We start from the raw sequence: 102,679 nt of genomic DNA on the forward strand, positions 1-102,679 counted from the left end.
TGACGGGATGAGGTCAATATCCTTCCAGGGTACCCGGGCCAGGTCGATTAGAAAGGCCTGCTCGCAGAAGTGTTTTAGGGAGCGTTTGACAGTGATGAGGGGTGGTCGTTTGACCGCGGACCCGTGGCGGATACAGGCAATGAGGCAGTGATCGCTGAGATCTTGATTGAAGACAGCAGAGGTGTATTTGGAGGGCAGGTTGGTCAGGATAATGTCTATTAGGGTGCCCATGTTTACGGATTTAGGGTTGTACCTGGTGGGTTCCTTGATGATTTGTGTGAGATTGAGGGCATCAAGCTTGGATTGTAGGACTGCCGGGGTGTTAAGCATATCCCAGTTTAGGTCACCTAACAGAACAAACTCTGAAGCTAGATGGGGAGCGATCAATTCACAGATGGTGTCCAGGGCACAGCTGGGAGCTGAGGGGGGTCGGTAGCAGGCGGCAACAGTGAGAGACTTATTTCTGGAGAGATTAATTTTTAAAATTAGAAGTTCGAACTGTTTGGGCATAGACCTGGAAAGTATGACAGAACTTTGCAGGCTATCTCTGCAGTAGATTGCAACTCCTCCCCCTTTGGCAGTTCTATCTTGACGGAAAGTGTTATAGTTGGGTATGGAAATCCCAGAATATTTGGTGGCCTTCCTAAGCCAGGATTCGGACACGGCAAGGACATCAGGGTTGGCAGAGTGTGCTAAAGCGGTGAGTAAGGCAAACTTAGGGAGGAGGCTTCTGATGTTGACATGCATGAGGCCAAGGCTTTTTCGATCACAGAAGTCAACAAATGAGGGTGACTGGGGACATGCAGGGCCTGGGTTTACCTCCACATCACCCGAGGAACAGAGGAGTAGTAGGATGAGGGTGCGGCTAAAGGCTATCAAAACTGGTCGCCTAGAGCGTTGGGGACAAAGAATAAAAGGAGCAGATTTATGGGCGTGGTAGAATAGATTCTGGGCATAATGTGCAGACAGGGGTATGGTGGGGCGCGGGTACAGCGGAGGCAAGCCCAGGCACTGGGTGATGATAAGAGAGGTTGTATCTCTGGACATGCTGGTCTCAATGGGTGAGGTCACCGCATGTGTGGGGGGTGGGACAAAGGAGGTATCAGAGGTACGGAGAGTGGAACTACAGGGTCCATTGCAAACCAAAACAATGATAATGATAACTAGCCTGAACAACAGTATGCAAGGCATATTGATATTTGAGAGAGACATACAATAAGGCATAAAGTGATTGCAGGTCTTGATTGGGAGAGCTAGCTAAAACAACAGGTAAGATAACAGCAGCAATAACAGGGTGCTAGTCTAACACAGCAACAACAGGTAAAAATGGCGACGACTAGGCAGAGAGGGTCGGATTAACTACACACAGATCCTGAGTTAAAGCACAGAGCCGACAGATAAAACACAAATAAACAGAATGGAGTACCGTGAATTAATGGACAGTCAAGCATGCATCAGCTATGTAGCCAAGTGATCATAGTGTCCAGGGGGCAGCCGTAGATGGAGCAGGGAGGCCTCCACTAAGCTAGCACGCGGCGTTTAAAGTTAGTAGCCCGGGGGGTGGTCTGCTCAGACGGAGGGGGTCTGCTCAGACGTGGTCGTGTCGACAGAGAATCCAAGCCGGATGGCGAAAGAGAGGTTGTGAATTGTAGAATTGTGTTTGCTAACTGGTGCTAGCTTCGTGGCAGTGGCGCTAGCTGCGCTAGCTGCAAGCTAGCTGTGAGGATCAGAAGTAGTGGCTCAGGGATTACGGCAGGAATCCGGCGTTGTTGTCGAGAGACAGTCCGATGCTGGTAAATTGGTGAGTAATATCCAGGCTAATAACAGGGCTGGTGTCTGTGCAGAAGGTAAAAGCTACTAGCAGCGGCAAAAAAAATGGCTAAATTAGCTTGTAGCTGATTTAGACCAGTTGTGATGGATTGGCAGGGCTCTGTGTCGGCAAAAAAAGGTCCAGTCCAATTGGCAAAAGAGGTATTGTAGCCCAAGAATTCGCTGGTAGACCTCTTCGGCTAGCCGGCAGATGGGCCTAGCTCGAGGCTAGCTCAAGGCTAACTGGTGCTTGCTTCGGGACAGAGGTGTTAGCCAGTAGTAGCCACTCGGTTGCAGCTAGCTAGCTGTGATGATACGGTGTAATTGTCCAGAGCTTGCGTCAGGAATCCGGTGATGTGGTAGAGAAAAAGCAGTCCTATATGCTCTGGGTTGATATCGCGCTTGCAGACTGGCAGGTATTGGCCCGAGCTGAAGCTGGCTGTGTCCGAGTTAAGGGTGAAGACCGCAGCAGTGGCTAACTGACTACTAGCTAGTAGCTAGTTATCTGGCTAGCTTCTGATTGGGGTTACGGTTCTAAAGTATAAAAAATAGCAGGTCCGTACCACATTGGGTGAGGCGGAATGTAGGAATGTATATTCAGTTCCTAGATGGAAAGTGAAATTAAAATATATACGAAATGTATACGAAAAGTACGAGGACTATTTACACGGGACAAGACAAGACAAACACACGTCCGACTGCTACGCCATCTTGGATTCAACAGTTACAATTACAGCACTTAACCTTCACATTGCTTCCACAGTCACCGTAATCATGTTCCCCTCCACACTTGGCACATCTTTTCTTTCCTTTACATTGAGCAGCTACATGTCCCATTCGTTGGCATTTAAAACACTGCAGTGCATTTGGGACAAATTCTCTAACATTGAAACTAAGGAGTCCTATCTGTATTTTTCTCAGCAAGACTTTCTCAAAACTCAGCATGACTGATAAGCTTTCACATCTTTGACCCTCTTTCCTACTGATCAACCTTTTGGCCTCAATCACTCTGCCACAGTGATGACTCCCCTCAATCTAGCATAAGCACGAGGGACATGGCTTTTAAACGTTTCCATTTCCAAAATCTTCTCTTGCTGAGCTTGGCTACCAATGAACCAAGCTAATTTCACTTCACCTACCTTTCTCTACGGCATTAGTTAGATGGACAGAGTGTGAGGCCCTGTGGTCTCATCAAACACCATGACAACTTTCCACTCCGACACATCACTAATCTTGCTTCCTAACTTGGCCCTCTTTATGCTTTTTAAACTAGACGCTCAACTGCTTTCTGTATCTTGATCTCTCTTCTTCCTGGCTTTCCACTATCGACCATTCCGGTCCTTGACCCTCATCCTCCAGCTCCATACCATCCGTACTGACACCCATATTGTTCGCATTCCAGCACAGCTGTTGCTTCACCAACTTTTTCTCCATTCCGTCCGCACTACTCGCCACCATTTCCCATTCCCCGAACTATGGTTAAACTCTACACACTTCACCAATCCGACCACCTCTTCTTTGGTATAATGGCGTACGCCACAATTATATGTGCATTCCGCCACCTACTGTACAGGTGGATTATAAAGATCCCATAAAGGAAATAATGCAGGGTAAAGATCAAATAAATATATAACAATTCCATACAATATGAATCTGCTTGCTTTTCTGTTATAATCAAGTCCATACACAGGCTCAGAAGGATCCTGTGAGGGCGGGACATTTTCTGGGGACAGTAGTCCTTGCAGTGCTTCTGCCGGGAAGTCTTGGAGGCCAAAAACTTCTCAGCTGCAGCTATAATGATGTTCAGCTGCTTGGGCTTCTTGGACATTTGTGCAGTACAATTAATAACTGAGGCTATAAATGCTACAAAATCCACCTTCTTCACACTAAATGTATCCAGATAACTTGACTGAGGTATACCATTTGCAACTGGTTGCGGTGCATCCACCGCCATATCTTCTTCAGAACTGTGGCCTCTTGCCCCTTCAACTCTCTTCACCGCCTCCACATAGGAGATGTGCTTTACAGCCATGATCCTTGACACATCGACGTCTTTCACGGCACTCAGGGAATTCGGGAATATGATCCCCACCACAGTTGCAACATTTTACATTCACAGACCGTTCAATAACGTATTCCTTCCGCCTGCAAACATTTGACACGTGGCCAAACTTTGTACATTTCTTGTATTGCACAAACGCTCTTATATAGCCCAGATTTACATAGGATGGTAGATACTCTTCATCAAACATCAATAATAGAGATACACTTTGCTCCTTTTTAGTATTATCCATACGGCTCAATCAACGTGCATTAACTACTCCTGTAATTCTTTGCCTAAGATATTGATTATCAATATCCAACGGGACGCCAGAGATAACACCTTTTACCTGTGCCCTGCTCCGGAAATCAAAGCTGTCCACTTCATGCACCGATAACTTTGCGAGCCACACTACACGTTCCTTTTGCTCTTTAGATACACACAATATCAACACCATACCACTCCTGGTTACTTTGACTGCATCCACTTTTCCCAACGCCTTCTTCACCATCCTTGTGACTTCAAAAGGGTTTCCCAAATGAACAGCCTTATCCAAAATACATACTCCAATGCAACGATTTATCAGACTAATTTTCCACAACAATTGTATCCCTTTTTGTTCCATTCTTGGACTTCACTGTTGTCCACTCATCTTTCTCACTAACTGTACTCAACGAATTCCATCTTCAAAAAACACTTCTGCCATCTCAACTCCAAACTCACTACACCAGTTTGAGCTTGGGACATTTTCGAATTGACTCTACACACTAGACGCGTGGGTGTATTTGAACGTTGATGACGAACACTGTCAAAATAACACATATATTATCTAAATAGCCAATTCACTACACGCCTATAAGGACAGTGTCAATAATTCCTAACACAACTGAGTTTAGAGAGCCTTGGCACAACATGTCACTCCAGCATAATCTCTCCTGAAAATGAGCAACCAGGGCCACGTTCAGTAGCCAAACGTTGTCGAACGTTACAGATAGAAATGACATGAATAGAGCCAACATTAGGGTCGGCTCTAGGAATAAGTGACAAAGCGGTTACTTAGGTCCCCAGGCCGCTAGGAACTCATTCCGGGTCCCAACTTAGAGTATTAGAGAGTTGGAGTATTAGAATACACAAGGTGCACGTTCGACATTTGGTTGTGCATCAGCAATTTTTATATTGTTATGTCGGTCACTGACAGTCACTCAATTAGCCATGCCAGTAAACAATTTTTAGATTGGTAAATTAGTCTAGCGGTACTGACCGGGCATGGAGGTCAAGCCCACTCATATAGGTCATGCTCACTCATAAATCTTTAACATGGCAGAAATCCTGGCAAAATGTGTAGAATTGCAGGAAATTAGATTTAAACTTGTGAATATTATCTCTGCCCCATGGCAAAATGTCTAGAATTGCAGGAAATTAACTTTAAAACCTTAATGTCTCTCCAGCGTCAAGACGAAGGCCACTAAAAGACCAATTAGCTAAAAAAAAAAAATAGAATTGGGCTGTCTGTGTCAACACAGCCTAAATGGTCGGTGAGGCATGTTTGTTCTAGCTTACATAACATATTTATATCTGGACGTTGCAAACCGTTGTTTCCTGCTGAACGCACCCCAAGTATCGACCAGAACAGGCTAGAGGGATACTTCGGGATTTTGGCATTGAGGCCCTTTCTCTACCTCCCCAGAGTCAGATGAACTAGTGGAGTACATTTTTATGTCTCTGTGTCCAGCATGAAGGAAGCTAGGTTCGTGAGAGGTAGGTTCGTGAGCGAACGCTAACATACTGGACACAGAGCCATAAAAATGGTATCCATGAGTTCGTCTGACTCTGGGGAAGTAGATAAAGGACATATTTACCAAAATTCCAAAGTATTAAAGCCTAACACTGTGATAATGCAAAATGCACATAAACTGTAATTTCATCGTTTAACATTAATATTTCACAAAATAATCAATACTTCTCAATAGTTATTGTATCAATGGTCAATGCAAAGGCTATTACATTTCACAATATCAGGACATAATATCACATAAACATTTAATGCTGCAATATGTAACTTTTTGGGCAACCCACTAAATTCACATAGAAATCTGTGTTGTAGATCTGTCATTCTCATTGAAAGCATATAGTTCTGTCATTCTCATTGAAAGCAAGTTTAAGAAGCAGTAGAACTGTTCTATGTGCATTATTTCTATGCTTCCTGCTCTTAAATTTCATTTGCATGTTTTACTTTCCGTTTTGTACAACAGCTTCAAACAGCTGAAAATACAATATTTTTGGTTATGGAAAATATATTTCACAGCGGTTTAGATGGTACAATGATTTTCTAAACTATACTTGCTTGTTTTGTCACATAAATTGAAATTAGGGAAACTATTACAATTTTAGCAACCAGGAAAAGGCGTAGCGATTTCTACCTAGGGCATCTTTACGGGATATAGATATTAGGAAACACACCGCTCAATATAGAACATGCCTAATGAAGATAACTTAATGTGGGTAGGCCGTAACTGACCTCACCTAAAAGTTGGATGCAATCCGCCAATCAAATTCCAAAGAAAAAGAAAAACATAGAACATTATTAAGTGCCTGCACCTGCTGGATAACTATGTGGGTGTGACCAGTATGTGAGCAATCTGCAGTAAATCATTCCAGTCTACAAACAATCCACAGTGAGTAAGCGACAGTTTGGCGATATGCAATTTATACTCTAATTTAGAGTATAAATTAATAATGACTAATAATTTAATTTATAGTCTCTAAATAGCCTAAATAGTGTTACAATTGGAATGCGCTTAAAATCGTTAGACAAATGAACAAACAGTCTGTGTTTGGCGCTAAAAGAAGGAATAACTTGATGCAATAATGTATATAAACCCTGGATGTGAGTAATATGTATTGGCCAATGAGAGTCTGAAGCAACTGGTAGGCCATATTGGCACTCCCCAGATGAGGATGTCCTCCATAGGTTTGAATGAATTATTTCAATGTTTCAAGGACAAAATTACATATACTGGGTATTTAAGTTATTTTTTTTGTTTTACTGAGGACAGTAACATAAAATATTTTTACAAATTGTACTTACATGTTTTATATATTTTTTTCATTTTGGTTAAGCTCAAATTAAATATAATTGAAACATTAAGGTGTCTAAAATAATTAGTGATTTTTTAATTTTTTTTTTACCTTAATGCATTTCTATAGTTTCCAAAATATATTTCACATCGGTGGGGGTGTACCAAGATGGAGGATCAGTGGCTTCAAAACAGCTCCCCCTGATCGTCACCTACTGTGGGTATTTAAATCATTGGTGTCATGTCCCACTTGATGGAGCTCTTCCTGTGCGTATCATCACATACACTTTTTTTTTTGGACCTGTTTCAGAGTAGGCCTATTTTAGAGGAAACGCGACAGTTTTTTTCTTTCTGAAACCGCATGGGCACCAACTTCTGGTTCAAGATATAATTGAAGATGGCAGGTGAGAGATGTGCTTGGCTATTTTGATAAATTAATTGATACAGACTGAAACTAATGACTGCAACATCGTGTGAACGTTCCTCACAAGCCACAGTGTTTAATAAAATTACATTTGAACTTTGTCTACTGGTTGTCCGTGGTGTTGGACCTTCAGATGATCGAAATATCCACGGTAAACTATTGTTTACCCAACTTTTTAGAGCGCTGGTACTGAAGTAGAAATGTCTACTATCATCTGGCACATGCGTAAAACCATGTAAACACCTGCAGACTTCAGTTAGTATGCATGCATGCATTGCGTGCATGTAGGCTACTTCCATCTTTTACACCTGCCTTTGGTCATGAGCAAACACGTGTGTACGTGTTGCATGCATACTAACAGAAATCATTAGTTATTTACATGGTTTTACGCATGTGCCAAGTGATAGAAATGTCAACTTCAGCACTGTGCACCAAAAAAAATAAATTGTAATCCATACTTTCCTGCGGATATGTCTCAAATTGGGAGCGGCTGAAGGACAAACTGCACAGCCAACTGCTAGAATAAGCGCAAATATAATTTTATTCAACATTCTGGCTTTTAAACAACAATTTCACAGTTTTGCAGTCATTAGTTTTGGGTGTATACCAACTAATTGAACATTACAACCTGATTTAGTCAGACTAGTGCTTAGCGAACTAATGTAATTCAGAGAGGGCAATACCGAGGTAAATATTCAAAATGTTGTAATTGAGGGAAGCAATTGAACGCAGATATATAGCCAATAGAGGCTCAGCCTGGTTTTTGACCCCATTCACACAATGGCAATTGTTATTTCCAGTCTGCTGTCTTCTGTTTGATGTCGCCATCCAATGTATTTGTATCTTAAGCACTTAATTTTCTGCCCATCAGTGGTTGGGCGTAAGTCCTTAATTTCGGACCTGCACTCAAAATATGCAGAAAAGACATGGAATGAGACCTTTAAACTGGTTCGCAGGTGTATGGTAAGTATTAGTGAAATATTTCTGAAATGTTCCTCCAATGTCACCTAGCCCAGGTTTCACCTAGCCCAGGTTCTAGACCGAGTTTCTCAGTCTAGCAATATAACACTAACCCACCATGCAATTTATTTACCAATCTGTTTCTGTGCCTGTTTGACAACACTTTTCCCACGTCAGAGGGTATGTCAGTGAATTGGTAATGCATCATTTGCTGAGCAGTGCCCGTGTAGAAAATCATTGAATCCAATTGTTAGACGTCTGCCTGACAAGGTCAAGTTAGGATGTGTCAGTTATCCTGTTAGCGCTTTTGTTCTGAAAATATTAGTGTTTTAGGTGCCAAGCTTAAGTTGTTGCAGCATTGTGTAGGAGGGAGATTCCTAGATGTGTGCAGGAGGGCATGAGACAAAAAGATGCGTAGTATCGGTGGAGGAAGTTGTGGGGGTGCCCATGGGGCTGGAGATCGGAGGTTTCCGGTGAGAGAAAGGCAGGTTGAGGTTTACAGGATCAGAGTAGTATGTATGTATGTATGTATGTATGTATGTATGTATGCATGTATGCTGAAGCAGTGTAGAGCGTGTTAGAGGAAGATGGGTACAGAGTGAGGGCTCCTGAGAGGATTCCTCTGAGTACGCAGAGAGGAATGGGAATAATGTGGGTTTCTTAGCATTCATTGCCGTTGTTGTCAACTGTACTGCAGAAATGGAACGTAAGTCACAGAAAATAGAGGTTGTGGTGGCAGCTGCAAAGAAGTACTTGTTGTTGTGAGGTTTTACTGCAAAAGAGTTGCAAGGGGGGGTTGAGTGGTAGTGTTCTGTCCTCCCAGACCATTGGCCTGGAGTAGGATTAAATAGTGGAATGGGGTGGGGGTTTAAATTTTTTAGTGAGGGCTAATAGTTGGCAGGGAAATTATCCTTTTTCCCAATTTTGTATTACCGGAATTGAATGTAGGTAGGCCATGACTGACCTCACACTCCAGTACAGTAGGTGGCGGTGTATGCACCTAAAAGTTGGATGCGAGCCACCAACCCAATCCTGAAGGTGTGCTCCCAAGGCAATAACACGGAACCCAAACCGGCTGCGCGTGTGCGCCATCGTGCATAAATTTATTTTGTCCCCATACACCAAATGCGATCACGACACGCAGGTTAAAATATCAAAACAAACTCTGAACCAATTACATTAATTTGGGATTTAGCTAGTTAGCATGCACTTGCTAGCTAATTTGTCCTATTTAGCTAGCTTGCTGTTGCTAGCAATTTTTTTTATTATTTTACCTGGTTATTTTACCTGGTTATTTTACCTGAAATGCACAAGGTCTTCTACTCCGACAATTAATCCACACATAAAACGGCCAACCGAATCGTTTCTAGTCATCTCTCCTCCTTCCAGGCTTTTTCATCTTTGAAATTATATGGTGATTGGCATCTACACTTTTACCACGACAACCGGCAAAACATTTCGTCTTTCAATCACCCACGTGGGTACAACCAATGAGGAGATGGCACGTGGGTACCTGCTTCTATAAACCAATGAGGAGATGGGAGAGGCAGGACTTTCAGCGCGATCTGCGTCAGAAATAGAAAGGAGTTCTATTTTAGCCATTGGCAACGCAGACGCTCGTTGCCGCAATAATTGAATAACATGGATTTCTAAATGTATTTTGCGATGCTCGCGCACACGACGTGTCTGGTCAGCATGCTATATAACATGGAATCCATGTTTTGATATGGAGATGGGGTGTTAGCATCTAACAATTGGATTTAATTATTTCCTGGGCACAGCTCGTCGACGCATTCCCTACCGTCCACTGACCACGGATATACCCTCCCACATGGGAAAAGCGTCGCCAAACAGGCAGACGCAGGTAGGTAAGTTAAACATTGGTTTAGTGTTTTGCTGCTAGATCAAGATACAAACTCGATCCAGAACATGGACTAATACTTCACCTAGCTCTTGGTTCTCAGTTGAAGCTTTTATAACGGCGCTGCCAATGTGTGTAACAGTCCTCACGCTCTGTCTACACGTTAATCAGTGTGAACAGAAGCTTCAGCATTGCTTGCTGTTTGGGGTTTTAGGCTGCGTTTCTGTATACCACTTTGTGACATCGGCTGATGTAAAAAGGTCTTTATAAATAAATTTGATTGTTTACCCTATAGTCATTTAAATTTACACCACTCCCAAAAGTATGGTAAATAAATCGATATACACTACCGTTCAAAAGTTTGGGGTCACTTAGAAATGTCCTTGTTTTTGAAAGGCTATTTTTGTCCATTTAAAATAACATAAAATTGATCAGAAATACAGTGTAGACGTTGTAAATGACTATTGTAGCTGGAGAATTTTTTTTATTTTTTTTAATGGAATATCTACATAGGTGTACAGAGGCCCGTTATCAGCAACCATCACTCATGTGTACCAATGGCACGTTGTGTTGGCTAATCCAAGTTTTATCATTTTAAAAGGCTAATTTATCATTATAAAACCCTTTTGCAATTATGTTAGCACAGCTAAAAACTGTTGTACTGATTTAAAGAAGCAATAAAACTGGCCTTTAGACTAGTTCAGTATTTGGAGCATCAACATTTGTGCGTTTGATTACAGGCTGAAAATGGCCAGAAACAAGGAACTTTCTTCTGAAACTCGCCAGTCTATTCTTGTTCTGATAAATGAAGGCTATTCTATGCGAGAAATTGCCAAGAAACTGAATATCTCGTACAACGCTGTGTACTACTCCCTTCACAGAACAGCGCAAACTGGCTCTAACCAGAATAGAAAGAGTGGGAGGCCCCAGTGCACAACTGAGCAAGAGGACAAGTACATTAGTGTCTAGTTTGAGACAGACGCCTCGCAAGTTCTCAACTGGCAGCTTCATTAAATAGTACCTGCAAAACACCAGTCTCAACGTTAACAGTGAAGAAGGACGCTGGCCTTCTTGGAGGCGTTCCTCTGTGTTCTTTTGGCCATCTTAATCTTTTCTTTTTATTGGCCAGTTTGAGATATGGCTTTTTCTTTGCAACTGCCTAGAAGGCCAACATCCCAGAGTAGTCTCTTCATTGTTGACGTTGAGACTAGTGTTTTGCGGGTACTATTTAATGAAGCTGCTAGTTGAAGACTTCCTCCAGGTACTCAACTAGTCTAAAGAAGGCCAGTTTTATTGCTTCTTTAATCAGAACAGTTTTTGTCTGTGCTAACATAATTGCAAAAGGGTTTCTAATGATCAATTAGCCTTTTAAAATAATAAACTTGGATTAGCTAACACAACGTGCCTTTGGAACACAGGAGTGATGGTTGATGTTAATGGGCCTATGTAGATATTCCATTAAAAATCAGCCGTTTCGAGCTACAATAGTCATTTACAACATTAACAATGTCTACACTGTATGTCTGGTCAATTGTTATTTTAATGGACAAAAAATGTGATTTTTCTTTCAAAAACAAGTACATTTGTTAGTGACCCCAAACTTTTGAACGTTATATAAACTCAGCAAAAAGAGAAATGTCCTCTCACTGTCAACTGTGATTATTTTCAGCAAACTTATCATGTGTATATATTTGTATGTATATAACAAGATTCAACAACTGAAACACAAACTGAACAAGTTCCACAGACATGTGACTAACATAAATTGAATAATGTGTCCCTGAACAAAGTTGGGGTCAAAAGTAACAGTCAGTATCTGGTGTAGCCACCAGCTGCATGAAGTACTGCTGTGCATCTCCTCATGGACTGCACCAGCTTTGCCAGTTCTTGCTGTGAGATGTTACCCCACGCTTCCACCAAGGCACCTGCAAGTTCCTGGACATTTCTGGGGGGAAGGGCCCTAGCCCGCACCCTCTGATCCAACAGGTCCCAGATGTGCTAAATGGGATTGATATCCAGGCTCTTCGCTTGCCATGGCAGAACACTGACATTCCTGTCTTGCAGGAAGTCACGAGCAGTATGGCTGGTGGGTCATGTCAGGATGAGCCTGCAGGAAGGGTACCACATGAGGGAGGATGTCTTCCCTGTAACGCACAGCGTTGAGATTGCCTGCAATGACAACAAGCTCAGTCCGATGATGCTGTGACACACCGCCCCAGACCATTACGGACCCTGCACCTCCAAATCGATCCCCCTCCAGAGTACAGACCTCGGTGTAACGCTCATTACTTCAACAATAAACGCGAATCCGACCATTACCCTTGGTGAGACAAAACCGCAACTCGTCAGAGAAGAGCACTTATTGCCAGTCCTGTATGGTCTAGCGACTGTGGGTTTGTGCCCATAGGTGACGTTGTTGCCGGTGGTGTCTGTTGAGGACCTGCCTTACAACAGGCCTACAAGCCCTCAGTCCAGCTTATTGCGGACAGTCTGAGCACTGATGGCAGGATTGTGTGTTCCTGGTGTAACTTGGGAAGTTGTTGTTGCCATTCTGTACCTGTCCTGCAGGTGTGACGTTCGGATGTACCGATCCTGTGCTGGTGTTACACGTGGTCTGCCAATGCGAGGACGATCCTTTCTCCCTGTAGCGCTGTCTTAGGCGTCTCACAGTACAGACATTGCAATTTTTTGTCCTGGCCACATCTGCAATCCTCATGCCTCCTTGCAGCATGCCTAAGGCACGTTCGCGCAGGGACCCTGGGCATCTTTCTTTTGGTGTTTTTCCAGAGTCAGTAGAAGGATTTTTAACGAATGATCTTTGTAAGACAGGGACCTGAAAAAGGGACGTTTATTTTTTTTTGCTGAGTTTTGTATATCTCTCTGCAGAGGCACTTATAAAAGGATAGTGCGAGACTTCAGCAATTATGCCTTTTTCTACTTACCCTGAGTCAGATGATCTCATGGATACCATAATTGTCTCTGCGCACAGTTTGAAGGAAGTTACTACCTAGCGTTGGCGCAATGACTGGAAGTCTATGGGAACAGCTAGCATGCTAGCTCTTCCTGTAGAAATGCTTGTTAGCAATGGCTCGCAAAACTACCTTCAACTGCACGCATAGACAAATGGTATCCGTGAGTTTTTACTTACCGAGTCAGATTAAAAGGGCTTAATTGCCAAAAAAACACATACTATCCATTTTAAGATCAATGACAAGTTACAATGTATAGGCTATTTGTAGCAAACAGAATGAGCAGTGGTGCGAATGAGAGCCACGATCACACAGACACCACTTGCTCCTCATCTCCCTACAGTGCAGTGGCTCTCATCAGTTCTATCTTTTGATATTGTCAACATAATTACATTTTCATACATTTTGGAGTAGAATGTCTGTGACCTCAGTCATTCTACCAAAACAATATCCTGGGGGGCATGCCCCCGGACACATTTTGCTGCGGGGGTTAAAACGATCTGCTTTTCAATTTGAAAGTAGAGGGCCTTATGTTTCCAGAACCATATCGCGATTAAGAATCGATTCACGTTTAGATGGCGTAGTTGGCTGCCAGAGCCAGTTTACCTCTGACCATTACATATAAGGAAGGGTCTTGGATGTTAATGGAGTAGGCTAGCCTTCACTCCTTAACAGTACATCTTGGGCTAATGTTTCACCAAACTTGTTTTGAGGAGAAACATCCGTGACCGTTCAGCCACAAGACTTGAAATGCCTTCCAGATGTTGGCATTCCAAGATGATTTTAGCCAGATTAGTATAACTCTACATAAACAACTGGTCCCTTATTTGACTGAGTAACTGGTATGATCTGTCACCAACAGCAATCATTTCCAGTATTAAGTGCCACCCCCTTCCCAACACATTACCCAGAGCTATCATTGTTTAGATTCAACGTCAGTGGGGGTACAATTGAAAAGCTCTTGTTTGTCGTTTTAGAATGGGCTGAAAGGTTTTTGGAATTGTGTCAGTTGGACACTGCTTTCTGGACTCGGATGTGACGAATCTATCCTGATCCATCCATGGCCATTGTCCAGTTGCACTCCACGACTGGGGATGATTGTGTTGTGTGGCCTCGGAAAGAAGTTCAGCTTGGCAGCAGTCAGTCTCCAGGGCCTGTTGGGGGTGGGGTTGAGAGTGGTTGTTGGGCGGACAGGGATGTGCGGTCCAAGGGGATAAGGCAGCTGGAGTAGGGCCTGGGCCATCTAGATGTCTGCCCTCAACAATGCTGCTCAGTCTTAAGCCCTAAGTTCATTCAGTTCCTAAAGACTCTCAAGAGATGCGCTTTCTCAAACTCTGTCATAGTATGTAGTAAGTGCTTTCTCTCAGGATACTTGAGCTGCTCCAAAAATGTCTTCATCTGTATTTTTATAGGACAAATCGAGAGGTGACACCAAACCCTGTGAACCACTGATTAGGTGTCTGAAAATACTCCATGAAGCACTGACTGGTAAACAAAACATGAGCTATTTGTATTCACAACATCAGCTAAATTCAATCTTCTGCATAGACTAGTATCCGTTGCAATGCACTCCATTCCAGTTGAAGGTCATCGTGCAGAGTTATGATTGTTGTCTGCCATTTGTTGTATGGTCACTTCACTCAAATTATAACTTTTTATGAAACATTTCCCAAACTGTTTTCTGTTCCAGTGTCGTCTTTGAGCGCCATGGTATCACGGTTGGAGATAATAGCCAAACAGAGAGGGTAATATGATGATTTTGTAATCTGTTTTCATTCGGTAATATAATGCCTAGACTTTGGGTCCCTCTACTGGATAATCCAGGGACCTCTACCCATGTTGAATGCTCCAAATCAGTGCAGCATCTTTTGAGTTTCCTGATTTTTGGATCGAAAGATTCTTAGGCCTGTACAGTGTGGAATTCATTTGATGCTATACACTAAATAACCTCCATCGCGCTCTTGGTGTTTGCAATGGCATTTCTCATTATTGAGCCTTGACCTCTGTCTTGTACAGGATGGGGTCCCACCTGAGCCCCACTGAGACAACCTGTTACCTCACAGCCGACATGTTCTACCTAGAGGTCCTACTGCTGCCTGGGGGAGAGGTGGAGGACGTCAAGTTGGCCCAACACGGAGAAGCCCCTCTGGTATTAGACTGATTGTTTCATTCCTATATAGGAAAACATTTTGTAATGTTTGAAATTACTCATGTCACTCAAGCCAATTTTTTTTTTGTGTGTTACAGTCAAGCGAGTCACTTCTTCAACTGCTAAAGTAAGATGTAATACATACGGTCTGACTAATACAATTTGTCAACTGAGGTCACCTGACATTTATTTTACCAAGTTCTAACAAAGTATACATTGTTGGCACTTCAGATTACCCCCATCTGTTTATTACTGCACAGGTCAAAGAAGTTTGAAGAATTCTCAGTGAAACTGAAAGGCCTTTCCTCCCTGTACAACATCCCTGGAGACAAGTACTGCCTTTTTACCACTAGTTGATATTCAATGTCATTGGCCTGTTATCATGCCGCTTAACCAGTCTAATATTTTTTAGTGAGACCAAGATTAAGGTCTACACAGCCCTTCAGTTCTTGGGGAAAGATCTACAGAAGATATCCCATTTGCCAAGGTTAGTGAAATATAATTAGAATGGCCGAAGTTGAATAGAGAAGGAATTGTGACTCCTGCATTTTGCTGTGAGAATTAAAGAAGCTAGAGGTTGTCTTGAATGAAATCCTATGTCATTGTGTTGAAATATCCACAAATGTTTTTCTCCTTTCAGAGCACTAAGGGAGTGCAATCTTCAAGTGGACATGATTCTCAATGGCAGGATTGGCTATCTTACGGCAGGGAGCGAAGGTAGGTTACTACTAAAGGGAGCAAGACCATTAGCCAGAAAGCCCCTAGTTGTTTCTTTAGCTGCTCGATCACCCTCAATGACTAACAGAAATATGCTTCTTTTTTTTTGTCTGTCCTATTCAGGTATCCCAATGACTATCCAATACTACATCAGCCCTTCTGACATTCTGTTGGAGATGTCTGATTCAGGTATGTTTTGGAACATTCGCAACTGCATTTGAATGTTACTTCTTAAAAAAAAAAAAAGTACTGTTTTATTCTGCTATGGGATTGCAGAGAGAGGCAGTGTTGGCCAGTTGGCCTTGGTGACAGTGGGGCCAACTGACTCTACACACAAGCTCCAGATGGCATCTGTCATCCCACAGCCACCTCAGCTTGACGCCCAGGGGTAACTATCTCAATGTCATTATATTACTATTTTCAAATGATGCATTGATATCTGAGGTTTTCTAAATGCAAAACATGGAATTCCCCATATTAGGATGAAATCCCAAATTTAAGACGGCTATGTTAATAATGAGCTTGAGTTTGTGCTTTTTGTTGTTGCAGTCTACCATTGTTCAGTCCTCTCTGTGAGGTGCTCTCTGAAATGATGCCAGCCTGCTTCCAGCTCAAACTGCAGCCACCCCTACCAATGCTCTCTTCCTTTGTTGAGAAGCTCAGCCAAATTACAGGTTTGTATGCTTTGATAATCCTTTTAGCAAGATTCAATTGCGCTTATAGTCTTCTGTGAATAAATGGGTCGTCCTGCACTGTAATTCACATTGGGATGATACCAGACACATTTCAATTGAACGCATTGTTGTACAACTGACTAGGTATCTCCCTTTCTTTCTTGTGATCAAACTGCTACTGTTTCCTAGATGTTGCCATAGCTGATGCTGACCTGCAGTGGGCACCTTTTCCCCAGTTAATGATGACCTTATTAGGGGAAAATGGTGGCAACAAAACATGGGATGGCCAAGATGCCCACTTTCTAGTGGTTTGTGTGTATATATGCTTAAACCAAAACAGGATTTGAATGCTTATGGACTTATCATTTTGCTCTACAACGTATATCATACTGGCACTATATCATTGACAGCTGTGCACAGTAAGACCTACACCACTTTCTTCTACTCAGCATTCCATCAAAGGTATTCATTTTGACACACCTGTCTTCTCCATCCAGCCCCTCCCAGGTAAAGAGATACACAGCTATGTGCTGCCGGGGGCGGCATGGGAAGAAGCTGCTCTGAGGGGGGCGCTGATGAGTACAATACCCTTTGCCCACCCCGCCCATGTCCCTGCCCTACTGGAGCTGCTCCGCCACCAGTGTGCAATTAACACTCTACTGGCCAGCTGCATTACCTCTCACAGGCCCGGCCCAGGTAAGTAAGCAACTGAGCATACATCAGGGTTCTAATCCTACAATCCCCAAATGTCACAGAATACTATTTAATTATTACATGTTTGGTATCTAATGTGTCTTAAGTAATCTGATGGTGGTTGCATCCTTATCTCAAAAGGATGTCAAACTGTTCATATGAGAGAACATTGTTGACCTGGCTATAACCAAACCCCTTTTTCTAGGTCCAGTGTGTGACCTATACTGCGAGGTCTTCCCTGAGTCAGGTTCCAGCCTTACTGTGACCTTTCACCTATCTGACAGTGACTCTCTATCTGTTTGTGAGTATTTGTTATCTCTACTCTGCAGGGGTCGGTTTAGTGGAATCACAATGCAATACGTTACACTCCATGCTCTCTACTCAGGGTTTAGTGTGGTGTATTGTTGTCTTGCAGTGCTGGTGAATGTGGCAGACTCCCGGAAGCTCACCTGCAGTCTGTTTGCAGTGGGGTCAGAGTCAGAATCCATGGATGAATACGTCTCCAGAGTCCTAAAGAGGTTTGATTTTGTATTCTCCCACTAGGTCCATTTCTCAGTCATACTGCTTAATTTTGTCTCTAGGCAGAGACCACATTCTTACACTAAGTATTTACTTAATGAGTTGTTGGTTACATGACTTTGATATTCATCGTCTTGCTCTTCTGATTCAGATGTATGTCTATTCCTGTGACCATGCGTGCCTTGAATCGGAGGCTGTCCAAGAGGACCTGTGGAGAACCTCTACCTGCATGCTCCTCTACCATATCCACTGCAGATGTCAGCCCTGCTTCTCCGCTCCCCATATCCTGTGAGGCTGACTGCAGTCTCTCTTCTGGCTCTGGCCTGGAGTCCATTGGCATCCCTACTACCCCCGCTGCCGTGTTCTCCCAGGATGCAATGGGGCCGGATACCACCCCAATGGAGGCAGAGTCTGCCTTCTGTCTGTCTGTTGCTGAAGTCAATACAAACCCTATTGCCAACCCTTACCCCTGTGCCTCGTTGTGTGTGTATTCACATTGGATGCACAACAACCATCTCCCAGAACTTATCTAGTCAGTTTAATGCGTGACCCACAAAGGGGTTAAAATGTTTAAGTGATATTTTTATTGGATGGTTCTAAAAAATAAAGCTGAGTCTTTTGACCTATTAGTAGTTTTGAGGTAGCCGTCACATCAGCATAATAGGCTTTTAAACTATAATTACTTTAATATAAAGTAATTGTACTGCTTATAACTGTCCCTGCCAAAACATATTTTAGCAAATAAGCAAGCCCTTAGCACTGTTTTACTTTGTTAGGGGGCTTCAGACGTCAGCGTGTTAAACTTCACATATTACTCTAATTTATGACATGTCAATCTTAGACCGTAGCATGCACTGTGCATGTATTTGTAATTGCTTTAAACCACAATATGAATATAGTGTGTATTTCTAATAACTCCTCTCTCTACCAATCATTGTGTGCGGAGGTATCAATTCTCAGACCAGAGGACCTGTTAGTTACAACTGTTTTTATGGTATTGGCTGCAGTTTCCTTTTATTTGTTTATTTACCTCGCACGCTCGCATATAAATGTGTCAGTAAAACTCTTAAATGAAGGATGTAGAACACATTCTTGGTGCACATTCCAGTGCGGCAGCAATGGTTGGCTGTAAAAGGTATGGGGGCTTGGCATTTGACCCCTTCATAGACAGACAAAAATCAAGTAGAATAAAAAAGAAATCCCCATTAGCAATGGCGACAGCTAATCTTCCTGTGGTCCGACACCCAAAATACATTAGACAAATACTTAATTTAATAACATAGACAGACTTGAATGCATACATTACTATACACACAAACTTACTAGACAGTTTATTAGGTACACCACCCCGTTCATGAAAATAGATCGCTCCTACAGACAGACGTGAGTCACGTGGCGGTGGCATGCTATATAAAATAGGCATCGAGGCATTCAGTTACTGGTCGATTGTATGTAATAATGGGCAAAAATTTGTGACCTAAGCGACTTTGAGCTTGGTATATTCGTTGTTGCCAGGCGTGCCGGGTCTAGTACCTCAAACGGCCGCCATCCTGGGCTTTTCATGCACAATAGTGTCTAGGGTTTACCGAGAATGGTGCGACAAATAAAAAACATCCAGTCCTGTGGGTGAAAAGAGATCGGAGGAAAAGAGCAAGAATCGTGAAAGCTAACAGGCGGGCCACAAACAGAAAAATAACGGCGCAGTACAACACTAGTGTGCAGAACGGCATCTTGGAACCTACAACTGGATGGGCTATTGCAACAGATGAGCACACCGGGTTCCACTCCTATCAGGTAAAAACAAGAAGCAGCTCCAGTGGGCATGCAATCACCAACACGGCGGTGGTGTACTGGTGTGGGGATTGTTTTCCTGGCGCACGTTAGGTCTCTTGATACCAATTGAACATTTCTGGCAGCCTGACAACGGGCCTCAGGATCTCGTCATGGTATTTCTGTGCATTCAAATTGCCATCAATAAAATGCAATGGTGTTGTCTCTAGTTTATGCCTGCCCATACCATAACCCAGTGGTGATTTTAGCATGTAAGTCTTGGTGGGGTGAGATTTATAATGCATACCAGCAAAGCCACAACACTAAATAATACATTACTTGCACTATAACACGGAACCGAAACCGGCTGCGTGCGTGCGCAAACGTGCATAAATGTATTTTGTACACCTACACCAGACGCGATCATGACACGCAGGTTAAAATATCAAAACAAACTCAGAACCAATGACATTAATTTGGGGACAGGTCGAAAAGCATTAAACACGTATGGCTAATTAGCTTGCTCTTGCTAGCTAATTTGTCCTATTTAGCTAGCTTGCTGTTGCTAGCTAATTTGTCCTGGGATATAAACATTGAGTTGTTATTTTACCTGAAATGCACAAGGTCCTCTACCCCGACAATTAATCCACACATAAAACAGCCAACCGAATCGCTTCTAGTCATCTCTCCTCCTTCCAGGCTTTTTCATCTTTGAACTTATATGAGGGTCCATCTAAAATTTCATAGTATTACCACGACGACCGGCAACAATTCATCTTTCAATCACCCACGTGGGTATAACCAATGAGGAGATGCGAGAGACTTTCAGTGCGATCTGCATCAGAAATAGAAAGGAGTTCTATTTTAGCCTTTGGCAATGCAGACGCTCATTGGCGCACGCGAGCAGTGTGGGTGCAATAATTGAATAACATGGATTTCTAAATTTATTTTGCGACGTGTCCAGTCTGGTCAGCATGTAATGGTGACAAATGCTGACCACAAACTGTTAGGGACTACATAAAGCTGTCCCAACACCTTACCACTGCTACACCTGGCTATCAGCGGAGCCTTGTCTGGCAGCGAAACAGTTTACTGAATTAAAAAAAAACTGCTGATATGGCTGACTTGCTTAATCAAATTTGGTTTCTACTGACGATTGAAATGTACAAACTATGGCATAATGGGACGACGAGCGGTTGAGGCAATCCGTAATTTTGATTAAGACAATGAGCGAGCTAGGACGGACGTAGTCAATATAACTATTTGTTTAGCACTTTTGAAATGTACAGCGATAGAATTCAGAACATGGGCCGTTCTTACAGTATTCTACCTGTACACCAAGTCAGAATCGTAGGAAAATAAAGGGGGCATATAAGCAGACAATTAAAGCTCTTACAATATTTGATGATGACATTTCTCTAAAACAGGCTATATGCTACAGGTGCACCACCAAGTCAGAACAGTAGGCTAAGTTATAAGGGGAAAGGCACATGGGCTACTAACAGCTTACTACACAACATACAGTTAGTATTAGCTACAGTATACATATCTCCCTTGCATATTAAATCATTTATGAAGCAGCATACAAGACATTTTTGAACTCACCTTGTTGTGCTGTGCTCACTTTAACAGGAAGGTGGCGCGGCGGTCCTTTCGTGAGCAAAGTTTTGTCATCGAACTTTGTCGTCAAAGTTTCGCATTCTCTGGATGTATGGTGCTTTCAAGACAACTAGGAAATAACAAGGTTGAATCATGATGACGTCAGGGATCTTCAGATCGGAGCTCTAGAAAGAGGCCCGAGTTCCTGACTTCCAATTCTGAGTTGGATGACCGTTCAAAACATTTTTTCCCAGTCGGAGCTCTTTTTTTCTTTTTTTTTGAGTCCCCAGTTGTCTTGAATTCACTGAAGTCTGAGATTTCCCAGGTCCGAGTTTCCAGTTGTTTTGAGCGCGGCAGAAGTCATGCTGGATTGACAGCATGGCCCACTTTGAATGTTTATCCTTTTAAGCTTGGAAAAGAGACCCTTAGACCTAGACTTGGACAACACACCCACTCCACTGAATAGCAGGCTAGGGATTGCAATGCTTGCAGTTAGCCACTGATTCCTTCCAAACCACTCATTGATGAATTTGCGATTTCCAAATTGTTGTGTAATGTTTGTTGTGTAATGGCGGCAGGTAGCCTAGTGGTTAGAGCTTTGGACTTGTAACTGAAAGGTTGCAAGATCGAATCCCCGAGCTGAGAAGGTAAAAAGCTGTCGTTCTGCACCTGAGCAAGGCAATTACTCCACTGTTCCTAGGCTGTCATTGAAAATAAGAATTTGTTCTTAACTGACTTGCCTAGTTAAATAAAGGTAAAAAATATATTTATGGCCCATGAGCACCGATGCGTTTTATCTATTATTTCTCTTCATATAGCAAGGAGTGAAAAGGATTTGCCATTAGATTGTCGACTTGATTCATGATGATGACTACTAGCTTGCTAGCTAAGATTTTGAAAGTATGATGTTGACATGATCAGTCCAATCAAAGCTAAGGTGATGACCTTGAGCCTTCTTGGATGGGAACTTCTAATGTAACTATTGCAGCACCCAAGGGGCTTGAATTTTCAAACTCTACCTGTAGAGTCCCCATGAGTGACAGAACACTGAGCCAATCACTGCGCAACTAGAGAACTTTACCAACCCTTACGCTCCGTATTTTCCCGCTTGCTGCCTCACCACCACAGCAAGCACTGAGCTAGGCTGAAACCATGTTCAGGTTTTATTCTTATGCAGGCGTCATAACCAACCATAAAATTACGCAATATGTCACAACAGCTGTAAAAATGTGGGTCATGACAGTGTTATGACCATATTATAACAGGTTATGTCAGCTGTTAAGACATATTATGGCATGGTTATGACCGTGTCATAACGTGTAATGACGCTGGGTATCAAGTAAAGTGTTACCAATTATTTTCCTTATTTCTGTTAAATGATGTCTTGGGAACAATAGAACAGACACACACTTCAGTATTTCCATGATAAGTGTATAAACATGGATTGTGCAATTTAGCAAAACAAGAATTTAACTTTTTCCCATGGTCAGTACAACACAAAGGCCACAGGGTTTGATACCTAAAGGAAGTTCAATGAATGTTTTGGATGATAGAAATATCATAACTTGATATTTCCTATTCCTGTTTAAACGTATTAACAATGGAAAGTTTCCAATAATAGAGTTTTATCACTTATTATATGCTCAGGAAAGTCATTCCCATTTAAAGAGTAGGGCCAAATACTGACACTTGAATAGTGTCCATGTCCACTTATAGTTAAAGAGCCTGGTCATGGGAGTTTCATGTGGGAAATTGGTGGTAGTACTACTAGAGTAGTAAATTGTCACAAACGTAGACAGAGGTCGTGTCTGAATAGCCATACTAGCATACTACATACTTAAACTGCATACTCATTTCAAGGTTTAATCTACTAAAATTCACACTAATCTTTTCCGACTCACGTGTTTGACAACAGCTGATAATAAGATAAATTGACAGGCTGTACAAAAATGAACGAATGGCGGGAATCAACGCAATTGCCCATTTAGATAACGCATTCAGAGTACTATTTTCGAAATGTCACATACTATAAACGTTTATTTTTTGCAAACTATTTAGAAGCTAGTATGGGTATTCAGACACAACCAGTTATAGATATGTACATATATAGCACATCCTTCAAATCACATACTGTATGTTCAAAAGCTAATATGTGCTCATCATAGCCTATCATGCTGTGCAATGCCAATGTTGTATCATTTGCTTCATGTACAATTTTGCCTAGGTTATTGTATACTGAAGGGGTTCCCTCTGATTTATTTCATCATCTCCCTTTAAATAAGGTGCACTGTCTCTTTAAATCTAGACTAGCGGAGTGCGTTTTCCCTTCATTGCCAAAAGTTATTGGGTATGGTTCTGGACGCCTCCATGACTGCACGCAACCCGCAACAGCTGCTTGCATTTAGGGGGTTTAATTTAAAACGTATATTTGATATTATTCTGATGCTGGATTTATTCGAACAATGCAGCCCCAAAGTTATGGAGTTAAACAAACTATTTGGATAGAGAAGTTATGCTTCCCGTACCGTCTTGGAAACTAGTCTGGATTGGTTTGCGTAAAAACCGAAACGTCTTCTTTCCCCGTTATTCTGTCAACATCTGGATTAACCATTCGATGACAAAGATTATTTTTGAATTACCTTAATTCTATGTGATCATTTCCTTTTTTATATATGATAGTGTGTGGACGCTTATCCTGGATGTTTGCTTTTTTGGATACCAATGAGTTCTGCATGTAGATTATGCATTCTTTAGGATGGGTGCGAACAATGGGAAACAGTATGGAAGTGAGGGTGAGTATTTGGAATGCCCAAACTTTGAAGGAAACATTCGCCAGGGCAACCAACTACTGAGAACGAACTTATATTTTATGAATTCAACCTTGATGGTTTTGTATTAGAATATAATGGAATCTTCTGTGCTGTTCCACAACTGAATTAATTAGTATAATTTCAGAAGGCCTTTATCCATCCTTGCTCATTTAATAGCAAATATTTTGTTGCATACAAAAATAGAGCTTTCCTGTACCAAAAAGGCATGCCAGGGTGTTTACTCTTAAAGTGAAGTAGGCTATAACCAGTTATATGGCAGACATTATTTTATGCACATGATCATTCCATCTAGCCTATAGCCCAATAGGCCTTCTGTACCAGGTGAGGGGACTTTACTGTATGGGAAGTAAACATCAGACCTCATTGCATAATAGTGACAACCTATATCGGGACATAAAAAAGATGCGATAGAAGGATTGTTAATTGTGATAATAGCCTATGTTGTCAAAATTACAAGATACACATTTCATGGAAGGACCTATGGGCTCCTGAGTGGCACAGTGGTTTAAGGCACTGTATCTCAGTGCTAGAGGCGTCATCCTGGTTCAAAACCAGGCTGTATCACAGCTGGCTGTGATTGGGAGTCCCATAGGACGGCGCACAATTGGCCGAGCATCGTCTGGGTTTGGCCAATGAAGGCCGCCATTGTAAATAAGAATTTGTTCTTAACTGACTTGCCTAGTAAAATAAAAGATGACACTTACATCCAAATAGCCTAATTTCTGACTGAGACACATACCATTCACAGTGGTTTAAAGTACTTAAGTAAAAATACTTTAAAGTAGTTGTTTTTGGGGTATCTGTATTCACTATTTATATTTCTGACAACTTTTTCTTCACTACATTCCTAGAGAAAATAATGTACTTTTTACTCCATACATTTTCCCTAATACCCAAAAGTACTCATTACATTTTGAATGTTTAGTAGAACAAGGAAAATGGTCCAATTCACGCAGTCATCAAGAGAACATCATTCATACTGCCTCTGATCTGGCGGACTCACTAAACAAATGCTTTGTTTGTAAATGATGTCTGAGTGTTGGAGTGTACCCCTGGCTATCCGTAAATTTAAAAAAATACAAGAACATTGTACCAACTGGTTTGCTTAAAATAAGGAATTTGAAATGATTTATACTTTTACTTTTGATACATAAGTATATTTAAAACCCAATAGTTTAGACTTTTACTCAAGTAGTATTTTACTGGGTGACCTCATTTTGTATTAAGGTATCATTACTTTCACTCAAGTATGACAATTGGGTACTTTTTCCATCACTGACCATACATATACCATAATTCCTCTACCAAGGTCAAAATATAGAAATCTACAAAGTAGGACTATTTGGGATATTAATTTACAGTACTTAATTACGTGTTCAATTGTTACTGTGTTCTAGATTGGCATACCTCATCAACTCTTGCCGAGTTCAGCACCTCAGACCTCAAGGCTTCTCCCTCAGATTTTAACAGACCAGTTTATTAGACCATTTGTGGTTCACTCCTTATGTAAATGCATATTATTGTGTTACAACAGAAATCATTTGGGAGAGAGAATCAGCTTAAACACTACTTGGGTGGCTTAGGATTCATAGCTGTTAATTTTGCTCCACAGGAGATGACTCTGAACTAGCCTATGTTTACCCAAGGGATGTCGCCTGTAGCACAATAAGTTGCATGCAGCTCCAATGGAAACCTGCAAACAAGTTATGCATAAAGTAATATTAATATTAAGGTTGTCAAACAGAATTGTATTAATGTGTTTTATAGAGTGTATTTCGGTCCATTTACACATCTGTTTCCAAGTGTCCCCCACAATAAATCACACTTCAGTAACTAAAACTGAGCAATGCTCTCCCAACACATTATATAAGCACAAGACAGGAAAGGACGTTTTTTTCCCAGAAATGTCAACAAGCATTTCTCAGGTGCCTTTCACAGGTCCACTTGCTCTGAATGTGTCAACTACGTACTGATATTTCCCTCCAAGGACAGGAATCATGAGGTCGGCACAATTTGTAAAACTCTTTCCTGCTTCTCGTCCTGTTAAATTAATGTTCTCTCCAGTAATATCTCAGCAAAGACGGGGGCCTTTTATCAATTAGATTTGCTCACCTTCTGCGTCCTCTCTCCTCCGTCCTCTCTTGCCTCCTTTTGAAAAAGGTCAAAGTTAATCGAGGAGAGTCGACGAGGAGAGTGAAAATGGATGGAAATGCGCTTGCTTGAAATGAGATGTTCCTCCTCCACTCGCGCGTCATTAGGCAAATAACGTTTACAGGGGTGGATCCCAAAACAAATGTGTAAAGTGCTCTAAACTAATTAAGTTAGTTTTATAGATAAAACAATCCCATAGAATATGTTTTTTTAAACATCTGCATGTTTTTCTCCTTTGACAAAACAAAAGCTGATTCAAAGGGGGTGTGGCAGATTTCAAAACTCTTAAGCGTTAGGATAAAAAAAACACCTCAAACTTGTATCTCAAACATGGTTGCTCAAACATGGTTGCTACATCACAGAACATGATGTTATGTTGGCTCATTGGTTGAGCTGACCATTCAACTGTCTACTTAAATTAATATTTTTTTACGATTGGTGTACGCCCTCACCATTCTGTTGTTGGGTACGCCCACACCATTCCAACACAGAAAATATGACTTTTAACATACTTTATTAAATAAAAAATTGTAAGGAAAGCAATTTCACTCGTATTGTAATTAATTGTAGGTCATATTTCATAGAAATCTGGAAACACTGGAGAGTTACTTTAACATCTATATGGTTCTCTATCATGATGATGTGACTCAATTTGGTGGAAACCATAGCAGATGTGCTGTCTCTATGATGTCACCACAATATGTTGCCGATATCATACAGCAGTTTGAACATGAAAGACATATTAGTTGCATTATATTTCCTCTAAAAGAGTGTGTGTGTGTGTGTGTGTGTGTGTGTGTGTGTGTGTGTGTGTGTGTGTGTGTGTGTGTGTGTGTGTGTGTGTAGACTTTATGTGGGAGGGGGAAGTTGCACTTGAAAATTACTAGTCTGGTGAGGTAGGTTTTAGTACAGTCATTACAAATAAGGTGTTAAGACGTCTTTGCCTTTTTCAACGGCTAAGCTGAACTGTATCCTGGGGGCAGCCTTTTTTTGCACTTGCCATCTTCCAGCGCTCTTACTTTCCTCTCACAGCGTTCATGCATGTTAACCACATTTCTCTGGCATTGTCTAGTCCATGTCCATGAGTGGCCTTGATGTGCGTATAAGTATGTGTACATAGGCGTGTGTTGTGTGGGTGTAACTGTTTGGGAAGACCTAGGAGGCTCTCACGCTGGGTGAAGGCACTGACCTCGCTTCAGCTCAGCGAAGCCACAAGGCTGCATTTATGATCTGACGGAGGAATGAGGTGCAGTAAAAAAAATAATGTCCACTAACAGCCTCTTGGCCCTCGGAGAGGAGTGAGAGGAGAGCATGTCATCAGCAGCTTTTCATGGAGAAGAAAACAGCTAGAAACCAACCATCTAGACTGAACTCACAGTATATAGTTAAGCTGTGTACTACTGAGTACGGACCATACATCTAGTTATTCTACATACAGAATACTGCTTACAGCTGGGACCACTACACTGCATGGCCCAAGAGGACCCATGAAACTGCAATCGCGGATCGTATGTGATTACTCATTTCCCTCTCTGACAGGACAGCCTTTCCCTTCTGTCTTTTCCGTTTTCTTGGAAGCAGGGGTTAAAGGAGAAACGTGATTCCTATTCCAAATGGAAGAGGGGACACACTATCATAGGAAGCAACCAACAAAAATGTTGAACACATGCCAAGGTGAAATGTCCAACTGAAACTGAGGGAGGCAGAAGTCTTAAAGGACAGCAGAGATGGCTCTCCATGTTTCCATAGTATGCTATTCTTTTGTTGGTTAAACCCTTTCAGATATCTCGCCCTATCAATATCAATTGACAATCTTTCATGAGTGTAACATCTATGTATGTTTTCTTTGTCCACAGGTAAAGGTAGCTCCAGCATCTCCTCTGACATTAGTTCGAGTACAGATCACACACCGACCAAAGCTCCAAAGAATGTGGCTACCACCGAAGGTAAGGCATCTGGTGCTCATTATTCAACCCCCCCTCCCCCATCCCCTTTCTGTAATACTGCCTATTTTTGGAGAAACTTGTGTGTTCCTGGGATAACCCTAAATTGAAAACAAACTTACGGCTCTCATCAGAGCTAAGGAGCCGAAGGCTTTTCTTATTCTTTGTTTCAAAACTCCTGCCCCCTCGAAGAGGAAGAATGCTTGTCCAAACTGGTAATATCAGGGTTGAGTGTTGTCAGTGAGCATGCTCGTTATCTGTGTGTGTGTGTGTGTGTGTGTGTGTGTGTGTGTGTGTGTGTGTGTGTGTGTGTGTGTGTGTGTGTGTGTGTGTGTGTGTGTGTGTGTGTGTGTGTGTGTGTGTGTGTGTGTGTGTGTGTGTGTGTGTGTGTGTGTGTGTGTCTGCCGGTGCGAGAAAGAGAGAGAAAAGGAGAGAGAAAGAAGACCAATGGGAAATGCTGAAGAAAACATATAGTAGTACTGTGATGTATTGCATTGTCTAGCAATAGCAGGAATAGCTAAAAGATGCCCGTTTTCTGCAATTTGTTTGGTCTGGAATGCATGGCCATTTAGCTGATCCATTAGGTTGTATCATCGGTGTAGTGGTTAGCTCTGTGCCTCTCACAAATAGACAATCTCCTTCCAAGCAGACATTGTTCCATGGTGGCTCTCCTTCTCCTTCCTCCAACCCCAGTTCCCAGTGAGTATTCCCAGGCATTGTGCCAACCTGGCTACATCAGGGGCCTGCTCTTCATTGTGCTAGTGTGTTTGTAACTCCTGTCGATTTTGTGGTTATCAAACATCAAATAAAATCTCCAGGATATTAAGACAGTTGCATATATCCAAGCAATGCTCTGGCAGTGGTAGAAAAATACTCTCCAATATGTGTAACATATGTCTTTCTTGAGGGTATGTCAATCTGTTTGACAGTTCGTCAATCAAAGGAGCTGACTGACTGCTTGCATTTATGGAATGAAACTCTAAATGTCTCCTTTTCTATCAGCAGTTTAGAATGTGTTTCATATAACTCTACTTAGCGTCTGCTGAGCGTCAATCTCCTCAAACCCATCATAGACAAAGGTCAGGCAGTTTTCCTTTTAAGAGAAAAAATGGCATAGGCTTCTTAACCATCTTTAGACAAACACACACACACACACACTCCATTGTATGGACACCAATCTTTTTATATTTGCTTTGAAAGAGAGGAATGATGTATTCTTGTGGAGCTTCCCACAAGAAAACAAACACACGGGCTACCCAGTACTTCTGGCTGTCACTCAGTCATACATTTCAAGGTGTTGCTGAGAGAAGAGAATATAAATAAGACTATTTTGCCGTGAAACTTCATGTTATATCAGATGCAATTTTTGTTTCATACAAAAATTTGCATGTATGTGCATATTAGTGATGCGTGGATCAGCTGTTTGTCACCCGCCTGCAATTGCTAATAACACATCCGCCATTTCCTTGACTATATGTGATAAAGTGGAAATATGATGCCCACACTAACCGCAAATACAGAGAAAATGCGCTGTACAGTCAGAGACGGCGGAATCATTTTTTAGATAGGCTTATGTTTCTGCTTATAATTTCCAACATTTTGGTAGGCTATTTGTCAACTTGTCTATAATTAGATACATTCAGCTTCCCTTCTGTCATTACTTGTTGCCCTAGAAGATGGCAGTAAATAAACCCATGCTCACCAGAATAATGTCATAAATCGATAGAATGAATGCTTTAATGCAGTTGACATTGGTACATTTTTATTTTTGCTTTCCTCTTCCATCTCTACTTCTCTCATGCAGCAAAGACATTTAGGGCCCGGGTAGAAAATACAATAATTCCCAAAATACAGGAAGGATTTTCCATGCAAAATTTCCAAATGAGATCAGTTTGGCCGGTTTTAATGAAATTAAAAGCTGTTAAAATGACCCAACAGGTTTTTTTATAAGATTTCAGACAGCTTGAATTAATATTTTATGTGGTTGAAATACTATCAGCTTTTATGATGGTGATAAAGATAGCACCTTTACAGACGTTCCCTAACTGCACATTCATTCTCTCAAGATGCTAAAATAAATAAATATTTCTGTTCCTGAGTCAAAATGTACATTTGGTGTATCATTTTACTGCAATAACTGCTTAATTCTGCAGGAGTAAATATTATATTAGGCTATGTGAGAGGTTATGGACCTACAGTCAGTGTCCAGATTTCATTTAGGATACTATTCCATTTAACCCATCTGAACAGTACAATTCCCTTGAAGTCCCAATCTTGTGGTTGTCGAATTTGTATACCGCCTCACAATCATCACACATAACATAGCCGTTTAGCCGTCACTGCTATCATCCTCTTTTAACACTTCACCAAATCTTTCCCAAACATTAGACTGCTGTTCTGGCCCTCCCTTCTATTTATTTTCAACTCTCCATTTCGCAGATTTTCTGTTATTGAGTTATTCTTTTTTCCTCAGTGGATCGACGTTAACTTTTTCTTCCCAAGTTCCCAAAAGCATTTGGCGTGTATTTGGCGCACTACAGTTAGTGCGTAGCCTAGGCCTAAGCTTTAGGGCCTAACGCCAGATACAAGTAATGAAAGCAAAACCTCAATGTAGCCTATAGAAATGAATTGCACAAAAATGATACATTTATGGACTTTTAATGGATCGTTTTCTCTTTTTTCATGACCCTAAACCTGCCAACCCCGTGGATATAATCGCGGGGACTGTGGGTTATGAGTCAACCCACGCATCACCAGTGCATATGTATTGGTCTTAAGGTCTTTCAATGACTGGTTCCGTAATGGACCACTCAGTGGCTAATGTAATTAACATTAATAAACATTCATGTTCATTAATGTTAATGAATCATCCAATTAACCATTTGTGAACTGTAACAAGTCAATTCAGAAGGTTTGGTCTACTTCTCTCAGCTTGGGTTCAAACAAGGCAGACTATTGTTCCTCTCCAGACTACATTAGGCTCAGAGGGAAACGTTGACTCACCAGTATCTCTCCATCGAGGAGCTGCTGGAACCTTCACTGGGGTATTATGGGAAATTACTAATTGTGCCTTGTGTGTCTGCTAGCTAGGAGAACAACCTGTACGGGAGAGTGGGCCGTGGTCGGTGGCTGCCCAACCATAATTCCGCTCCTGTGTTATGACAGAAATTGTTATTTTTTTCTTCCTGCTAAGTGGGAGTAATTACATGGTCTGGAACCACCACAACCACAGCCAGTTTGCTTTCGTGACTCCCAAGCCCCCCCCCCCCCCACACACACTCCACCCAGCCCCACGGCCCTCTAAACTAATCAGGATGCAGGCTGCTCCTGCACAAAATCACACATTGGCTCAGCGCTCAGATCTGGAGGCATGGTCCATCACATTTCCTGGCCTTGGGAGCTTGGGAGTCACAAAAGCAAACTGGCTTTGCCAAACTTGCTGATTGGGAGAGGATCCTCTCTCTAGGCTATTGGAACTAGCTACGGTTTGCATTCAGTAGCAGCACGGCTAATTTCATGATGACGCATCACTTGGATTATGTGAAGTCATCTGGGTGGCCTCATTTAATTGTGTACCTTCATAAGAAGAACAATAATATTGCATCAGTCTTGGCTTGGAAAGTTGTCAACCCTCACTGCACATATGGATGTGAAATCATGATTAAAGTGTTTGATGAAACCAGACTTTACACAATACAACTGGGCCACATTGGGGCACAGAAGTTAAAGATAGGACCTTGTTTTTGCTTCATTGTAGGACATATATTGCCAACATGCAGTAGACTGTTGCAGAGCTTATTTGAGGGTTTTGGAATTTGTTCATTCCATTGGCTTGCCGTGCACCTGCATCAAGTCACTCTTTGGGATTTAGCTCCCTCGTGTTTTCCCAGAACTTTCTTGTGGTTCAGCAATACTTCTTCATGCAATTTTTCCACATGAAGAAGATGAAGAGTTATACCCCTCTTCTCCATCACAGCGGATCTAAGCAAGTGGAAAATACCTTTTGATGAAGTCATCCAATATCATTCTGTGATATGTGTTTTTTGTGGCTATTTAGGAGAGCTTGTGGGCTCAAACAGCTGACCTGCTTATTAGCTTCAGACTGTACATTTCTCCCCTGGGATGGATGAGGCTGAAGACTCCCAGCATGGGTTAAACCATGGCCCTGCAGTCTGGGCCTGCCTGGAGCGTTTTCTTTGGCACGGCTCTACTCTGGGGTGGAATGTGGTTCAGCCATAGAAATAGGATGTGTAGAACTCCTATATTATTTAGTCATCTCAGCACCCAGAACCTATAGTATTTAGCAACCGTGGCTGTTTTAGATACCGCATATGTAGTTGAGAGTGAGAAATGATAATATGAAAAATCCCACTTGGTATAGTAGTGTCAGGCTTCTTCAGTCACAGATAAGAGAGTGATTCATTGGAAAGTTGACCATGTCAAAGCCATGCACCTTCTGTGTTGTCATCCCCCCAAACCTACCAGCAATTTGGAAGGAACCAGGAAGGCAACTTAGAAACAGTGAATGGTGGGAAAAATACACATGCCTGCTTCCTTCCTGTCTGACCAGGAACAAAAGAAAAGTGAAACGGTGTGTAGGGAAAAGTAGCCATTACTCTTCTACTCGTGAACATGATAAAATAATATGAGGTGGAATTGAGCCATTTTAATGTAAAAGTGTGACAAGGAATCAGGCTCTGTTGGCCATTGGAATCAAACTAATTATTCTTTCAGTTCATTTCATACCCAATATCAAATCCAATTTCCCCAGCCTAATACATTTCTTATTGGATTATTGCAAGATCCATAGTAGCCTCTCAATTAGCAATGGCATAGTCATTCAACAACCCACACAGGATATGGAGCCATATATTCAAATCCAATAATCCACATTTATTGTCCTCCGTACAATAATCAGCCTCTGGCCAGTCTGACGTGTGTTTCCACTTGGCTACTCTGAAGTCAGTGAGGGTCAGCAGTGCAGTCTAAACAGTGCAAAGTAGAAAACTCTGCTGTCTCCAAAATGTTAACATTTTGATCCTCCAAAGGACGATAAATCCCTTGAATTCCAGCTGTTTGTAAACTACTCGCCCCATAGACTCATGATCCATTTATTTTGTAGGCTCAAGTAAATACACTACATGGTCAAAAGTATGTGGACACCTGCTCATCGAACATCTCATTCCAAAATCATGGGCATTAATATGGAGTTTGCACTCTTCTGGGAAGGCTTTCCACTAGCTGTTGGAACATTGCTACGGGGACTTGAACCACAAGAGCATTAGTGAGGTCGGGCGATTAGGCCTGGCTTGCAGTCGGTGTTCCAATTCATGCCAAAGGTGTTCGATGGGGTTGAGGTCATGGCTCTATGCAGGCCAGTCAAGTTCTTCCACATCGATCTCGACAAACCATTTCTGTATGGACCTCAATTTGTGCACAGTTGCATCACTCCAGAGAACACGTTTTCACTGCCCCAGAGTCCAATGGCAGGGAACTTTACACCACTCCAGCCAAAGCTTGGCATCATGCGGCCGCTCAGCCATGGAAACCCATTTCATGAAGCTCTCGACAAACAGTTCTGGTGCCTACATTTACATTTTAGTCATTTAGCAGACACTCTTATCCAGAGCGACTTACAGTGGTGAGTGCTTACATTTTCATACTTTTTTTTCATACTGGTCCCCCATGGGACTCAAACCCACAACCCTGGTGGCGTTGCAAGCACCATGCTCTACCAACTGAGCTACAACGGGACTGTGCAGATGTTGATTCTCGGCGGTCCCATTCTGTGAGCTTGTGTGGCCTACCACTTCGCTGCTGAGCCGTTGTTGCTCCTAGATGTTTCCACTTCACAATAACAGCACTTACAGTTGACCGGGGCAGCTCTAGCGGGGCAGACATTTGATGAACTGAATTGTTGGAAAGATGGCATCCTGTAACGGTGCCACGTTGAAAGTCCCTGAACTCTTCAGTAAGGCTGTTCTACTGCCAATGTTTGTCTATGGAGATTACATGGCTGTGTGCTCGATTTTATACACCTGTCAGCAACGGGTGTGGCTAAAATAGCTGAATCCACTAATTTGAAGGGGTGCCCACATACTTTTGTATATACAGTATAGTGTATATATGACGTATGTTAATGTAGATTTTTCATTGTCAGATATGAAATGGTCTGAGGAGATGTTGGTCTGTTATGATGAGCAGCACTACACAGTATATTCCATAGTGTTACTATAAGCTACCAAACCTTACCAGTGGGTACTAGTAAGATTCCTCAAGACAGTATTTTTTATTTTTTATAAACAGCTATCATCAAAACCTTCTGTGTTTTCAGTGCAGTGATCATAAATAACAGTTCATTTATTAGTGATTGAGCGGGTCGTTCCCTAACCAAACAATAACACAGACACCTGACAAACTTCACACTTTTGCGGCAGCGCTGTGTTTCCCGAGCATTAGCAGAAAGTTTTTTTGCCACACCGAGAGAGGCGGTCTACCCATCATTTGTCCTCCAGCCTGACAGCTGTGTTGAAAGGTGCTCAAACAGGCATGGCGGTTTGTTTAGACGAGGAAGCTGTTTCTATATGGAAATGTCTTGCAGGTGCTAGACTGCCAGCGTTGTTGACCCTGACCCCATGTTTGACTTCGAGTGGCAGACCAAGCAGAGCTGTGTTTGAGGTCTGCTTGAAAGAAGTTACATGTAGGTCTACGTTATGACAACTCCTCTACAAGGGATAATATACATAATACCCCACCTTGCAGTAAAGAAATAGCAAGGATCTGTCAATGTAGGCCACACAGTGTTCCAATGTTAAATCATCGTAATATGTCGGGTAGATGGATTATTAAACTATAGTTGCCCTATTTTAGTTTGATTTAGATACCTTACTCCCTCCAACATGCTATTTACCGCAAATCAAGCTCATGTTTCACAAAAAAAACGTTTAAAAAATAGTTGTCTGGAGGGGGTTTGTATGCGAGTCTAAGATATATTTGTTGTAATTGCACCTCCTTTCTGTCTACTATCTCAGCCCCTCCCCCATTCTCTCCCTCGCTTCCAGAGTGAGGAAATGTGAGCGTAAGGCACAGAAAAGGACTGTTGAGATTGCAAGAGAAAAAGAAAAACAACAAGTAAAAGTAATTTCCTCAAGGAGGAGGGGAAGGGAGCACAGTTTGCCTCAGTCTTTCATCTTATAATTCTTCTCTGATTACTGCTTAGTCTTTTCATTATCTATCTCTGGAAGGCAGGGCATAGACCCACTTGTTTGAATGCAGTTGCAGTGTTGGTTTCTTTCACTCTGAATCCCACTTTTCAGTATTATAACTGGAGCATGTTCGACAGGAGTTGGGAAAGACGCCATGTGGTCCCACTAGTCAGGTTTTGGCTATACACCACCTGGATCTGTGTGAGTCTGTGTGCCAATATGACATCAGATGTGGATATAGAGCTTTACCTTGCTCTGGTTTATCTCTTCCTTTCGCTCCGAGGGATGTGTCACTGCTCTGTAGAGAAAGTGACAGCTGTGGTGGAAGCAACCATGCCATATGGATGAAAATTCTTTCCTCATTGGTTGCGATCTACTGTGCATCTGTTGCAAATGGCTAAGGAACAGATCAACATTTACTGGGGGGAGGGATGGCCCAAAATAGGGGAGGGTTGTCAAACTTACATTTTTTGTTTTGGGTTCTGTTTTTTTTATCCAGCACAGGGGAAAGTTGTGTGTTTTTTCCCTGGTTTACATTCTCTATACTAATAGTATTTTCCCTATAAACAATAGCTTGACTTACTTTTAATATTACCTTAATACAGTTTAGAAACGTTTGTGAAGGATTGGTGTGGCTATTATTAAGCTTTAGCTACTGGAGGCCTATGATATGAAGGCAGTGTGCCCCGGCGCTCCAACTTACTCCGACAGTTTAACTTGAGTTGAGGAAGACTGTTTCAATTACTCCTATAATCTAACAATATGATGCTTATCTTTATACAAAATATTTGTATATTTGTATGAAAATGTATGAATTACCCTTCTCCTGTACGTCTATATCTGTACAACAGACAGTAGCCATCTGACACAAAGAAATGCATAGATCTATGGGGTTTGGCCTAAGCTTCTCTTCCATTATGCAGACTAATATATACAGTTGAAGTCGGAAGTTTACATACACCTTAGCCAAATACATTTAAACTCAGTTTTTCACAATTCCTGACATTTAATCTGAGTAATAATTCCCTGTTTTAGGTCAGTTAGGATCACCACTTTATTTTAAGAATGTGAAATGTCAGTATAATAGAAGAGAGAATGATTTATTTCAGCTTTTATTTCTTTCATCACATTCTAAGTGGGTCAGAAGTTTACATACACTCAATTAGTATTTGGTGGCATTGCCTTTAAATGGTTTAACTTGGGCCAAACGTTTCGGTAAGCCTTCCACAAGCTTCCCACAATAAATTGGGTGAAGGTTGGCCCATTCCTCCTGACAGAGCTGGAGTAACTGAGTCAGGTTTGTAGGCCTCCTTGCTCTCACACGCTTTTTCAGTTCTGCCCACACATTTTCTATGGGATTGAGGTCAGGGCTTTGTGATGGCCACTCCAATACCTTGACTTTGTTGGCCTTAAGCCATTTTGCCACAACTTTGGAAGTATGCTTGGGGTCATTGACCATTTGGAAGACCCATTTGCGACCAAGCTTTAACTTCCTGACTGATGTCTTGAGATGTTGCTTCAATATTTCCACATAATTTTCTTCCTCATGATGCCATCAATTTTGTGAAGTACACCAGTCCTTCCTGCTGCAAAGCACCCAACAACATGATGCTGCCACCCCTGTGCTTCATGGTTTGGATGGTGTTCTTCGGCTTGCAAGCATCCCCCTTTTTCCTCCAAACATAACGATGGTCATTATGGCCAAACAGTTATATTTTTGTTTCATCAGACCAGAGGACATTTCTTCAAAAAGTATGATCTTTGTCCCCATGTGCGGTTGCAAACCGTAGTCTGGCTTTTTATGACGGTTTTGGAGCAGTGGCTTCTTCCTTGCTGAGCGGCCTTTCAGGTTATGTCGATATAGGACTCGTTTTACTGTGGATATAGATACTTCTGTACCTGTTTCCTCTAGCATCTTCACAAGGTCCTTTGCTGTGTTCTGGGATTGATTTGCACTTTTCACACCAAAGTACGTTCATCTCTAGGAGACAGAAGGTGTCTCCTTCCTGAGTGGTATGACGACTGCGTCGTTTGAAGGTAGGCCTTGAAATACATCCACAGGTACACCTCCAATTGACTCAAATGATGTCAATTAGCCTATCAGAAGCTTCTAAAGCCATGACATCATTTTCTGGAATATTCCAAGTTGTTTAAAGGCACAGTCAACTTAGTGTATGTAATCTTCTGACCCACAGGAATTGTGATAAAGTGAATTATAAGTGAAATAATCTGTCTGTGAACAATTGTTGGAAAAATTGCACAAAGTAGATGTCCTAACCGACTTGCCAAAACTATAGTTTGTGAACAAGAAATTTGTGGAGTGGTTGAAAAACGAGTTTTAATGACTCCAACCTAAGTGTATGTAAACTTCCGACTTCAACTGTAAATGTGGCTCATTTGGCCAACAGGTTGGATCTGAATGCATATGGGTGTCTGTATTTTTTACATTTTATATCTGTTAAATTCAAATCTTTTTCTGTCATGTTGTCCGGCGCAAAACATTTTGTAAAGGAAACTAAAATGGCATATTGTTTTTATGAAGATTTTTGAATATCCACATGAAATACTGTCAGCAATTGGGTGGAAACGTAGCAATAGACACCCTAAAGACTCTGGCAAGTGCACTAGTCCAGTGTCACTTTGATTATGCTGCACATCATGGGTCACCAGCAGCCCCAAACATCTAAAGAATATGCTACCAGCAAAACAAGCTTGTAAGAAGTGTACTTAAACTCCCTCCTCATACTCATCTGGAGGTTGAGGAATTTTTCTTCTCTATCTCTGTAATGTGTCTTTATCTATGTAATTGTATATGTATTTACATAAAATATTGGGACCACGATGGAAAAAGTTTATTGTGCAATCCCGGTCACTTAAAAAAAATGTTTGTGTATATATGTTTTTTTTTTACTGACAAATAAAATCAATCAATCAATCCAAAGTGGTGAATGGAAAGAGACATCTGTTACAATACACCAAAACGTTTAATGTCAAGACACGCGTTTGATACTGGGTAAGCCTACAAGGTAGGGAGAGATGTATTTTATGTTTGTTGATATTGACATAGTCTATTTATTGGTGTTGAAAACGCAAACCATGATACTGAAGTGCCTGAAATCGTTATGCTTTGTTTATTGGCTGTGTGGTGCATATTCGTTGCATATATTTTATATAATTATAAATATCTAATTTCTCCCTAGCTGATCATTGCCTGCAGCCGGCTTTGATTGCAATGTACAGGCAGGGAGAGTGGTCAGCGCACTGTCAATCATCTGGCCAGGAGCCCTGCGCGGCATCATCTGTGCAACAAAAGCATGCTGAAGTGACAAAGACGATTTCCACGTTTATAAACACATGGTCGTTAACATTATTTTGAGTTAATTCTATGAGGGGGGAGGGTGTTCCGTTTATTTTACAGTACAAGGGAAGGGTCATGTGAAAATATTTTTGACGTTGGGGAGGGCTGTCATTTTTTGAGTTGGACCAGCCCCCCCCCTAGCACTTGTAGATCTGTCCCTAACGTGTCCTCTCTAGCTATGTATCATGGCCATCATTCCACACCTGCTGTCCACACGGTCACTAAACTAAACATTACTAAATCTACATGTATAGTACACTACCTCAAGCACGCTCTATGTCCAGGAGCAGCAGTTGGTTAGAAGACATTAAGCACTTCCTGCTTTTCCCTCTTGATATCCTGCTTTAGCAACCTGTAAATGTTGCATCAGCTTCTAATGTTTCTACAGTCAGCGCTTTGCAAGAGGCTGGATCAGTTCTGCCTTGACGCCAAATTGCTTTTGGAGCCTCAGAATGTCATCTCCGTTCAGGGAAATTAGTGCTGTGATACATAGACACACAATGGCCTCTCTCTGAGCTGAGAGAGTTGGAGCAGATCAGGCCTGGGTTTGGCTGTCGGATGTCTGAGGGTCTGCAGTCCTCCTCAGCGAAGATTTACGAAGTGAGGAGAGGCGAGGGGGAGGGATTGTGTGTCCTTGGAGCAGACACTGAGGCCTTTTTTTTTTCTCGAGGCCCTGAGGATATTAGTGTTGTTTTGGGGGTATGTGTCAGAGGGGCCAGAGGACACGTGGTGCTGCTCATGCTCAGTGAGGAGCAGGCTGTTTGGGAGAGAAAAGTCATGCTGGTCGTTCTAAAACTCCCACAGTTTCCTGCCCTAGTATGCACATTGTAAGCGAAGCGCCAGGCTCCATTGTACTCGGGCTTGTCTGGTGACGTAGCTGCTTCCTGTAGTGAAGGCCTTGGTGACAGGCAAGCTGCTGCACTGCACTGCAATCTCAGCGTCCACTTATTCAACTCAAGATGGGAGAGACTTAGTATTCTCCCGCAAATCCCATTAAACTTTCTCTGCCCTTATTAGGACTCAGTCTTCCAAAAATGAGATATAAAGGCCATATGGTTTTATAGAGCCATTGTAACCCAATACTGGCCTAGATGCTGACAGCAGGTTCTGTCTCTCTATTTTGGATCGTTTTGCTGTCCTTATCAATTACGTTAGAGCCCCTAAAGACAGTACACAAAAGCCTGGCCGCTGGTTTCAACATCTGAAACCATAGAGCATTTCTAATTGCTACAGTGCCTTCAGAAAGTATTCATATACCCTTGTCTTATTCCACATTTTGTTTCGTTACAGCATGAATTCACCCATTTATACGCAATACCCAGTAATGACAAAGTGAAAACGTGTTTTTCGAAATGTTTGCAGATTTATTGAAAATTAAATGCAGAAATATCAAATTTACGTTCGTATTCACACTCCTGAGTCAATACATGTTAGAATCACCTTTGACAGAGATTACAGCTGTGAGTCTCTAAGCGCTTTGCACACTTTGATTGTACAATATTTGCACATTTATTATTTTTTGAATTCTTCAAGCTCTGTCAAGTTGGTTCTTGATTCCGTAGATTTTCAAGACAATTTAATTCAAAACTGCAACTAGTCCACTCAGGAACATTCGATGTCGTCTTGGTAATAGTGCTGAGCGGTTAAGCGAAATTCTGGTTATTTTTTTGTTTTTTAAACAACTAATTGACCGATCTCAGTTCAATTATTTTAATTCCATTTCATTCAATTTATTTTCTGTGAGCTCAATGCGCAGTTTCTGTAGAGGTAAATCAGATCCAGCCTGAACTGTGCAATGTAGTAGGGAGTTGTAGTTTCCAACAGGCCAATATTCTACATAGTTTAGCACAGAAAACGTAGTACAGTAATTAACTTTAATTCCCATAATCCACCTGCTTGTCCAGTATGTGTGGAGCACTGAGCTATAATAAGAATGGTGTGGAATGGAGACAGAGAAGAGAGAACGAGCGATCGAGAGGGATCGAAAGCAGTTGCTTCGCGAGGTATCTCTACCTGAAAATACATGATCTAAGTGATTGATAGTTGGTATTCAGCAATCATAAAAGTTTGTCTTATTTACTTTGAAGAACTACTAAAATAATGACAGCATTTTAACACACTGAAAACAAACTTAAAGATTCCCAAAATAATTTAGGCAAATCAATGTTTGTAAATATCATGTGGCTTACCATGGTACTGATTTCTGTGTGTGTGTGTGTGTGTGTGTACGTGCGTAAGAAAACTTTTTTTTTTTACTCAACCTACTTGTAGACTAGTTGAATGCCAATGCCATCCTCCTCTCTTTCATGTTGGCAAAACGTTCTATGGTTCTGTCATACAGTACACTTTTAGTTGTTGTCATAAGCTACCTAGCTAAAATGCTTGCTAGCCAAACTTCCTCGCGTGGGCAACAATGAACAACAGAACCAACTGTTAGCTAGCTAGTTAACGTAAGCCTACTAGGCTACATATTGGTCTCAGGCCAGTGGCACAACATATTCATTTATGGTTTGACCATAATCATTGGCCTGTACAGAGTCCAAATCCCCATCTCCATCCATTGGAAATGGCCGATTTAGCAAGCTAGCTACTGAAGGACATCAACACAAGCAGACCAGAAACAGACACGTTTTTCCTGAAAGTTACATTTTGCTTAGGAAGTGATTTGATTGGTCTGAAGCCAAATCCAAACTGGCCTCCCTTGAGGGGTTTGTTTTGCTGCACCAGGACAACTCACAGTTGAGCTCAGCTCAACACTGATTGGCTAATGATTTTTCAATTGTTTTATGAAGGGAGGCCAAATGCTTGCTGGCATCAATCAGTCAAATGCAACAGGTTATACAATAAAAAATATAATAATACTAGTAGGAAAGGTTTTCATCTTTAGCTCACAACCTGTGGATACTATACGATTAGAAAGGTTCAAAATGTATGTAAAACATCACAGCACAATTGAAAAATATAGAGAGCTTATGTTTGGTAATGTATTATTGTTATGTGACTGCTTTATATTCAAGTTCCATGTATGTAAAATGTGTATGCTAAATGTTTATGTAAAATGTATGTGTAAAAAGTATATGTAGCAGAAAAACTGTAAAAAAAACTAAAAAGATATGTGTCCTCGGAAGAGGGGGGAGTGGTGGATGGGCTAATAAACTCTCTTTTTGTCCAGACAGCATCAGATACATGGGCTACACATACTGAGCCAGAGGGGACACTGTTTCCCTCATTCTGATGATTTCTCTGGTGAGATTCAGCCACTTGCAAATTGATTGAAAACACAAAGAGAGATGAAAGATACATTCATTTTTTTATTGCTTCCCTTGGCATCCATTGATACATGCCACTGCTCAGCATTACTTGCTAAGCAACTCCCGTGTATATTTGGCCTTGTGTTTTAGGTTATTGTCCTTCTGAAAGGTGAATTTATCTTCCAGTGTCTGTTGGAAAGCAGACAACCAGGTTTAGGATTTTGCCTGTGCTTAGCTCTATTCTTTTTCTTTTTATCCTAAAAAAACTCCCTTGTACTTGCAAATGACAACCATACCCATAACATGATGCAGCCATGCTTGAAAATATGAAAGGTGGTACTCGTTGATGTATTGTGTTGGATTTGCCCCAAACATAACACATTATATTCAGGATATAAAGTACATTTCTTTGCCACATTTTTTTGCAGTTATAATTTAGTGCCAAATTGCAAACAGGATGCATGTTTTGTAATATTTTTTATTCTGTACAGGTTTCCTTCTTTTCACGCTGTAATTTAGTATTATGAAGTCAATACAATGTTGTTGATCCATCCTCATTTTTCGCTTATTAAAGCCATTACACTCTGTAACTGTTTTAAAGTCACCATTGGCCTCATGGTGAAATCTCTGAGCGGTTTCCTTCCTCTCCGGCAACTGAGTTGGAAAGGACACCTGTATCTTTGTAGTGACTACAGTAGGTGTATTGATACACCATCCAAAGTGTAATTAATAACCTTACCATGCTGAAAGGGATATTCCATGTCTGCTTTTCAGTTTTTACCCATGTATCAATAGGGGGAAATTCCCTGGTCTTTGTGTTTGAATCTGTGTTTGAAATTCACTGCAAGACCGAGGGACTGTACCCCACAGCTGTATGTGTGGGGTACAGAGATGGGGTAGTCATTCAAAAATCATGTTAAACACTATTATTGCACACAGAGTGAGTCCATGCAACTTATTATGTGACTTGTTAAGCACAATTTTACTTCTGAACTTAGTTAGGCTTGCCATAACAAAAGGGTTGAATACTTTTTGGCTCAAGACATTTCAATTTTTCATAAAAATGTCTAAAAACATAATTCCACTTTGTCATTATGGTGTATTGTATGTAGGCCAGTGACACAAAATCTCAATTAAATACATTTTTTATTCAGGCTGTAACACAACAAAATGTGGAAAAGGTCAAAGGGTTTGAATACTTTCTGAAGGCACTGTATGTGCTGGTTTCTTTGTGATACGGTTTTTCCTAGGTTGATTTGGAAAAGGGACTTGACGATGTCCTATTCACTGTCAGTTAGGATTTTGAAATGAGTGTCACTGACTTTCTCAAATACCCCACCCCCTTTTCTTGGCAAAACAACCACAGTGGAAAAGACCGATGGGAAAGAACTTGTCACAGGAGTAATGGCACTGAGGTAATGAATTGGACTGTCTTGCCAGACACTGTAGCATTAGCCCACTGGCAAGCGCTAGAGTCATGGAAGCCCTTTGCAGTGTTCTTGAAAAGAGCTCTTTGGTGTACTACTGGACTGTGTTGAGGTCTGGATTGACCCAGCCTGAACACTTCTCTCAGGCTTCGGTTAAGTCTGTGGCATCTTTTGCCAATTTATCTTTCCCCCTCTCTCTTTTTTCTTCCTGTATCTCTGCTCTGATGTTTATTAGGATGAATCTTGACCTGGAGACAGAGCTGAGGGATTTCCACAAGATGGGCCAGCTGCAAAGTCAAAATTGGCTATATATCATATGAATGCAAGAAAACAAAAATGTGCTTTTTGGTCTTAATTTAAGATTAGGGTTAGGCATAAGAACAGCAGTGGGGTTAAGGTTAGGGTTAGGTTTCAAATCAGATTGTATTACTTTGTGGCTGTCCCAGCTAGTGACTACCCCACAGAGCTGCCTCCAGTACATGAGTCATCCCAATAAATGCCCACCTGCTTCTCCTTGTTGTTGTCCTCATAGTTGTATTCTCTCCTCTCCCTCTCATTCTTCACTCTATCTTTTTTCAACCTTTTTTGAGTTTATGATGCACAAAACGACTATCTGATCATCTTTATTATTATGGCTGAGGACTATATGGATCATTTTATATGGATCCTCATTGGTTTGGGTATCAGTGGGGAATTATTTTAGCCCAAAATGCCTTGCTGTGGTTGCACACTTAAAATACATGAGTTTCTCTCTCATTTTTCCCCTTGTCTGAAATAGTTTGTGCATGTTAAATACCAGATGTTTGACTACTTTCTCTCCGATGTCTCAAACTAAAGGAATCGTGCACCATCGGTACCCCTTGTAAATTCATGTCTAGGGTAATCAGCTGGGTGAGATATGTCCTTTTAATTACAGGTTTGCAAGTAATACAGAGACATCAAATGTGATTACACTGTCGTGTTGAACTACCAGGATTGATAAAACATATGGTAGGAAGGAGTTCATTGAAAAGGGGACAAGGGATAGTTCTTTAGCCAATAGCACTTCACACACATCACACAAAGGAGTAATCAATACTTTTCCAGTTTGTGTTTATTTCTTTTTTTTTTTATTACCCGATGAACTTGGGTGTTTTATATTTCAGGTCATTTGTTTTGGCTGGATCTTTGTGTTATGTCTGTCTGTTGTTTGTCTGCATATTTGTGTATGTCTAAAATCTAACTTGTTTTATTAGCCTAGCATGCTGGTTTCCATTAGAATAATACTGCACTTGGACTGGCAAAAGCAGTGTCTGCATGTTTTTTAATGGCAGTACGTGTTTGTCTCACCATTGGGATGGAAGTGAAGGGCTTTGAAGACACTTCCAGGATCTATTCCTTCCGATGCATAGAACCGCAGATGAAAGTTCAACTTTTATGAGTCATGCTCTGGCTACCGAGGCTTGACTGATGCTGAGGTTGGACTCAACAGTTTCTCGTAAAACTCTTGTTTTCAATCGAAGTTACAAAATGATCAAGACGGCTGATGTTTTTATTTCCTCAGCAAACAGTAAAAGTAGAGAGGGTTTCAAAACCGTTCGGTTTTTGAAAAGAACCGATAGCAAAGATTTGAACTACCACTGCACTTGCAGTTGGCTCAATCAACTAGTTGATATGAGCCTTAGTTGATACCTTTTGTCTCTTACAGAGAGCAAAGAGACTTAGCTGTGTATCCTCCAAAAGAAACCCAGGTGCTCAAACTCAAAATAGAGTGAATCAAAAGAAAAGAAAAGCTGTCTTCGTTTAACTTTTCCCACCAGCTGCGTGAAAGTGTGGATAGGAGCTATGGGGGAAATGTAGCCTAATTAGGAGCACTGTGATTCTCTGGGTTTGGAATGCTCTTATGATCAGTGAGTGACATGTAATTACGGAATTTGGATGTTGCTTCTTGTCCAGTGGCAGCTGGCCATGTCTCCTGCATGCAAAATCCATAGTATCAGTTAGGATTTGGATGATGAAACTAAGGCTTGTTCATCCATCAAAATGAATGGCATATGTACAGTTGAAGTCGAATGTTTACATACAATTAGGTTGGAGTCATTAAAACTCGTTTTTCAACCACTCCACAAATTTCTTGTTCACAAATTATAGTTTTGGCAAGTCGGTTAGGACATCTACTTTGTGCATGACACAAGTAATTTTTCCAACAATTGTTTACAGACAGATTATTTCACGTATAATTCACTGTATCACAATTCCAGTTGGTCAGAAGTTTACATACACTAAGTTGACTGTTTCCTTTAAACAGCTTGGAAAATTCCAGAAAATATGTCATGGCTTTAGAAGCTTCTGATAGGCTATTTGACATAATTTGAGTCAATTGGAGGTGTACCTGTGGATGTATTTCAAGGCCTACCTTCAAACTCAGTGCCTCTTTGCTTGACATCATGGGAAAATCAAAAGAAATCAGCCAAGACCTCAGGAAAAAAATTGTAGACCTCCACAAGTCTGGTTCATCCTTGGGAGCAATTTCCAAATGCCTGAAGATACCACATTCATCTGTACAAACAATAGTACGCAAGTATAAACACCATGGGACCACGCAGCCGTCATACCACTCAGGAAGGAGACGCCTTCTGTCTCCTAGAGATGAACGTACTTTGGTGCGAAAAGTGCAAATCAATCCCAGAACAACAGCAAAGGCCCTTGTGAAGATGCTGGAGGAAACAGGTACAAAAGTGTCTATATCCATAGTAAAACAAGTCGTATATCGACATAACCTGAAAGGCCGCTCAGCAAGGAAGAAGCCACTGCTCCAAAACCGCCATAAAAAGCCAGACTACGGTTTGCAACTGCACATGGGGACAAAGATTGTACTTTTTGAAGAAATGTCCTCTGGTCGGATGAAACAGAAATAGAACTGTTTGGCCCTAATGACCACCGTTATGTTTGGAGGAAAAAGACCCCAAGCATACTTTCAAAGTTGTGGCAAAATGGCTTGAGGACAACAATGTCAAGGTATTGGAGTGGCCATCACAAAGCCCTGACCTCAATCCTATAGAACATTTGTGGGCAGATCTGAAAAAGTGTGTGTGAGCAAGGAGGCCTACAAACTGACTCAGTTACTCCAGCCCTGTCAGGAGGAATGGGCCAAAATTCACCCAATTTATTGTGGGAAGCTTGTGGAAGGCTACCCGAAACGTTTGACTCAAGTTAAACAATTTAAAGGCAATGCTACCAAGTACTAATTGAGTGTATGTAAACTTCTGACACACTGGGAATGTGATGAAAGAAATAAAAGCTGAAATAATTATCTCTATTATTATTCTAACATTTCAGATTCTTAAAATAAAGTGGTGATCCTAACTGACCTAAGACAGGGAAATGTTACTAGGATTAAATGTCAGGAATTGTGAAACTGAGTTTCAATGTATTTGGCTAAGGTGTATATAAACTTCCGGCTTCAACTCTACTTATATGTACATATTCTCATTCGCCCCTTTATATTTGTGTGTATTAGGTAGTTGTTGGGGAATTGTTAGATTACTTGTTAGATTTGTGTGTATTCAGTAGTTGTTTGGGAATTGTTAGATTACTTGTTAGATATTACTGCACTGTTGGAACTAGAAGCATAAGCATTTTGCTACGCTCACATTAACATCTGCTAACCATGTGTATATTACCAATAAAGTTTGATTTGATTTGGTTTGCTGTTTCAGCATGACAATGCCCCTGTGCACAAAGCGAGGTCTATACAAAAATGGTTTGTCGAGATCGGTGTGGAATAACTTGACTGGCCTGCACAGAGCCCTGGCCTCAACCCCATTGAACACCTTTGGGATGAATTGGAATGCCGACTGCGAGCCAGGCCTAATCGCCCAACATCATTGCCCGACCTCACTAATGTTCTTGTTGTTGAATGGAAGCAAGTCCCTGCTGCAATGTTACAATATCTCGTGGAAAGCCTTCCCAGAAGAGGGGAGGCTGTTATAGCAGCAAATGGGCGACCAACTCCATATTAATGCCCATGATATTAATGCCCACATACTTTTGGTCATGTAGTGTATCAAGTGGAACCCACTATGAATGGACCACCCAGTATGAGAATGGGCAAAGCATTTAAATGCAGACCAAGGCCAGCGCTAGTTCTTGAGAACCCCCAACCCGCAACCCGAAAGCTCCAACACTGAATGTGACCTGTGATGTGTGTTGATGTGCATGATGTGCATGCATGCTGTGTTCATACTAATCTAAAAGAAATAAAGGAATAAGACTAAGGATTTTCGTAAGCATTTCCACAACTAGGGTTCTCCCTAGTCCTCCAAGCAGTGTTATTTTCTATACACATTTTTACATTTTCTCTAAGCCATTCTATATGGCAGAGATGATATTTTTTTAGTTGTTTTCTGAAGCCTCTGTGAGTGTTGAGTCAACATATTTTTTCACTTTGTGTTGTAGTCTTGTATCATGTTCCCCAGAGGGCCTGAGTCTGGTTATGTCATCACAACCTGGTCAGGAGGAGTCTGATCTCAGGTCAGGTCTGGAATACAAATCTACGTGACAAACTTTAGGAGGGTCGCTGTCTGTCTGTCTGTCCGCCTGTCTGTGTTCTGCTCGCACACAAATCTAACTAACAGGCATTAGCGGGGTCAATGTTCGTTTGTCATGCAGCAACAGACATACATTATGTAGAAAGAGTGTGCTCTGTCTCTGAAAATCTATAAATCTACATAAATAAATCTACATAACTGACAGACATTATGCTATCCGTCTGTTCCCATTTCCCCTCTAAATTCCCTCCACATTTGGAAATACCCAATGCTATAATCTATTTGTATACCTGCGTGATATATTACACTGTAGAGACTTCTCTTGAATGCAGTAGGCTGCAAGCTTGATTTTGGACGTCCCATTACATCGTGTAACGAGCTGCAGCTTTTTATCAGGGTTGTTCCCCCTCATAAAGAACCAAAGTCTAGCCATAACCCCTATATGCCCCATATAGGTGGATCATCCAAAACTCTTCATTTGTTGGACTTTCGGGAAACCATTTATAATCATGGGGTATCAAATGGTGAAAACGTTTCCCACACTCTCCAGTGTTTTTGTGTTTGTGTAGGAGATGAGATTTATACACTGCCATATTTCCCCCTCCTCACTTTTATCACGCAATTGTGTCTGTGTCCCAGTCAGAGGATTCATATTAAGGGAATATCTCAATTGCATACTCCTCGCTTCATCTTTCCTCTCTCCTTGTCTCCCTGTCAAAACCCACTGGATGAGAAAGCCAGAGGTCCCTCCCGTCTGACCTTCTCCTCCATTGGATTTTTGAGAAGGAGGTGAGGAGAGAGGATGCAAGAAGTATGCAATTTAGATTCTTTCTGTTTTTAGCTGATAATGATTCCACTCTCCCACACCGGGACGGCGAGGTGACATCATTCTTAGCGACTTCTTTCAATGATTACAATCACTCTGTACAAACCCTTTGAGAAGGGACGGGCCGCTTTGAGGGGTGATGAGGAGATGGTGATAGCATCGGAGGAGAGCACTCCGTGTCCCAGTGTGATGGGTCGCTCTCAAGAATCAGATCCAGCTCCAGGACCAAAAAAAGAGATGGGGGAATCCTCCTCTCTCACGCCACGGTGATGGGATCCAGCTTGTAGCTTCTCACGACTCCCTCCTTCCCTTGGCACGGCGGCACTCAGCGCACATCTGCAGTCTGGAGGGGCCTCAGTGTTTACATATGGCCAACCATACAACGCCGACCACAGCACCAAACTCCCTAACCGCCGCCTTTGAACAGAGCAAGTTTATCTGATGAAGCCGTTGTACAAGTGCATGCAAGATAAACTTGACACTTCATTTTCACACAAACATCCCAAAACAAGATAATGAGATCCATGGTAACCCTATAGTTAGTCATTGATGATAGAAGACTGCATGGCACCATCTGTGCCGAAAGCTTTAATAAAAGCCAGTTGATAGGTACCACATTTGATGCCTTTCTCTCATGGCTGGAGCTTTGAACAATATCAAATGGACTGCACCATTTTCAAAGTGTAAATATGGTAATACAAAGTGTTCTACAACAATGAACATATGTTTCTTGACAATGAGATTATGGGGAAGAGAGGAAAAATGGCTATTGACTTGCGTGTGGGATTTTTTTTCAAATTGTTTTATATTTCTCAGGCTGCAAAAGGTCTCTGACGTGACATATCTCTATGGTAGCATGAACTATGCTTCTGATTGTTTTCTCTCTATTTATATCTCTCTTTCTCTCTCTCTCAGACTCAGACCGCAGCACACGGACATTGAGCACCCCCAGCCCTGGCCTCATCCTGCCCACAAAGTCCCCCTCCCTCTCCTCTCCAGCCCTATCCATCAACGGCCATGAGTCCACCTCCCCCTCTGGCTCTGCAGAGACCGTCGCCATGGTGCACCCCCAGCCAGGCACCCAGACCCGCTCCCGCCAATCTAAAGGTCAACACTACGCCCCCATCGACCTCCTCCCTGATCATGCCCTCCTGCAGATCTTCTCTCACCTTCCCACCAATCAGCTGTGCTGCTGTGCACGGGTGTGCCGGCGCTGGTACAACCTGGCGTGGGACCCGCGCCTGTGGAGCACCGTTCGTCTGACAGGCGAGCTGCTCCATGCCGACCGTGCCCTGAGGGTGCTGACCCACCGGCTGTGTCAGGACACCCCCAACGTGTGTCTGACCCTGGAGACTGTAGTGGCCAGCGGCTGCCGGAGGCTCACTGACCGGGGGCTGCATGCAGTGGCTCAGTGTTGCCCGGAGCTGCGCCGCCTAGAGGTGACCGGCTGCTACAACATCTCCAACGAGGCCGTGTTCGAGGTGGTTTCCTGTTGCCCCAACCTGGAGCACCTCAATGTCTCAGGTAACCATGGGAGGTTGGGGACCAGTTCAGTTCAGAAGTGGTTGGAGACTCTGAATGAGTGAAGAATCAGCTTTTATGCAAATGCTTCACACATGTTCCTATTGTTTTTCACATCGTATATCAGAGGAATGCCCAGTTTCCTGCGGTTATTATAGGGATCGTTATTGATTTGCATTGGCATTTGTGTCCCTTGCCGTTGCAACCATGAAAAACACTTTAACATGACAAATAGTTACACATCATACATGTTTTTGTTTTATTGAACTGTTTATGAATGATAAAACATAATGCAAGTCCTTTATACTGAAAAACTTTGTTTATGCATTGTTTAAAGTACTAAGGGTAAGCAAATTGCTCCAAAATGTCACTTGGTGTAACTCAATTTAAATGAAGGGAAATAACATTGTGAGCTAAATTATTAACCATATCACTTTTGTAATTCATTTTCAATGAAAGACCCTAGTTTTTTCTGCGTTTCAGAAAATCCTATTTTATCAAAAAATGTCTCATTAGTGTTACTTCTTTTATTTTACCTTTATTTAACTAGGCAAGTCAGTTAAGAACAAATTCTTATTTACAGTGACAACCTATCGGGGAATAGTGGCTTGTTCTGCCTTGTTCAGGGGTAGAACAACACATTTTTACCTTGTCAGCTCGGGGAATTGATCCAGCAACCTTTAGGTTACTGGCCCAACGCTCTGACCACTAGGCTACCTGCTACCCCAAATGTACTACTCCTACTGGTGTCACAATGTTATCATAATGCAATTCTTAAAAATGTAGAGTCATTGTCGGCCCGCAATGGAATTTTAGGAATGCCCATCCATAAAACAGGCAGTTGCATTTGCTTTATCAGTCCTGATTCCTGTGACTGTTCAATTTGGCTAATTAAGCTCTACATCAGCTACCAAACTTTATCAGGAGTCATCCTAAGCCTATTTGCAATGAGAATCCATGTGTTTACACAGCCAAAATGCAAAAGTATTTTGTTTTTCGCTATGACGCAGCTCATCAAAAATGTACAAATATCACTGATTATCATGACAATTTAGCCCACGGGGTGAATCTCCCGGGCAGCAGTTCTGAGTAGCTTGATTTTCCATTGCATATTGTCCATTTTACTTTGACCTGTCTTGTTTTAGGATATATTGTTTGTTAACATGTAATATTAAAATCAAAGCACATTTTTCATTTGATTGGGCACCAGGTTAAGCTGTTTTAGTGGTCACCAACCGGTCGATTGCGATCACACTGGGTAGGCAAAATACAAACTCCACCTACCGGATGGACCAGGAGATCTGTGGTTGAATTGAATGTGCTTACTGCTCTGGCAATTCGAATCGCTCACATCACCGTGCCTAGAGCTTCAATGACCCCGGCCACAGCAAACTTTGATACTAGCCTATGTAAGATTTAATAACTTTTTAAACAATGACCAGAGAGAGACTGTCAAAGAATACAGCAAAGAGCTGCTGTATTGAGTGAGTTCATGCATTTTATTTAGCAGTGTCAACACTGTTTTTAATTCAACACTATTACAAAACATAAAACGCGCTTCTCCAAACTTCCACTTGCGCTGCAGCTGCAATGAATGAGTAGCTATCGATAGCCCTGTGTTTATTATTATTAGCATTTCGTTGTTTCTATTTTAATATCGAGGAATATTTCACTGTCTCTGGTCATAGGAACAACATTCATTTTTGCACAAGGCTGATGCGGTGCAACTCAAGTTTTGCCATCAGGTGGAAGACGGCGTACTGTCTCTCTGGTCAGTCTCACCAGAGGAAAGGAATGAGAGAGCAGAGACCATGAGAGGTCGGACCCTTTGCTGCTCTCTCCTTCCCTCCTCTGAGACTAATTCAGTGCATTCAAGACAACTGGGAACTGTGAAGAAAACTAGATCTGACTCTGAAAAATATATGTAACGGTCATCCAACTCAGAATTCCAAGTTGGAAACTCAGGCATCTTTCTAGAGCTCTAACTTTCCGACCTGAAGATCACTCATGTCATGATTTGACCTCGGATTTTTCCCCCAGAGTTTCCAGTTGCCTTTAAAGCACCATGACCATCAGATGCAGGTAGCATTAGTCCAGTAAAATAAAATAAAAAATAATTTCAATTAATGCTCAGCTGTGCCTCGCAAGTGCTACACCAACTGATCTAGTTTGTTATCAAAGCTTGAGTTTTGAAATATAATATGGTCTGAGAAGAACAATATTGGCAGGCCAGGCATATAGCAAATATGCTGTGATAATGTATTAGGCCTAATGCACAAACCTTATTCCTACATAACTGTTTTTATTAGGTTAATGTTCCGTTTTTTAAGTCATGTTTTTTTTTTTAATGAAGCGGTAGATCTCGGCTTGCTTTTTGACTGCGAAAGGGATCTTGTCTCAGAAAAGGTTGGTGACCACTTGGCTATTTGATCTGAGAAATGTGCATGATGTAAAAAGTGTCTGTCTCGTGAGATTTTCATGAATGTAATTTCCAGACGGTAGGCTACAGAAAATGCCACATACTCTTTGTACCGTAGGCTATAGGCTACATGCTTTATGTTAGACCTTTTTTATTTTATTTTTACAAAGTGGGCACTGCTTATCATGGGGCGGCATCAGCGCTCACCTAAATAGCCCATATGCCACTGGGTGAGATAAATTATCACTGTTTTTTAGCAGAATTATGTGATGTATTATGTGTTGTTGGAGGTGCAGGTTGGTCAGTTTAGCTCGGGAAATGCCTCCATTGTCAATCTGCAGCCCTAGTCGGCTGCCTAATCTTGCCTAATGTGCGGGCCGGCCCTGCATCACACACATCTGTGAACTTTCCTTAAAGAGAAATTCATTTCAGTCCTGGTTTTCTCCCGAAGCTGGGAAAAACATTAAAGGAGCATGGAAGCTCTTCCAGCCATTGGGTCCCTAGTGAGAGAGGAAAGACCTACTTAGCTTTGAAAGCAGGACTCATTTACCTAACAGGAGTAAGAGGGCTAGTCTGGTGCTTTCATTAAGGAAGTGGCACGACAACAAAAAACATTTATTTGACAAGGCTTTGGTGACAAAGCAAAGTCAGTGCCATGAGGAAGTAAAGTCCTTTGTTGTAAAAATAGACTTGAATGGTCGTGGTTGTAGGAATAATGAAATGAAGATGTATTTATTTTGCTGGAAAATGTTGGTCCCCTGACGTGTTATTTGTATTCTGAATTTGGTCCATGTCTTTCAAGAAGTATGGTTAGGCAATATAGCAGGTTCTACTTTGGCACCCTCAAGTGGTCTTTTCTCACATAGCTGCAACATTAGTAGAAATTATAAGGAAATTGCGTATACTATACTAAGAGAGAATGGTCAGACAACAAAATATGTAAATTGCTTGAAGTTATAGACCAAGACCAGTTACGATTACATGGCTTTTGTAGTCATTCATGAGGTAATCATTGCTGTCTTTGTAATAAGCCATACCCCTTCTGTTCCTCCAGGCTGTTCCAAGGTGACCTGCATCAGCCTCACCCAGGAGGCTTCAGTCCAGCTCTCTCCGCTGCATGGCCAGCAGATATCCATCCACTACCTGGACATGTCTGACTGTTTTTCCCTGGAGGACCAGGGCCTCCGCACCATTGCCTCCCACTGCCCCCGCCTCACACACCTCTACCTGCGGCGCTGCACGCGTCTCACTGACGAAGCCCTGCGCCACCTGGCTCTGCACTGCCCCTCCGTCAGGGAGCTCAGCCTCAGCGACTGCCGCCTGGTGGGGGACTTCGGGCTGCGCGAGGTGGCCCGCCTGGAGGGCTGCCTGCGCTACCTGAGTGTGGCCCACTGCGGCCGCATCACAGACGTGGGGGTGCGCTACGTGGCTCGCTACTGCCCGCGGCTCCGCTACCTGAACGCGCGGGGCTGCGAGGGCCTCACGGACCACGGCCTGGGACACTTGGCCAGGAGCTGCCCCAAACTCAAGTCCCTGGATGTAGGCAAGTGCCCGTTGGTGTCAGACAGCGGGCTGGAGCAGCTGGCACTGTATTGCCAGGGCCTGAGGAGGCTGAGCCTGAGGGCGTGCGAGAGCGTGACGGGTCGAGGTCTACGGGCCATAGCCGCGAACTGCTGCGACCTGCAGCTGCTCAACGTACAGGACTGCGAGGTGTCGCCGGAGGCACTGCGATTCGTTAGGCGCCACTGCAGACGTTGCGTCATAGAGCACACGAACCCCGGGTTCTTCTGAGAGAGGGATCACTGGATTCACCTTCTGACAAATGGATATGTTTAAATTCCTGCTCTGGGGTTGACCAAGAAGAGGGCTGAGTTGTCAGGACTAGTTGGAAATGGTGTGCAATATCCACTTGTGTATTTTCTTAAGGTAATTTGCATGGTTAATAATGCTGTTCTTTGTGTACACTCACATGGAATGTATTTAACATATTTATCTGTATAAAGGGAGGCAAATGTTTCAATGTATTAGACCTTGTTTGGTATTCCTCTCACATGTCACATTTCGGATGTAACGTATGCTATGCAATAACATTGAGCACTGGGTACAAATTCATTTCGAATGCCTTCTCTTTACCTTTGTCCATCTTTTGTGCTTCATTTCATCAACTTTAAGGAGACAGATATACACCTTTACATTGTACACATTCCTTTTTGCGCAGGAAGTTATTCCACACCAAACCACTATGAATGTATCACTAGTAAGCTAACCCAATAACCAGCATATCTGGTGACTTCTTAACCCTGTGTTCAAAACCAGTCGAAAGAAAGGTGTATCTTTGTCAGTCTTAAGTGCTTATAATGTTTCTTTTTTTGTATTTTGTGTGCATATGTACTTTATCAAATCTAATAGACAATCACTTCAATTGAGCTCAATGGTGTCATGCGTCTTGACTATTTTATCTTGCAAAGTACAGTGTATGGAATTAGTGTATAGACTCAATGTATCGACTCAGTGTACAACTACGTTTTACTACCAAATAGAAAACAAAAGGATTGGTGTTCTTTTGACCAGGAACATGTTGCTGCTACAATTATTCTAATAAACAGCTTTGTAATAAACAATTCTTCAACCATCAGGACATATTTTTCACACAGAATGAAGTGAAAATAGCCACGAGACGTGACGCCCATGTGGACATGAGTATGCAGGAAGTTCATCTGTAGTAGCACTCGCTATTGAGGACCGTTCAGGTGCTTGAAAAAGCATAGTATCTAATAAATACCGGTGCTACCATAAGTGGCTTGCTACCATATACTGTATCATACACTATATACAGTAACTTAACTGACAGAGGGAGCCGCAGAGAGAGTGCGAGAGATAATCCGTTGAGTTGTTAAACCAAAGGTCATTGTTCTGTGTGTGTCTGCGCATGTGTGACACAGCACTTCACAGCACGCTTCCTGTTTATTCATTCCATTGCTGTGCCATGTTACCTCATATGGTAAGGACTGTGTGTCACCGCAACTTTGGCCACCATCCTCTAGGGTTGTGTTCCTGTTATAACACACTGACAAAGAAGAGTAGAATAACATTTGAGTACCTGAGTGTTAAACAGTAGTTATTTTCACTGTCTTGTATTGTAGCTACATGTCTTCTTCTCTGTTCTTCTGTTATGTTTAAGTAGAAATTGGAATTTCAATCACTGACTGACACCCAATGACAATTAACACTGATAGTCAATGGTTTGTGTGTATGTGAGTGTGTGCGTGTTTATGATTAATTTGAATGCCTATGTAATGTATGTGTTTTCATCAGTCTGAATTTCTCTTTCTCTCTGAAAGTAACAGCCATGATGAAACAGTTCCTGTTGACTTTTTGCCTGGCCGTAGGCCTTTTCAGCACTTTGTTAGCTCAAACAGGTACATATTGCATTACAGATTTTGTCCTTATTTAACCTACAACCTGATCCTACTCCCCTCCTTTTTACCTATTGGTCAATATGACTTCAAGTCTGACTGACAGACACGTATGTACTTCTAGAGGCTTCTAGCCCTTTGGTGACCCTAAAGAGTGGTAGTGTTCGTGAGCAGTACAGGACAGTGAAGGGCACAGAAAAGGTAGTGGAGGAGTACCTGGGGATTCCCTTTGCACCCCCCGCCTTGGGCTCGCTGAGTCTGACTGCTCCTTTGCCTGCTGAGCCCTGGGAGGGAGTGAGAGATGGCACCAAACTACCCCTTACTCAGGTTATGGTTTGGATCCATGGGGAAGCTTAGCTGTGGGTGGAACCTTCCAATATGATGGATCGGCTCTGGTGGCCTATCAGACTGTGGTTGTGGTTGTCATTCAGTATCGCCTTAGCATCCTGGGTTTCTTAAGGTATGACCTTGACAACATTTCACCAGTGTTACTCTACATTTACTCCAATTCGCATTAAGTGCCTTAAACTCTAACTGAACTATAGTATGTTTTACAATGGTGCCTTGAATGTTCATTTGATGTGCCAGGTGTGCCAAAACAACATTACAACACCAGATGTATTGTTTATTTGGTTCAAGTACAGGAGAGAAACATGCAGGTGGTAACTGGGGCTTCTTGGACCAGATTGCCAGCCTTCAGTGGGTCCGTGATAATATAATGGATTTTGGGGGAGACCCAGACTCAGTCACCATCTTTGGACAATCTACCTGGGGCATTAGTGCCTCCATGCTGGTAGGTATGAGAAAGACAATGTGACACAGCAGTGAGATGGTCAGGTACAGAAGAAGAGGTGTGGTTGAATTTATACCTCACAGTGTAAACCATCAAAACCAAAGAGAGTAGAACTGTTTGATCTGATGGCTCTGTCTATCACCTGACAGGTGTTGTGTCTGTTAGCTGAGGGCCTGTTTCCCAGAGCCATCCCTATGAGTGGAGTGGCACCACTGGAGGCCCATTACACCAACAACTCACTGGCCAACGCCAAGGTACTCATGAATACCTATGTAACACAGCATCCAGGTCCACACCCACCCTGCCTCCATTAATGCGGGTACAAAACAAACCATTGGTTAAAATATGAATAACATGATGGCCCTGACTATGATCTAAAATAGTAACCAGTCTTCTCTGAGAGGGTTTGTTCATGGCAGGTGAATTCCTCTCCCATTCCAGATGATGGCCAATCTGTCAGAGTGTGATGACAGCACTACTGAGAAGATTGTGCAGTGCATCAGAGGGAAGTATGAGGTCATTCTGTTCTGTTTGATGTGGCTTATGTTTGGCATGTTGGTCTATTATCATATGCACCGAAGCTAACAAAAATATCTGTATTTTAGGTTCAGGCATTCTTGGGCCCTGCCATTGATGGTGTGTTCCTGAAAGGGCCTCCTGAAGAGGTTTTGAAGAACAAGGAGTTCCTGAAGGTTCCTATGGTTGTAGGGGTGGTCAACCATGAATTTGGATGGATTATGGCTCAGGCAAGCTCATTGGCTTTTATATCTTGTTGTGAGATTTTCTTTAAGACAACATTCTTGTGGTCATCAGATCAGATCAGATTACTGTACCTGTATCACATTTCCGATATCTTCACCTCTGTTGCAGTCTAACTGTTGTTTCTGATGCCATAGTTTTTTGCACCTCTGGGTTGGGTTGATGGCATGGAGAAGCAGTCTGTGGTATCCGTGATGGATATTTTCTTCCCAGTTTATGTAAGTTCTCCATCCACTTATATACTTCTCTTGCTTAACCCTTTGAACTCACGAAAATTGGCCTACAGTGCATTTGGAAATTATTCAGACTCCTTGAATAATTAATTGTTTTTTCCCTCATCAATCCACACACAATACCCGATAAAAACAGGTTTTTAGAAATGTTTCTAAAGTTATATAAAAAAAATACAAAAATATAATATTTACATAAGTATTCAGACCCTTTACACTGTACTTTGTTGAAGCACGTTTGGCAGCGATTACAGCCTTGAGTCTTCTTACGTATGATGCTACATGCTTGACACACTTGTACATGGGCAGTTTCTCCCATTCTTCACTGAAGATCCTCTCAAGCTCTGTCAGGTTGGATGGGGAACATCGCTGTACAGCTATTTTCAGGTCTTTCCAGAGATGTTTGATCAGGTTTAAGTCCGGGCTCTGGCTGGGCTACTCAAGGACATTCAGAGACTTGTCCTGTAGCCACTCCTGCGTTGTTTTGGCTGTGTGCTTAGGGTGGTTGTCCTGTTGGAAGGTGAACCTTCGCCCCAGTCTGAGGTCCTGAGCACTCTGGCGCAGGTTTTCATCAAGGATCTCTCTGTACTTTGTTCCGTTCATCTTTCCCTCAATCCTGATTAGTCTCCCAGTCCTTGCCGCTCAAAGAAAATCCCCACAGCATGATGCTGCCACCACCATGCTTCACCGTAGGGATGGTGCCAGGTTTCCTCCAGATGTGACGCTTGGCATTCAGGCCAAAGAGTTCAATCTTGGTTTCATCAGACCAGAGAATCTTGTTTCTCATGGTCTGAGAGTCTTTAGGTGCCTTTTGGCAAACTCCAAGCGGGCTGTCATGTGCCTTTTACTGAGGAGTGGCTTCCGTCTGGCCTGATTGGTGGAGTGCTGCAGAGATGGTTGTCCTGGAAGTTTCTCTCATCTCCACAGAGGAACTCTGGGGCTCTAACAGAGTGACCATCGGTTTCTTTGTCACCTCCCTGACCAAGGCCCTTCTCTCCCGATTGCTAAGTTTGGCTGGGTGTTCAGCACTAGGCAGAGTCTTGATGATTCCAAACTTCTTCCATTTAAGAATGATGGAGGCTACTGTGGTCTTGAGGACCTTCAATGCTGCAGAAATGTTTTCGTACCCTTCCCCAGATCTGTGCCTTGACACAATCCTGTCTCGTCGCACTACTGACAATTCCTTCGACCTCCTGGTTTGGTTTTTGCTCTGACATGCACTGTCAACTGTGGGACCTTATATAGACAGGTGTGTGCCTTTCTAAATCATGTCCAATCAATTTAATTTACCACAGGTGTACTCTAATCAAGCTGTAGAAACATCTCGAGGATGATCAATGGAAACAGGATGCACCTAAGCTCAATGTTGAGAATCATAGCAAAGGTTCTGAATACTTATGTAAATAAGTATTCTGTTTTAGTTTTTTTATACATTTGCAAAACATTTTAAAAACCAGTTTTCGCTTTGTCATTATGGGGTACTGTGTGTAGATTGATGAGGAAAAACATTTAATTTAATCCATTTTAGACAAGGCTGTAACATAACAAAATGTGGAAAATGTCAAGGGGTCTGAATACTTTCCGAATGCACTGTATAATGATAGGACTAAATTGAAATGTTTCTTACAGAATAAATATTAAATGCATAAGCATGGTAGCAATTGAAAGGGAATATTTTGGAGTATTAGACAAAAGTTGAGGATACAACAGTTCACCTGGCACAAGACTGAATCCAAACATTACACTGTTGATTTTACGTGCATTTTACATTTACTGTACTTTTCGACGCATTTGTTGATAACGAAATCAGAAAATACTCTGGATAAATTCAGTAACATGATAAGAATATTCCTGGGAAAGTGATAGAATAATTTGTATGTTTAAGATAATGACTAAAGTATTCCACCCTGAAACCATATAATTGTATGAAATGTGTTAACCTCTCTTGGGTATGTGGGACGTTAGCGTCCCACCTCTTCAACAGCCAGTGAAACTGCTGGGCGCCAAATTCAAATACAGAAATACTCATTATAAAAATTCAGAAAACAAAACATATTTTACATAGGTTTAAATATGAACGTCTTGTGAATCCAACCACGGTGTCAGATTTAAAAAATGCTTTACGGCGAAAGCATACCTTACGATTATTTGAGAACATAGCCCACTAGACAATTCATTACAAACAGTAACCAGCCAAGTAGAACAGAGTCAGTGTCAGAAATAGAGATAAAATGAATCCCTTACCTTTGATGATATTCATATGGTTGCACTCAGTAGACATTCATTTACTCAATAAATGTTTATTTTGTTCGATAAAGTCTCTTTATATTAAAAAACCTCAGTTTTGTTCGCGCGTTTTCTTCAGTAATCCACAGGCTCAAACGCAGTCAAAACAGGAAGACAAAAAAAATCAAAGTTATATCCGTAAAGTTCATAAAAACATGTCAAACGATGTTTATATTCAATCCTCAGGTTGTTTTTAGCCTAAGTAATCGATAATATTTAAACTGGACAATAACGTCCTCAATTTAAAAGGTAAACAAGAATTGCTCTCTCTCTGTCGAGCGCATGAAAAAGCTCTGCGACACTTTAGCGTCCAGTCATTCCGAATGCTCTTATTCCCTAATTTTTCAGAATACAAGCCTGAAACTATTTCTAAAGACTGTTGACATCTAGTGGAAGGCATAGAAACTGCAGTTTGAGTCCTAAGTCAATGGATACTGTAATTGCATTGAATAGAAAACTACAAAACCAAAACTACTTCCTGAATGGATTTTTCTCAGGTTTTTGCCTGCCAAATCAGTTCTGTTATACTCACAGACACCATTTTAACAGTTTTGGAAACTTTAGAGTGTTTTCTATCCAAATCTACCAGTTATATGCATATAATATCTTCTGGGCCCAAGAAGCAGGCAGTTTAAATTGGGCATGCATTTCATCCAAAATTCCGAATGCTGCCCCCTACCCTAGTAAAGTTAAGAGTCATAATTCAATAATGTGTGTTACTAGGCCACTGTGATACTATTTCACAATATGAGCTGGGTATAGTTGAGACATTCAAGGACAACTGAACTGTCGACTTGTGATAACGTTGAAACTAATAACTGGAAAGAGGCCTCCCCACCCTAGGGAGGAGAAAAACTGTTAGAAATGGCTAGGCGTGCAGAAGATGATGAAACATGTTGCAGAAGGGTGATAAACAATGTATGTGAATTGTGGAAAAATACAGCCCAACTAAAGAGAGGTGGAGTTTCTACTGATGTGAGTTCATTTGTGTGTGTGTGTGTGTACTATAAAAAGATTGTGTTCTCATTTTGAAGTCAGAGCGCTCTCTGAATAAAGTATTAATCTATTGCAGACTGGGACTTTGTCTATTTCTTCATTAACCAGGGCCTTACAACCTCTGGGAATTGGTCAAAGCTTGAGTGACAGTTGAGTTCAACCATTGGGATAAAAATTCCCGTGACAAAAAGTGGGGTAGGTGCAACGTAAGACAAGGGTTTGAGTGAGAGGACTAACTGGTGTCTCCAAGTGGCCACAAGTAATTTCAATGCACTTTTATGACTCAAAGAAGGCTTTTCAACTATAAAGTGCTTTTTTGAGCCTTCATAGCTGTGCAGTTGAGGAACTAGAGCAAGCACACTTGACGTTGTTTTGTTTGGAACACAACTCTGCAATCACACAATTATTGTTGTTTCCGCAATCCAAAAACGGACCATTATAAATCGCATCCTGGGTCAGGTGGGCATCATTTGAAAGCTTGTTCTATTGCCGACATGACTAGCTAAGTTTTAAAATAAGATCTTATAGTGTTAGGCTTTCACAAGGCAATGCAGAGAAACGGATCATAATTTTGGTGCACATAGAAAGTGGTTCCGCGGCAAATTTTGTTACAACAGGCAAACGTCTCATTCTGTTCAGAACAACCCACGGTATGACGCCATGTCATATTGTAACTGAACATCAAACATAGTGATCATAAACATTGACACCGTATATGACATGAGTTTTATGATATGAGTTTTATGATATGGAAATGGGAAGTGCACATTTAGACTGGGGTTTGGTTTGCTTGTTTGACATCAAAGCGGTATTTATTATAATCCTCAACGGCATCTTTCAAAATACATTGAGTCCTCTTAATTTACAGCATTTCCCTCGTTTCCTTTACTCAGTCAACAAAAAAATAGCAAAAGTACCCCAATTAGAGGGAGGGACGGGGGCAACTTCTTGTCACGTACAGTGCTCAAGTTCAGAACAGCTGTCAGTCAAAACCCATACATTGCTGTGAAGCGCAGAGCCTGAGCTCTGATGTCGTTTATAACATGCTACCGTACAGCCACTGCGTTCCAATTTAGGTGCTTATCAGTGCCCAAATATGTCATTTTCAACCCGTATACGGGTACAAGTGTAAAGGGATACACCAATAGTTCATTCCACTGGTTGTTAGATTGCAATAGGTGGACAAAAAGTCAACATTTTATAGCTAGAATCCTTCATTGCTACATACATTTTTGGAATTATAAATGAATGATATACTGCATACCCATAGATTCTTGAAGAATGTAGCTTATAAATTCCTATTGAGTTTAGTTTAACGGTTGCACCCCATCAGAACCCAAAATATAAGCTTGTTTTACTACAATGTTTGTAAACAATGTAAATGTATAGCCTCAAAACATGGTTAAAACTATAATTTCTATATCATAGAGGGTCAGTCCTTGCATCCATAGCTGCCTATGAATTTGAGAGTGGTTACCGATATCCAGGGCCATGCCTCAGCTTTTTACCAAAACAGAGGCGGTGTTACACTTTGTTATTATTTCAATTAAGGATTATAGCTTTAAAGGATGCAATCTTCTCAGTTTGAAATCAAGACATCTGGTCGGAATGGGCTTATTGTAGAGGAATGCCTCCAGCATGCGAAAAACCCAGAGGACATACGGGATACATTCAGTGCAGCCTCAGTCTCACCATGTAACTTACAACATCCCTGTGTCATCACTGTGTTAACTCTCCATCCAGAGATTATATACATACTGCGTGTGTCTCCTGATGGACCGATCAGTGAAGAGGACGAAGAGTTAAGCAGGATAGCGATGGCATACATGGCCAACTTCGCACGCACTGGGTGTAATCTTTAATTTCCTTTCATGTTTTTTTTGTCCATTCCCTAAGAGTATCATGAGATATTTCTTAAATGTTGTTTCTTTCTCTCGGGTCTCCCAATGAGCTGGGGTTGGTGGAGTGGACTCCCTTTGACCACACCGAGAGTTAACTGAACCTGGGCTTGGAGCAGACAGTGGGCCTGGGACTGAACCAGAACAGGTCCCACTTCCTGAATGTAGTCCTGCCCCAGAAACTCTCAATCCACCAGACAGCCAATGAGGAGATCTAAATCTCTGGGCTTTACCATATATGGACCCTTCAATTAACACATGATCAACAATTAATTTGGTAACACTTTGGCTACAGGACATTCTGAAATCCATTGGAATATTGAATACCTTATGTTGTATAAACATGCTTTTTAAATACTGTGGCTGTAAAAACACACATGTACCTTGTACAATGGATGAATAAAGATGTAAAAGATTACAGTCCTTGTAAATTATGTTGAATAAATGTGTTATGACGGTTGTTATGATTGATACTGCAACACTCATATAGTAATGCATTTTAAGGCCCCCTGGTTTGGACACTGAAGAGTTAACTTCCTTTAATAAAAGTCTTCTCCAGCATTTGCTCATTTACAAACACACACATATGTATACCTACATAGGACAGGATAACTCCACACAGGCAGAAAGCATCACTAACTATTAAAACCACGAAGCGCGAAAGACTTTCCAAACACCCACGTCTAGTGCATTTTAGGAAAGCAGATGAATAAATAAAGCAAACAGTAGGCTACAAATCTCATGAAAACAAAAGTGCTTCTCCTTGCACCTTTTGATAGTTCAAATTTCTGTCGTACAAAATCAAGTTAATTCAGATTATTATAACTTCTTATGGGTTGAGAAATACATTTCGGATTGCCAGCTACATAACTAACCAATAAAACCCAATAGAAATAAATCATCAACATTGCACGTCCACTTTAGTATATGTTAGCTGTATTAGCTATAACATGGTGAAATATAACCCCCAATTCCATTTACAAAAGGTATGGCATTGACAAAGTTTGATATGACTGACAAAGTTAATTCACAAGATTGTTTATGTAATTTAAATAGGCTGTCCATTTGTAGGGTAATACAAACCCTAGTTAACTTTTCAACCTCATTTTCCATATCTCCAGTACCACACCAGAGTCTACATATGTGAAAATTGACCAGTGTTAACTAGTGTTGATTTTTCAGTGTAACATTTCTAGTGTTGATTCAAGAGTTAAATTAACCCTGTAAATTGTTAAATTAACATAAAAAATAACCCCAGTGTTGGTGTTAATAACCAGAGTTCAACCAAAATCACACCCATCATTATCACATTTCCCAGCATTCTCTACTGCAGGTAGATTTTTTTACTTTTCTTGTAACAACATCTATGTTTTTTCATTTACATTGATCGATGAATTAATCTTTTGTTACTCAAAAATAATTAATACGTTTTTTCTAAACTATTCCAGTCTGTTACTTGGACTTGGTTGTTCCACTTTACAGTAGATGTAAAAGGTAGTCTCATAACTTAGTCTTTCCAAACCTGGCAGTCAATCTGAATGCAGGTTGAAGGTGAATGATAAAAAAAGAGGTTGGATATCCCCACTGGAATCCAATAGGAATTAAATATCACTTTGTGAGGCCAGCATAATGTGAGTTGCAGGCCTAATGTGGCCTGTAAACTATGAGTTTCAGGCCACTGAATTAGGGTAAAACTAGGCTCTCAAAAGAAGGCACTATGAAATACGTATTGTCTTAAAGAATAAAAAATGTATTTAACATATAGGAGTCTACGTCAAGGTCACTTTGAGTCAAAATGCAAGCTGAGATCTACTGCTCAGAAGCCTATGCTCCTTAACCTATTAAAAAAAGTACTGGAGCAATGCGGTTAGTGCAATGATCTAAAGGCCAGATACATTATCACTGCATATTGGCTTTGCTTGAAATTCCCTGCCAATTCATTGTTGTTCAAACCATTTTTTTTTAAATTAAATTTCAACATTTTAGGTAGGATATATGATCACACTGGTAATAGATCAGTTGTAATTCTTTTAAATTTGTATTTTCCCCCCTTTTTCTCCCCAATTTCGTCATATCCAATTACGATCTTGTCTCATAGCTGCAACTTCCAGCTCGGGACAGGCGACGGTCGAGTCATGCGTCCCCCAAAACATGACCCGCAAACTGCGCTCCTTAACACCCTTTCCTCCACTGACACTGATCAAAAAGGGGCACGTCTTCCAGTTGATGGCGAAACTCCAGTTGGACCGCATTATTTCAGCCTCATGCACAAATTCATGCTGTTACTCCTACGAACAGAGAAAGTGAAAATATTCCTCAATATTAAAAAAGACCCAAGCCGCTAATAATAACGACGCAGGCCTATCGATACACTTTCCTACTCATTTATTACAGCTGCAGTGCTGGTTGTAGCACGAGTGGAAGTAAGAAGAACGAGCATTTTATAACTTATATAGCCAAAGTGTTGAATAAAAAGTGTTGACAGTGCGGAGTAAGAACTTAAACATGAACTACAGTTGAAGTCAGAAGTTTACATACACCAAATACAGTTAAACTCAGTTTTTCACAATTCCTGACATTTAATCCTAGTAAAAAATTCCCTGTCTTAGGTCAGTTAGGATCACCACTTTATTTTAAGAATCTGAAATGTCAGAATAATAGTAGAGAGAATGATTTATTTCAGCTTTTATTTCTTTCATCACATTCCCAGTGGGTCAGAAGTTTACATACACCCAATTAGTATTTGGTAGCATTGCCTTTAAATTGTTTAACTTGGGTCAAACTTTTCAGTTAGCCTTCCACAAACTTCCCACAATAAGTTGGGTGAATTTTGGCTCATTCCTCCTGACAGAGCTGGAGTAACTGAGTCAGGTTTGTAGGCCTCCTTGCTCGCACACACTTTTTCTGTTCTGTCCACAAATTTTCTATAGGATTGAGGTCAGGGCTTTGTGATAGCCACTCCAATATCTTGACTTTGTTGTCCTTAAGCCATTTGCCACAACTTTGGAAGTATGCTTGGGGTCATTATCCATTTGGAAGACCCATTTGCGACCAAGCATTAACTTCCTGACTGATCTTGAGATGTTGCTTCAATATATCACATAATTTTCTTTCCTCATGATGCCATCAATTTTGTGAAGTGCACCAGTCCCTCCTGCAGCAAAGCACCCCCATAACATGATGCTGCCACCCCTGTGCTACCCGGTTGGGATGGTGTTCTTCGGCTTGCAAGCTTCCCCCTTTCTCCTCCAAACATAACGATGGTCATTATGGCCAACATTTCAATTTTGGTTCATCAGACCAGAGAACATTTCTTCAAAAAGTAGGATCTTTGTCTCCATGTGCAGCTGCAAACCGTAGTCTGGCTTTTTATGGCGGTTTTGGAGCAGTGGCTTCTTCCTTGCTGAGCGGCCTTTCAGGTTATGTCGATATAGGACTTGTTTTACTGTGGATATAGATACTTTGTACCTGTTTCCTCCAGCATCTTCACAAGGTCCTTTGCTGTTGTTCTGGGATTGATTTGCACTTTTCGCACCAAATTACGTTCATCTCTAGGAGACAGAACGCGTCTCCTTCCTGAGCGGTATGACGGCTGCATGGTCACATGGTGTTAATACTTGCGTACTATTGTTTGTACAGATGAGCATAGTACCTTCAGGCATTTGGAAATTGCTCCCAAGGATGAACCAGACTTGTGGAGGTCTACAATAAAAAAATGTAGGTTGGCTGATTTCTTTTGATTTTCCCATGATGTCAAGCAAAGAGGCACTGAGTTTGAAGGTAGGCCTTGAAATACATCCACAGGTAAACCTCCAATTGACTCAAATTATGTCAATTAGCCTATCAGAAGCTTCTAAAGCCATTACATAATTTTCTGGAATTTTCCAAGCTGTTTAAAGGCACAGTCAACTTAGTGTATGTACACTTCTGACCCACTGGAATTGTGATACAGTGAATTATAAGTGAAATAATCTGTCTGGAAACAATTGTTGGAAAAATCACTTGTGTCATGCACAAAGTAGATGTCCTAACCGACTGCCAAAACTATAGTTTGTTAAGAAGAAATTTGTGGAGTGGTTGAAAAATGAATTTTAATGACTCCAACCTGAGTGGATGTAAACTTCCGACTTCAACTGTATTTGCTGTATTCGATGACAGTCTCTCTCTAGTCATGATTTTAAAAGTTTTGAAATCTCACAGTATCAACTTCGCTGTAGCATTTTTTTTTTTACACCTGCTATGTTGCTGCAGACAAATCTGAGAAATCCAATTGGCCAGCGTTAGGCTTATAGTGCACTTCATTTGCTCTCTGAGCCCGCCGGGAAGTCGGATTTGTACCTTTGGACACATTAAATGGTGCTAAATTGGAACACTCCACATACCCGGCACACAGGGCAGCTGAATCGAATGCACCTACCACCAACAGCACAATGCAAAAATAAGGCTTAAAAACCTACAGCAGGGCTTTTAAATTCTGGTCCTAGAGGGCCGAAACATTTTTGGATTTGAATTTTTGTATGGTTCTTCAAAGAACCATCCCATGAAAATGGTTCCCCTATGGCATCGCTGTTCTATTGTGCTGGAGATAATGAAAATTAGGTTGCTAAAGGGTGCAATTGTTATTGAAGATAAAAGTAGATACTATGGAAATGATTAAATTGTAAGAACTTCTGTAAAGAATGGAAGCTATGCCGAATGGAAGCTATGCCTAGGGCTGCTTGATGGCACTTCAAATATTAGTTCATGGTTCCATGATGGAATAATATCCATTTATACTCTTGACAACCACGCCTTGGTCACTGCTGATTGGACAGTATTACCAGCAGGCGCCACAAGCTGTGTCTGGGTGGGAAATGCAGTACTGGATCTTAGACCTGAGGAGAGCGAGAGGTGTCTTTAGTGTTGTTTCAAATAAGCATACATAAACACACACGTATGCACACACACAGACAATTCTCCAGTGTTAACAAAAACAAAATTAACACTGAGTCTGTGGACCCATATAGACAACGGAACAGTGTTAAATGAACACACTGCTTAGTGTAATGTCTTATTCAAATAATTCCAAGAGTGCCTTGCATTTTCAAGTAAATTTTAGAGTTACCACCCATGGCTGCTTCATTCATCCATCTTCGGTCCAAGTGAGACCTAAAGAACCATGTTTTCATCTTTTTTTAAATAAAATGATCACAATACCTACCATACGGCTTGATTTTGAGAGCCTAGTTTTCCTCTAAAACAGGGGCCTGAAACTCATACACATCACTTTGTGGTACAAAGGATGACCTTAAAGGGTACAACTACAGTGACAAGTGTTTGTACCCCTTTAGGAACAAATCTAAACCTTTTTTTCGTGAGTAATATAATGGTTTTCTGGCCTGGAAGTTTTGTTATACTGTCTTGCAAGGTGATGTGTAACTCCTGTTGGAATCCAACTCCTGTTGGATATCCAACTTTGGAAATATTTTATCACCTGCAACCTGTATTCAGAATGATTGCCAGAATTGGGAAAACTAAGCTATGAGTACCTAAAGCACCTAAACTACACAGAACAAAAATATAAATGCAACATGTAAAGTGTTGGTGCCATGTTTCATGAGCTGAAAACACATTTTCCAGATGCACAAAAAGCGTATTTCTCTCAATTGTTTTGCACAAATTTGTTTACATCACTGTTAGTGAGTATTTCTCCTTTGCCAAGGTAATCCATTGACCTGACAGGTGTGGCATATCAAGAAGCTGATCAAACAGCATATTGCACAGGTGCACCTTCTGCTGGTGACAATAAAAGGCCACTCTAAATGTGCAGTTTTGTCACACAACACAAGGCTACAGATGTCAGAAGTTTTGAGGGAGCGTGCAATTGGCATGCTGACTGCAGGAATGTCCACCAGAGCTGTTGCTAAAGAAATAAATGTTAATTTCTCTACCATAAGCCGCCTTCAACGTCGTTTTAGAGAATTTGGCAGTACATCCAACCAGCCTCACAACCGCAGACCACATGTATGGCTTCGTGTGGGCGAGCAGTTTGCTGATGTCAATGTTGTGAACAGTGTCCCATGGTGGCTGTGGGGTTATGGTATGGGCAGGCATAAGCTTCAGACAATGAACACAATTGCATTTTATTGATGGCAATTTGAATGCACAGAGATACCGTGACGAGATCCTGAAGCCCATTGTCTCCAGCGCCATGTTTCAGCATGATAATCCACGTCCCCATGTCGCAAGGATCAGTACACAATTCCTGGAAGCAGAAAATGTCCCAGATCTTCAATGGCCTGCGTACTCAACATACACGTAACCCATTCGCACAGCCGTTCAAGAGGAATAAGCCACAATCAACAACCTGATCAACAAGGAGATGTGTCGCGCTGCATGGAGTAAATTGTGGTCACATCAGATACTGACTGGTTTTCTGATTCATGCCCCTACCTTTGTTTTTAAGGTATCTGTGAACAACAGGTGCATATCTGTATTCTCAGTCATGTGAAATCCATAGATTGGGGCCTAAAGAATGTATTTCAATTGACTGATTTTCTTATATGAACTGTAACTCAATAAAATCTTGGAAATTGTTGCACGTTGCATTTATATTTTTGTTCAGTATAGAATGACCATTTCAGTAACCGGTGCAATAAATACAAGAAACATATTGGATTAGTTTAGAAGATGTTAGTAATTTGGTTCAAGGTGATGTGTATGAGTTTCAGGCCCTTGAATTAGGGTAAAACTAGGACTTCAAAATAAGGCCTTATGAAATACGTACACTCATGTACGTACACCCATGAAAAATAAACTACCGGGCCCCTAACATAGAAATCAGAATGTTTCAGATTAAAATAACATACTGAACAATATGTGTTATTAAATGTACTAACTATAAGCTTCTGCTGCTCTGTATTACAATTGTGCAGATTCTAGTTTCCACCTTCATCCTTTGCCTATATTAACACTATTGCAAACAATTTTGGTTCCTAATGTTAACAAAAGCTGTCTGTGTCATGGGATTTTTTTATGCTTTATTATACATAATTCACATTTGGTGACTTATTTTTTAATATATGGTATTGTAGTCAGTTTTAATTTAGAAATTACCAATGATCCATGTTTCAGATTAAATAATTTATTACCAATTATTATAAACAAGGCTAACCCTCTTTTGCCCTATGCATCATTTCTAAATATATGCCTAAATAACACACCCAAATAAAATAAAAATCCTGAACTATGTGGACTGCAGGCATAAATGTGGTACCTACAGAGAACAAGCATCTGTGAAACTACAACTGTAGTGTCAAGACATTATGTGGGTATTCCTGAGTAAATTCAACAGGAGATAAACCATGGCAGAAAATACTCTGAAACAGTATTTTGACCATCCCCGGGCAGGCTTGGGTAGAACAGGTTAAGGCATTTGTCCTTGTGTTTGTTCCCTGTAAACAAAACTCAAGAGGTTACACTGCACCAAGAGCCCCAGCGTCAAGCCTTCTTGTGAGCAAACTCCTTTATAATGTCTTTAAAGTTTCTTTTTCTAGCTAACTGGTTTTCAATTGAAAGGATGGCAAGGCTGTTCAACCTGTCTTGGCACATTGTAGAGCTTTATAAGTTTCAGCTTACTGAAGGCACGTTCACCTCCAGCAACTGTTACAGGTCATTGTACAGAAGATTCACAGTGCAATGCACACGTCTCCAAAAATGCTCTGTAGCTGTATCTTATGGATGGCATTTAGGAGCTTTAGAGGAGAAAGACTATCTGAAAAAGTAGCACCATATCCTCTTTTAGATGTCGCACTTCATTTTCAAATCCATCTGAGATCTTTGGAGTACTTGTTTCTCAATTTGTGGCAAGATACACAAATTTGGTTTTCAGTCATTTTCCTAAATGTGAGTATTGGTGAAAACTACTCGCATATAGCTGCAATCGTGTGGAACCGCATGTCCAAATGACTGATTATACTATCCAGAGCCACATCAAACACTGTGTTGCGAAATCCAGTGTCTGACTTCTTTTCATTTGCTATGTCATTTTCGGTCTCATCAGGGAAACTTTTTCTTTTTTTCTGGCGGCTCCTCTGTTCACTGTGAAACTGAGTAGTTACACCCATTTCATTTTCCACCATGGAGGATTCTGCCAGAAGAGTGTCCCATTGATTACGCAGAGCCTTATTTCTTCCTTCTTGTAGTGCCTTAATGTGAGCTGCTTCAGTGTCCAGAGAAATATTTCCGGACTGAAGAATTAGGCTTCTATTCTCAATAAACTGCAAAACTTTTTCCCAGAAAGTGAGCAAGAAGATTGCCTTGAAAGACATGAAGTAGCTTTTCAGACCTCAGACTTGGCTTCGTTTGTCAGGCTGCAGTTGGCAAGAAGCATGTCTAGGGCCTTGATGATATGCGGTAAATGAGTTGCCACTGGTTGGACCGCAGCAATATGCGCACACCATCGCGTGTCTGAAAGGCGGTTAAGACAGCAGCCAGTCTTTTCCTTGAGAATGGCCCATCGCTCTGGGCTGGCACTAAACAGATTGTAAAGACGATTCACAAAAAAGGTTGATACTTCTGGGCACAACTGAGCTGAATGTACACCCACAAGATTAAGAGTATGGGAGGCACAAGGTGAGTATGTGGCCAGTGGATTCTTTTGCAGTATGTGTGCTTGAACTCCCTTCACTTCCCCTGACATATTTGCACCTTTATCATAGCCTTGACCATGGCAATCTGCGATGTCAATAACATGCCTTTCCAATGCACTCAAAATCATTTCAGAAATTTCACTGCCTGTCTTTCTAGCAGTCTTTAAATTCAATAAAATGTTAAATTATTTCCCATTCAACTGATCCCTAGACTTCATCTTTGTGTACATATCTCACCAATAATACATTTAACTCAGTATGGGAAATGTCTGGATTTGCATCACATATAACCGAGTAATAGATTACATCTTCTCTTTCATAAAGTATTGTTTTCAAAACCCTTTGACCACATATTTCTATGAACTCGTTTTGTCTTTCAGGGGTGTGAGGTAAAGAGTCAGTCGTGCTCCTTTCTTTTTGTCCCTGATTTTCTGTAAGTGCTCATGTAATAGCGTGTCATAATTTGATAACAGTTCAAGTAAGCCTAGGTAATGTCCAGTATGCACATCATCAAGATTGCTTGTTCAATCTCTTCTGTCACAATAGCCCCGGAATGGCTGATTCCTAGATGCTAAGTACAATGTCACATCCAAAATCCTTTCTAGAAGTGCTCTGTTTTTTATACATTTCTGACTGAATTTGTTTTTGAAGCTGACTGTCTATGCATGTAGCTGTTTTAACGGTATGCTGCAGATTTTTCCATTTCCAGTAACAGTTCTTGTGAGACACACCATCCTCATGCTCTGGTAGTTTGTCATACATTCTCCACCATTTCACTGACGATATCTTATAGCCATCCTTACTATTCAGATAACTGGGTGATGGTTTACTTTGCTCATGAGAAAAAAGAACACATGGAATGCAATATGCCTTTACACTCTTACTATAAATAAGCCAGTCTCTCTGCACCTTTTCTCTTCCGTTTGCTGACTTACTATACTGTAAATAATTGGGGAATGGCTTGCCTTCTGAGTATGGGGGCATGATTTTATACAGTTCTGTCTCCTCACCACACCTGTTGGCTAGTCAGCGAACAATAGCTTCTCTTTCATGGTATTGTACATTCTCTGGCCACAGTGCTGGATCATCTAAAACCTCATCTTCCTCACTTTGAATCTGTCCATACATATATTTCCCTTATTACTTGCTTGTTCAATCTCTTCTGTCACTCCTTCACTGGCACTGCTGCTACTCTTTAACTCCTCCTCCCTGCTCTCTTCTGCATCAGAGTCTGTCTGACAGCTTTCTGCTGAGATTCTGTCTACCTGGGGTTCTCTAGGCACTAGGAAGTGAGTAAACAAAGGGAATTTTAGGTTTAATGTTCGCTCCTACAAAAGGTTACCATACTAAAAATCCACTACTGAAAGAAAAAACATTTTAATAGTATACATATCAAATAGAATACATATTTAAGTCATCATGTGCCTAACTTTACAATTTAAAAATGGTCTAGTTATGCTGCTGCTGTCACACCCTGGCCTTAGTTATCTTTGTTTTCATTAGTATTTTAGTTAGGTCAGGGTGTGACATGGGTTAGTATGTGTTTTTGTATTGTCTAGTGTGGTTTGTATGGTTGAGGGGGTTTCATAGAGTAGATGGGGTTGTGTTCAGTGTAGGTGTTTAGAATTGTCTATGGTTGAGTGTAGTTGTTTAGGAAAGTCTATGGTTGCCTGATTTGGTTCTCAATCAGAGACAGCTGGTTATTGTTGTCTCTGATTGGGAGCCATATTTAAGGTAGCCATAGGCTTTAGGTGTTTGTGGGTAATTGTCTATGTCAATGTTCTATGTTGCATGTGTGCACTAGTTCGTTATAGCTTCACGATCGTTTGTTGTTTTTGTTAGTTTGTTAAAGTGTTTCGTGTCGTGTTCTTTCATCTTCTTTAATAAAGAGAAGATGTATCATTATCACGCTGCGCCTTGGTCCGTCTCTCCACACGATCGTGACAGAATTACCCACCACAGGATCAAGCAGCGTGACAAGCGGCAACAGGAGCAAGGCATCAAGGATTCTTGGACATGGGAGGAGATATTGGATGGAAAGGGACCTTGGGCTCAACCTGGAGAATATCGCCGTCCCAAAGCTGAGCTGGAGGCAGCGAAAGCAGAGAGGCGGCGATATGAGGAGGCAGCACGCAGGCAAGGCTGGAAGCCCGTGAGTACTACCCAAAAATTTCTTGGGGGGGGGTTAGGAGGTAGTGGGCCGAGGGCAGGTAGGAGACCTGCCCCACTTCCCAGGCTAACCGTGGAGAGCGGGAGTACGGGCAGACACCGTGTTACGCAGTAGAGCGCACGGTGTCTCCTGTACGTGTGCATAGCCCAGTGCGGGTTATTCCACCTCCCCGCACTGGTAGGGCTAGATTTAGCATTGAGCCAAGTGCCATGAAGCCGGCTCTACCTATCTGGCCACCAGTGCGTCTCCTCGGGCCGGCTTACATGGCACCAGCCTTACGCATGGTGTCCCCGGTTCGCCTACATAGCCCGGTGCGGGTTATTCCACCTCCCCGCACTGGTCGGGCGACGGGGAGCATTCAACCAGGTAAGGTTGGGCAGGCTCAATGCTCAAGGGAGCCAGTACGCCTGCACGGTCCGGTATTTCCGGCGCCACCTCCCCGCCCCAGTCCAGTTCCACCAGTGCCTACACCACGCACCAGGCTTCCAGTGTGTCTCCAGAGCCCTGTTCCTCCTCCACGCACTCGTCCAATGGTGCGTGTCTCCAGCCCATTACCACCAGTGCCTACGCCACGCACCAAGCCTCCTGTGCGTCTCCAGAGTCCTGTGCATCCTGTTGCTGCTCCCCGCACTAGCCTTGAAGTGCGTGTTCCCAGCCCGGTACCACCAGTGCTGGCACCACGCACTAGGCCTAATGTGCGTCTCCAGGGTCCAGTATGCCCTGTTCCTTCTCCCCGCACTAGCCTTGAGATGCGTGTCCCCAGCCCGGTACCACCAGTTCCGGCACCACGCACCAGGCCTACAGTGCGCCTCATACGGCCAGAGCCATCCGTCTCCCCAGCGCCATCTGAGCCATCCGTCTCCCCAGCGCCATCTGAGCCATCCGTCTCCCCAGCGCCATCTGAGCCATCCGTCTCCCCAGCGCCATCTGAGCCATCCGTCTCCCCAGCGCCATCTGAGCCATCCGTCTCCCCAGCGCCATCTGAGCCATCCGTCTGTCCCGAGCCATTAGAGCCGCCCGTCTGTCCCGAGCCGTCAGAGCCGTTCGTCAGTCAGGAGCCGCTAGAGCCGCCAACCAGACAGGATCTGCCAGAGCCGCCAACCAGACAGGATCTGCCAGAGCCGCCAACCAGACAGGATCTGCCAGAGCCGCCAACCAGACAGGATCTGCCAGAGCCGCCAACCAGACAGGATCTGCCAGAGCCGCCAACCAGACAGGATCTGCCAGAGCCGCCAACCAGACAGGATCTGCCAGAGCCGCCAACCAGACAGGATCTGCCAGAGCCGCCAACCAGACAGGATCTGCCAGAGCTGCCAGAGAGCCATGAGCAGCCAGATCCGTCAGCCAGCCATGAGCAGTCAGATCCGTCAGCCAGCCAGGATCCGCCAAAGCCGTCCAGCCAGGATCCGCTAGAGCCGTCCAGCCAGGATCCGCCAGAGCTGTCCAGCCAGGATCCGCCATTTAGTCCGGTGCTGCCAATTAGTCCGGGGCTGCCCCTTAGTCCGGGGCTGCCCCTTAGTCCGGTGCTGCCCCTTAGTCCGGTGCTGCCCCTTAGTCCGGTGCTGCCCCTTATCCCGGTGCTGCCCCTTAGTCCGGTGCTGCCCCTTAGTCCGGTGCTGCCCCTGAATCCAGTGGGGTTAAGTTGGAGGGTGGTCATTTGGAGGAGGCTACGAAAGCGGGTAGTGACTATGGTGGGGTGGGGACCACGACCAGTACCAGAGCCGCCACCATGGACAGACGCCCACCCAGACCCTCCCATAGACTTTATGCTGGTGCGTCCGGAGTTCGCACCTTAAGGGGGGGGTTATGTCACACCCTGGCCTTAGTTATCTTTGTTTTCATTAGTATTTTAGTTAGGTCAGGGTGTGACATGGGTTAGTATGTGTTTTTGTATTGTCTAGTGTGGTTTGTATGGTTGAGGGGGTTTCATAGAGTAGATGGGGTTGTGTTCAGTGTAGGTGTTTAGAATTGTCTATGGTTGAGTGTAGTTGTTTAGGAAAGTCTATGGTTGCCTGATTTGGTTCTCAATCAGAGACAGCTGGTTATTGTTGTCTCTGATTGGGAGCCATATTTAAGGTAGCCATAGGCTTTATGTGTTTGTGGGTAATTGTCTATGTCAATGTTCTATGTTGCATGTGTGCACTAGTTCGTTATAGCTTCACGATCGTTTGTTGTTTTTGTTAGTTTGTTAAAGTGTTTCGTGTCGTGTTCTTTCATCTTCTTTAATAAAGAATCACGCTGCGCCTTGGTCAGTCTCTCCACACGATCGTGACAGCTGCTACAAAACTGCCTCACCTCCAAGGTCCGCTGTTCAACTTCATGTAGTAGACACACGTTGGGATCTTTGTCTACAGCGGTAGTAGTAGTAGCATCTACCGTATGGCTAGGTAGGCTACATGTTAGGTTTTCATTTTAGTCTAGCTAGCTAACAAATATCACGCAAATATTGGGGAATACAGTTATAATAATAGCTAATTAGCTAGCCATAGCTGGTAGTGGTAGCTCATCATCTCATGTTAATAATTACTGCTCTGACCGAGCCGAGTGAGTACACGGTAGGCAGCTACCTGTAGCTAGCAAGTTATCAAGCTAGCTACTGTACATTACTGTTCAAAAGTTTGGGGTCACTTAAATGTCCTTGTTTTTGAAAGCAAAGCAAATTGTTTGACCATAAAATAACATCAAGATAGCCCTATTTGGTAAAAGACCAAGTCCATATTATGGCAAGAACAGCTCAAATAAGCAAAGACAAACGACAGTCCATCTTTACTTTAAGACATGAAGGTCAGTCAATATGGAAAATGTAAAGAACTTTGAAAGTTTCTTCAAGTGCAGTCGCAAAAACTATCAAGCGCTATGATGAACTGGCTCTCATGAGGACCGTCACAGGAATGGAAGACCCAGAGTTACCTCTGCTGCAGAGGATACGTTCATTAGAGTTACCAGCCTCAGAAAAAGCAGCCCAAAACGCTTCACAGAGTTAAAGTAACAGACACATCTCAACATCAACTGTTCAGAGGAGACTGTGTGAGTCAGGCCTTCATGGTCTAATTGCTGCAAAGAAACCACTACTAAAGGACACCAATAATAATAAGATACTTGCATGGGCCAAGAAACATGAGCAATGGACATTAGACCGGTGGAAATTTGTCCTTTGGTCTGGAGTCCAAATTGGAGATTTTTGGTTCCAACCGCTGTGTCTTTGTGAGATGCAGTGTGGGTGAACGGATGATCTCCGCGTGTGTATGTCCCACCGTAAAGCATGGAGGAGGAGGTGTTATGGTGTGGGGGTGCTTTTCTGGTGACACTGTCAGTGATTTATTTAGAATTCAAGGCACACTTAACCAGCATGGCTACCACAGTAATCTGCAGTGATACACCATCCCATCTGGCTTGGGCTTAATGTGACTATCATTTGTTTTTCAACAGGGCAATGACCCAACACACCTCCAGGCTCTGTAAGGGATATTTGACCAAGAAGGAGAGGGATGGAGTGCTGCATTAGATGACCTGGCCACAATCCCCCGACCTCAACCAAATTGAGATGTTAGGGATGAGTCGGACCGCAGAGTGAGGGAAAAGCAGCCAACAAGTGCTCAGCATATGTGGGAACTCATTCAAGACTGTTGGAAAAGCATTCCAGGTGAAGCTGGTTGAGAGAATGTCAAGAGTGTTCAAAGCTGCCATCAAGCCAAAGGGTGGCTATTTGAAGAATCTAAAATATATTTTTATTTGTTTAACACTTTTTTGGATACTACATGATTCCATGTGTTATTTCATAGTTTTGATGTCTTTACTATTATTCTATAATGTAGAAAATAGTAAAAATAAAGAATAACCCTTGAATGAGTAGGTGTTCTAAAACTTATGACTGGTAGTGTATGGTATTTTGTTAAATAAAATGTAAAAAATGACAATAACATATTTGTTTGGAATCTCATTTGGTGAAGTACATAGGATCGAAAATGGATGAACGCAACAACCATGTCACTAACAAATACAGTCATGGGTGTTAACTACAATTTATTCGAAAGGCACTCTGAAATATCTGAATAAGGCTTTACACTAATAAGTGTGTTCATTTAACACTGTTACAGTGTATATATGGGGTCCACAGACAACACTTTCAGTGTTGATTTAACACTGTTAGTGTTCATTTCACATTTTTTAACACTGGAGAAATTGCTGTGTACACACGCACACAATATCAGACGGATTTGCTGTAATCAATAGAGTTATATTGTAACCTCACTTACTCAGGAACCGCCTTGCAATTATACTTGAGTTTTGGATCTATCTCTTTCTGTAGGTCCTGTAAGGAGGGATCATCACAGGTTGTCCTTTAGCAGAGAAAGACATGAAACAATTATAATATGTCATAATATCCCATGAAACATAAAGCCTACATATATCCTAATTATAAACAGACATTTGTTCTACTTTTTTACATAATCCCATACTAGGCACAATGCAGGTGCAGTGATTATGAAAGACATACAAATCAACTATGACACACACACACACACACACACACACACACACACACACACACACACACACACACACACACACACACACACACACACACACACACACACACACACACACACACACACACACACACACACACACACACACACACACACACACACACACACACACACACACACACACACACACACACACACACGTCAGTTTGTCTGGACAAAAAGCTTACCCCTTATTCTGCTTGGTCACCAGGACAACACTCAGGCTCTTAATTTTGGCAGCTTTGAACCTTTTCACCTCAATGGTGGCAAAAATACTTCACATAAAAGACAAACATAGAAATACGTAAAGATCAGAATTGACATGAAATCAATCAACAACGTAGGTGCACTATTGCTTAAGCAAACAAAAACATAACAGTCTACTAATAATATGTGTAGTGTTGTGGCAATAGAGGGGTTCTACATTTTGGTGGAAATGGCAGCTGTGGTAAAATTATGTTTTGGCTTGGTTGTCTGTGGGTACGGCTGTTAAGGTGACCGTATTACTGCCACACCGGCGTTCACGAGTCATGAATGCAGTCAAATTCCACGTGACCGTTTAGTCATGGTAGTTAAGCTTCTCCAAGCTCTGATGCTGCTGATGGTCATTAGTAGCCTACCAAACATGCTTTACAGCGGGTTACAGCTTAACTGGCATACATATGCAGAGCGTGAGTTTCAAATTGTAGCAAGATCGTTTTCGCCATAAAATGCACCTTTATATTAAAAGCATTACATGCATAATTTGCAGTCACTTTTGAGAATGGTGTTTTCCTGCTAATGGAACATTAGCGCTTATAGCCTACTGCCGTGTGGTGCATTGCTGTGCTTATAATGTGCTATAAATAGCCTAATAGTTTATCAACATTTTTAGCTAAACGTTATGATCTGTTGCGACAGCCTCATTACTTCAAACATGTTTTTTGATGCCAGTGGTTGTATTAATTTGGGATCTATCGAATCCCACAACTGTCCCAGTGTCACGCCCTGACCTTAGAGATCCTTTTTATGTCTTTATTTTGGTTGGTCAGGGCGTGAGTTGGGGTGGGCATTCTATGTTTTGTTCTGTGTGTTGTATTTATATGTGTTTGGCCTGGTATGGTTCCCAATCAGAGGCAGCTGTCAATCGTTGTCTCTGATTGAGAACCATATTTAGGTAGCCTGTTCCCACCTGTGTTTGTGGGTAGTTGTTTTCTGTTTTGTGTATTGCACCTTGCAGAACTGTTCGTTTTGTTGTTTTTTTGTTCAAGTATTCGTATTTATTAAAAGTATTATGAATACTTACCACGCTGCACCTTGGTCTTCTCCTTCTCCCGACGACGTTCGTTACAGAACTACCCACCACCAAAGGACCAAGCAGCGTGGTGGAATGGACTCCTGGACATGGGAGGAAATATTGGACGGCAAGGGACCCTGGGCACAGCCGGGAGAGTATCGCCGTCCGAAAGAGGAGCTGGAGGCAGCTAGATCGGAGCGGCGCCACTATGAGGAATTGGCTCGAGGTAACGTGCACGAAAGGCAGCCCCAGAATTGTTTTGGGGGGGGGGGGGAACACGAGGAGATTGGCGAAGACAGGTAGGAGACCTGAGCCAACTCCCCGTGCTTACCGTGGCGAGAGAGTGATCGGGCAGGCACCGTGTTATGCGGTGAAGCGCACAGTGTCCTCAGTGCGCACGCATAGCCCGGTGCACTACATCGCAGCTCCTCGAATCGGCCGGGTTAGAGTGGCATCGCAGGAGGGATGATGCCGGCTCAGCGCATCTGGTCTCCAGTGCGTCTCCTCGGCCCGGGTTATACGGTACCAGCCCTACACACGGCGTCCCCGGTTCGCCAGCACAGCTCAGTGCGGCCTGTTACAACTCTCCGCACTTGCCGGGCTACAGGGGGTATCCAGCCAGGACAGGTTGTGCAGGCTCATTGCTCGAGACCTCCAGTGCGCCTCCACGGCTCAGTGCATCCGGTGCCTCGGCCAAGGACAAGGCCTCCTGCATGTCTCCCCAGCCTGGTGAGTTCTGTACCTGTGCTAAGTCCTAACCCTCCTGCATGTCTCCCCAGCCTGGTGAGTCCTGTGCCTCCTGTCCGGAGCCGCCAGAGCCTCCCTCCTGTCCGGAGCCGCCAGAGTCTCCCTCCTGTCTGGGGCCCGCTGCTAGGGTCCCCAGTCCGGGGTCGGTGGCGAGGGTCTACGTCCCGCACCAGAGCCGCCACCGCGGTGAAATGCCCACCCAGACCCTCCCCTATAGGTTCAGGTTTTGCGGCCGGAGTCCGCACCTTTGGGGGGGGTACTGTCACGCCCTGACCTTAGAGATCCTTTTTATGTCTCTATTTTGGTTGGTCAGGGCATGAGTTGGGGTGGGCATTCTATGTTTTGTTCTGTGTGTTGTATTTATATGTATTTGGCCTGGTATGGTTCCCAATCAGAGGCAGCTGTCAATCGTTGTCTCTGATTGAGAACCATATTTAGGTAGCCTGTTCCCACCTGTGTTTGTGGGTAGTTGTTTTCTGTTTTGTGTATTGCACCTTGCAGAACTGTTCGTTTGTCGTTTTGTTGTTTTTTGTTCAAGTATTCGTATTTATTAAAAGTATTATGAATACTTACCACGCTGCACCTTGGTCTTCTGACGACGTTCGTTACACCCAGACTATGTTTGGAATATTTATTTTTCACACAGAATAGAATAGGTTAACTTTTGTACTATGGGGGATAGTAGACTGTAGACTGACATAGGCTAGTGCTTTTGCTGTTCGTTAGGCCTAGTCATCTTGTTGGCTGATGAAAAGTAAATGTGGACAGTTCTTCCAATATCTTCAATACGTGCCTCGGAATAGGATAAGGACTCGCGCAATTGCGTCCCCGATGTGTCTGTCTTCACTTGTCGCCTGTGAGAATGACCTGATCAAGTGACTGAGAGCCATGTGAGTGAGATACTTTGGTGCGCCCAGCCGGGAGAAGGGAATTATAATTATTATATTCAGTTCAAGGGCACAACGGCCACTGGCCGCAAAAGGCATGATTTTACGGCCAGACAAAGGGGATGCCGCAGGGAAATTTGAGACATTATCAAGTGCTTCAAATTGTGAATGAGAGATTTTTTAAAAACTAAGCAAAGCTCATGCCATTCATGCAACCTTTTTCAAATCATCATTAGTCTCATCTGTAGATGTAGTTTCTGTAGATGGCGCCAGAGGGGATGGCTGCCTGCCGTTTCATGGGCTCCTAACCAACCGTGCTATTTTGTTAGTTTTTTCAATTTTTTTGTAACTTATTTTGTACATAATGTTCCTGCTACCGTCTCTTATGCCCGAAAAGAGCTTCTGGAAATTAGAACAACGATTACTCACCTTGAACTGGACGAAGAATTTCTCTTTAATGAGTTGGACGAGAGGGATTTACTCCAGACACCCGAACAGGCCCTCATCCCCATCACTCGCAGGAGAAAAAGACGGAAGAGGTATCACGGAAAGAGATCGGGGTGCCTTGTGAGGATCCGCAGACGATCTGCCTTTGCCATCCGTACTATTGGCTAACGTACAATCATTGGATAATAAATTGGACAAACTAAAAGCATGTATATCCTACCAACGGGACATTAAAAACTGTAATATCTTATGTTTCACCGAGTCGTGGCTAAACGAAGACATGAATAACATACAGTTGGCGGGTTATACACTGTATCGGCAGGATAGAACAGCAGCCTCTGGTAAGACAACGGGTGGCGGGCCTATGTATATTTGTAAACAGTTGGTGCACGATATCTAAGGAAGTCTTGAGGTTTTGCTCGCCTGAGGTAGAGTATCTCATGATAAGCTGTAGACCACAGTATCTACCTAGAAGAGGTTTCATCTGTATTTTTCGTAGCTGTCTACATACCACCACAGACCAACCAAGGCTGGCACTAAAATCGCACTCAATGAGCTGTATACCACCATGAGCAAACAGGAAAATGCGCATCCAGAGGCGGCGCTCCTAGTGGCCGGGGACTTTAATGCAGGGAAACTTAAATCCGTTTTACCTCATTTCTACCAGCATGTTAAATGTGCAAACTCTAGACCACCTTTACTCCACACACAGAGACGCGTACAAAGCTCTCCCTCGCCCTCCATTTGGTAAATTTGACCATAACTCTACCCTCCTGATTGCTGCTTACAAGCAAAAATTAAAGCAGAAAGCACCAGTGACTCAGTCAATAAAGAAGTAGTCAGAAGAAGCAGATCCTAAGCTACAGGACTATCTTGCTAGCAGACTGGAATATGTTCCGGGATTCCTCTGATGGCATTGAGGAGTACACCACATCAGTCACTGGCTACATCTATAAGTGCATCGATGATGTCGTCGCCACAGTGACTGTACGTACATACCTCAACCAGAAGCTATGGATTACAGGCAACATTCGCACTGAGCTAAAGGCTAGAGCTGCCGCTTTCAAGGAGCGAGACTCTAACCCGGAAGCTGATAAGAAATCCCGCTATGCCCTCCGACGAACCACCAAACAGGCAAAGCATCAATACAGGACTAAGATCGAATCGTACTACACCGGCTCCGACGTTCGTTGGATGTGGCAGGGCTTGCAAACTATTACAGACTACAAAGGGAAGCACAGCCGAGAGCTGCCCAGTGACACAAGCCTATCAGACGAGCTAAATTACTTCTATGCTCGCTTCGAGGCAAGTAACACTAAAGCATGCATGGGAGCATCAGCTGTTCTGGATGACTGTGTGATTACGCTCTCCGCAGCCGATGTGAGTAGGTCAACATTCACAAGGTCGCAGGGCCAGACGGATTACCAGGACGTGTACTGCAAGCACGCGCTGATCAACTGGCAAGTGTCTTCACTGACATGTTCAACCTTTCCCTGTCTGAGTCTGTAATACCAGCATGTTCCAAGCAGACCACCATAGTCCCTATGCCCAAGAACACTAAGGTAAACTGCCTAAATGACTACCGACCATGAAGTGGTTTGAAAGGCTGGTCATGCCTCACATCAACACCATTATCCCAGAAACCCTAGACCCACTCCAATTTGCATACTGCCCCAACAGATTCACAGATGATGCAATCTCTATTGCACTCCACACTGCCCTTTCAAACCTGGACAAAAGGAACACCTAGGTGAGATTGCTATTCATGGACTAGAGCTCAGCGTTCAACACCATAGTGCCATCAGAGCTCATCACTAAGCTAAGGACCCAGGAACTAAACACCTCCCTCTGCAACTGGATCCTGGACTTTCTTACAGGCTGCCCTCAGGTGGTAAGGGTAGGTAACAACACATCCGCCACGCTTGTGCTCAGTCCCCTCCTGTACTCCCTGTTCACTCATGACTGCACGGCCAGGCACGACTACAACACCATCATTAAGTTTGCCGATGACACACAGTGGTAGGTCTGAACACCGACAACGACGAGACAGCATATAGGGAGGAGATCAGAGACCTGGCAGTGTGGTGCCAGGACAACAACCTCTCCCTCAACGTGATCAAGTCTAAGGAGATGATTGTGGACTACAGAAAAAGGAGGACCGAGCATGCCCCCATTCTCATCAACGGGGCTGTAGTGTAGCAGGTTGAGAGCTTCAAGATTTTTGGTGTCCATATCGCCAACAAACTTACATGGTTCAAGCACACCAAGACAGTCATAAAGCGGGCACGACAAAACCTATTCCCCCTCAGGAGACTGAAAAGATTTGGCATGGGTCCTCAGATCCTCAAAAGGTTCTTCAGCTGCGCCATCGAGAGCATCCTGACTGGTTGCATCATTGCCTGGTATGGCAACTGCTCGGCCTCCGACCGCAAGGCACTATAGAGGGTAGTGTGTTCAGCCCAGTACGTCACTGGGGCCAAGCTTCCTGCCATCCAGGAACTCTATACCAGGCGGTGTCAGAGGAAGGCCCTAAAAATTGTCAAAGACTCCAGCCACCCTAGTCATAGACTGTTCTCTCTGCTACCTGCACGGCAAGCGGTACCAGAGCGCCAAGTCTAGGTCCAAGAGGCTTCTAAACAGCTTCTACCCCCAAGCCATTAGACAACTGAACATCATTCAGACTATTTGCATTGCCCCCCCCTCTTACGCTGCTGCTACTCTCTGTTATTATCAATGCATAAGTCACTTTAATAACTCTATCCACATGTATATATTACCTCAATTACCTCGACTAACCGGTGCCACCGCACATTGACTCTGTACCGGTACCCCTTGTATATAGCCCCTTGTATATATTGTTATTTTACTGCTGCACTTTAATTATTTGTTACTTTTATTTATTTAAATGTTTTTGTATTTTTCTTAACTGCATTGTTGGTTAAGGGCTTGTAAGTAAGCATTTCACTGTAAGGTCTACACCTGTTGTATTCGGCGCATGTGACAAATACAATTTGATTTGATCATGCAGCCTTAGAATGTATAAAAAATTTAAACATATAGCCCAAAGTTTGTATCACAGCTAAAGTTACATAAATACCTCTAAATTAAGCATATATGAGTACCTGTTTCTTTGTTAACCACTCAAAACACCACTCAAAACACCGGATGTGTTTAACCGGATGTGCGCACTCCCTCAAATACTTTGGAGAAAATATCCTTTCTATTTTATACAGCTTTGTTCAATTGTATTCTTCATACTATAAAATAATGCCACGAAATTCTAAGCCAATCTTGCCTGCTAAATGAACTAGTGTAGCGCACAGCCATATGGTATAGCCAGATCAGGGCCTAACTCAGAGTATGTTATTCTGTTCTTCTGAAACAGACTATATTTCTTCTTCTTCTAAAATAAACAATGGATTCATTGTGATGGTTTTTATTAGACTTTTTAAAATGTAGATGTTCCAAAGGTCTCCATCAGTGGCTTTGAAGGCTATGCATGGAAGCCGGGAGATGCTAAATGTGTTCATGTTCATTAAAGGTAAATTGCTTGACAATCACCGGCTGCCAAAATGTCATGACCGCCACAGCCCTATCTGTGAGTATTTGTATTTTTCCAGAGCAGAGAATATCACTACACTATTCAGTTGAAATAACACATTCCATTGCACAGTGAAACTTGATAAGACTATCACATTGTTGTGCTGAGGTGTTATTATTGGAGACGGGCCAGGCCAAACACATAAATGTGTCTCAAATGACATCCTATTCCCTATATAGTGTACTACTTTTGAACAGAGCCCATACAGTAGGTCTTCGGTCAAAAGTTGTTCACTTTATAGAGAATAGGTTGCCATTTAGGACTCAGTCATTGCACCTTACCTGGTGGGGCTGAAAGGAGTGGCAATAGATCCATTCAGCATGGCTGTGACATCACCACATGCGGCATCTGCAAACTAACAGGGAAAGACTAATACAATCTCCATACAAGGGAAGTAACACCCACAGTGAAGGAAAATAACGCTTGAATTGCAAAATCAGTTTGAAACAACAAGCTTAGATTTCCAGTAAATTTACAGCGAAATTCCAGTGAATCCTACTCATTTTTAACAGGTCACTCACTCCCACTGCTGACTCATATTCTGCACCCCTCATAACGCATTTTTAGAAAAACAACAAATTCTCCCCCACACCTACACTAATCTATTCAGACATTATATTGTGAACTTCCCTGTCTATGAATAGCAAATTCAACACAAACATGTGTTGTGCTGTCCTGAATTCCAAAGTGTAACTGCATGAAAGTGTGTAGCCAATATCCCATCGCCATGTCGGACATTGTCCAATCAGGAGAGAGCTAAGAAATGTGTTTCCATGGAAACAGACACAAAGGCCAATTGATGAACAGTTAGACAGTGAAACCCTTTCCTCTGCTCCCCATCACAATCACAGACTGAATTTGGATTGGTTTGTGGCTATCTAATTCATATCAGTATATTTGATCCATGCATTTTGTATTCATGGCTGGTAGGTGTAAGATTTCAAAGCACCTTAGCCATAGCAGGCTCACTAACAGTCTGAAAAGAACTTACTGCTGCTGAGGCCCGATTCCAGAATGAACGAACTGTGTTGTTGACACAGTCTGTCCAGCCTGGGCACCCTGTGGTGAACGTTTCTGAGGAAACAGACAGACACACACACACACACACACACACACACACACACACACACACACACACACACACACACACACACACACACACACACACACACACACACACACACACACACACACACACACACACACACACACACACACACACACACACACATACACGGAAGGAATGATGCAGGCATTACAAGGAAATGTTTTCTGACAGCACAAATTTCAAGAAACTTCATAATTGTTTGCTTGTTTCTCCATAATGTAGTGACGGAAGCAAACTGGATCATCCTAGGCTGTTCCATCACAATAGCCTTTGGCCAGAGGACCTGCTGAGGCCCTCTGGCTCTGACCCACATGTCATGAGCTATACTGTACTTTATCATGGTCGAATGTATAGTAAGGGCCCGTCCCAAATGGCACCATAAGAGTAGTACACTATAAACACTCCCCTCCGCATGTATTTGGACAGTGAAGCTAACATTTTGTCTCTATTCCGAACCATTTTGGAATTCAGATCAAATGTTTCATATGAGACAAGAATACAGAATGTCACCAAATATTTGAAGGTATTTTCATACATTTTATTTGATTGTAAATAAGAATATAATTTGTTTCTGAACACTTCCATGGTAATGTGGATGCTACCATGATTATGGATAATCATGAATGAAATGTGAATAAACGATGAGTGAGAAAGTTACAGATGAACAAAGATCATACCCCTCAAAAAATGCTAACTTCCCCTGTTATTGGTAATGGTGAGAGGTTAGCATGTTTTGTTGTAGCTTCTGTAACTTTCTCAATAATCATTATTCATGATTCATTCATAATCATGGTATTATCAGGAAACATTTAGAAGTGGTCAAAAACATCTGAGCTACACACTTAAAAGGACAATTACTCCATTTATCATCCCCCACTCAGTTCATAATGGGCAAAACATAACTCAAAACACAACCAAAACAAACTGCAAATGAATTCAACGAGTTTGTAGAGTCACAAGCTTGATGTAGTCATTGCGTGCTAGGAATATATGGGACCAAATACAAAACTTTTGACTACTTTAATATCCTAAGGAAATTTGCCCAAATACTAATGACTTCTTCAAATGAGGGGCCTAGGTAAAACAGAAATGTATGAAAATACCCTAAAAAAAAAGGTAACATTCTGTACTTTCGCATCATATGAAACATTTGATCTCAAATTCAAAAAGCTGTAGTATAGAGCCAAATGTAAAACTTTTGCTTCACTGTCCAAATACATACAGAGGGGAGTGGAGCTGTGCACTATATATGGAAGAGATTGCCTTTTGGGATGCATTCTAAAACAACCAGTACATTAGTGGTATATACTGTACATGAATGGTCTATTAGCTGTCATTTTTTAGATTAGACATAGATCTGACAATTTACTTGACATGTTTATGGCTATCACTGTGTTATGTGGGTGTGACACCTACTCCAGTTGCCTGCTGCACTGCTGCATGGATTCCACCTGGCGATTTGTTCACCATCTACCCTGGCCTGTCTCCCCCTGTCTGGTACAGGTACCCCCACCACACTCCCCCCCTTTCGCTCGCCTCCAGCACACACGCACTGTTGGGGCGAGTGACTCTGAACTTACAATGGCTAGCCCCAAGTCGTTGTATATTTTGCGTCATGACTCCTGCATGCTTTGTTGACTATGAACTTTCTTGTTTACCCAACCTTGGGACAGACTATGTTTGTTCCCACACACGGGACTCGGACTCTCTATTGGTTACACAGACTTTTGGCCTCCCATCCTATTGTAACCACCTCTCGCATGCTTTGTATTCATGTTAGCTGATGAAATTGCTGTACAATATGATCATGTTGCCATCTAATTCACATTCAAATGTCATAAATCAACACTGTAGAGATCTCCCTGTCCTCTGCCGTGCCTTGATTGTATTCTTGCTGTTTATATCTGGAAATGCGCATGTACACCCTGGGCCATCTACTGTTGCTAGCCCCAATTCCGACTTGTGCTCTGATATCTGCTTCACTGATTTCTGCTCTCGTAAGAGCCTGGGTTTTCTTCACGTTAACACTAGAAGCTTATTACCTAAAATGGATCAATTGAAAGTGTGGGTTCACAACTCCAATCCAGATGTGTTGGTCATTACTGAGAGTGTTTTGAATACTGATGTTAACCTTTCTGGTTATAACTTTTTTCGGCAAGACAGATCTTCTAAAGTTGGGTGAATGGCAATCTTTACCAAGGATCACCTTCAGTGCTTGGTTGTCTCCACCAAGTCTGTCCCCAAACAATTTGATTAGCTGGTTTTAAGCATTGTTGACTGTTGCGGGGTGATATCGTCCTCCATCAGCACCGGCCTGGCCCCTTACACTAAGTCTGAATTTGTCCTGCTAGGTGACCTAAACTGGGACATGCTTAAACCACCTGACCAAATCCTAAAGCAATGGGACTCCCTAAATCTTTCTCAGATTATTACCAATCCCGCAAGGTATGACTCCAAACACCCAGAAAAGGCTATTCTCCTTGATGTTATCCTCACAAATAATCCTGATAGGTATCAGACTGATGGTTTCTGTAATGACCTAAGTGATCACTGTTTTACAGCCTGTGTTCGTAATGGCTGCTCAGTGAAACGACCTGTCCTGATTTGTCGTAGACGCTTGCTAAATACATTTCATGAGAAAGCCTTCCTTCATGAACTGGCCTCTGTAAAATGGTATAGAATCAGCTTGATCCCCCTCTGTCGTAGACGGTTGTACCTTCTTTTTAATATTTTCAATGGTATTGTTGACAAACATGCCCCATAAAGAAGATTAGAATTAAAAACAGGTTCAGCCCCTGGTTTGACCATGATCTTGCAGAGTTACTCCACCACCTCAAGAATTGCATTTGGCTGGCGAAAGGCTCGGCACACGCATACTCAGGCTGACTGACTCTCGTTCAGGCAAATGAGAAATAAGTGCACTCAGGCTATCCGGAAAGCCAAAGTTAATTACTTTAAGGAGCAGTTCTCTCTCTGTGGGTCTAACCCCAAGAAGTTCTGGAAAACAGTTAAAGACCTGGAGAAGAAACCCTCCTCCTCACAGCTGCCCGTGTCCCTTAATGTTGATGATGTGGTTGTTACTGACAAGAAGCACATGGCTGAGCTCTTTAATCACCACTTCATTAAGTCAGGATTCCTATTTGACTCAGCCATGCCTCCTTGCTCGTACAACATTTTCTCATCGCTCACCCCTTCTAATGTGACTAGCCCCGACACTCCTCCCTCTTTTTCGCCTGCCCCGCTACAAAGTTTCTCCCTGCAGGTGGTCACTGAGTCCGAGGTACTAAAGGAGCTCCTTAAACTTGACCACAAACAAACATCTGGGTCAGATGGTTTAGACCCTTTCTTCTTTATTAAAGTTGCTACCCCTATCATCGCCAAGCCTGTCTCTCCTCTCTGTGGAGGTTCCCATTGCTTGGAAGGCAGCCACGGTTCGTCCTTTATTTAAAGGGGGAGATCAAGCTGATCCTAACTGTTATAGGCCTATTTCTATTTTGCCCTGTTTATTAAAAGTGTTGGAAAAACTTGTCAAAAATCAACTAACTGGCTTTCTTGGTGTCTATAGTATTCTCTCGGGTATGCAATCTGGTTTCCGCTCAGGTTATGGATGTGTCACTACAACCTATAAAGGTCCTCAATGATGTCACCATTGCCCTTGATTCTAAGCAATGTTGTGCTGCTATTTTTATTGATTTGGCCAAAGCTTTTGATACAGTAGATCATTTCATTCTTGTGGCCCGGCTAAGGAGTATTGGTGTCTCTGAGGGGTCTTTAGCCTAGTTTGCTAACTACCTCTCTCAAAGAGTGCAGTGTATAAAGTCAGAACATCTGCTGTCTCAGCCACTGCCTGTCACCAAGGGAGTACCCCAAGGCTCAATCCTAGGCCCCACTCTCTTCTCAATTTACATCAACAACATAGATCAGGCAGTAGGAAGCTCTCTCATCCATTTATATGGAGATGATACAGTCTTATACTCAGCTGGCCCCTCCCTAGATTTTGTGTTAAACGCTTTACAACAAAGCTTTCTTAGTGTCCAACAAGCTTTCTCTGCCCTTAACCTTGTTCTGAACACCTCCAAAACAAAGGTAATGTGGTTTGGTAAGAAGAACGCCCCTCTCCCCACAGGTGTGATTACTACCTCTGAGGGTTTAGAGTTTGAGGTAGTCACCTCATACAAGTACTTGGGAGTCTGGCTAGACGGTACACTGTCCTTCTCTCAGCACATATCAAAGCTGCAGGCTAAAGTTAAATCTAGACTTGGTTTCCTCTACCGTAATCACTCCTCTTTCACCACAGCTGCCAAACTAACCCTGATTCAGATGACCATCCTACCCATACTAGATTACGGAGACGTAATTTATAGATTGACAGGTAAGGGTGCTCTCGAGCAGCTAAATGTTCTTTACCATTCGGCCATGAGATTTGCCACCGATGTGCCTTATGGGACACATCACTGCACTCTATACTCCTCTGTAAACTGGTCATCTCTGTATACCCGTCGCAAGCCTCACTCCCCCCTATCTGACATATCTACTGCAGCCCTCATCCTCTGCATACAACACTCATTCTGCCAGTCACATTCTGTTAAAGGTCCCCAAAGCACACACATCCCTGGGTCGCTCATCTTTTCAGTTCACTGCAGCTAGCGACTGGAACGAGCTGCAACATACACTCAAACTGGACAGTTTCATCTCAATCTCTTCATCTAAAGACTCAATCATGGACACTCTTACTGACAGTTGTTGCTGCTTTGTGTGATGTATTGTTGTCTCTACCTTTTTGCCGTTTGTGCTGTTGTCTGTGCCCAATAATGTTTGTACCATATTTTGTGCTGCTACCATGTGCTGCCATGTTGCTACCATGTTGTTGTCATGTTGTGTTACTACCATGCTATGTTGTCATGTGTTGCAGCCTTGCGCTGTGGTTGTCTTAGGTCTATCTTTATGTAGTGTTCTCTCTCTTGTCGTATGTGTGTTTTGTCCTATTTATTATTATTTATTCGTTTTATCCCAGCCCCCGTCCCCGTAGGCCTTTTGCCTTTTGGTAGGCCGTTATTGTAAATAAGAATTTGTTCTTAACTGACTTGCCTAGTTAAATAAAGGTTCAATAAAAAATGTAATGAATGAAAATGTACAGACTGATGGTGTGTAGCTCCATTTGAGTCTTACCATTGCTCTCCTCCTTGCCACACCAGGTCAGTCCATTCATGATGAAGCCGAGTAGTGTGTCCTCGAGGGTCAAGAAGCAATCTCGCTTCTCTGTGAAGTCATGCACTATTTTCTTTGTTTTGCTCCAGAACAACATCTGGTGGTGCAATGAAATGTAAACATTTTTTTTAAAATAATATTTACTTGCAGCTGTCAATAAAACAAAACGTATGAATATATTTGAGTGGTGTGTGTGTGTGAGCGAGCGTGTGTGGGTATCTCACCCTGTTACAGACAGGATCCTGGATCACAGTATGGATAAGGGGGTCATAGGCCTCCATCGGTACATTACATGGGTCCCTCCCCACGAATGCTTGCTGAAATGCACTCCATATCTTTTGACAGTTGTTTGCACTGGAACAATCACAGGAATGATCAAGAATACTATTACTGCATTATCATACAAATACAAATATGGCCAATCATTGATTGAGGAAGGAATAGCTCCCTGAGAAATGGTTACTGAATAGGAGAAAACTAAACTGTTTTAACTGTTCACTCATTGTGTTAAGCTGTCTTGACTGTATTATAGCAAGATGGGGAACAGTGAGAGAGTATCAGAGCAGAGCTTGAACAAGCTAGCCGCCCTGTTGTTACAAGGCAAATCCACAACCACCTGTGCCATAAAGCAATGCAGGTTCACATACAGACAGGGAGGCTACATCATAAATACAATTGGGTCTACATGTAATTATATTCAACTATGGCAATGGAATAAACTGCTGCAAAATGAGTTAACCTGAAGTTTGAGTTACTTTTAACAATAAGCTAAACATGTCAATTAAATGTGCAAAATAAATCTAATAAAAGTTTCTCACCTTGAAGATTTGTTGTTCTGTATAAATGCTTCACATTTGTCAATAATCGTTTTTTTTAGGCTTTCACTCGATGGGCTAGAACTAGACAGTACGTGACTGTTCACTACTCCCAGAGAAATAGCGAGGATAACGACAAGTGAAAGTACTGCACAGAGACCCATGATTAGGCAGAGGCGAGTCCTTCGCTTTTTCCTTGCAAAACGGTGCAATTCTTCATGCTCCATGGCTACTCCTTGTTAAGTCAACTGTGAAATCGGCACTCAAAGGTGGTTTTGTTTTTGTTTGTGTTGTGCCAGTGGGATAGCCTATTGCCTTCAACACCGTCAGTGCTCTGAGTTCTATTTTCGGAGTTGGCCTTAGGGACAGTTTGCTACGACGTTACCACGCGAATACCTCTACTGCGACGCACGGTACTGCATCTCAGTGATTAAGGCGTCACTACAGACGCCCTGGATCAAATCCAGGCTGTATCACAACCGGCCGCGATTGGGAGTTACATAGGGCGGCGCACAATTGACCCAGCGTCGTCCGGGTTTGACCGGTGTAGGCCGTCATTGTAAATAATAATTTGTTCTTTAACTGACTTGCCTAGCTAAATAAATAAAATTAAAATGTGAAATAGCCTAGCCTACAATTTGACTGTGGTATAGTTAGCTTTATATTAAAGATTCATACTTTTTTCGTACCTCTTAAACTACAGTGGTTTACTTAAGAAAAATACTTTGAAGTACCACTTAGGTCGTTTTTGGGGGTATCTGTAATTTACAACTTTTACTTTTACTCCTCTACATTACTAAAGAAAATATGTACTTTTTACTCCCATACATTTTCCTGACACCCAAAAGTACTCGTTACATTTCGAATGCTCAGGCAGGACAGCAATATGGTCCAATTCAAGCGCCGCATTGTCATCCCTACTGCCTCTGATCTGGCGGACACACTAAACAAGTGTTAGAGTGTGCCCATCTGTCCATAAATGAAACACAAAAAAACTATACAATTGTGGCATCTTGTTTTCTTAATATAAGGAATTATATGTATAGCATTTAATTGTACATTTTTATTTTACTCAAGTATTACAATGCAGTATTTTTTCCACCACTGTACATTTAAACCAGATACTTTAAGACTTTTACTCGAGTAGTATTGTACTGGGTGACTCACTTTTACTTGAGTCTGACAATTGAGTACTTTTTCCCACCATTGTTAAACGGAACGGGCACGATAGAAATGACATTCTGAATCAGCCGATGATGGCGAACAAGTTACAACCCTTGCTTTGCCATTCGGTGCCTGCCATACATTTGTTTTCAGTTTGGATATTGGTTTGATATTCGGTGTTTGCTCGCAAATACCTCTTCGATAGAACAAAGGTCTGAGCATGATTAGAGTGATATATCTAGAATCAGATGACAATATGGAGCGAGGTATAGCCTTCGTTTTCTTTGTTTCGTTTTGTTTTCAAAAAGTGACCTTACCTTGGTTTCAATTGTGGAATAATGTGCACTTGAAGCTAAGGGACTGTCTTAAAAGTGCATTCAGCAGAACCCGGTGTTAACAGAAAATGTGTTTGATCTACTTAAATTATATAGAGATCTTCAACCAATTTAGTTTTTTTACCCACAACAATTACATTAAAACGTGATGTTGTTAATTTCTTATGGTTTTATGTAAAACTACCAGGTCAAAAAACATAAATAGGCAATGATCTTTCTCACATCTTTCTTACACAATCTATAATAGCTTACTTACATGGGCTAGAGAGCTAAAATCACTTGTAGCAAAGTCACTGATGTCCCTAATTCATGATACACCCATTAGAATTCCCATTTTAAAGTTCCCTGATCATAAATTAATATTTCCGTCATAATCACAATTTTTAATAGCTTCCGATCCACACGTGCTAGAGATCTACAGATACGTGCTGTGTGTTTCCTGACCTCTATTTTCAAAGCTATTTACTTTTTTTTAAATCCTCCCCTTTGATTTTCTACAAATATTTATCATATTACTGCTGTGGTTATTTATTCACGTACAGATCAAGCTTCCAGTCCAATTGACATATACATCTAAAACCACTTGATTTTAGGTCACTTACCTCCCTCCTCCATAGTACACCCATTAGAATTGCCATTTTTCATTTTAATGATTCTACATGAATATGTAAAACCACATACGGTAATGTCACTGATGGTGCGTTCATGATAGGTTGGAAACACAGTTTTACGTGACAGTGATCATTTTTTCACTATTTCTTGCACAGACTGCAATTGAATAATACTGTACTAATAAAAATATTATAATTATTACTTACAAACAACGTTAGTTTGAATGTGTCTACAGTAATTATTTTATGACTAATGAACAAAGAATTGTATAAAAAAAAAAAAATGCGTCAATTATGCCTCTATTATCTCTTTTTGGAACAGTCAACAAAAAACGGTAAGTTTATTGAGAGCTAGAAAATAAAAGAATGCCCATAAAATATTTTTCAATTACACAGTGAGGAAGTTTCAAATCTATTAAAAAAAATAATCTTAAACAGTGAATTTGAATAATTATTTACACTTTAATATTGTCACGTTCCTGACCTGTTTTCTGTTAGTTTTATGTGTTAGTTGGTCAGGACGTGAGTTTGGGTGGGCATTCTATGTTGTCTGTTTCTATGTTGGTTTTGGGTTGCCTGGTATGGCTCTCAATTAGAGGCAGGTGTTTGACGTTTCCTCTGATTGAGAGTCATATTTAGGTAGGCTGTTCACAATGTTTGTTTGTGGGTGGTTGTCTCCTGTGTCTGTGTCGATGTTACACCATACGGGATTGTTTCGGTTTGTTCGTGCGTTTTTGTAGTAAGTACTTGTTCGTTCGTTCTGCGTGTGTTATGTCAGTTCGTTGTACTAAGTCTGTCTACTTTCGTTTTGTCTTGTAAATAAAATTCATCATGTATTCACAACCCGCTGCGCCTTGGTTCGATCACTACTCCTCCTCTTCTTATGAAGAGAGAGAGGAACGCCGTTACAGAACCACCCACCAAATAACCAGAACCAAGCAGCGGTGTAAACGGAGTAAGGGACAGCGCAAGAAGGAGGAATGGACTTGGGACGATGTATTGGACGGTAAAGGTTGCTACACATGGGAGGAGATCCTGGCTGGAAGGGATCGCCTCCCATGGGAACAGGTGGAGGCACTGAGGAGAGCAGAGGCAACCGGAGAAGGGAACCGGAGTTATGAGGGGACGCGTCTTGCACGGAAGCCCGAAAAGCCCGTGAGTAACACCCAAAAATTTCTTGGGGGGCGGCTAAGGGGTAGTGGGCCGAGGGCAGGTAGGAGACCTGCGCCCACTTCCCAGGCTAACCGTGGAGAGCGGGAGTACGGGCAGACACCTTGTTACGCAGTAGAGCGCAGGGTGTCTCCTGTATGTGTGCATAGCCCGGTGCGGGTTATTCCACCTCCCCGCACTGGTAGGGCTAGATTGGGCATTGAGCCAGGTGTCATGAGGCCGGCTCAACGTGTCTGGTCTCCAGTGCGTCTCCTCGGGCCGGCATACATGGCACCTGCCTTATGCATGGTTTCCCCGGTTCGCCTACACAGCCCGGTGCGGGTTATTCCACCTCCCCGCACTGGTCGGGCGACTAGGAGCATTCAACCAGGTAAGGTTGGGCAGGCTCAATGCTCAAGAGAGCCAGTACGCCTGCACGGTCCGGTATTTCCGGTGCCACCTCCCCGCCCCAGCCTAGTACCAACAGTGCCTACACCACGCACCAGGCTTCCAGTGCGTTTTCAGAGCCCTGTTCCTCCTCCACGCACTCTGCCTATGGTGCGTGTCTCCAGCCCAGTGCCTCCAGTTCCGGCACCACGCACTAAGCCACCTGTGCGTCTCCAGAGCCCTGTACACACTGTTTCTTCTCCCCGTACTAATCCTGATGTGCGTGCCCTCAGCCCGGTGCCACCAGTGCCGGTACCACGCACCAGGCCTAGAGTGCGCCACGAGAGTCCAGTGTGCCCTGTTGTTGTTCCCCGCACTAGCCTGAAGGTGCGTGTCCTTAGCCCGGTACCTCCAGTTCCGGTACCACGCACCAGGCCTATAGTGCGTCTCAGCCGGCCAGAGTCTGCCGTCTGCCCAGCGGCGCCTGAACTGCCCGTCTGCCCAGCGGCGCCTGAACTGCCCGTCTGCCCAGCGGCGCCTGAACTGCCCGTCTGCCCAGCGGCGCCTGAACTGCCCGTCTGCCCAGCGGCGCCTGAACTGCCCGTCTGCCCAGCGGCGCCTGAACTGCCCGTCTGCCATACGCCGTCTGAACTGTCCGTCTGCCATGAGCCTGCAAAGCCGCCCGTCTGCCATGAGCCTGCAAAGCCGCCCGTCTGCCATGAGCCTACAGAGCCGTCCGCCAGACAGGAGCCGCTAGAGCCGTCCGTCAGACAGGATCTGCCAGAGCCGCCAACCAGACAGGATCTGCCAGAGCCGCCAACCAGACAGGATCTGCCAGAGCCGCCAACCAGACAGGATCTGCCAGAGCCGCCAACCAGACAGGATCTGCCAGAGCCGCCAACCAGACAGGATCTGCCAGAGCCGCCAGCCAGACAGGATCTGCCAGAGCCGTCAGCGAGCCATGAGCAGCCAGAGCCGTCGGAGAGCCATGAGCAGCCAGAGCCGTCGGAGAGCCATGAGCGTCCAGAGCCGTCAGCCTGCCATGAGCGTCCAGAGCCGTCAGCCTGCCATGAGCGTCCAGAGCCGTCAGCCTGCCATGAGCGTCCAGAGCCGTCAGCCTGCCATGAGCGTCCAGAGCCGTCAGCCTGCCATGAGCGTCCAGAGCCGTCAGCCTGCCATGAGCGTCCAGAGCCGTCAGCCTGCCATGAGCGTCCAGAGCCGTCAGTCAGCCATGAGCTGTCCCTCAGCCAGAAACGGCTAGTAATTCAGAACTGCCCCTCAGTCCAGAGCTGTCTCTCTGTCCGGAGCTGCCCTTCAGTCCGGAGTTGCCCCTCTATCCTGAGCTACCTCTTTATCCTGAGCTACCTCTCTATCCTGAGCTACCTCTCTATCTTGATCTATCCCTCTGTCCTGAGCTACCTCTCTGTCATGAGCTACCTGGTCCCGGAGCTGTCCTTTATCTTGGTGTTGTCCCTTAAATTAGGTGGGGGTAATAAGAGGGTGGTCATGATAGGGGGTAGAAGTAAGCTGGGATTGATTATGGTGGGGTGGGAACCACGCCCGGAGCCTAAGCCACCACCGTGGTCAGATGCCCACCCAGACCCTCCCCTGGACTTTTGGTGATGCGTTCGGAGTACGCACCTTGAGGGGGGGGGTTATGTCACGTTCCTGACCTGTTTTCTGTTAGTTTTATGTGTTAGTTGGTCAGGACGTGAGTTTGGGTGGGCATTCTATGTTGTCTGTTTCTATGTTGGTTTTGGGTTGCCTGGTATGGCTCTCAATTAGAGGTAGGTGTTTGACGTTTCCTCTGATTGAGAGTCATATTTAGGTAGGCTGTTCACAATGTTTGTTTGTGGGTGGTTGTCTCCTGTGTTTGTGTCTGCGCACCACACGGGATTGTTTCGGTTGTTTTCGTTTTGATGTAGTCTGTTTCCTGCTCGTGTGTTCTTCGTGTTGTTATGTAAGTTCCATGTTCAGGTTTCGTCTACGTTGTCCGTTTGTTATTTTGTAATCATTTCAAGTATAGTTCGTTTTTGTTCTTGTTTAAATAAATTCATTATGTCTACATACCTCGCTGCGTATTGGTCCACCGATCCTTCTCTCCTCTCCTCTTTCGAGGAAGAGGAGTACGACACCCGTTACAAATATATCATTAACATTCTTGCATTCTTCTATCTTCCAATATTTCTAATGTGCAAAACCAAGTATAGGGCTACAATGAATATGTACATACAATGATTACATTTCTGGGGGGGTTCAAGTCAATCCTTCAGGGGGAGGGGTTAATAACTATTGCCCCAATGACGAATAACTATAACACAAGAGTTGTGTCACACCCTGATCTGTTTCACCGGTCTTTGTGATTGTCTCCACCCCCCTCCAGCTGCCGCCCATCAATATAAATATTTAATGTGCAATTTAAAGTTTAATAAACATATGCTCAGGTTGTACAACCATGTCTCTATAGGCTACCTTTGAATTGTCTAATTATCTGTTGTCATAATTTACCGAATTGTGGGGTGCAACCTGAGGGGGACGGGGGCGGTAACTGAACCAGATTGTAACACCTACAATAGCAAATTAACTTGATTCTTGATCACAATTAAAGCTGGTACTTAAAAAAAATCTTATCGCTTGAGCCGCCAGTTGTTGCTCTCGACAACATAATTGGTGGCTCCAATTATGTTGTCCTGGGTGACCCTATCGATGAGAACCTCACTCAGCAGGTGATCTTCCTGCTCTATTCCCTTCCTCTCTCTCAATTAGCATACCTTGAAACCTGTGAGCTAACTTGTAGGCTAAGTAATCGAAGTCAATGGAGACAATTTGAAAAATGTATATTTATAAATTAAGCACGAATAACAATTTTACAGAATATATATTTTTCAGTAATGGAAAGTTTCTAGTGCGAAGTGTGGCGATGCGCCTCTTGCTTGAGTACTATTTCTCAAAACGTGACAGTTCTATTCAGATTACGTTTGTGATTTGAAAGACAACTTTGGCAGCATTACACACTTTAAAATCTAATTCTAGTATATGCTACAGAATTAGAGACGCATCTCTGGCGATATCAGTTCAATTCTGTTTATGACAACAGCAGCAACCTATCCTTATTGTGTAGGTCTATAGAAAACACATTTGAAGGCCAACATTGTGGAAAAAACATTGTGGGAAAAAACACCAATCATGTAGCCTATATTCAACCTTAGAATCATAATATCCGTAGAATACTTCAAAAACCACATTTCTTTTGTATTTCAACAGAAATTAGGCCACCCTTGTTTTGTCATCATGGATATGGGTTTGACATTACAATTATAGGACTATGAATGAGAATAATCTATTTTTAGTGGCCAAAACAAGTTTTAGTTGCATAGGGCAGATAGAGTGGAATAAGGAGCTAATTACTTATCAAGGGAATGATTACATTTATTTTGTATTTTATTTATTTAACCTTTATTTAACTAGGCAAGTCAGTTAAGAATTTTATTTTATTTACAATGACGGCCTACTACGTCCAAACCCTAACGACGCTGGGCCAATTGTGCACCACCCTATGGGAACTCCCAATCATGGCCGGTTGTGATACAGCCTGGAATTGAACCAGGGTCTGTAGTGAATCCTCTAGCACTAAGATGCAGTGCCTTAGAACACAGCGCCATTCGGGAGCCCATTATGGGTCCAAATTGGGAATGGGTCTAAATTGGGAATTTAGCCAGGACAATGGGACAAGCACCTCTTCTCTTACGAGAAGTAGGCATATCATGTTAATCTATCTTCAATGAATAGAGAGTCAAGACACCCATTTAATAACCTCTACGGGATCGGTTTCCCTAAACTGGGACGGTTGATGCTAATGTGCGCTAATGTGAATAGAATTACGTTGTAAACAACAGTCAACATTCCAGGACATAGGCATGTCTTATATGGGCAGAAAGCTTAAATTCGTGTTAATCCAACTGCAGTGTCCAATTTACAGTAGCTATTACATTGAAAAAATACCTTGCTATTGTTTGAGGAGAGTGCACTTTTATCACTGCAACTGGTTTGATACATTCACCTCTGAAGGTAAATCATGTACTTACATTCAGTAATCTTGCTCTGATTTGTCATCCTGAGGGTCCCAGAGATAAAATGTAACATAGTTTTGTTTGATAAAATCTATTTTTATATTCAAATGTAGGATCTGGGTTCTACAGTTTGAACCCCTGCTGTCCTTGAAAACACATGTTTTACCAGATCTAATGTGTTATATTCTCCTACATTAATTTCTAATTTCCACAAACTTCAATGTGTTTCCTTTCAAATGGTATCAAGAATATGCATATCCTTGCTTCAGGTCCAGAGCTACAGTCACTTAAGATTTAGGTATGTAATTTTAGGCGGAAATTTAAAAAAAGGGTCCGATCCTTAAGAGGTTTTAAAGCTCCTACCGAAAGACAGCATCCTCCAGAGGACAATGTCATAGGCCCAATACCAAATCAACCCATAGAACCTATTCCCTATGCACTTGTGTAGATCAGAAAGGATTTGATTGTACAGTGAAACTTCCACCTAGCCTATCAGAGGGCAAGTTGGAGCTATTGACATATTGATTACACCTGTCAAATCCACTCAGATCTCCACACTCTAAAAATAAAAGGTTCTTGGAGTATCTTTTAGGGGTTCTTCAAATTGAAACTGTGGGGAAACCCATATAAGTTCTTTGAAGAACCCTTTAAAATTATTCTTCAAAGAACCTTTTGAAGAACCTTTTGGGGTAAATTTTTTAACTACCCCCCACCCCTTTTATTATTATTAATAATAATAATATGCATATAAATAACAACAATAACACAATATTTCATTTGTCAGTGTTTATGATTTTAGTGGCAAAGCAGAATAAAAAAATCTAAATATGAGGTAAACTCCCAGCAGAGCCCAAAGTCCAATGGGTATATCCTCTGTCGTGTTGATGTTAATGTGTTGATGTTCTCCTTATCCATAGCCAGAATGATTTTGCAGTGTATGGTGATCGAACAGGTTTCCTGTTATATTCATCAGAGGTGTAGGGAGGGTGAAGTCTGTGAATCCAAAAAATAGCAATTATACAATGTTTAATAAAACAGTATTCATACCTTGGTTTTTGTGGTGAATGTGAATGAAAAAAACTGTTTCGATAATGGTTGTCATACATGTACCTTGTCCATAATGTAGAGGCCCATGGGATTTTCATTGAAGAGGTAGGGGAGGAGGATGGTACATTTGATCTGCATAACATACCAATACCAATTGACATACCTTTGTATGCCTCCTTGTCTATATACCTGCAGACACAGACACAAAAGTGAGCAATTCAGTCATCTGCACCCAGTACAGCTAGCCTGACCTCTTTGTTGATTGATAACCATTGAATTGTGTCCATTTTCACAAATATGAAAAGGTAGATGGTATCATCATAAAATAATATAAATTAAGATCAAACAAGGGACTAACCTTACCTTAAATGTAGGAGATTAATTTTAAAAAATCAACTGCCTGCACCTGCTGTCCATTCAAATTCAAATCCAAATGTTTCAGTTGGGCAAGTACAGTAGGCTCCTGCAAGAAACCTCAGAAGAAACCTCTTCCTAGATGAACTCCACCTCCTATGAGGTTCTTGGAAGAACCTTTTGGGGTTAATTTCAGAGCCAAGAACCCTAAGGTTCTTCAAAGAACTTTGAGGATCTTAGAAGAACCCTCGTTGAACCCCGAATTTTGCATAGGGTCGATTTGGGATTGGGCCATACACCACTTCCAAGACCCAGTTCACTACATGCAGAGGCAAGACACCATTTGGGGGGAAGGGATTGAATGTTGCAGAGTGGTAATAAAGTGACCTTAAATTCTAAAGTGATAGTATTCAAATGTAGAAAGAAGTGGAAGGCGCGCAACCAATGTGAGTCAAGGTGCAACTAAAACATTTTACCATAACTGAAAGGAAAGGGGTAACGCCGCTCACCATTATATTTGTTTTTATTTTATTTAAACAACTACTAAAAGCAGGGGTTGGAACCAAAATTAGTTTTCAAACTTTTAGTTCTGAACAGAAGCACTTTTTTTTTCGTTCAATTGCCACTGTTCCAACCAGCAAGATACAGTTCTGAACCAGTTCGAAACAAAACAAAGTACTGGCTTATATCATTCATTTCTTTTCCTTTTTTAACCTTTCAAATCAACAGTTTTTTTTCTCCATTTTAGCTAATTAAATTAGGCTACTTAACCAATCAGTGCAGATAGAGTAGGCAAGATATTTGTTCACATGCACAATGGACAGACAAGTGTAGCCTATGGCGCCAGATAGAACTGAAATTTTGCGGGTGGGGAGAGAGCGAGAGAGGGTTGAGGAGAAGTCTTGAAGCACTGGACATCTTGTTATGACATGCATTATCTGAATTAGGTCCACAGAATTACAGTGCATTTGGATAGTATTAAGACCACTTTACTTTTTCCACATTTTGTTATGTTACAGCCTTATTCTAAAATTGATTAAATA

The 102,679-nt window shown here is 42.3% G+C and overlaps 3 protein-coding genes across 7 annotated transcripts; 2 read left to right on the forward strand and 1 right to left on the reverse strand.

Annotated features, from left to right (window-relative positions):
- The first annotated feature begins 6,443 nt into the window (after positions 1-6,443).
- On the forward strand, positions 6,444-18,989 carry med1l (mediator complex subunit 1-like). 5 transcript variants are annotated; one of them, XM_071328823.1, is made up of 19 exons: positions 6,444-6,525; positions 7,058-7,144; positions 7,238-7,331; positions 8,223-8,314; positions 14,554-14,629; positions 14,832-14,886; positions 15,158-15,290; positions 15,389-15,417; positions 15,551-15,622; positions 15,703-15,777; positions 15,931-16,007; positions 16,131-16,196; positions 16,284-16,395; positions 16,557-16,681; positions 16,871-16,989; positions 17,179-17,377; positions 17,580-17,675; positions 17,790-17,892; positions 18,045-18,989. In XM_071328823.1, exons 3-19 carry the CDS (start codon positions 7,325-7,327, stop codon positions 18,424-18,426), a joined length of 1,818 nt encoding a protein of 605 aa, XP_071184924.1. In that variant the 5' UTR covers positions 6,444-6,525; positions 7,058-7,144; positions 7,238-7,324; the 3' UTR covers positions 18,427-18,989. The 5 variants fall into 5 exon arrangements, with proteins under 5 accessions (XP_071184924.1, XP_071184926.1, XP_071184925.1 ...); XM_071328825.1 differs by having other exon boundaries at positions 7,243-7,331; XM_071328824.1 differs by having other exon boundaries at positions 6,523-6,737.
- Positions 18,990-23,448: 4,459 nt separating this feature from the next.
- On the forward strand, positions 23,449-55,344 carry LOC139531887 (F-box/LRR-repeat protein 7-like). The gene is made up of 4 exons (XM_071328826.1): positions 23,449-24,054; positions 28,101-28,190; positions 49,699-50,307; positions 53,778-55,344. Exons 1-4 carry the CDS (start codon positions 24,018-24,020, stop codon positions 54,512-54,514), a joined length of 1,473 nt encoding a protein of 490 aa, XP_071184927.1. The 5' UTR covers positions 23,449-24,017; the 3' UTR covers positions 54,515-55,344.
- An 8,267-nt stretch (positions 55,345-63,611) lies between these two features.
- LOC139531888 (ADP-ribosyl cyclase/cyclic ADP-ribose hydrolase 1-like) lies at positions 63,612-92,974 on the reverse strand. Its single transcript, XM_071328827.1, has 9 exons — positions 92,523-92,974; positions 91,929-92,058; positions 91,666-91,801; positions 86,380-86,462; positions 85,670-85,743; positions 78,619-78,705; positions 78,158-78,241; positions 67,922-67,975; positions 63,612-65,389 (listed from the first exon to the last, which is right to left on the reverse strand). Exons 1-9 carry the CDS (start codon positions 92,744-92,746, stop codon positions 65,353-65,355), a joined length of 909 nt encoding a protein of 302 aa, XP_071184928.1. The 5' UTR covers positions 92,747-92,974; the 3' UTR covers positions 63,612-65,352.
- Positions 92,975-102,679: the final 9,705 nt, after the last annotated feature.

Source organism: Salvelinus alpinus, chromosome 10 (genome assembly GCF_045679555.1).
Source record: "Salvelinus alpinus chromosome 10, SLU_Salpinus.1, whole genome shotgun sequence".
Lineage (NCBI taxonomy): Eukaryota > Metazoa > Chordata > Actinopteri > Salmoniformes > Salmonidae > Salvelinus > Salvelinus alpinus.

Excerpts from the sequence above, each read along its gene's own strand:
- med1l (XM_071328821.1), top strand. Across the intron at positions 14,887-15,157 it reads ATAATAGCCAAACAGAGAGG|GATGGGGTCCCACCTGAGCC; the intron begins GTAATATGATGA and ends TGTCTTGTACAG. Across the intron at positions 16,008-16,130 it reads TCTTACGGCAGGGAGCGAAG|GTATCCCAATGACTATCCAA; the intron begins GTAGGTTACTAC and ends TGTCCTATTCAG.
- LOC139531887 (XM_071328826.1), top strand. The coding sequence starts at position 24,018 with ATGGGTGCGAACAATGGGAAACAGTATGGAAGTGAGG. Across the intron at positions 28,191-49,698 it reads GAATGTGGCTACCACCGAAG|ACTCAGACCGCAGCACACGG; the intron begins GTAAGGCATCTG and ends TCTCTCTCTCAG. Across the intron at positions 50,308-53,777 it reads GGAGCACCTCAATGTCTCAG|GCTGTTCCAAGGTGACCTGC; the intron begins GTAACCATGGGA and ends CTGTTCCTCCAG.
- LOC139531888 (XM_071328827.1), bottom strand. The coding sequence starts at position 92,746 with ATGGAGCATGAAGAATTGCACCGTTTTGCAAGGAAAAAGCGAAGGACT. Across the intron at positions 86,463-91,665 it reads TGGCAAGGAGGAGAGCAATG|AAACGTTCACCACAGGGTGC; the intron begins GTAAGACTCAAA and ends CTGTTTCCTCAG. Across the intron at positions 65,390-67,921 it reads ACAGCTTGTGGCGCCTGCTG|GAGTAACAGCATGAATTTGT; the intron begins GTAATACTGTCC and ends CTCTGTTCGTAG.